Source organism: Aptenodytes patagonicus, chromosome 1 (genome assembly GCF_965638725.1).
Source record: "Aptenodytes patagonicus chromosome 1, bAptPat1.pri.cur, whole genome shotgun sequence".
NCBI lineage: Eukaryota > Metazoa > Chordata > Aves > Sphenisciformes > Spheniscidae > Aptenodytes > Aptenodytes patagonicus.
The window spans coordinates 101,199,038-101,343,216 of record NC_134949.1 but is presented as its reverse complement, the minus strand read 5'-3'; the positions used below and the strand labels follow the sequence as shown (position 1 = coordinate 101,343,216).

The 144,179-nt window shown below is 39.6% G+C and overlaps 4 protein-coding genes across 10 annotated transcripts; 2 read left to right on the top strand and 2 right to left on the bottom strand.

The window, feature by feature from the left end:
- Positions 1 to 23,663: 23,663 nt before the first annotated feature.
- Positions 23,664 to 45,944, bottom strand: NSUN3 (NOP2/Sun RNA methyltransferase 3). Of its 2 annotated transcripts, none has more exons than XM_076350933.1 (6): positions 45,837 to 45,944; positions 44,283 to 44,392; positions 42,344 to 42,687; positions 40,454 to 40,608; positions 39,796 to 39,917; positions 23,664 to 23,929 (listed from the first exon to the last, which is right to left on the bottom strand). In XM_076350933.1, exons 1-6 carry the CDS (start codon positions 45,942 to 45,944, stop codon positions 23,668 to 23,670), a joined length of 1,101 nt encoding a protein of 366 aa, XP_076207048.1. In that variant the 3' UTR covers positions 23,664 to 23,667. The 2 variants fall into 2 exon arrangements, with proteins under 2 accessions (XP_076207048.1, XP_076207059.1); XM_076350944.1 differs by lacking the exon at positions 45,837 to 45,944 and adding an exon at positions 45,216 to 45,501.
- Positions 45,945 to 52,534: 6,590 nt separating this feature from the next.
- On the bottom strand, positions 52,535 to 102,611 carry ARL13B (ARF like GTPase 13B). 5 transcript variants are annotated; one of them, XM_076350874.1, is made up of 12 exons: positions 102,518 to 102,611; positions 97,492 to 97,665; positions 95,676 to 95,746; positions 92,164 to 92,413; positions 66,447 to 66,552; positions 62,932 to 63,134; positions 60,447 to 60,543; positions 58,969 to 59,200; positions 58,288 to 58,404; positions 57,760 to 57,828; positions 56,038 to 56,077; positions 52,535 to 52,761 (listed from the first exon to the last, which is right to left on the bottom strand). In XM_076350874.1, the coding sequence occupies exons 2-12, from the start codon at positions 97,548 to 97,550 to the stop codon at positions 52,707 to 52,709; spliced, it is 1,299 nt and encodes a 432-aa protein (XP_076206989.1). In that variant the 5' UTR covers positions 97,551 to 97,665; positions 102,518 to 102,611; the 3' UTR covers positions 52,535 to 52,706. The 5 variants fall into 5 exon arrangements, with proteins under 5 accessions (XP_076206989.1, XP_076206996.1, XP_076207007.1 ...); XM_076350881.1 differs by having other exon boundaries at positions 97,492 to 97,662; XM_076350892.1 differs by lacking the exon at positions 56,038 to 56,077 and having other exon boundaries at positions 102,518 to 102,610.
- STX19 (syntaxin 19) lies at positions 72,277 to 82,313 on the top strand. Its single transcript, XM_076350922.1, has 2 exons — positions 72,277 to 72,313; positions 80,932 to 82,313. Exon 2 carries the CDS (start codon positions 81,021 to 81,023, stop codon positions 81,894 to 81,896), a length of 876 nt encoding a protein of 291 aa, XP_076207037.1. The 5' UTR covers positions 72,277 to 72,313; positions 80,932 to 81,020; the 3' UTR covers positions 81,897 to 82,313.
- An 847-nt stretch (positions 102,612 to 103,458) lies between the features above and the next one.
- PROS1 (protein S) lies at positions 103,459 to 142,478 on the top strand. Of its 2 annotated transcripts, none has more exons than XM_076350853.1 (15): positions 103,459 to 103,586; positions 108,229 to 108,386; positions 109,431 to 109,455; positions 109,789 to 109,875; positions 113,760 to 113,882; positions 114,042 to 114,164; positions 116,075 to 116,200; positions 123,597 to 123,718; positions 129,638 to 129,756; positions 131,841 to 132,030; positions 133,013 to 133,180; positions 134,241 to 134,409; positions 135,873 to 136,021; positions 136,842 to 137,055; positions 140,022 to 142,478. In XM_076350853.1, exons 1-15 carry the CDS (start codon positions 103,508 to 103,510, stop codon positions 140,165 to 140,167), a joined length of 1,998 nt encoding a protein of 665 aa, XP_076206968.1. In that variant the 5' UTR covers positions 103,459 to 103,507; the 3' UTR covers positions 140,168 to 142,478. The 2 variants fall into 2 exon arrangements, with proteins under 2 accessions (XP_076206968.1, XP_076206978.1); XM_076350863.1 differs by lacking the exon at positions 103,459 to 103,586 and adding an exon at positions 103,842 to 107,108.
- The last annotated feature ends 1,701 nt before the right edge of the window (positions 142,479 to 144,179 follow it).

Sequence of the window (144,179 nt, the reverse complement as noted above, 5' to 3'; positions counted from 1 at the left end):
AAGGTTCTGTGCAGATGCATAGCTCCAATAAATTCAGAAGCCATTTCAGAAATTAAACTGAGGGTCACATTCTGCTCCTGGTTATGCTGGAGTAATGGCTCTGCAATCAACAGAGTTATTCTTGATTTATGTCATACCTGATGGCACAATCTGGCCATCAGCCTCCAGAACCAGGCTCCATTCTCTAGAGAACTTTGAAATATTTCTAAGCTTGTTATTTTTAAACTTGCAGTAACAAACAACAGAATACAGGCTTTTGGAAACAAAATATTTCCTCCTCCTCCCTAATGAGGGTGTTAAAAGTAGATGTCCCTTGTGTGGTTCTCAAGAACATCCAAAAGCATGCTGAAAATAAGGAAACAATAGCAGATTCTCCAGAAGTTTGAAGTGCCATAAACCATCACTTTTCAGATAATTAGTCAACCTTGATCATTGAAGTTAGGAGGGGGGAAAAAAAAAAAAGACAACCCCCCCCCCCCAACCCAAAAAACCACCCACTTTCTACATCAGTTTATCACCAACATAGACGCTTTGGAGTGTCTATGAAGTGTCCAGGGTCAAAGCAGTGTGAGACAGAATACTGGAGTATCTGAAATGCTGATCTAATCTTATACATTAATCCCAACACTCGTTTTATAGTCTGAAATAACAAAGGAGAGTTGCTTACAGAAATACCAAGACTCACCTCTTCTCTAACAGCAACACTCTGTTGGTTGCCTTCTGTCTAATTATTACAATCGCTAGCACCTTACAAATGCATTAGTTAGATTCAGGTAAATCACTAGGCACGGCTATTTAAAAAAAAAAACAAACACAAAGCAAAAAAAAAAACCTGTCTAAGCTATACTTCCTTGTGGAATATGCAAAACAAAAGAAGAAAACCAGATTGCTGTCTGGTGAGCAGTGGCATAGAGAAGAGGAGTTTTTATGTCAGCATCCCAGCCTGACCTCTTGTTTTCCAGGAAAAGCGAGACAGGTACGTGTTCTCCACCGGTGCTGAGAACTGAAACAATCTCACAGGGTCTGCCTGCAGCAAAACAAGATGAAAATTGCATTAAGATTGATTCAGGCCATTTTGACTATTTAACTGATACGCCCACTTCTCATTTCTTAGCCAGAGCCAAACTAAAAGAGCCGTTACAGGTTGCTTTGGTTACATTCATCCCTTCCTTGGAAAGACAAACCTCTTATCTTCAGCCACTGTAATCTGCTAAATTCTACCCTGGGGGGTTACCCATCTTTAGACATTTAGGGCTTATGCCTGTAAGTTCTATCTTCTAATCGTAGATAAAACAATCACAAAGCCAAACAAACAAGCAAACAAACACCACCAGCTCCTCTGAGGTAAAGCCATAAAGCAAGACCAATTATAACAGCTGTAGCCTGAAATAATTGTCTAAGAAAGATCATCCAGGAGGGTCGTGTCCTGACAATGACGCTTTCACAGGGGATATACCCCAAAAGACTAAATGGCAAACTTGGGCTTTAGTGACCGGCTTTATGCACCAGTACAGATTGATAGTGACAAGACTGACTCCTTTGCAGTCGTTCTGCATTTACCATCATGTAGATGGAGGCAAAGCCCAAGCCCTACAGAACAGGGTTTCTTTCCAGGTGCCGTGGAAAGGAGGAAGCGCTATTTCTTGGAAGCCCTCCATCGTAACAGGACAGTGCAAAGGCAGGGGTGAGCGCCTAATGGATCCCTTGTCATAAGGGTGAAAAGAGTAGGAAAATTATTAAACTACAGACTAATTTTAGTGAGGAAACAGACTATTAGAGATTTTTTTTTTCACTTCCACAAAACAGATATGTGAATGGGGAGAGATGGATACTTTAGCTGACATTCAGTAAAATCTGTCTTCCCACTTTTATGTTCCCAGTTCCAAGGAGATTACTGCAAAAATATCAGTAACTCTGAGCATGCCCAGATGTGCTGGCTGGTAAAAACAAAAAGATTTTAGAACCAAGCTACTGTGCTAGTAATTGATCATTAACAAAACATGAAGAGAGAAAGTGGATACAGACTGAAAATGAAAACAATACAGAAGAAGAAAGATATATAAAAACCAGGAACAGAGAATATCCAAACAAAACCTGATAGGAAAACTACCTGTTCAGGTAGAAATCTTCCCTCATTTCAGCAACCAGATTTCAAGAACCATCTGGCATCTACAAATGGGAACCTCTCCAACCACAGAGTTTCAAGGACAAAGAAGTACCATCATGATGCCAAACCTGTCTTTTATTATCTTAATAATATCTAATATCTTAATCCATCTAAGGTAATCAGATACGAACACACGACCTTATATTGATCCACACAAGGCAAAAATTATGTTTATTGGCTACCTGGCCGACAAGCTCTTGCTTCTGACCTTTTTGTTCACGGAAAGGTACAACTGTCTCTCACATCCAGTATTTCCTCATCCTGCAACTTCCACATAGCCTACAGATAAATTGATTTAAGATGCCTAAAACAGTTGCTTATAGCTACCAAGCTACTACTTACAATCTTATGCCTTCTCTTCCCACCGAAAGAGTTAGGATTAAATGGGTGGAGTCATTGATGCTAAATAAGTTTCTCTTTACCAGGTTGGAGATTATAAACTGCATGGAACCCTTTCAAACCAATCTGTCAGTGTGCAATAGGCACAGGTTTTATTTCCCTCCAGCAAGTAAGTACTTGCTGTACTTACAGCCATCTGTCTTACATTCCTTGCAGAAGCAATTTCCCCATTCTGCCTTTGAAAACAGTATAGGGAGCTCATGTCAGCATTGGGGTGACATTGTCCTATGGGCTTGAGACAAGCAGCTTTTCTGCAGTTACTGCTTTGAGCAGCAGTGCACAGTCTCACACTACACCAAGACTTTGTACAGGAAAAGTAAGGGAGCATGGAAAACCAGCGGATGTCAATGGGAAGAAAGGGTTAAATAAGAGTGGCAGGGAGCATGAGGTTTAGGAAAGGAGCAATGAGTAATTTGGGAAAGAACAGTGTAAGTGTTGGTGAGGGACGTAGCCACATGAGCTCAAAGGAGGAGAAGGTAAATTTTCCACCGGTGACCATAGGAGAAGACAAGGTCACAGGCAGGGGGGATACAGACAAGAGAAGGAAGAGCACTGGGAAGACTACTAGGCTGTGTGGGGCAAAAAGCCCATTGTAATTCCTTTACTCCAGCTCCTGCCCTTCGGCATCTCTTTCAGAGCAGAGCTGTAGCCAGCCGGGGAAGAGAGAAGGACATCATGCTGCTCCCTTCTCACAGGCTCTGGGAGGCAATTACAGGTACTTGGTATTCCAATTAGTATTAAAGTGAACCTAGTCCAGTGCAAGTGAGGCTACTATCTCCTGGTTTGGATTTAGTCCAATGTTTCTAAGACAGAAAGCAATGGGGTTTAGCTTAATTCTCTGACAAAAGCAGAACCTTTAAAATGATGCTGTGTAAGAGTCTTGTAAGATATTTGTTTATAAGCACTTTCCTAAATAGCACTGCTTATTATTTGAAGAAAACAGCATTTGTGGACTGTTCTCACCTTTCAAAGATAGGGCATATGCTGCAGTCAAGATTCTTCTTATTATTGTTTCATTATTTCTACACAACATTGACTAGTAGACTATGGAGCATCATAAATAATTAAAGAGATGCTAACACCGACAAAAAAGAGAAACAGAATATGTTTACTGAAGTGGTAGCCATCCTTGTAAAATGGTTTACTTGCTAATGCACAAAATTCATTAATATACAAGTTTTTTTATTCACCACTGCAAATTAGCAAAGTTTTGATGAAGGGAATGAAAATCACAGAGTACCAAAAGATAAAGGAAAAGCTTTTCTTTTCAAAAGTGCCAAAACCCCACGTTTATACATCAAAGTAGATGCCTAAACTCAATGTAGTTGTTTCCTTGATTCAGTCATTTCTGGATCACACATTATGTGTTTGATTTTCCGAAAGGCAAAGCACATATGTTTAATCATAGATTATATATGAAGCATATACATATGTATATAAAAATGAAGTGAAGAGCTTCAGCTCAGATGGAAATCATATCTCAAGTTGTGGTCTATATATCTGATGCAACACGTTCAAAATACAGTTAATTATACAGAATATCTAGTTGTAAAGATTCATCAAGTAAGATTCTATAACTTGTATTGCAAATTCTTATTTTAAAGGGTGATTCCTTCAGTGATGGACTTTTCTACCATTTAGAATGTTCCCATTTACACATTTATGCTCATGAGTTTTAAAAGCCGGATGTGCACACACATCTTTTGTTAGACATACATGACTGCTTTCATTGTCTTTTGTCTTCTTGGCTTCAATTTACAAATTTTCTGACAAGATGTTTTAGTAGTAAAATCTTATTCTAGTTTAGCAAATGAATTATCCATTATCACACTTGAGTACAGCAGACTGACATCGAAAATACCTAAAAGCCTGTAAGCAACTCTTCCTCAAAACTAATTATCCTGTTTCCTAATTTGGTTTTTCATGGTTAGTTCAGAATACAGTAGAAAATTACACGAAAACAGATCTTGATGTGGGGAATAGCTGTGCATATCCGTGCTCTTTCCATTTCATGTCATGGACACTATTACTGAAAATCTGTGTTCATAAGCTTTTGTGGACAGTTTGCAAAATTGAAGCCTCAGAGAAAAGTGACAGCTATTCTAAGTGATCACACGGAACACCATTTTCCATAGTTCGTGTTATAAAATATAGACCAGGAGGCCTCTTTGTCTTCTCCCTTATGTCAGGGTGGATCAGGAACAACACACTATAAACTGTTGGATTACCTTGACATAGAATTAGTGGAAAGGGTGAGCTGAACCAAGGGACATTAATGACTACACAGCATTAAATATCTTCCCAAATCAGTTACCAAGACATATAAGGTTTAGTAGTTGGAATGAATTTTGCAGTATCTTCATATTCTTTAGTTAGTAGTACACGTAACAACCCAACAGACTCAGGTGGTTCAGGCCAGTTGGCAGCCCCAGAAAAAGGATGGGATTCTTGCTGGAAATGTTCTTTAAAGGGACTGTGTATTTATGTATGTTCCAATTTAACAGTTACCCTTTGGATTTTCTAAAGTCGGCTCTCCTTAAAAAAAAAAGAACAACAAACCAACAGCTAAAGGAGTTAAACAGCCTCACAGACTCCATGTTTATGCCAATTACCAGAAATGTCACCTATCCTTTATTGATAATGTGCCTAAGCATTGGTTTTCAAGGGCATGTGAAATAAGCTGCAGAACTGAAGTGTATTCATCATACTGCTATTAAACTTTAATTTGTAACCTATGTAAAATCAATCATTCAAATCTCTAGGAGGTGTGTGGGGAGGGAAAAAATGTTAATTCTTTCTATGCCCTTACTTAAAAGGCTTCCCTATGTTTAGAGAACAACCATTTAGATAATTACTTTCATCATCTTAAACTTGAAGGATCAGAGATCCACAGAAAATGCTAGTGGAATTTGTATTAGTACAAGTGCAGTGTAAAGCTTGAAAACATGAACTTTGAAGATCTGAAAATCCACCAATAAAACAATATTAAAGTGTTTTTTCAAAAAACCTGTAAGAAGGCTTAATTCATTCTCTTCTTTTTGACGTCCAACTAACTCAAAATACCGACTGCTTGAGGCTAAGGAAGGGAGCAAAGGGCAGGCAGAGGTGGACTGAGATTACGCAGTTGGGAGGACCAGGCAGTCTGCCTGCCATCCAGCACGGGATGACTTCTCATTAAATGGAAGGAGGATCACACGATAGCTGTCTTTCTCAGTCACTTGGTTCCCTGTGTATTCACAGGGTAGGTATGAAATGCATGTACACCAGTATTTTGCTTTGGATCAGGATTGCGCTTTTGGAGCAACTCTGTCTCACTTGCCACACTTTTGGTTCACATTATGGGGTGGTTTTGGAGTGTGAAAACTGGATTCCTTTTGGATGAAACTCAATCAGACGGTGCGCTCCAAGAATCCACCTAATGTTTTCCAGCCATTAATGGCCACCGAGTTCACAGCACCAAGCTACAGTTGACCTAGAGTAAGCTGTTGAAATACACAGTGCTGGGGGTCCTCAGCCCCAACTGTTCTGCTGTACCCATCTGCTTCTGTTTAACAGTGCTATTTGGTAATACAGACATAGCCATGAACCCTGCTTCATTGCGACCTAGGTGCTTTATTTGGTCTGTATCCAGCTACAACCATGCACTACTATTTCAACCCTTCAGTGTAAGAACATGTTGCTAATGCAATCAATTAACACTGCCACATTCTGCTGCAGCTCCATAGTGGATTGGAATACATCCACCCATCCAACCGTATGTATGACGCCTGTCCTGGTTTCAGCTGGGATAGAGTTAATTTCCTTCCTAGTAGCTGGTACAGTGCTGTGTGTTGGATTTAGGATGAGAACAATGTTGATAACACACCCATGTTTTAGTTGTTGCTAAGCAGTGCTCACACTAGTCAAGGACTTTTCAGCTTCCCACGCTCTACCGACTGAGAAGGCTGGAGATGCACAAGAAGCTGGGAGGGGGCACAGCCAAACTGGCCACAGGGACATTCCATACCATGTGACGTCATGCTCAGTACATAAACTGGGAGAAAGCTGGCTGGGGGGGCCGCTGCTCGGGGACTGGCTGGGCATCAGTCAGTGGGTGGTGAGCAATTTCATTGTGCATCACTTGCTTTGTATATTCTTATTATTATTACTAGTAGTAGTAGTAGTAGTATTTTATTTTATTTCAATTATTAAACTGTTTTTATCTCAACCCACGAGTTTTCTCACTTTCACTCTTCCGATTCTCTCCCCCATCCCACCGGGGGGGGGGGGGGGGGGGGGGGAAGTGAGCAAGCGGATGCATGGTGCTCAGTTGCCAACTGAGGTTAAAGCACAACAATGCCAAAAGTTCAAAGCCTGTGCATCAGCAGAGAGCTCTAGTTTCCTAGAACATTTCAAGTTTTCTTTTCCCTGACTGCAGGGGAAGCGCTGTACTGCATCATGTAATATCATGAGACCATATGGCTTGCTAAGTCACAAAGTCTGTAGGAGAAGAGTCTTGCACTATGCCACAAAAGCCTAAGGCATGATCCTACCTCAAGGGAATGTAGAGTGCAGCCATTTGCATAAGTCTCTCCTAAAACAGTGTCTCTTTCCCAAAAAGATTTTACCTTATGGTCTTGACTTATGATAGGACAGGCTACTTGAATAAAAATGGTGGGGAAGATAAGGAAAGGTGGAGAAAAATATGCTGTTCCTAGGAATAAGCTGGAGATACCGGTTTGAAGCCTGCCTATTTCTGTTAAGCCTTGGATAATCAGCAACAAACTCAATGACAATGTGTCAACCCATTATATAACAGGTCTGGCTTACAGCTAACAGCTGTAAAAGGGACAAGGATATTTAATCAAAGCCATAAATGTGCAGAACTGAGCATGGGAGAAATTTTATCCTTTAAAAGGCAGAATGGACAGTCTTGCAGATAAATATTTCTTTAGCATGACAAATTATACACCTGCATTTTTCCATTTTTAGAGTCATAATCTGTATTAGGTCATTCTCTCAAGATTAAAATTCTACTTGCTCTCTGCTCTCTTAAATGGAAATTTCCGTCTCTCTTTCCTTGTTTATCATCTTGCTGCTCAAATCTCTTCCCTACCTCTCACAGTAGCTTTGAACTGCAAGGTCCTCTCTTCCTCGTCTCAGTCCTAACGGCTGGACTCTAAATTCTCCTGGTTTTTACTCCTTGCTGAAGCTCCTTTCTAACACCTTTTGCACTTGCTTGACATAGACAAAATATTTAAAATGGAAACAACAAATCCAATATTTATGAAAATGTGTGTTACTTCAAGTGTTGGCAAATGGCCTTTGTTGTGCGGGAAGTCAGATCAGACTACCATAATGGTCTCTCTCTGGCCTTTGAACATAACAGAAAATGTTTGGTTCTTTCCTACTCACCCATGTAATTAGGAAGCAGAGCATCAATCAGTAGCTTTATACATATAGAGGGCTTGGTGTTCAACAGAGGCTGAGCTCCTGGCTGTGCTGAATTCAGATATGCCTAGGAGAAAACATGATTTTAAGCCACATCAAAAAGTAACTTTATTAAAAAAATAACTTTATGAAATCACACTTTGCTTTGAGATTCAAAACCTATTTCATATATTCAGAATTTAAAATCCTGGAAGGCTTTCCTCTCTTTCAGTAAAAATAATAGCACCAGCTTTGAAAGGAAAGGGAAATCTCCTATTAGGCTGATGGTTGTCATGGTATGAAAAATTGCCTTGTCTAACTGAAATCTGATTCAAATGGCTTGGATATCAGGATTCGATATGTTGCATTCTTAACTACAGGCATAAAGAATTTTTTCTATGCAAAATCACCTGAGCAATGTGATTGTTTGGGTGCAGATTCAAGAAAAAAAAATGAAGCTGATTACAGCAATGCTCACCTAGCTCCACATTAACATGAATCTAGTATGTGTATTCCACTGCATGCATATGTCACAATACATATTTAGGTGCGTAGCTGTGGACCAGAACCGGATGATGTTAGACCTTGCAGAAACACAAGCAAAGGAGGACAAAATAGTTATTGCCCTAGAAGACCCTCTGTACAGTAAACGGTTTGACCTCAAAACCTGCTTGCTTATACTCAAGAGTATGCAATTTTACTAGGTACGAAGGTTTTCAGGTGCCACAGCCTCCCATGGGAATACAAAGGCAGCTGTCCTTTTGTGTGGAGAAAGCAGAATGGTTTTCCTCAACACTGCAACACATCCAGATTGTCCTGTGGGCTGCACTGACTTTGCTTCGTGCCCTGTAGCTTTATCCTGTCCAGTCTTCGATGCCATAATCTAAGCTACAGAATGCCTCTCCCCTACCCTGCTTGGATTGCTTGCCTGATAAGCCTGAGACAGGATGGAAGATGGAAATCTGTGGCCATTTTGTGGTCAGTCAGCACAGCAAGAGAACGAGAACAGTGAAATACAGCTCAGAAAATAAGGCAGATAAACCATACCCGTATGCTTGGGTTTTCCCCCACACCATCACCTTCAACTCTCCTCCATGTCTCTCTTACATGTTCTTATGTCAGAGAACTTGCATTAAACCTGAAACGAGCTTATCTGGGACGGAGGCTGAACATGTTTCCGTATTTTTCGCTGGTGTTTCCCTTTTGGCTTAGATTTATTAACAGCCTCTTTGCTGCAAAATTCTTGGATGACGGTAAATAAAGCTATAACTCAAAATATTCTGCGCTGCAATCTTCTGTGAGAAAAAAATTGTGGATTTCTGGTAGCAAAGAGTGAATGTACTAATAACGATTTTTATTTTTTTATTCATATCCAGAATGCACAAGAGTTTTAATAACTTTAGTGAACAGAAGTCAGAAACTTAATACAATACGCAAACTTAAAACAATAAGCAGCACATCTCTGACCCTCTAGACCTTTCCGATTTCTCTAATTAGCACCATTTTGTACCAATCAATATATTGGTATTATCTGACAAGCAGGCCTAGTATAATTACAGAAAACAACCTGTGCCACCAAAAAGACTACATCACTGAATATTCATATGTGAGTGTAAATATCAATTCAAACACTGCTTATATTACATGGGCCTAATCATTACTGGAGGAATCTATTAAAAGTACGCTGTTAGTCACAGAGATTTGGTTTGGCCAAGTGAATCAGAATCATGCATCATTTCACCTGTTTAAAATAAACAAACAAACAAATAATAAAAAATAAATTGACCTGGTCAACAAATAAACCTTGTGGTCAACAAATAAAAGAGCCAGTAGCAAGTCATCTGATCAGCTGTCCCCTCCAGAGCCCATTACTCACCTTTCCTTCCACAGCAGATGGAAGGAAAAAAAACCAAGAAATGGTGTTGAAATTTTATGGTCAAGCAAGAGGTCAACTCTTCAGAAAAATTGCTCTCTTGCCAGTAACTCCTGAAGCTAGTATTCACAGATGTAATGTGGTGAGTAATGTCACCATCATTGGAAAAACCCCTCAAGACCTCGTGGCCATGTGAGTGATGAAGCATACCAGAAGGGCCCAAGACTAGCGAGAACAGAAGTGGAGCGAAACAAAGTGGAGATAGCGCAATGCCCCAAGATCTGCCAACTCTCCCGCTGGCCCCTGCTCCTCCAAAAATAGACAGGAGAGTGAGAGGAGAAAGATTTGTAAATTAGCTGCAGTAGTCTCACTGAAAAGAACTGACAGCACTCATCGACTTTCCCATCACTCCATTTCACCATGCTTTCCTTTTTGAAGCTCAAACCCACTAGTAGGCTGTACATCGTTACCCTCTTCACGTTTTTAGCGACAGACCAGGAAAGGCATTCAACATACATCTACCACAACCAATAGAAGAGCTTTCCTGAATTAACATGCACAAGTGATCTTTTCAGGTAATCAACAATGCTCAATAAACACAGACCTGTTCTTCTCAAGAGCATATTACTTTTGCATTTTATACCACAGGTTGCTCTAGGACTTTAGCAAACCACAAGTAGAAGATACTGTACTTCTTTAGGGGAAGGTTTTGTGCAGCCTAAAAAAAGAATAATTGAAACAATAAAATGCCATAGAAATGCCATGGAACTTTACAGAAATTATTGTGAAAGCCTGTGGAATTTGTTAGATAGAATCTTGTTTTAAAATTATGCTAAAGTATCCTATAGAAATTAACATCACAGATAAAATTTTAGTTAAACGCTACAGCATGGTTCAAGTTAAGATTGGAGCTTTTCCATTAATAAGACTCCTCCAGAAGACTTACCTGCAGTTGTCCTAGACCATATGCATGCTATATGCAATATTATATATGTTTTTTACTTATATATTTTATATATATAATATAGATTATAATTTTATATTATATATATGCACTAAATAATCTATATATTTCTATTCCCATATCTTGGGCTGTTTTACAACACAATGTCCAACAGCAACTATCCATATGCAAACAGCTTTACATCAGAAGACAACAGGTAATTAAACTATTACCTACAGCAGCTGAAATAGTATTGAACAGTCATAAATTTTGGCTGATTCAAAGCGCACACACACACACACAAAAAAAAAAAAGAATCCCTATTCTATGAAAAGCTACAGCAATTTGAGGTTCCAGTCTGTGATACAGATTGACATCCAGAGACCAGCAGGAAGGTGGAAAAGAGGCGAGAGAGATGAACATTATCATCAATGGTAGAGAACAAACAGCAACAGTAAAGCATGGAATTTTATCTGAAGCAAAGAATCAAAACCTCTTAAATAGTAATGAAAAAATACAGAAACACAATACCAGAACTTAAACAAAGTCATCTATAAGAGCTTATTTGTAGCATATTTCCAACCTACTGCAGTAGGAAAATTCATGAATAATATTAGTGCCATTTATGTGATCCACTTTCTTCCTGTACAGTGTTTGTCTAATGTAATGAGATCTGGATTGGCTGAATATAATACAAATTTTAGAGTGTTATACCTGAAACTGATCATGCATGTTAGGAGGGGGAAAAAAAAAGGGCAAACAAAGCATTTTTAATGCATATGATACTGCGTATTAATATTGACACTTGGCTGCACTAATATAGGTTATTGCTACTGAATTAACAATGCTCAAAATTTATCAGCCCTAGAAACCCCACAGATTACACGGGCATCTTCTATATAAATATATATTTTTTTAAATTCTTATTTCAATTCAGGTCAAGGCCATGACATTCTAATTTCAATTGAACAATTCAAATCCCATTCTCTGAGGCAGACAATGTGGGAGAAGTATGACCGATAGAAGATGGATTTGCTTTATTCTCTGAAATTGAAGTGAAAATTACTTTTGTGTCACTACATTTTAATACACTCTTCCATGAATATACATACCAGTATACATATCTATCTATCTATATGTATATATGCAACTTATTACCATTCTAGACTCTAAAAGTTGCGTAAGTCTCATTTACAGCTCCAGGAATTCCAATAGGACTAGACAGGAAACTTTCACTTTTGTTTGCAAGCACTGCATAAACTATATGTACAGTAGTTTTCACCAAGCGGATAGTATGCAAGTCTCCTCTACTCTGAGAATAAAGCCAGAAAATTTTAGGTAGGATAGGACTGGACTTGCCTACAGTATAAGTTAGAGAGAACTCTATGTTTTAAAAGGGAAGCAAGTCAGTAGCTTGTTAATTGTGGTCTTATGTCTCTCTTCCCTTCTTTGAGGCCTGTTTTCCAGGTTCTTACTTTTTGTGTTCTACCATTCCAGCCACCTTTTGAATAGCCAGACAAATCCCCAGTAGCTACAAGTACATTCATGTCTTTGGAAAGGTTATGTTTGGGGGTGGAAACCAAGGGAGACAGTTCCCTTTTCTCTGAGAAGGAAGCAACCTTCAGAGGTTTTTTTTGCTCAAAGCACACTGCTTACTTGATTAGGCTTGCACCCCCAGACCATCTAGGGATTATAGTCCTAAACTAATTGCTAAGCCAAGGCAATGTGAAAGCCTGGATCTTGCAAGTGAAAACTTCCAGAAAGCCTTTCCCTCTCAAAGGATGGAGCAGATTCCTAGCTGGTATTGGCTACCACTGCTCTGCTGAAACTGTGAGAATTTACACTAGCGAAGCATCTGTCCCCAGAGAGAATTTATACCTATTAAGGACTTACTCCAGAGTTTCGCTGCCTTGTCACGGTCCCAGTGGCTACAGTCCCAGGAAGGCTTGTCTCCCTTAACGTATAAGCAAGCTCTGTATTTTCCTCCATTTTTCAAGCACTGCCTTTATGCCATCTCCTTTGTAACAGGGAAACTGCAGCTGACTTGTTTATATTTGCATCAGACACAAGGGTCTCAAGATAATTTCTTAACAAATCCTTTATAAGCCTGCAAGCATACCTGCCAACCTTGATAGGGGAAATATGGCATGCAAAGTACAATGGGTCTGTAGGGAAAGAATACAGAGCAAAGGACCTCCTGACATAGACAGGAGATAACGTTTTCAGTGTGTAGATTCAGAACAACAGGGACTGCTACAAGGTAAGAGCAGTTAGGAAGTCTTTAAGTCTAACATATGTATTGACATCCTTTAATGGAGTAGGTTTGTGAGATAAACATGTTATAATATTGGTCCTGGGAAATAGCTACGAGTTGAAGTGAATTGACAGGCCTGTATGCAAGGCTCAACAGACTCATCCTTCTTGGAAATACAGAAGTGAAACTAAGTGAGATTAGAGCTGACTCTATATCCAAATGTGATAACAGCCAAGAGCTCTTCTACAGCAGAGGTTGCAATAGCTCAGATCCAATATAAATTAAGCCAATGAACTGATGCCTAACTTCACTTTTACTCCAGTTTGCATGGGTTCATGAAAGACAACAACCACTTAACTTTTATTGTTTTCCCACCCTCCGGTAAACTTACTAGGCTGGCATTCATGATAGACTTTGCATTTTAGTGTAAGCATAATCAGACCTTTTGGAAGAGGTAAGAAAATCAGTTATTCAACTGAATAATTTTTAGATATTATAGAACAGAAAAATACTCCTCCCCGAAGCCCCTGAGAGACAAAATGTTAACATTCGTTATGCACGTCCCGATCTGAGTACGAGAGCAAAAGTTCAAAGAAATCACCATAGACTTGTCATTACAGAATATGAGTTAAAGACAGAAAGGGCAAAGAATCAGATCTCACTCTCATGCCATTAGGCTCACTGAACAAATACACAGCATAAAACGTAAGGAGGCATTAACACAGTGATATTCTAGTATCACCTGTTACATTTGTTAACTTCTTCCCCCAGGATAGGCCACTGCCAAACTGGCTGTGCTTAGGGCTGGCTTTTTCAGATTTAGCAATGCTCTAAAACAATGATTTCAAAAAGGGAGTCCACCGAAGAAAGAAGAGCAAAGACCAGGTATACATTTTGCTGATTTGGAAGTACTGTTGCCATTTTGAAGGAAAATCTTCACATTTACTACTTACCCACAGAAATTTGAAAACCAAAAGCAGCCTGGGATCATGATATTACTATAAATTCAATAATAAGCCTAGTTTTTAAGGATCATTTCATTTTCTTTAAATGCTGCCTTTTTGGGGGGAGGAGCTTGTGAAGCGAGCCATCTCACTGTGAGAACTCCTAAAGCCAGCCATATGTTATCAGACCAGACACATAGCTTGTCCAATACCTTGCCACTCAGTACAGCAAAAAATGACTGCTGGGAAAGAAAGTGCAAGAGAGAACCACTTAATATGCTTTCCAGCTTCCCTAAAATCATAGGAGCAATCCCTGCCAGTGCTTCTGATTGAATTAATTTATTTTGGATGCTAACGTAACCTCCTTAAGCATTCATTCTTTTCTCCCTCCCACCAAACCATCCTGCTCACCTCCATCCAGAGTTGCTTTTGCCTCTCCTACAGTTCTTACAGGTTTTCTTTTTACCTCCCCTAAAACTTCAGGTAGAAAGAAACAAAACAATTCTTTTTACAAATGCAGAGGGTGCTGTACAAGCGCAATGCACTGCAGAGCAGTAAGAAGCAGCAACGAAGGGAGCAAGGTGACTCAGGAGGGCTGAGCTTCCCTGTGTGCTCACTGCAGGGAGAGCAGCGGAGATGCCCTGGAGGAGTGAGTGACCATTCTGCTGGGCTGCACTTCGCTTGGCAGCAGAGCACGAGGAGAAAGTTGCTATCCAAAGGGATGGGGCTTTTCTTACGGATCTCACATTCTTTTGAAGGTGAAACCTATTTGTGTGCCTATATGGGCTTAGCTGCACCCAGGCCTAAACTTTTATCTTCTTGGGGAGTGGGCTGTCAGGGTCCAAATACATTTTGGAGTCTGCATGCAGACATCAACTGAACTCCTTGAAACATACTTAGCCCAAGCAATGGCTTGCAGTCTGAAATTATCTTTGTTACACCAACATCAGGCATTTGCATGCTGTCCTCTCTTCCTAAAGGTATCCTCTTTGCAACACCCTGTCACATAATTTGAGTTAAACACAGACATACAGGCTGTGAGAGATGAGCTGGTATGATGGCATTTCTAAGGTCTGCCTGCACCACTATTGCTACTGCAAAATTTCACACCCATTCATACCTGGTCCCGCTTTATTCATCATAACAATGAGCAATTAAATAGTGTAAACCAGTTGCAGGTATTTCAACAAAACTTTACCTTTTCTTTTCCAAAACAAGTCTACACTATGTTTTCATTAAAATCCCCTATGGCAGATCAAATGCACTTTCCCATTCACCATCAGCAATAGCAGTTGTGTACCTGAAGTAACCAAGATACCAGGGGGAAGAGCTGCCTTATAGAACTAACTGAAACTCTGTCCATTTTAAGCTTTAAGTTAACATTTTCAAAGTGCTGACATGATTTTGAAAGCCTAAGTCTCCAGGGAAGTGAATATGACTTTGACACATAGGTCACGTAGCCACTGTTAACCTTACTCCATTTCAGGCAGACTAAAGGTATCATGTAAAGAGTGAAAGAGAGTTCTCATTTTCCTTTTAATGTAGGATTCAACAGAGGATGTGCTTTCTTAGAAAGCTTTTTATATTCTCCTTGTTTTATAGCCTATTTCAGAAATAGCAATTTTGCCACTTTCTTTTCTTTAACAAAAAAAAAAAAAAAAAAGAAAAAGAAGAAACTTTGGAAGGCTTAAGATTTTTAAGACTTTTCTCCCTAGCGTGTTTTTTTTTCTTCCAAATGTTCTGCTTATTCAAAATATATAAAAGAAATTAATAATACAACAGGTTCAATAAAACAGAAAAAACAAAACACACCCCAATGCATTTAATCAGCTTTCATTTCCTTATCTCTGATCCCATGAACCTAATCACACTCTAGCTATTTGTAAGTATCTTTCAGGCAGAAGAGTTTGAACTAAAAGGCTCTGTGTGTGTGTACATGTGTGTGTAGTGGGAAGCTTTTTTTTTTTTTAAATACTGTTTGGACCATTTTTCACAGAAACACAGTCTGCTGAATTATTTAGTCTCTACTGGTACGTAACTCACAACTACATTCTAAGAGTTTTAGTTAAACTGCAAACTTCCCATTAGAGTCCTCTACAAACACTGTTCTCTCATTAAGCTGGGAATGTGACTGCTCTCCAGCATGCATTATTGTGAAGAAAGGAAGCTTCTTGAGTGAAGACATCGGCCTGTCAAGCAATTCCATTTCCAGTACGCACATGCTGAACGCTGCTATGAATCCAGATCTTTCAATTCATAACCAACAGGGTTTACAGCTACTAAATTGTGGCTTATACGTTGTACATTTCCTTTAAATAGGGTCAAGGATGACGGGTTCTGAAGGGAACAGACACCTTACCGCTGTTTAAAATGTTTCTCAATAAGAACACTAGCTAAAATATCCAAAGGATCAATAATTAAAAATTTTTTTTTGGTTTGTACCTTGCTAATCGAGTCGCTATCCAAACAGATGCTTTCCAAAAGGGACCTTTCTTAGCCTCTGGTGCTGCAGACTGCTGTGTAATGTACTAACCCACTGATCCATGCTGCCTTCAATTTTCTTTGATGCTTTCTATTTTTCAAACGCTGAAGCATAGTGTTAACCTTGCAAGTGTAACATCTATTTCTAACATAGTTACCTCCTGCAATTTATTTGGGCAAATTTTTCAAAGACAGTAATTTACATATGGAGACCTTCTACGTGCATACCGTGCCTAAAATAAATAAATAAATAGATAGATAGATAGATAAATGTCAACCTTTAAATCTCGTTTTGAAGATAGAACACGTTACCTCATCAGCTGGCGACTACATCAATGGTTGTGACTTAGCTGCTTTATAAAACATTCTCCGAACCTCAGATGAGAGGCACGTTATACACAAAAAATAGCGCGTCCAGGAAATATACATTGTATATCTACAAAATGGGCCATATCCCACTGCCATTAAAATTGATGGGAGTTTTGCCATTCACTTCAATGGGATCAGCAGCAGTATATAAAGATGAATTGGCTATAAGCGCACACACTGGCGCTTTATGGGCGTGACAATATAAAAGCCCTGTGTGAAGTAATGAAATGAATTATAACAGCGCTGGGTATGTCAATCTTCCTCCTTCTACCTTCAGTTGCTGTATCAGGAACATTAAACATTTCCCCAGTTAGCCATAGAATCATAAAAATTACAGATAAAAAACTACTATTAAGTCTACTTCCTGCCAACACAAAATTATTCCCCCCTGTACCTTTTCTAATCCTCTGTGCAGTCTAGTTTTACACCACTCAAACGTTCTGGCATCTTCTCCTCCCTGTAAAGAATTATTCCATCAGCTACTTAATCACACACTCAGCCAAGCCAGATTTTTCCTAGAAAACAAATCAACAAAGCAAAAAAAACCCACCAAAACCCCATGATATATCGCTCTGAATTTCCTCTTACCATCTTATTTCACTTTGGGACAATTAGAAAAATACTTTTTGAGAACACTCTCAGTTGCATATTTCCCTGCTTTTCACAGCCCACCATATCCAAATGCAGGCAGTAGTAGCTGCTCATTTGTTACCGGTGTGATGGTGAACACCAGCAGCAGGCAGGGAAATGAACTGATCATTTAGTTCTCTGAATTTTGAGTAACTTAATTCCAGAACTGTGTTCCAGTGGAAACAAGAAACCTGAAATCTTTGAGGTAAAGTTTTAGCAGTTTACGGCAGGCATATTGGAGACTTACCAAAGCAGGGAACTGGAACTAGTGATACGGGAGACCCTTTTCAATAATACGCTCATAAGGCACACACAACGCCAAATCCCTTGATACAGGCAGTCCTTATTTTGTCAGCCAGGTTGAATGAGGAGTTTGGGGCCACAGTTATTTCTGGGCAAAATCTAATGAGATGTTCAGTCTAGAAACCACCATTTAATTCTCAGTAATACACACATGCTTGTCTTACAGTTCTCAATAAGGCTGAAATCATTACAAAAATGAAGTTATCCTTCTGTTGTTACTTTCATGTTGCTCCTTGCCCATTCACTCCCTACTGTCTTATCACACTTCTGGGCTTTATCCTGTTTTAGTTAGGGTAGAGAGCACCAGCCTCCTTCCTCTTTTAGGGTAGGATGTTTAATAAGCACTGAGTACATTAAAAAAAGGGAAAAAGTGCATCTAAAACATACACTATGTTTTTATGTGCCTTCAAATCAAGGGACGTCGAGCAGGTTAAGATGCTACAAGAACACCTATTCAGAGATGGAAGTTTTGCCTTGTTAGTCTGTGCCGTACTAAAGTACATCAAAAGATGGTTTGAAAGCCATTCATTCACAGATTCCCACTGAAGCAAGACATGCACCTCTGGAGATCTCCTCGGTAGCAAAGAAAGTTACTTGATACTAAGGGAGAATCAGGAGGAGTCGTGTCAGGGCCCATACCACCCGCAGGTGCTGCTATACAAATATTAGAGCAGAACAGCATGGGTGACCGAGACACAGCAACACTTAACCCAAATCTCTTCTGGATCGCTGTGAGAGCTACTCTGATGTTGCATGTAAACGAGCCTCTTGCCTATTTTGACTGCTTTATTTGATTAGCCTTGTCAGAAGTAAGGTCAGGCCAAACTGTTATGGTCATTAAAGATGAAAGCCATACCTCAGGGAAGCATCATTTTGTAAAGAACAAGGTAAGAATGTCACTAATCAGCTGGAGCGATAGCCTCATTCAGATTTGGGTAGCTGTGCTGCCTTCTAGTGCTTCTGTCTTCTTTAACAAAAGATGCAGTTCTGCAACAACTTTTGGAGCACTTCTTACTATAGAATTGATGATTAGCTGTGGTTTTAGGGCAGCAGTTCTGTTTCCTTTTCCTCTGTGACCATGAAGGGCTACATCACCATGACACACCGGTAAGTGACCACGGTACTGCCATGTCCATAGTGCCATGCTATCACAAAGTGAAACAGCGAGGAAGCATTTATATAAGTGACCACCTTAAACACAGCTGTAGAGAGTGGAAATTCTTCAGTGAAATACAAAGACTAGCACAAAACCTAGGTTTATGTTCAATCCCTTTCTCTCAAGAGTAGTTGTGACTTTTTGATCGAGGCATTTTATTTTGGTACCACCTGAAACACATTTTTAAATGGAGCCATGGGAGCACTATGATGCTTGCCCCTGTTGAAAACTACATACAACTACTAAGAAGATAAAGCCTTCCAAGGCCATTAGGCCTTGACCTCAAATCTTATGAGGCAGCCAGGAAGATCAGCCAACGAAAGCATTTTCTGACAAATGTTTCATGATTGCTATGATCTGTCTTATAAAAACCTATCTTTAGTAAAAAATCACGTGGTGGGGACACAGCAGCACCATCTAAAAGCTAAGACTAGTGACTGCATATGCCCTGTGCTCTCTGATCCAAGTCTGACAAACTGGTAACTGAGAACTTAGTTTCGCTTTTACCTGAGTTTTTACCTAGAAGTTAAGAGACTACACCAATTTGTGCTGTTCAAGTCTCTCCTGGAAGAAAGAGTCTCATTTATAGTGAATATTGCATAAAGTTAAATCAGCTTATCAGCAGGCCATATTCTATGACAGAACAGACTATTTAAGGCAGATCAGATACTCAAAATTTCCTCCCACCAAATCAATTTTTCTGATAGGAACACTGCACTGATACAGACGTTCATTTTGCAAGAAAAAGGTAGCCATGCTCTATTTAAGTGCTCATAGCTAATTTAAGCACCCTGCAAATTTAAGCAAGACCCCGCAGTTTTCATGACTGATGTCCTCAAAAGACATTTTTCTCCTAAGACAGCCAAATGAACTAAGGGGATCCTCCCCACCCCAGCACAGGTAACTGTGGCTCCCACTCTCCCCCAAAGGAACCCCCCTCTCCCCACCACCCAGACACTCACAGACCTTTTCCTGCGCAGGGTACAGCATTACTGCTCTTCCATGCTAAAAGCCGTGCCATCTCTTCTCCAGTATTTCACATTTTTCTTCCACTGCTGTATTGTTGATCTTTTCATTTTACCCCTCTTTCAGCGTGCTTCACTTTCTCTTTGCACATCTTAGTAAGAACGCCGAGAGTTCGTTAGTCCCCTAGTTGACTGTAACAGTCCACAGCCATTTGTGTGTAATCTGTTTTGCCACTCTATTCCACAGTGGAGAATGCTTTTGACAAGCCATAATTGAATTGTGTCAGATGTCACTGAATAAAGGATAAAATTTGGCAAATACCGAAGTTGCCTTTATATTAGGCCTTCATTTCTTATTGTGCCAACCCCCCGAAACTAACAGGGAAATTACTTTTTGTATGTTTGGAAAGGGAATGGCAGAAAAGCGTGATAGTATTTGAGCTCCAGTTATCTCTGCTGCCTCTGAGGTACACTGGCACTGATGCATGCTATGTGTAATATGATTGTGAGTAGTCAGACAAACACTCTCTTAGCTGCCTTCATTAGAGATCACACAGATTTCTCTGGCTACTCCACAATCCAGCAAAAATGGTCATTTTCTTGCCCTCAGCTTGCTCACCTGCCTTTTCCCCGGGGCTGCAATCTCCTCTAAGTTAGAGAGCCTGACTTGTTTGCTACCCCATTTCCATCAGAGTTGCTTGTGAAAGAGGCGGCAGGACGTAGTAGAGGAATTAAGTTACAACTCCCTGAAAAAAAGGTGTAAAAAGGGAAAATGTTGCAGCCTTGTCCTGAAAGTGAGCAGAAGTCGTCTTAGGACATCAGAAGTATCTAAGAGGTACCTGAATGCACATGAAAGCTTTTCAAGTACCCTTGAGTGGATGCTGCTTCCCCACACGTGCAAACCTTTCCCCTCACCTCCACAGGCATGCCTCCCATCCTTTCTGTTTTTCCCTTCTCACCCCCTCTCCCTCCACATGTGCTTACCAAATCCCTGTCACCAGCCAGAACTGATTAGAACAGAACAAAAAAAACCCCGCAGCACTCTGGACTAGCATTCATCTGCTACAAAGCAAAATAAATATCACTTATTAATTAGCCTCGTTTTCTCCTGCCTTTTTGGTGCGCTTTTAGACTAGTTGAAAAGAAACTCCAGGAGATCAGCAAAGGGTTATGCAGAACTCAGTGCAGCTTTTACAGACATCAGGAGGCCTTGCTGCATAATTTAGGTCTAATGCAAGGCAGTTCACAGGGACTCGCCCATATGCTGAGACTGAGCGAAGTTCAGTTTTCAAGGATCCCTTTGTTATTTCTGTAATTACCTAGCCCACGTTCTCCTCAACCATTCAGTTTAACCACATATTTTACTTCCATCCCTGAGTAAGTTACATTCTTGGTTTTCCATTTCAATTTCCACAGGGCAAATAAAACTGATGGAAAGCGTTTTGACAAGGGCATTGTTATTGCATCCAGTAGCCCGAGATGATTCCAAATCTGGATATTACATTTAATGTTTCTGGGACAGATGCTGTTAGGTCTTTTCATAGGAACACAGTATCATCTGCATACATTAGTAACTTCTGTGCCTCACATTGCATACACTTTATATCCTCTGAAGTTTTCAGAGACACTGCTGACAATTTAATACTACAGGGGCACCTCAAACATTTTTCGTCACAAAGCAGGGGAAAGGATAACCGTGGAAGCTCATGCACCGAAGGGGCAGAGTACCTTATGCATTTATTTCCTTCAGCAAAAGGTGCAGCAGCAAGAAAAAACTGCCCAACTCATCCTCCTAGTCACAGAAGCCTGAAGAACCAAAGCTACTGCTCACAATCAGCATCTGCTTTTAGGTGACTAAGATTTTCTTCAGTTCAGGTGCTGTGCTTCTGAACTCTGCCTTCTTACTGCTCTAGATACTATGGACAGGACCTTCCCGGCAGCGACGACGCTCAGAGCGGGGACAAATGTTGAGTGCTCCATGACCATGGGCGTACTGACAGAGAATGGGTGTGAATGCAGAGTTGAGGCTCATCAGTGTGACAAGGTGAGCAGAGAATAAAGGCAGTGAAAAGTCAACTGAATTTTTCAGAGACAAAAGGCAGTTCAGTCACAGTTGTAACAAGTATTTCTGAGCTCACAGCAACAGAATCACTGGAGAATTTCACGTAGAACTACTGCATTTCCAGCGTGGTTACATGGAGCTCCTTACAGAAGGCCTCAGGCAATCAACTTTATTCCTGCCTTTGTTAATGAGGTGCAGAATCACAGATTTGATAGTTTTTCCAGTTTGATAGTTATCCAGTTGATACTCTTTTGTATTCAGAAAAAAAAAATCAAATCTGCATTAAAAAGTCATGTTTGTGATTGCAAAAAACTTGTAATTACATACACAGAGATGTACACACAAAACGTATGAGATATATAAATGTACACAGTCTCACACACACACATTTCCACACAAGCAACTCATCTACCAGAAAAAAAATCTCTGTTCTTTACAACACCTTAAAAACACATTCCTTAAAAACAGTTATTATAAGCTTCAATCAGGGAAAGGACCCCTCTTTGCTGGGAGAGGGATGAAAGGGCTCCATTCCACTCCAAGACAAGCATTCAACCTAATATATACACTGTTACATGATGGCATCATAGGCATAATTCAAGCACTGCTGGATCAGAAGTTTTTACACCTAATCCACGGGCAGTACATAGGAAGACACGGTTTGCATGTGCACACACATGAACATGTGCACGTACGTCTGTACATTTATCCACAGCATTGTGTAGCAGAATTGAGGGAACCTAAAACCAACATCCGTACATGTTCTCATTGGGACCCTCTTTCCTCACACACCACAGATACGACATCACGAATTCACGTAACATTTCTTAACTCGGTGGATAAGCCACTTCTCCAGATTGTTTTGCTCGTCATTACTGTAATTATGTAACAAAACTCTCTGAATACTGTGCCATTATTGCGGTTATTAATCATTCTGCTTCTGTTTCAAATATGTGCTCTAGAGACTGCTGGATATACTGCATTATGCCACAAACTGAGTACCAATGCTAAACGCATCTAAATCTACTGTTTTAAGGACATTTCAACGTAATTTACTCTTTCAATTTATATTTTTGTAAGCTCAAAAATACAAAAATATAAAAAAAGAAAAAGCTGGTGTCGATATAGCTGCTGACCTTTGCGACTGTAAACAAAAGACAGTTTTTAACCAGTAAACAACTTCGCAAATATGAAACCTGTTTTGCAAGTGCTTGGAATAGCGCTTAAGATGACAGACTGCATACAAATCAGTTCTTACAGGAAAACAGATTTCTAGACGTGTTTGAGAGAGAATGCAGGATTTCCATGACTTCAGAAGCAGGCACCATTCAGACGACTTATTTTAAAATATACTGTATTAAAATCAAATTAGTAATTAAAACAAAACAAAAAACAGTGCAAAAAACCCACCACGCAGACCTCCATTCTAGGATATAAATCCATTTAAAAGCGTCACCTTGAAAATAATACAAAGCTCCCTTGACTTCATAAGGACCTCCGAGGCCCACAAGTCCACATAAGAAGACACATTCTGTATATTAAGCTAAACTAAGTCAAGCGGCTAGCTTCCTTTTTATTAGGCAGCAGCTGATACAAAACTGCAATGCCCTGAATTCAGTTGCCTTGGACATGTTCATATACACATACTATATTAGAAATAAATATTAATTTAGCACATATCCCTTACAAAAAACTCACAGGCATCAGATGGACTACATTTTCTTTAATTTAGCTACATACATTGGACCCCATGCTCTCCCTTTCTCTGGGAGAACCAGAAGTTCATGCTGTTGCGTCCCACTGAGAAAAGTGAATTCCTGAGAAACAGCTTTGGCCATTTCACTTATGTCTACAGGCATAACATTACTGCAGGAGTTTAGAATGAGATTTATTACATCGCTGTTTTCTGCCTTTGAGAGAGTGCACGTAGAGTAGACCAACGATCCACCAGGACGCAATGCTTTAATAGCAGACCTGCAAAAAACGAAAAAAAAATTCAATGTAAGAAGTGTCATACCAGGGGTGGAGGAACAAGTAAAGACTTATAAATCTAGAGTTATAAATAGGTATAAATAAATATGAGAAAAATAACATCATGAAAACGTCTTAACAGTATATAATTGACAGTTCAGGGAGCTACCTGCAACACATTTTTGCTTTCTCATTTATTCATGTATTCTCAGTTAACTGAAGGTATTTTTTATACAACAGTCATAAGTAGAAAGCAGCATCCATTCAGAGTTGCGGAATGTACTTCAAACATTTATACGCGCAGCACAACTGTGAAAATGCTGCAACTATGCAGACAAAATGGGTTACACCTCATCAGAAGTGCTAGTTAGATACTTAGCTAGCTGCTTGCGTGAACAAATATCAGAATGTACAGTTGCAGTAATAGCCTGAAATAATTACCAGGCTGTAATTTTACAAACATGTCTTCAAATTCTGCAACTTATTTAGCAGGTAAGAGGGCTCGGGGGTTTCACTGAGACACTACTTTTCAACCTGATTTCCTAAGGAAATATGACTTATCTGATCATATTGTCTGTTTATGCACCCTTCACCTATTAACCTGTTGACAAATTCTGACTAAATGAAGGCAAAATAGTGGCTTAAGATTTCAAGTATCCTGAAAGCTTCATGACTACTGGTGGATGGACAGAACAGAGGTTTTTTCACCTCCCCACTGAAACTGAGTTTAAACAGACTGTTTACTTTCCATTAAAGGAGATCTGCAAGGTCCTTTTTCAGACAGATAAAATATAACCTATGAGAGTATAGAACTGAGATATGCAATCTATATTCACCTATTGCAAATTAAAAGAGTAAGGAGAAAAACCCCAAATCTTGCACCACAGAAGAGCATTCTTCAAATCTGGTGCCACCACATAACTGAAAGAGGAGGCTACACAAAAAGTTCATTTGCTATTAAAATGCTCTCTTAAGGTAATCCCTTTTAATCATACACTTTGGAGCCTTCAAGGACATATTGGCTCAAAGACTGAGTTGCAAACTAGTATTCAAACAGATCACCTCACTGCTTCTGGAAAACAGATACTACTGGGCTGAAGCAAATACCACATTAAAATACAATTATTCCCTAAACAAAATTTCTTTTGTTTAAAACCAAGAGAATCTGAACAGATGAATGCTGTAACTTAGCTTGTGAATACCAGAGAGACAACAAGGTAGGTGCTCAGAGGACTCCAAGTGTGTCACTGGGAATTTAGCAGGTGCATGAGGGGCAGGGCAGATACTGGAAGCATGGATTTGTGGAGCACAACGACACACACAGTCACGCTGTATGGAAAGACACTGGATAATCTTACATTGGTAGATGTTACTGACAACACTGCATTGACACCCTCCCCCCCCCCCAAAAAAAAAAAAATTACTGGGAAAAATAAAAAGAAGAAAAAAAAAAGAAAAAACCCCATATCCTCAAACCAGATGAGGTGAGCAGCCCCCAAATGCAGCAAGCCTGATTCCAAGCCCAGATAAACAAACACAATGCCATTGAAACAGCAATTCCTCCAGAGACAAGCTGAGGACTTGCTAAGGGTGACATCTGAACAAAAACAGTTGAGAAAGGAAAGAAGAAAATACAAGGGGAAAAAGAGAAGTCCTTTTAACAGGATTGGGCCTTTTCAGGAAAAGAATCAATAAAGAAAAGTCTCATCACAAGCAGGATCAAAGCTACTGTGAAAGTCTGTCCGAAATAATAAGGAAACATCAGGACAAATGACTGTTTCAGACAGACATAATACAACTCTGTTCACCTTCCCAGGTGAAAACTCCTGCATGTTATACCCAATCTCTTTCTCTGGGGAGTGTACACATCATCTTGCTCATTTCTTCTATGAGTCTTGGTTACGTTAATCAGCTAGCCAAGTACGTATTTTACTGGAGTCTACACTACTCCAATTTTAGTTAGCGTAAGAGAACAGAGCTCTCTCAACAGATGATGCTCAAAAGAAAAATCAGTGTTTAATACCTTTGTTGTATCAGTCTTCAGTAAAAAGATGGAGTGAGTAGATGGCTAGCACATTTAGCCTGAGTGAGCAGTTCAAGTTCAGCCTGTTATAGGTAAAGAACAGGTTACAGAGTACTTAGGTAGTCTGAATACCTTCAGTTTAACTGGGCCTAATGGACTCAATTCTAGGATACTTCCAAAATTAGCTAAAGCTATCACAAAACTGCAAGCTTACCTCAGACCTCTGAGTAGCTTTTGAGAGTCTGCAAAAATGTTTAAGAATGTTTTAGGCCCAGGTTGATATGGGACGATATTTACAACGCCACCTTGAGACAGTAAAACAGAGCAGGTGTCATCCCAACGTGCCTTCCGGATCTTATTTTCTAAAATTCTGCAGTTACCAGCATGCATTTGAACTGCCCCGCTCCAGATATTCATCCTTCTTCCCCTCCGCATTCCAACACACATAGACTTCTTAGCAGGCTACAGCTGTCTCCACGGTCTCTCCAGCTACCTTCCTTGTTTGCAGCCATCCTGCTGTGGCTGCAGCCGTCCATTTAAAAGGGCAGGGCTTATGCTGCTGCTCTCCGGTCTGTCTGTGCAACAGTGCACCCAGATGTATGGAAGGTAACTATCGTAAAGCAGAGCAGGAATGTACAACCTTCCCTTCTCATGAACAACAAGCCAACAAGAGAACCGCACACTGATGCCCTGTCTCCTTGGACTCATACCAGTTCTGGAAAACATAAAAGCATTTTTTTCCCCGCGTGATAGTTGCTTGCTTTCTAGCTTTCACATTAGAACTCAAAGAGAACAAGGCTGAAGTCTAAACAGGCTCTCAAAGTTGAGCTGGTCTTCACAGTACTATTAGAAACCACCTACTTTACTCATTGTCATAGCATTTCCCCCTCCAGCTACACCTTTTCCATGCATACGGGAACGCCAAGCCATGAGAGGGCAGCTAGTTGGCTTGGAAATGTGGCATTGTTTTTTGCATGACAATCAACATGTACTTTTCACATACCCAATAACTTTACTCATAGAAGCAGATAATGACAACTGCTTTCCTACCTATAGGATGGATACTACATGAACATTTAAACAAGTGAGAAAATATTTTTACCGTGTAAAGGCAAATACCAAAAAAGTAGTTAAGCTACAGCTTACAGGGTTAAAAGCCTGGACACTTGCTAAGTGTCCTTTTCTTACCATGTATAATGTAAGAACCATTCAAGACAACACTTTCAAAGGCACGGTGCTCCTACAACTGAGCTGCTGGGGCAGTGATTCAGAGGAAAGAGCAGCATAGGCTTCTGAACGAAATCTTGAAAATCTCACATCAAAAAAACCCCTAACTCTAAGCCTCCTTAGCTTGGGAATCTTCACTGGCCCATGACCCAAAAAGATCAGGCTGCTCACTACAGCTATCTTTATTCTGAACCTAAGTCATGAATTAAAATATCTAAGGAGGATTACTTTACGCTGCAAGGTTAATCAATGTATCTATCCATCTTGTCAAGTTTAGCAACAGTTGTTTCAGTGGCTGTGTTCAAAGTCAACCTTCCACCGTCCCTGATTAAGCCGTGCTTGGCTTTTGATAAACCTGCACTGAGCTGCAAAATTCAAAGTGAAGAAGTGCTGGGCTCAAAGTCACAGGGTGATACTGCACTGGGCTAAGCAGATTCAGGGAGTTTGGTCCCCTCATCATCAGCATGACAGAGAATTCATTCATAAGAGAATTTGTTCAAATAAATTTAAGAAACTGGTCTTCCTCTATAATCAATGGAGGGAAACAAGCTTATCCAAGGGATAGGTCAGAGCTGGAGCATAACTTACACACATCTAGTGGAACCCACCACTGCTACTATGACTCCACCATCTAAGAATGTAAGCTTCCTCTTACATTAGACATCTTGATTATCCCCCAAATCCTTACTTAAAGCTCAACTCTTAGCTGAAGGAATTTGGTGCCTGTTATAAGGTACTTTGTAACTTCCAAAAATGGGCTCCAAATCTAGAATGATTAAAAAGGATGCTAGGGCAGAAGACCCTAAAATATTTTTTCACCTTCCTCTTATTATAATACATTGTTTAAAAATAAATTACATTACTTAAAGGTAATTAATCTGCAGATATTTTTCCCTTAGTGGTACAGATGACCTTCATGTTTGTTAAAGAACTAAAACTTTTAGTTTAAATATAGATCTAGTTATACTTAATTTCATAATTTTAAATTCAGGTATATACATTTACCATACTGAATTTTACATGTTACAGGCACTAATACTGCAGTTTCAAGCTTCATATGGAGAAACATAAGAATACACATTAAAAGCACAGGAAACTTCTCCTGGAGCCTCATGACTTGTTCACCTTTCCCTACAACCATTTTTGTTTTAGTAACATGACAACCCCTTAGTACTTGCAATCAAGACCCTAAAGAAGAAGCACCGCTGTCGGCAGCTGACGTGTAACTCAAGCTTTTATGCTGCATGCCATCATACTACACCACTGCAGAAGTGTGAGGTTATTGTTTTAGCACCGTAAGACAGTCAAGGCAGTGCAGAAAAGACTAAAACTGGTGAAATGCATGACATTAACATGCCCTACTTACTGTGTAAGGCCTGTATACAAGATCTCCAAGGTTAGTTCTTCCAGGAGACAATACAAAACAGCATGCAAAAGAAGTAATCACATTATGGAACTGCAAGTACTATTGCACATTTATTACAAGACAACATATATGCTAAGCTAAAGAAAAAGAAAGTCAGCTCTTTTCTGGGGCTCCGAACAACTTTAGTACGTATCAGCACATCACAATTTAGGAGACTTTAGTGATATCAAATAGACCAAAATTTTAGTATCTTCAAATCATCAGTAGCTTGGAATTACAATAGCTGGAAAACTGCAGGATAGAGTGAGATTCACTGGCACGTCATTCTGAAGAAACTTGACTGATGCTTCTCCATACTTGCTTTAAACTACTGACATTTATAGCCACCGAATCCACACTTAAGTCTTTCCAGCACATAAGCACAAGACAAATCTGTAATCCAAACAAAAGGGTGGCTGATGTCCATCCCATTCAGGAAGTACTCTAAAACAATTTAACACACGCAGATTGCTCCCCTCTTCATTCTAAATGAGGTTTTTTTAAAAAAATAAAATACTATTACCAATACTTTATTACTTTATTACTTTATATTTTTGCAGCGTGTCTTTGGATACAGGTTCAATGGCACGTATTGTACCATGGAAGTCAGAGGTACAGAAGACGCATTGAAGTAACCTATCCTAACCCCTCGTATTACAGGAGTACTGGATAACGTTTTAAAAAGAAATATATTCTTTCAAAGCAGTTTTATTTAGTTTATTTCTCAAGATTTACTTTAAATCTAACAATGGAGAAGATGCTAACAATAAGTTAGGGAAAATGGAGCAGTATTATTATTTAGTATCTCAGGGAAAAAAGACCACTCTAGAGCCACACAGCAACTCTAAAACCAAAAAACTCTTACATGAACTACAACGTAGTTAGCCAGAACCCAAAAAGAGGATTTTTCACACTTACAGAAAATTAAACATGATAGGCTGACATTTTGTTGATTCTAAAAGTCCTGGTGTCTCAAATACCCTTTTAAAAATAGGCCGACAATAAATATATATTTCATACTATAGCTAGCACCTGCCTGTCCAGCCTGCTCCTCCTGTGCTTGGGTTTATGTTGCATGCCATTGGAAGTGTCAGCATTAATTATGTTAATCATTCAACCATTTTCAGTATTAAAGATTACATATATTTTAGGGCAATTTTAAAATAATACAACACTTCAACAGTGCCATCTTTTGGCAACTGGGATGTATTTCTGCTCAATATGCAAGACAATGTCTGATCAGAATAAAAACTGCCAGCCCTTTTATAAGCTATTCAAGAAACAAAGCATCTCAAGACGCATTTGCCTTTATCCTCAATCCTATTCTTTTTATTGACTAAAGATATCACACGTTTTCTTCTTCCTCTTACAAGAGTCCAGATACATCGTGGTAATACGGCCTGCATGTTAAAGGTTTTGCTTTTTTTTTTCCCTCCAAACCAAGTCAAAATGATAAGGAAATTCCTCCTGTGTCAAAATACCAATTTTTTAATACTTTGTGATGGGCAATGACAGAGGTACACAGGAGACAGAGACACTAGAGTTCAAGCATTCCCTCCATACCCAAGCATGTACTCCCTCTGCTCCTAAGTAAGCTTTGCTACTGTGGAGAGACATTGCAGTTCAGACTAACACAGCGGCAACAGGAGAAACATGAAGTGAACTGCTTTTTTCCAGCATTAGATTGAACTGTAAGTAAAAGTAGACACAGCCACTAAAAAACCCCCAAAAACCAAACACCACAAACCCAAAAAACCCACCCTGTTCTGCTCTAGCCAAAATTTGTCCCCAAAATTCTGATAAATAACATTTCTACAGCAAACAATTTTAAATTCTTCTAAAGCAAAGACTGAACCTTCAGTTTAACATTATTGAGCTTTCTCCTCTAATGCATAGTGAGTTCTGAAACACTCATCCTGTTAACACAGGGCTATGAGATATCCTTTGCAATACCAGAACTGCACTGCCCTTGCAATGGTAACAGATTAGTTTATTTCCTATTCTCAGATTTAAGAAGTGCCAACACAATGCTCAAGAATTTTGCTTCCGCTCTCAACGTTGCAGCTGCGTCGCACACTCACACGCTGGGTTTCCGCATGCTCAGCATCACTAACAGCAAGGCTCTTTCTAGCTGGCCAGCCTCCAGCAGCCAGAGGTAGTCCACTTCTGCTGTGACAAACCTTCAATCCTGCCGTCCTTTTAGTCATCCCAGAACTACCTTCTTACTTTATACACTCTCAGAGGTCCATCCCTCTTCCCAACTTAAACTTATTATTTACAAGAAGAAAAACATATATGGCCCAAGCAGAACCTTCTCAGCTAGAGAAGGGAGAACGAAAGACTTTTGAAGCCCACTACAGACTTTGCCACACAGCTTTAGTGTTTTTCATTACTGCTTATGAACCACACATATACATAGAAAGGACTAAAAGTGAAATTAAAGCAAAATTTGTGTCTGAATTTAAATCTGTGATCCCAAAACAGCTACCTAGCTGCTGGGTAGCTTATTTGTTTATTCATGCATTTATTTATCAATTCAATAAACTTTGTTCTGCAACATATCATAAGGGACTTGATCCGTAAGTTACTCACAGGGCACTGCCAAAGGCTTAAGGAACGAGGCAGTACTCAAAATCAGAAACTATCTAGTTTAACATCTCTGATGGAAGACAAAATGAAGCCACTACAATGGCCACAGCACTCACTCTTTTTGAAGAAATTCAAACCAACCATGAGTCTAAAAAACTCAGTAAAATGACTCACACCTCCAGCAGTATAACCAACAGTGTTTGGGGAATGCCACAGGACAAACATGCCACATTTAAGCATACGAAATTAGAACAAAAACCAAAGACTCCCTGTCCTGTCAGCAGCTATCTAACCATTTTCATCCAGAGGGGCAAGGAAGCACAGAGAGGGAACACGGTTTGCACAGCAAGACACCCTGAACAGCACACCCAATTTGGAGCCTGGGGCCAGCAGTCTGTATAAACTATTCAGCTTTTCCAAGATGCAAAGTGGTTAAAGAACAAATCATCCACACAATCCACAGAAGATTTGTTGGTCCAACAGTTGCAATTCTAAAAAATTCCCAGTGGACGTAATTGCCTAGACGGTTATGGATAATGAGTGGATTAAATGGTCCGCTACAAAAGAGCAAGAGGAAAAATTCCAGGGACAGAGCCGAAAACCAGTGCAGAGAAGCAACCTTCAGTGTGGTTTTCCTGACTTTCCTATGTGCCTTCTTTCCCTTCTCCACAGAAAACGGCATTCACTTCACTTCCTCAGCTCACCTCTCCCCCTCTGGTACCGTGGTTCAGAATTCCCTCAGGTCACTCCAGAATGCCCCTGAACTTCACCCAGGGAGCTCCTGTGCAGGAGTCCAGCACACTCCGACGTGGAAATCTGTGGCACAAGACGGCTGCCACACTTGTTACAGGACTCCCTCGCGCTTCTCCTTCCCCCATGGCATTCAGCCTTGCCACCCTTTTAATGCCTGACACTAAAACTCAAGCAATTTCTAAAATGGTAAATTTTTTTAAAGGCTCAAGTCACTGGCTCTCCTTGCCTTTGCAATGAACATTAAAGGCTGAGATTTTTTTCATCGGCAGCAAATCACAAACAAAACTGAACCACTTTGCCTGGACAGGACAATTAGCTAATTACGAGCATCTTCCTTTTTCCTTCATCATTACATGCCCATGTGCTATAAAGGCTTTTGTCTTAGTCAAAGCAGAAATGGTACAGTGGTACCATATGCTAAATATATGATGGTATAGTTATAAAAAACAATTTTTGCCTTCACACTACAAAACCAAAAAAACCCCACAGTTAAGAGCACACAATTCCTCCTCTAGGTATATGTGGAAAACTCCACATTTCAGTGAAAACACAGAGATGACACTGAAAGCAGGAAAAGGAATATCAGGATTTTTCCAGTAAATCACAGTATTTACTACACACTATGTGAAAAATTCTTTTTCAATGAATAAATCTATGACTACATGTATTCTATGAAACCATGTCACTAATTTTCACATACCAGAGAAAACAGACCAGCTTGTAACTTAAGGTTTGTTATGTTTGTGTCCTATGCTTTCACCAAAAGTTTTAACATTTATGCTAAGTAAGATATATTTTCAAAGGTCTGGACTGGAGAAAATAAAGCGGGTCCTGTGGCATGTAGATTAGCCTTTAGAGACTTAGGTTGCCAATTCTAGCTGATGATGATTAAGGGAAAACGTCAATCTCATTTTACTTCCCATGTGTGCAGATTGGCAAACCACCATACAAAGCAGCTGCACGATCAGCAGTCTCTGCTCTGGGACTGAAGCAGCAAGACAAACACAGATCAAAAGCTTTATGAAGCCGCTTGCACAACACCTGGTTACTTACATATGACATTATCTAATGGTTTAAGTACCCTTTAATTCAGAAAAATAGGTTCAGAATATTTGAGTTGAATTTTTTTTATTTTTCCTTCCAAGTAAAAGCATGTGCACAACCCTTCTTCCTCCCAAACTATTCAATGAGAAAAAAAAAAAAAAAACAAACCTCAAAACTTCTGGTAACCTTTTCTTGACAAAGATCAGCAATTTCAAACACCATGTTTTAATTGATACCCAAAGCAAAAAAGTTCTTTGTACAGAGGGAAACATTCATTTTATCTCACTGTTACGCTCTACTTGCATAGGGTTTGTAAGAGGAGATACATATGTTATACAGAACCAGACACAGTTCCTTAAAAATCATATTTATAAGTAAAACAGGGATTGAAACATTTCATTAACTAGGAAGAATAAAGGGTTTTCTGGATTTCTCAAGCCAAGTTTGATGCTTCATCCTGAGTTCTGAAAAATGAGAATACATACAACTCGAAAGAGAGCACCTAGGAAAACGAGTGTTTTGTACGGCTTATTTTGCCACCAGTAATCCAAAGCACACTTCAAACTTCTCATGCACCCCGAATTCCCCCCAATCTCTTAACTTTGTGTGTGCATGTCTTAGGTATTCAAAACAATCTCCCTCGTAGCTAACTACTAGGGAGAAAAAGAGGTGAAAAAGGAAAGTCAGACAGTATGTATCTTTTAAAGTCAGTCTGAGCTCCTGTGGACTAGAACTCTATTAAACACCAATTAGAGCTGTTTAATTACTGAGAGATGTTGTGTATAGAAAAGTTACCATAGTCTGAATGCCTTTGCTGCATTTTCTAAATTGTATCCTGTTGAATTTATTTTCAGCTGAACCTTAACACAGTTTCTTTCAGCTGCAGTAACTGGTCTAGGAATAATTACATCATCTGTAACAGTTTCACCATTAAGCTGTTATGCACTCGAGCTTAACCCAAAATTTAATTTCTATCTATCCGAGAACTGATAACATTGGTAAATTCACTTACGGGAACCACTGCATTTTGTGCTAGCATTCAGTATCAGGAAATGAACATTCCTTCCTTACTTAGCAATTTGTTTTCTGCATGAACACTCCAAATAATAACAAGATTTGCAGTGTGTTCTTGGGTTATAGCACTCAGCAGGGATGCTTTGGTTTTGGTATTAACAATCATTACAATCTCAATTTCCTTCAAATCAGTGGTGCCCTCACTGCTTATAAAATTTGCTGTTCAGCATTTATGCCACTTATTTACATTTCAGATTTTATTCAGACTGGAGTAAGAAGATCGTTGCATCAGTTTCAACACTTCCTCCAGATCTTCATTCTCTGAAGCCTCTATGTACTTAATAAGTTACACTGTATTGTAAAAAATACTTTTCCCTCCTTCAGTTCCTCTCTGATGTCCCCAGCTTCCCCCCCAAGCAGATCTGCTAAAAAAAAAAAAAGTGGAAAAAAAAAAAAAAAGTAGTGCAAGATGACCAAACCTAGAAAAACAGATTACAAGATTACAAATGAAGCATTTCCTTAATTAAGAAAGAGGGAATCTTAAATTTTGGGCTGAGTGTCACTTGATAGAAATGAAAATGGAGCTCCCCTTTGCATTTCATTCTTCTCATTTGTGTGTTATCCTTATACTTAACACTACTGCTAACCTGAAATAATGCTTGGTCCTTATACTTTAAGCTTCATCTTCAAATCACACAATATTTCTTACACTACTCTCAACAAAATTACTGGGATCCAGCTTATACTTGTTTCTGTTTTACAGATACAGGAACCAAGGTGAGAAATGCCCACGAGCATCAAGCACCAGGTAATCTGAATAGGTAAGCCAGAGGTAGCTCTGCATGAGCTGACTCACGTAAGATGCAGTACAGCTGGATTAGAGAAAACAGTCTAGGAGGTTCCTGGAGTGTGTGGAAGACAACTTCCTGACAGAGCTGGTAAGTGAGCCTACCAGGGGAGGTGCCTCGCTCGACCTGCTGTTTACAAACAGAGAAGGACTGGTGGGAGATGTGGTGCTCGGAGGCCGTCTTGGGCTTAGCGACCATGAAATGGTAGAATTCTCAATTCTTGGTGAAGTAAGGAGGGGGGGCAGCAAAACCGCAACCATGGACTTCCGGAGGGCAGACTTTGACCTGTTCAGGACGCTGGTTGAGAGAGTCCCGTGGGAGACGGTCCTGAAGGGCAAAGGGGTCCAGGAAGGCTGGACGTTCTTCAAGAAGGAAGTCTTAAAGATGCAGGAGCAGGCTGTCCCTGTACGCTGTAAGAAGAATGGGCGGGGAAGATGACCAGCCTGGCTGAACGGGGAGCTTTTGCTGGGACTCAGGAAAAAAAGGAGAGTTTACCACTTGTGGAAGAAGGGGCAGGCGACTCAAGACGAATACAGGGACCTTGTTAGGTCGTGCAGAGAAGAAATGAGAAAGGCAAAAGCCCAGCTAGAACGCAATCTGGCCGCTGTCGTTAAGGACAACAAAAAAAGTTTTTACAAATACATTAATGACAAAAAGAGAGCCAAGGAGAATCTCCATCCTTTATTGGATGTGGGGGGGGAACATTGTCACCGAGGATGAGGAAAAGGCTGAGGTACTTAATGCTTTCTCTGTGTCAGTCTTTAATAGTCAGACCAGTTATCCTCAGGGTATTCAGCCCCCTGAGCTGGAAGACAGGGACGGCGAGCAGGATAAACCCCCCATAATCCAAGAGGAAGCAGTCAACAACCTGCTACGCCACCTGGATGCTCACAAGTCTATGGGGCCGGATGGGATCCACCCGAGAGTGCTGAGGGAGCTGGCGGAGGAGCTCGCCAAGCCACTCTCCATCATTTATCAGCAGTCCTGGTTAACAGGGGAGGTCCCGGATGACTGGAGGCTTGCCAATGTGACACCCATCTACAAGAAGGGCCGGAAGGAGGATCCGGGGAACTACAGGCCTGTCAGCCTGACCTCGGTGCCGGGGAAGATTATGGAGCGGTTCATCTTGAGGGCACTCACAAGGCATGTGTGGGACAATCAGGGGATCCGGCCTAGCCAGCACGGATTCATGAAAGGCAGGTCCTGCTTGACCAACCTGATCTCCTTCTATGACCAGGGGACCCGCCTAGTGGATGAGGGAAAGGCTGTGGCTGTGGTCTGCCTGGACTTCAGTAAGGCCTTTGACACCGTCTCCCACAGCATTCTCCTAGAGAAGCTGGCGGCTCACGGCTTAGACAGGTGTACTCTGTGCTGGGTCAAAAACTGGCTGGACGGCCGGGCCCAGAGAGTTGTGGTGAATGGAGTTACATCCAGTTGGCGGCCAGTCACGAGCGGTGTTCCCCAGGGCTCAGTTTTGGGGCCGGTCTTGTTCAGTATCTTTATCAATGATCTGGATGAGGGGATCGAGTGCACCCTCAGTAAGTTTGCAGACGACACCAAGTTGGGCAGGAGTGTTGATCTGCTGGAGGGTAGGAAGGCTCTGTAGAGGGACCTGGACAGGCTGGATCGATGGGCCCAGGCCAATTGTATGAGGTTCAACAAGGCCAAGTGCCAGGTCCTGCGCTTGGGCCACAACAACCCCATGCAGGGGTCCTGGGGGTGCTGGTTGACAGCCGGCTGAACATGAGCTGGCAGTGTGCCCAGGTGGCTAAGAAGGCCAATGGCATCCTGGTCTGTATCAGAAATCGTGTGGCCAGCAGGAGTAGGGAAGCGTACTTGGCACTGGTGAGGCCGCACCTCGAATACTGTGTTCAGTTTTGGGCCCCTCACTACAAGAAGGACGTCGAGGTGCTGGAGCGTGTCCAGAGAAGGGCAACAAAGCTGGTGAGGGGTCTGGAGAACAAGTCTTATGAGGAGCGGCTGAGGGAACTGGGGTTGTTTAGCCTGGAGAAAAGGAGGCTGAGGGGAGACCTCATCGCGCTCTACAACTACCTGAAAGGAGGTTGTAGTGAGGTGGGTGTCGGTCTCTTCTCCCAAGTCACTAGCGATAGGATGAGAGGAAATGGCCTCAAGTTGCGCCAGGGGAGGTTTAGATTGGACGTGAGGAAAACTTTGTTTCCTGAAAGAGTGGTTAAACATTGGAACAGGCTGCCCAGGGAAGTGGTGGAGTCCCCATCCCTGGAGGTATTTAAAAGACGAGTAGATGAGGCACTTAGGGACATGGTTTAGTGGGCATGGTGGTGTTGGGTTGACGGTTGGACTCGATGATCTTAGAGGTCTTTTCCAACCTTAAGGATTCTATGATTCTATTAATCACAGAATGGTTTGGCTTGGAAGGGACCTTTAAAGACCATCTAGTCCAACCCCCCTGCCGTGGGCAGGGACATTTTTCACTAGACCAGGTTGCTCAAAGCCCTGTCCAACCTGACCTTGAACACGTCCAGGGATGGGGCATCCACAACTTCTCTGGGCAACCTGTGCAAGGGTCTTCACCACCCTCATGGTAAAAAATATCTTCCTTATGTCCAGCCTAAATCTACCCTCTTTCAGTTTAAAACTGTTGCCCCTTGTCCTGTCTCTACTGGCCTTGGTAAAAAGTCTGTCTACGTCTTTCTTACAAGCAAGCCCCCTTTATATATTGAAAGGCAGCAATAAGGTCTCCCTGGAGACTTCTCTTCTCCAGGCTGAACAACTCCAACTCTCTCAGCCTTTGGTCCTAGGAGAGGTGTTCCATCCCTTGGACCATTTTTGTGCCCTCCTCTGAACCCGCTCCAACAGGTCCCTGTCTCTCTTGTGCTGAGGGCTCCAGAGCTGGACGCAGTCCTCCAGGTGGGGTTTCACCAGAGCAGAGTAGAGGGGCAGAATCACCTCCCTCGACCTCTGGCCATTAATGTAGATTCAGCCTTCCTGAATATTACTGCAAGTATCAGAGATGGGATTCAAACTCAATTTTTTATTTATAGTTATGCACCCTAGCCATAAAACAAAGGCTTGAATAGGGTAGCATTCCACAGTTTTAGTTTCACCAAACTTCTAATGCACTTGCATGAATCATTTAGCCTTTCCTGGTCTCATTTTATCATTTCCTTTTTCCCTTTCACACGGGATCTGAGATGTCTTTAGTTTTGGAAATCCATTCTAAGAGATCAGATAAAAGGAACAATAAAAATACAGTGGACAGCTATACCATTTACTAAGTATATGTCAAATATTTTACCCGGTAACGCTTGTAATATCTAACTCTTGAACCTAACCATTTATTTCATATGCTCCAAAATCTTTTAAAAGACAAAAAAAATTCCAGCGCACATAACAATAGATTGGTCAATCTACAGAACTACTCAGACCTATGTTAAGCAATGAAATTGAAATTACCATCCTTTTACTTCAATTTACATATCAAAAGTATTTTGTCCTTACAAATCTAATTCTTATTGCTGTTGCTATAGTAAAGTATACTTTCAACAGAAGCAAAGTTATCTTCTTGATTTAGGAATAATTCAATTAAATCTGATTTGGGCTGACAGGAATGTCTTCTTTTTTTAAAAACAAGGTTCCTGCGGTCATGAGTTCTCCACTTCAGGATTACAATCTGGAGTGATTTATGCAAATTCTCAAAATTTCTCTGCATGATATATGCTTTCTTTTGGTAGGGGTTCACAAATCGGATTTTATATGTCAAATATTGAAAAGGGAAAACGGAAACAGGTCAGTGTTTTAAATGTGATTGATTTCTTCAAAGGAAATGGGTGACATGATGCATTACTGCAATAAGATACTCATATTTCAGTTATAAATCATAGGCTTCTGCTAGGCCTTTTTCAAGTGGAAGTCATGCAAAACCATCTTGAACTGCTGCAATGGGAACCTTCCATAAAAACTTTTTCTTTTTTGTAATATGTTATTCTTCCCTCAATTTGCTTTGACAGATGGACTTCAGGCATGACGGTTACTTTACAGAAAACACGCAAGTCTAGAAGGTATTATTGGGAAGTCACTTTTTTTTCCCCAACAAGAAAAACTGTAGAGTTTGAAACGCTTCACAAATGCTAGCCTATGGCTGGTATCATTAAAAAGTGTAATAGATGACAACCTTGATTTGGATTATTGGGTGGATGTTCTTGAAAAATAAACAAACAATCCTCTCTTCCCCCACCAAACCCCACATTCTTTTACTTTTTTACCCTATCAATTATGATCAGTAGTCTTTCTGTGCTACAAATAGTCAAACGGGTATTAAATTCAAGCAGCATGTAAGAATGTGCAATAGTGGACTCAATCTCTTCATATAAACAGCCCAGAAAGCAAATTCTGAAGCAGCATTAACTAATGACCTAAGTGATGGCTGTTAACCAGTCCTGACTTACAGCTCAGTTATCAAAAAGACTGTAATAAAGAACCGTAAGGGATAATTCTGTGAAAGAACAACAACAACAACAAAAGGAGTTTGGGGAAGAATGCCCAGCTTGGCAGGTTTATAGACTACTTTCACAGATAGTTAAAAAAAACCACAATTAAAAATTACATGCGTGTGTTTGCTTCAGCTGAGGAATATATCTGAAACCATTTTAGCTGTGTCCACCAAAAAAATTTTGATATGGTACCAGACTGTTCTGAGTCATCTGAAAATGGTCATACATGTGAATAAGCAAGCTAAGAGGACTGTACAACAGTATGGTAGTAAAGGACCTAGGCCTCACTGCTTATATTACCCCATATAAATTTCCATATTCACATTAACCTAGATCAACTGTTTATTCTAAACATCATTGCAACAACATATTCTTCACATTCTTCTCACATGGTGAAACCTGGTTTTGGTTATTAAACATGACAAATCTTGCCCCCGTGTCATTTTTATTAATAATGAAAAGCTCCTTCAACAGCTTTCCTTTGCACTTCTCACCTTAGCAGCTGGAATTGTAGAAACGATAACTCCTTCCTTTGTATTAGCCTAAGCGTAGCTTGCTGAATATCAGAAGAGAATAGCCAACTTCTGTCATTTGAACAAGGAGCATCAACCAGTATCTATACAATAAATAAGAGAGAATAAGACAATTCACAATAAAGGTATTCACTTTCTGAACACTGTGTGCCAAAAATCTACTCAACTTACTTTTGCAAACACTTAGAACACCTTTTTTATTTTCCATTTTATGGGTAGAAATGATCCAGTTACTATTTTGAGATGTTTTTATGGTGTTATCAGGGTGGGGGGGAGAGATAAGAAATTACTGCTCCAAAAGTACCCTCTACCTGAATAGCTGTCACTTGTTTCCCCCCTTCCTAATTACACATTATGCAAAGAACACAGCTACAAGGTCTTCAGAATTCACTACCAAGGCTAAATGGGTAACATCATCTAATGCATGAATAAATGCACAACAGACTTCATAAAGTGATTCCTGAGGCTCTGCAAATCCTGTACATGACCTTGGTTCCCCTTGATAGGTCAGATATTTTTGTGGGGGCCAGAAAAAAAAAGAAAGTTAAAAAGAGAACAGCATAGGAAGAAAAAGAAGCAGAATGCAGAAGTATCAGTTGCTAATAAGTAGTAATGTTACCTTGTCATATAATTCAGGCTTAAGATCTCCAATCTGTGTACCATCCAGTTTAGAGACCATTATTAAGTTAGTCAAAGGATCTGGGATGAACGATTCTATTGTCTTTTGCAACCATCTTGACCTCAAGTCATCATATTCGTTACAGTGAAACTGACCTTAGAAAATCAAAAAAATGAAGTAAACACCCTAAAATAAGTCTTTATGTTTTTTGTTTTGTTTTTTTACAAGTATAAGGAGTTACACCGATTTCAGAAGTTCTACTGCCGTAGAGTTTACACCTTATGTGCTTAATGTTATTGCACATTTTATAACACTGCTGAATTTTATAAACCCAAGTAAATTTCAACACGCTCCTACAGAACAATCCATAAAGGCGCTTAGGGAAATGGTTTAGTGGGCATGGTGGTGTTGGGTTGACGGTTGGACTCGATGATCTTAGAGGTCTTTTCCAACCTCAATGATTCTATGATTCTATGATAAATATTTACTAGCAAACACTTACTGTAGCAACAGACTTCCACAGTAAAACAAACTTTAATCATGATCCATATCCAAAGACCAGTGCTAAGTGAATGCCTTTCTGGGCTCCTTGAGCCATTGTCTAAATGAAGTACATGCCCCTTATTAATTAATTCATTGCCTTTTAAATAAATAAAACATCAGTTTTGTGTATCCTAAGCCGAGCAGTCCAAACCCTTATTTATTTGAAATTTAAGCTAGAAATGTTTAAACAAAAGCCTTTTGGTTGCACTTAACAATGTGGCCAGAGTAGTTACCCCTTCAAAAGAAACACTGCTGTTGCTTGTACCCAGACCAGAAACACAGCATGGTATTTTTTCCTCTTAGTCCTGTTTTCTAATTTAATAAAATTTCTATTTTCATGTCTCCACAGGCTGTCCTACACCATGTTTGCCACACACAATACGGTACATTTTAGCATTCACTGAGGTATATTAAGAATCAACTTCCTTAGATCTTATGTTCTCAGCAACAATTTAGTATCCTCAGAAGCAGCCATGGGATAAAAGTTGTTTTTTTTCAAACCTTTTGAAAGGGCAAGCCATATTTAATTTACCTCATTGGCATCACCTCGTTCCTCTGGAAGAGGTAGGGAGAACCCGCTGTAATCAACAGGTGAAGATGGTTATAGTCATGGTCTCATCAGTAAGAACATAAGGTGCTGTGAACATTTTGAGACAATTACTACCCAAGCTAAGGTATAAACTTGGAAACAGCAATCACAGCTTGCTTTAACTCCCTGGCCTGGGAGAACTGAGCTGCTGCTTGCTGTTGCATTCTAAACACTGTGATTATCTTAGTGCCCTTCTGCAACATCTAGGTGGATTGAGACACAGAGTTTATTAAATACTGATATAGACCAATGCCTCATCATAAGCTTTCTCCCTCTGCCTTGCACATTTAATTTGTTATGCTCCGTTTTACATCAGTACACTTAAATTTACTTATACTATTTGCATAGCACTGGCCAGAGAGGTAGCAGAGGAAAAGAAAAAAAGAAGAAAAAAAAAGTACAAGTAGTCTAAGATAGCAGATTCCTTACCTCCCTGTGCCAACAAATCTACATGATTTTAAGTAGCTTCTTGAGAAGTAACAATAAGGGAACCAGTGGAGGAAAAAAACCATGGAGCTACTCCACTTTTGTCTGTCAGTCTGCAGTAACCTATATTTAAATAACTACCGTATTTTTCATCCTCTTTTAGGTAAACAGACTTCATAAAGATCTTACTAAACAGCACAGAACTACTTGGAATATAAATTGTGGTTTGTTTTTTTGCCCCCAATCTAAATCTCATACAGAACACAGGCACAACTGAAATAGGCCAGGCGCAGAGCCAGGGATCAGCTTCTCACAGCACCTCAATACATTACCTGGATAGGCACACTGCAGTATAGCTACTGATTTACCCCCTGGCGCAGCACAGAGATCCAAAACGTCTTCCCCATCTTTCACTTCTAACGCCAGCACTGGCAACAGCGAAGCAGCATTCAGCAGATAATACTCTTTCAGTTTACCAGCCTGGTGCTTTTGTGCAGGGAATCTCCCAGGAGTTCTCCTGACGTAACACTTCAACGATGCCGGAAGATAGGGCAAAGGTCCTTGAAAGGCAGGATGATACCCCTTCACATGCAAGGTGTTCTCCAGTTCAGCAGACTGGCTGAACTTGTTAAGCAGGACGGCATACTGCCAGCACAATGGGTATGTGAGTACATCTCTAGATTGAAAAAAGGAAAAGCTATTTAATAACTTGGCAAACAAAATGAGCTTTCCATAGTGTAGGAAGCCTTCTCTTACATAAGGGTAACAATCTCACCGTTGGATGATTCTGGTACAATCAAAAAGGAATCATTTTGATTAGATATGATTAAGAAAAGTATGCAAGAAAATAATTTTAATAGGAAATCCAGCCACTGTTTTCTCTAATTATTGCATTTAAAACATTAACTTCTTCTGAAACAAGATGTTCTTTATTTTTTCCTAATTCTTTAACAAATGACTGTAGAAGTTATATATTATGAAGCACAATGCTCTTTCTGACTATAAAGTACTTCCCTAGGGACAAAGAACAACTGTAATATTAGTTGTAAATATCACAACAAAAAGAATCACATTGGTTTTGCAATGGTTATTCCAGCCAACACTGTAAAATGCAGTTTTTACAAATGTTCTTTTCTAAATTTCCTTTTACGTTCTGCAAACATTGGGCCAGAAAAACTTAAACCAATAGATATTCCTGGAAGATGGTAAAAACCAGTGTTTATATGGTAGAACACGCTTGTTCATATTTTAGTTCACCTTTTCAGACTTTTCTTACATGGATTTCCCCCATTTTCTATTTGAATTTCTCTCAGTATTTTTTCATTTAGCCTCAAAAAATACTCCTCAGGAATATTCACTGCCTAGAAGAGAAATACGCATTGATACAACCTAAAGAAGTTTTTAAAGTGATTCACTTAAATTAATGCTATACATCTAGGCTTTTTTTTTTTTTTTAAACAACAGAGGCACTTATTTTAAAATACTTTTTAATCCAAACAGGCTAAAAAACCGAAGTGGTCACTCAGAGGAATCACATGGTTTCCAAGACTCTGATCACGTAAGATGCTTTTCCCTTCAAAGTAATGTGGCACTGATCACGGGAGCACTCCTTGTGCACTTGAGGTCAAAGTCAACTGCTTTTGTTCAAATTCCTGTTGAAAAATATATAAGCCAAGCAGTGAACTTCTCCAGAAGGGCTCTTCTGCGGGCTTTCCTATGAGCAACAACCACCAGCTAGCACGGAAGGGAAGATGTCTTGTCTCAATACCACAGCCAATTCTTCAGCAGCTGTGTGATCAAGGCCCAAATTAAGTGATAGTCTTTTCTGTACATGTCATTAATATCCATTTTCTTCTAATGAAAGAAATCTGGGGATGTACTTCCCTCCTAACATCTTTGTCCCAGTCTCTCAAGATACTATAAAGCTGTAGAAAAAAACCCAATCCTAACAGCAGCTGTTAAGTATAAAGGGATGCTTTTTGGACCATGTTTTTACAAAACACGTCAACAAACACATAAGACGGCAATCTCCTTGCAGTGTATATGCATACAGGAGAACAGAAACTTCATCACGTCCAAAAGAATCACGTCAAGGAAAAAACAAAAAAATTCCAAGTTTTAGTCTTCTGTTACTTAACACTTTTACGCTAGTTCTAAACTGAAAACAAACTGAAGCAGTTGTTACAGTCCATGACTCTTTTCAAAGTTATTTTATGAAGCACTTTAAAAATAACAGAACTTCTCCTCTCCCATCTCCCCAGAACAACAGACCTGACATTGGTCCATGTATTTCCCAGTTCCCTTGTGTACTGCTTCTCAAAATGATCCAGAACAACTTGACAAATCTGCTTTTGAAGTTTCCTTTTTGCTTTATTTTCCAGCTTCAGGAGAAAGGAGGAAAAAAGAAAAGCAGTAAAAACAAACAAATGAAACCCTCCCTATTTCTCACTGGAATTATTAAAAGAACATTTTATCAATTTAAATCAACTTAGTATCAGTGATATTAGGATGCTCAAATATCAAGGTCACATCACACATGCCATCAAGACATAACAGAAAATTCAGAGAACAGGTTAAGCTAGAGTACTCTCTTCTTCCCTACCTGTGAAGAGGTCATTCAAAGCTTGCTGATAATACGCCTCTGTATGCACTATGGTAATAATACAGTGGCTCCTGGGACTGTAATATACCAGGAGCAAAATAAGCAAGGCGTGATTATGATCCTGCACTGTGATCACCTCTGCCAAGAGGTACCCATAAATAAAAGAAATAAATTAATTTGAATCATTGTGGAAGTCAGCTGGAGTTGAGCCACAAAGCACTGCAATAACCGACTTATTCCAGGAATCAGGAAAAAAAAAATCGGCTATAATTTTTTTTTTTTTTTAACCTATGAAAATTTTATATTTTATTGAGGGGGGGTGAGGGGAAGAACTTTTGGTTTCTAGGCAAACTTGTGCTATTCAGAAGGAAAACCCTAAAGGGAAACACTAAATTTTACTGGATTTCCCTCCGTAAGGACATGCAGCAGCCCTATCCTTCCTCCCGCTTGCCTTTCCTGCCAAACACCGGGCCCCTCTGAACAGAAACACTCAATTAACACAAAGTAGAACCTGAAGGACCTGCTAAGCTCCGAGTTACTTCTGTTGTCTGTTAATTTCTTAATTAAACATCACAGCGCATTTGTGGATCCGATTTTTGTACCTGTAACATTAAGCGATGCCTGTATGAGAGGGCTGCACCGCCTCACCGAGGGAGCTACCGCTGTACCCCAGCCAAACGTGGACGGGCACGGCACTGACGGCAAAACTGGGTAGGAGGAGCGTTCAGTACAGAGTACGACAATCAAAGATACACGCGCTTGTTTGCAGAAGGGGCAAGGGGATTATAAACGGCGTGCAACCGCTGCGGAGCGGGGCCCTGACACTGGCCACGCGCCGGTATCGGGGCGCTTTCCGCAGCTACAAACGCCCCCAGCAGCGTTAAAACACCCCAAACCGCCCACGCCCCCGTTTCAAACTCAGAAGCTCCGCTCTCAACAGACGGGCCCCTCCGCGCTGCCCTGCCCGCGGGCAGGCCGGCAGGCGCCGCGGACCCTCTCGGGCAGAGGAGAGGAGAGGAGGGGCCGCCGCCCCACGGCCGCTCCCGCAGGCGGAGGCAGGGCCCAGCGGCGGCGGAGCTGACCGCTCCCCTACCGGTGCACGGCCCCGAGCCCGCGGAAGGGCACCCGCCCCGGGACGCGCAGGAAGGGGCCGAGCGTCCCTCCCGCCCCGCTTCCGGCTGCCGAGCCCGGGCCGCGCCGCTCCCCCCCCGCCAGCGCCTCACCTGCTCCGAGGCCCGGGCGGCCGCTCGCCGCGGCAGGAGGGCGGCCCCGGCGCGGCGGGGCGGCGGCGGCGGCAGCAGCAGCCGGGACGCGGCGCGCGGCAGCCGCATGGCCGGAGGCGGGCGGGGCGGCGGGGCCGGGGCGCCCCCCGGCGGCCGAGGGGAACAACTCCGCCGCCCGGCCTCGCCGCCGCCCTCCTTGCGCCCCGTCGCTGCCGGGAGGTGCGGGGGTTGGTTGGTTTGTTTTGCTGGGGTTTTCTTGCTTGTTTTTGTTTTACCGCGGGAGGCGGTGCTGTCCTCCAGACCCCTCTGCCTCCCCAGGGGAGACAGGCAGCGACTGGACCCTCGATTAATCAACTTACAAAACTGGTCCTCAGCCCAGAGCCTGCTGAAGCTGCTGCTGCTGCCATCCATGCCACCACCATCAGACCTCTGCTAATGGCTTTTCACCAGTCCTTAACTCCTGGCTGGTCCAGGCTTATGCAGACTTTGCAACTGCTATTCAGCTGCTCAACAGCCTCCTCTAAACCAGACCGGAGAGCGGCTCTAGCTTAACCTGCCGCTACTGCAAAGAAATATCAATAGAAACTTGGGAATTACTCACACAAATGTCTTAGCGCATTTTCAGATAACCCGTTCTCTGGGAACGGTAACCAGGAGAACCACCAGACCCCAGTCTGCCGACTGTAACCGGTTTTGCAGCACTAAAATCTGAGGCTGCCGAAACACTCGGGCAGTTCCTCTTCTGACCGCTTCATCTGACCAGAGCCACGGAGACCTGCAAATTCCTCCTATGAGAAAGGGTGTCTTGCTTCGTCAGCCATCTCTTGCTGCGGTTGACGTGGCCTAGCAAAACAAAGTGACCACATACCCTCTCTCTCTCAAAAGCTTGCTTGTCTATCAGCATTTGCCGACTCCTTCAGTGAGAGCAACCCCTGTGGAAACAGCGAGTTTGTTTAACGGTAGTTTCGATTAACTAAGCCTAGGCAGCTTCTGCGCGCCGAAACCGGCCTCTGAAATCCAGGCTGGAAAGGGGTGCAAAGGTAAAGGCAGGAGTACTATCAGAGAGACAAATATTTGAGTTTCAGGCACTGACTAATGAAGACTAAGAACACTTATGCAAACCTCGTGCAAATTACCATCAAACTTGAAAGCTTATTTAAAATGTTTCAGTTAGGATCCTGACAAAGAGCCAGCAGACAAAGTGGAGACCTCCTACGTATCAAATGTGAAAGGAAACCAGAAAGGCTTTTTGATAAATGAGTTGTACCAACAGATACAGAACACAGCTGGTGAAAAAAGTACAGTTCTCTGTGGTTATAATTCTGCCAAGACCAGTAACATACAAGAAAATACATACAATAATTGAATTTTACTGTACCACTAAAACAAAGAAGTACGCTGAATGAGCCACCTTCCCCTAAATCTAGGGCTATATTCCACTTGTAGATGGTGCAGTCAAGCGTTCCTTAATGTGTCTGAAACCAGTAGGATTTGCAACCCATCAGAAGCAAAGAAAGGACTTCAATTAAACAGTTTGTTCGGCTAGCAACACTACCATTACAAACAGTCGAACTGCAACAAAACAGTAAAAATGCTACTGCAACCTGTATCTCTCTTGTGTGCTACTGAAGAGATGGATTGACTCTGGGGGAATTAACTTTAGTACATTTTGAAAGGCAAGCTACTGTTCCTCTTAATAAAAAGCAACCCAAAACTAGGCGATTTCTGTCACCTAAGCAACTACGCTTTCCACGCTAAGTGACCACGTGCATGCCTGGATGCCCTGTTAAACCACAAACCACAAGCTGCATCTCATTTCTGCAAAATCCATTGCATCTCCATAACCTCGGTCCACAATTCTCTTAAGCTAACACATTTCCTTTAAACGGAAGTTACCTTATTTCAGACCTGTGTTTTCTAAACATGTCCTTGCGTTCAGGAAAGCGAAGGAGGAGGACACGGTGTATGCCCTACTGTCCCCTGATACTTTCAGAGAGCGGAGGATGGATGAAATGTCTTAAAATTAGCGAGTCAATATTCAGAAATACCACCACCAGCACCTTCAACGTCCTCCAAGCCCAGCGAACAGAAAAGACAGGCCATTACTGTGACTTTCACTGTTCAGTTTCAGGTGTCCACAGCTTCCTGGAGCAAGCACAAATTGAGTCTTCACCATTATTATATAGTAATTTAGAAATACACAAGCAAACAATATTCTCCTTGTTTGTCATATTAGGACAGACTTAGCAAAAGCTTGCTAGGTTTTTTTGAGATCAAAGTCATGAACGGCATGACTTTTACGACAATATGTAGATGAGAAGGTCATGTAAATTAATGCTATTGGGATGTAGTACTCTTTGGGAAACTTTTTTAAGACTGTATTTTTCTGCATGATAAATTTTAGGACACTGCTTTTTGCAGTAGCAAATGCAAACACGATGGGAAGACTGACCAAGCACCAGTTTGAGGTCCGCAAAACCTACTACCTTCTGAAGAAAACTGTTAAATGTATGTACGCACGTCACAATCCTGAGTCTCCTATTCATCCTCAGTCCTTCAGACTATTATCTAGCTGCTTATCATTACTTCAGTAGCACAGCTAGCTTATTCAGGCTCACCTGGCTTTGTTAGTCTTCACAAATACTTGGCTCGATGCAAGGACTTCATGTTACTCATCCTCACTCAACTTTTCCCTCTCTCAATCTTTCCACTAGCCCAGCAGGAAAAGAATTTGAAGTGATCTTAAATTCATATTCACTGGGGAGCATACATAGATTGCTAACCATTCCATGGTCCACTTTCCTAAAATCTTCTGGAAAGCACAGGTTTTGTTACCATAGAGCACTTGCCAGAGCAATCCTAAGTAAGAAAATACAGCTTATGTGAACAGTAGGGGGAGAAAATAGAGAAAAAAAAACCAAACCACCCCCAAAAACTCTCACGAAACCAACCAAACAAGAAAAAGATTCTTCTGTCCTAAGATAAACTTGTCTCAAATTACACTTACTTTTAAAATGTAGTTCCTCACTCCATTTACAGATGCATCTGTTGAAATACTGTGGGGTATGTTCTGCTCAAAATAGTAAAGTACTTCAAGTTCAATGAATTCCAGAAGCTAGGAAGCTAAGAGACAGCATGGCAAAGTTAGTGGGTAGCATCCTGAAGTTACAGTACTAAGCTTTCAACTAAAATACTAGAGTATCTTAGTGGAAAAAATACTGTTTGAACATTATTTAAAGAAAAAGAAAAAGCCTATGCTGCTTGCTTTGTTACTGTCCATCAGTCTTTTCTAATGTGACATCATTATATGCAAAAACAACTGTTCTCAGGAAATACACTGGTTTCTACTGGAGAAGAAAATTGTCATGAGACCACTCCTGGCAACCTTATTTTAAAAGTCATCTAAAATAGCAAAACTGAGAAATCCATTTTTAAGTGACAGATAGGCCTCCAGAGGATAGAGTTACGGTTCTTTGGGTTTCAAGGAAAGGATAATCAGCACAGCCTTTATAAAGCTCATACAGAATTCACAGCCCGGAAAGCGAGAGATAACATGGGCTTAAAGTCTGTTGCACAGGGGCTTCCGCGGCCCCACTGACAGCCAGTGGGGTGATTGATGTGCTCGAGGATTGCCAGTTACACTCGCCTCGTGGCCCTCTCTGCGGGTGCCTTGCTGCTTCCATCTTCACCCTCGTAACCAGGGCTCACAAGAGGGCCATTAGAAAGTGGGCATCAGCTGTCTTTTGCAGGTAATTCTTTTAAAGCTTTCTAATTCTCCATCAGGACTGTGGAATCGAAATAGAAATCTCACAAGTTATCAAATAGCTTCCTCTAAAATTGCAGTGCTTTTGTCTCACCTCAATGTGAGTGTCCCTCGCTTACTGTGCATTATTTACATGGAGACACCACTTCACAGACGTGAAACTAAACCTAATGGATATCAAGTATACCTACCTTTAATAATACAATTATAGTTATTATTTTCTATTTAAAACCTTTTAATCTCTTGAGTAAGGTCCTTCTGTGGATTCTAGGTTTTGGCTACAAAGGAAGACAACAATGAGAATTACTTATTTTGAAGCACTGATCACCTTTTACATTAATCAGCTCATGAAAATTGTTCTTCCTTGTCTTAGAAGATACATTTAACTTACCTTTAAAATATTTTGTCTAAAATGTATTTAAAATGTTGCACCTAGATAATGCAAAACGTTCTCCTTATGTAGCATATTTCTGTGTACTTACCACTCACGTATTTAAGTACAAATACTCTTAGCTGAATGCACTGATACATTTTGAAAGAGATGTTATTGACAACGCAAAGCATCAGAACCTGGCGAAATCTTCTAATTTGTGCAATAATTATTACCTCTCAACTTACAACTGTGCAACTTATTGCCTCTCAAATATTAAGGGCACTACCAAAGCACTTTATAAGTATACATATATACATAACTTAGTGACAATCTATCAATATATTCTAAATTTGGTCACATTGCATTTGTAAAAATATGCAAAGATTCTGTCTGTAAGGTGTCTATTTTGTACATTTTAGCAATGTAAATGAGATTGCAGCCATTAAACATTTATGACTATACTTGCTTCCAAAAAATTGTACATTTATGATAATATGGGAAACATGTTGATGCTGCGCATTAGTTTTATTGTATACATAAATGTCATCTTGAGCAAATAAGAAGTCAAGGTAGTATAAATTACTGAAAAAAACTACTGTAGTAAATAATTACAGAGCATATTAATAAACAAAACTGTAAGAAACATTTTTTAGTACTTTGGTCACATATCGGTAAAATTTATTTTAAATGCAGAAAGAAGACTGATACATGTGTCCACACACACAACACGCATAACACACATTTCACATGTAAGTATCAACATCTTCCATTTCAGTTTCTCAAATTTTGTTTCCACAGCACTATTTAGGTTTATTTTTAATAAAGACTTCCATTAATTTATTTTAGATTAGCGTCAAAATAAAAGGGTTATATGTTTCTAGAAACTGAAGCTGTAAAAAAATAAGCCTGCAAATTTAGAGCCTTTAAGCCAAAAAATTTAAGTGGTAACATAGCTAAAGATGGTAAGATTGAGATTGCACAAGTAAACATTTATGCAACACCCCCCACCCCCACCCCCTTAATATTGTGTTTGTTTGAAGTGAAAATGACTAAATCCTGAGAATAATCAAACTAAACCATGTTGCACTATCAGAATACAACAAAAGTATTCTCATGCTGAGAGTCACATACAAATTGTTTCTTCCTTACACTAAACTAACAAACTTGGAATATTCCTCTCCACCCATTCCAAAGTTAATACTCTTAAGACTGATTCCCCCCCCCCGCCCCCCCCACTCAAACATACCCTTTAAAAATCTTAGTGAATAATTTCATTTTGATTAATATGGTAGATATTTATTCGTGTAACTCATTGCTGTAAGGGGTATGTGGGAAAGATTTCTAATGTCAAAATGCTGAATATACACATTGCATTGTTTTAACATCTAAAATCTTTTAGTAATAACACGTTATGGAAGACTGAGAGTGTAATAGAAAATCATCAAGTAATGCTGCTTCAAAAAAAACTCTGAATGGGGGTTTCATCCTTGCTGTAATTAAGTGGCATAACGATATACCTTTACACAATATACCAATGGTTGTCTCCAACATAAGAAGAACAGCATATACAGAACATTTAAAAAGAAATATATCCAATTGTAACCCTTGTTGCTTATGTATCACTTGTGATTTTTTTTTAATGTAAAAATTAACACATTACATGGAAATACTATACAAGTCCTTAAAAATCTGGAGTTTCTCTTGTTTTCAAGATGGTATTTTAGTATTATCGAGATTAAAAAGTGCTGGAGCTTATATGCATACTGGTTGGTTCAGTTTTCCATCAGAATTGGTGACTGAATTAGTGCAAAACTTTCACTATGTGCAATTTTCTTGTATGATGTATTAGACAATATAATGTTCAGCTCTATTTTTCCAACAGCATTTTTTACCTATGCCAAACTCAGTTAACAAAACAAAGAAAACAACACATAAAAAAAACTTTCAGACAATTCAAATAGCAAAATTTTGTATAAAATGTATTTATCTTAAACTTCCCTTTCTAGCTCCTCCCCCTTCAGATTGCCAGAAATACGAAATAAGCATCTGGTAATGTAATCTCTAATAAGAGGTATTGATACTGTAAGAGAAACTTAAGAGTCAAACATACTCTACTTGTATGCATTTGACTATCAGCTTTCTAATGCTTTCTAGGTTTCATTTTTTTGGTAGTAGGTATGCGTGTCCACTCAAACTTTCAAATAATTTTATAAAAAGTTAGAAAAATATACTCAATATTTGTTGCATAACCTTCCTATATTCACTCTATCATACATGAATGTTACAAAATGCTTTAGAACCATTTATTAGCTGCAAAAATACCAAGCACTGCGCAGCACCTGGAGAAAGGTCTTGGTGAGAACATACAATCCAGTATTACGTGATCTTGAAGGTATTTTTCTTCAGGTTTACAGCTATGTATTTTCACAAGTAAACCCAATAAATATTCAATACCATGTTCATATGAGCATCCATGGACACACAGACCTTTCTTGATCTCATGCTAAATCCTGAAGAAGAGCTGGTGACGTGAAAAGTAAATGACAAAGTCTGATCAACTAAGTACGACAGAATGAACTCCATGTTTAATTGTCACCAAGTCATTTTGCAACAAGCTGAAAGACTGTCATTTTAAAAATTTTCCTTCAAGGGCAAAAAACGTTTCTGATATAATTTTTTTATAATGTTTTTAAAATGCCATTTGTGATCCAGTTAAGCAATGACATCATGGGTATCACTGTTGGGTCTTTGGCGTATAGTCAGCGGGGGCAGAGGCTTTCCATAGAAATCTGTGTAAGAAATGCCAGAGAAGAAAAACACATTAATCTGTTATTTACCATCTTCCTTGCTTAAAGGCTGTTTAAATAAGGTAAATTCTTGCTTCCTTAATGAAAGCTAGGTAGCCTACAACTTTAGAGCCAATTCCTACAAGCAACTTTCAGGCATAGTGCTAATTAATGTCTGGAGGTGTATTGGCCAAAACAGGGTTTAATTACATTTTGTTATACATGCATCAGCATTTGCAGGATCAAGCCCAAAGGTAATCTGTAAACATCCCTAAAAATAGGAAATGAGACATCAAAAGTGTACAAATAACAATTGAAAAAATGAAGTATCAAAATTTGAGTGTTGCTGTAGTCACGTCTGCACTACAATAAGTTTTAAGTGACAGCAATGCTATGCAGCTTCAAAATTTTGGGACCATTTACCCATGGCATCTATCTTGAAAGCCATACTAACTTTCTAAAAGAACTATATTAAGAATTTTTAGGTAAAAGTGCAACATTTCCTTTTGTCAATAAAGGAGTTTAAAGTAGTACAATTGTTCAAGACAAAGTTATTAAGTACACCAGAAGAGAAAAACAAGTTTTCTCAAATATTTGTAGTTGATATAAAAGAAAAAAAAAACATGCCGACTGGTACATGCAAAGCATTTCACAAGCGAAATAGTACCGTGAAAGACAGTAAGAGGAAACAGGTAGAAATCAAGAAAAAAAAAAAAGCAGCTTTTTGAAGCATTCAAATCTCAATTTCATTTACACAGACAACCTCCTCCCCAACAAAGCCTTGACGGCCTGTCAACAGAAAATTCAGCTTTAATAAATCATAATTTTCCAAGAAAAATATATTCCACTTGTTCTACATATGCAATAACTTGCGTTAAAATTGCATTCCTGAGCTAAAATTAACAAAAGCAAGAAAGTTGGTTTACGTTACTCTAAGAATATGTGTACATGTCTGTAGGATCAAGGTTTTAGTTATCCTTACATTTAATAAGTAAAATAATAACACTTTTATATTATTGTTGTAAATTCTTTGATTTTAATAGAGCTAATTCAGTGTTACAGCAGCACGTGAAAAGCAACAAAACTGCAACAAATGATTATAGGGTAAATGAAAACCTGTACAACGGATGTTTTTATTAGTCAGTTTCTTGAGGTCTGGCAAACAACTTTAGGACTGGCAGGCAATTTTACCTCCTATAATGAGAGAGGTTTTATCACTCTTGCAAATGTATCCTCCAGTGGCAATAAATAGACACTCATTACCTAGTGTTGTGCTAGAATCATTAGCAAGACTGGAAAAATTGCAGTCTTTAGTGAAAATAAGTGTATAATTAAAGATTTATATAATTGACTCTACTGCCTGTTAACTCTGCCTAAACATCCGACATAATGTTCTCTTCTAAAAATGACACAAAAATGACTCAATATATATACTAAATAGCCTGCTCACTAGCACTTAAATTTCTCAGTTTGCACATTAAATCATTAAGACAGATTTATGTCTCTGGTTTTTAATGCTAGGTGTTCTCAGACTTTTGGAGGTTGTTTCAACCTCACACTGCACTAATTTTATATATTTCAGCAGCAAGGTCTACCACATATCTGTGACACTTTCAAAAACATAATTTTTAAGACAAAAACAAAGGAATAACTGCTACCCTAACTGACAAAGGCCTGTACTAGAATGCATGAGAAACACCTGTTCCTGTGTTTTTCCACGGACTAGCAAAAATCAACACTACAAAAAGTCCTGTCTGTTTTGAAGCTTAAGGGGGTTTCTTGACTTACGTTGAGGAGCTATCACGTTTCATTGATATACCCTTGGACATGGATTTTGCGAGTGCTCCTGAAAATAACCTCTATGCATAACCAAGGCTCCTTAAACTTTTAAAAGCAGACTGTTAAACACTTTTTTATTTCCTTGCTCTTATGGAGAGCAAATTATGCTCTAAATTTTACCTGGAGTCCTGACAAAAGCATTTGCTGGGCATCCTACTGGAATTGAGGTTTTACAGCCTGGTCTACATGAAGGTAGGTGCTCATTTGCCCCGTATACAAAGACTTTTCAGCCACTTGGCCAATAACAGTTTGTCAAAGCAAATTGTTCAACAGAATGCAGTATTGCTATAAAAAACAGTGCACTTCAGAGAATCCAAAAAACCCACAGAAAAGAAAGTCTTACGAAAGTCCCAGCTAAAGGAAATAAAAACCCAAACCAAAACAAAAAACTTTACACTTGCACTGCAAATAGCATCTTCAAGACATTTATATCAATTAATCATGAAAACAATAAGGAAACCAGGCCTTTTTATTTCACAAAGGTTGAATGGCTAAAAAACTTTTAAAACCACCTTTACAGTGAATTTTGGGCAAAGCTGGGGGGGGGGGAATCAAAATTGATTTATTTCTCTGCTGAAGGGACAGCCAAAAAGAAGTTGGTTTTCAGAAAGATGCAATTCAGGGAATATTCTAAAAAATGGATCAAAGGTAGGCTCCACTGCTCTTTGGAAAACTCGAATGAGTTTCCAAGCAGGAGCAGGTTGTCCGTCTGCAAAATATGTAAAAACTCATTGAAAAACACTGTTGCGTGACAGAAAACGGGCAAGGACAGAGGGCAAGCTAAAATCAGTGCAAGATGGACTTGGTAGTGTTAGGTTAATGGTTGAACTCAATGATCTTAAGGGTCCTTTCCAACCTTAAATGATTCTATGGCTCTCAAATGGTCTGAGTAAAAAACAACTGCTTTAACCAAAATAAGTAATTGATGGTCTTCGATATCAGGACCTAAAGTTTTGACAATGCTGGACCATGTGTTTGAAGAGCTTTTTTTCATTTATAAATAGTGCTTTCCTAATAGATGTTTTCTTGCTTTCTCAGGATTTTCTGTGTCTGTGTGAATCTTGCGAGTGTCTCAAAATTCCTAAAAAAACCCAAATCTCAGCGAAGAGCACGCAATGTCTTGAATTCAGCTGCAAAGTTCTGAGCACTCCAAGTTTCCTCTGATCTCAATGGTTACACCTCCAGTCAAGAGATCGTTACCCTACCAACATCTTTTCCACTGTTAGATTCCAAAACACTTTAATTATTATCCTTATTTTACAAATGGACTAAATTAACACAGATCTCAGGTTACTAACTTACACACCTGTGAGTAGGGAACTTAGCTGAAGCAGTTTTTTTCCTCTTTGCCCTACCCATGCTCTTGCTACAAAATGCAACACCTCCCTTCAGCACAGACAAAAATTGAGTATCACTCCTTCCCTTTCTTCCCCTCCCTACCTCTTCATCTGGCTTTTCTTTCCGCCTTCTCTCTCTATGCCTTTAAAAAAAAGAGCAAGATGGTTTTATGATTAAGACTACAAATTACATTTTATGCACGTGAATTATGCTCCTGTGAAAATAAATATCTAGTTTTTAGAGATCTTAATTCCCCTTTAGGCATCTTTTGATTCTTTGGCAGAGAAGCTCCATGTTCTGTTGCTTCAGAACTTCAGCAGGTATGTCCACATGGTGCTGTACTACATGATAGTAGTACAATCAGTTCAAGTCAGAGTTAAGGCTCAAGGATCACTACAGCAACACTGAGCTCCTTTCTCTGCAAGTTCCTCAATTCATGTTTTCTTTGTTCAATTTGTATAAGTGTTCCCATTGCTTTAGTTTGATTGTCCCCCTCTCATATTACTCCAGGTGTCTCCACTTGGCTTTTCAAAATTTGAAAAACAAAAATGTAAGAAAAATGAAGAAATTATCATCTAAAACTGAGAAAAAGAGGCAATATGAGCGTATGAAAAACAATCTTCCATGGTCTTCCAAAAATAGAAAATAGTCATTATTGAAAAAAGAAGTCAAGAATCTGCCTACTACACCTTGACATTTCCAGTTATTAAACTTATTTCTCCTATCAGTTTGTGAGCTTTCAGGGACACCGGCTCTTCAGGCAAAGCAGCAGATCCCAAGCTTTATCACTGACACCTCTCCTTGCAGGCCAACAACCTAGTTTTCAGTTGGAAGTCTCACTACTTCTGCAATCAAATTTATGTTGGGCTTTTCATCATGGCTGGGATTGCAGTCCCTTATTTGGAGTTGCTAACATAATGCACTTAATTCAGAGGTGCCCACATGTCTTTAGCTTTCCTTCTCACAAGAAAACACCCCCAAACCAATGACAAAAATCTTACAGACTATGCTTTTAAAACCATATGGAAACAGTAGCAGCGGATAGAAGAAATTTTAGACTATCTCAAGAGGCAACACAAGGAGTCAGCTTGCACGCAGCAAATTAATCTGGAGGTGGGCTGTAGTTCACAGTTCACAGAACTACAGAAATGCATGGGGCCCACTTGGGTTCAGTATTGTGAAGCGATTAGCACTTCCAGATCAGATCATAAGATCAGTGCGGAAACAAACAGGCAGCTTAGTGCAGAACCAGCCTGGATGTGGAAGAGCCACTATGGATCCCAAATTAATAAGCCCTGCTGGATCTCTGCAGTCCTGCTTAGGTGTTTCCGAAGTATCCTCTCTGCTGAGTACCTCAGACTTCTTCCAGTATCCAGGTAACCCAACTCCTGTCCCCATTGTATCAGACAGTGATGAACTGTCTACATATGGACAATAGAAATAAACTCTGAAACTTTTATTTTGAATGCAGTATGTGTTTGAACTCAAAGTAACTGCTCCTGTTACTCTTTGTTATATGGCATATTATAATATCTAGGTGCATGCTGCTGTGCAAATAACTTCAGATCATTAATAGCTTCTGATATCCCGTGCCACTTTAAACTTCATAAGGGAATCTATGAGAACTTATTCTTTTTGGTAATAAAAGAAATAAGACTTGAAAAATCAAAAAGATGCTTTCTACTAAGCAAAAGGGTTAGCTTTCCATCAACGAACACTGGCATTAAGAAATTAAAAAAAAATGAAGAATGAAATGAATGTAGAAGTGAATGAACAACGGACAATGCTTTAAAACAGTACAAAACCCGAAATATTTTCAATTACCAGCATGATGTGTTTCACCAAGAGGCTCAAGTTTTCGAAGTCTATTAAGTTTGGGAGTTCCCCAGCCAACTAAAGGAAAACAGACACAGTCAAAACATGCCACGACTGCACTTGATTCTGATGAAATGTACTGAAGACAGTTCTCTTTGGGAGAAATCAAAGCATTTAGAAATGCCAAAAGTATGTATTATATTGTATATATGGTGAATAATGGTGAAATACTTTGAAAATAAACTGATTTACCCTTAGAAATATTGACATTTTTAATCACTTTTTCATCAGTGAGTAGTCAAGTTTCTGACTCTTTTTTGTGAAAATAGTATCTTCCCCCATGGAATAGATCAAATCAATACTGCTGAAAGTTCATACCATGAAGTGGGAAACTGCATCAAAGATTTCCTAGAGAGTAAGGTTTAGTAGCATATCTCTGTATGGACACCATTCCAGTTTCATCATTCACAAATGAGTATTTTAAAGGATTAATAACCACAAATTGAGACATCAATTATTGTTTGTTAGTACACTTACCTGGTGGAAGAGCTGGTGGTGGTGTAGGATTTTTGGGAACACTGTCCTCTGCATTAATAGGTTCTACTCTGTGGCCCCTTTTTAATTTTGGTTTTTTATTTTTTTTCTTACTGTTATCTATACCAAACAGAAATAAAGCATTACATATCATAGTTATATTCAGAGAATCTCTTAGATCATCTTTTAATACAGTTGTTGGGGTGAGATACATTAAGTTTTCAGTTAAGGACTGAAAACGCTAAACACAAAATTATGTGAAATGTAAAACTTACACAACATTTTGCTGTAGAAAATAAACTGTAAGCATAAAATATATGCAAACTCTACGTTTTAATAAAGAAATTCAACTTAGCTTGGTACTGATGGAAAGTGGACCACATATTATGATAATTATATGCGGTATAATTATAATTATGATTATGATATTAATAATAATTATTATTAATCATAATTAATAATTATGATTATGATAAAAATGAACCTAGTTTCAGCTACAGTATCAGTCACACCAACAAACACGCACTTTTTCGAAGCAGATTTTCCAATACGATAATCTAATGGTCCATTTTTATGTTTTCAATAGATTAAATTGACGCGTGGTATCATGAAAAATAATACAGACAGAGGAAGAACTATGTGAAAAATAACATTAAATGACACATCAAAAGGAAGCAGTTTTACCTGAATCAAGGCATTCTGAGGCTTGCTGCTCATTCTCTTCTTCATGCTGTAAAAGCTGTGTAGTTGTAGAATTGCATGTTTCTAGTCTACTATCATTTGTATTTTGGCTACTGCTACTTGATAAGTGCTGGGCATCCATTTGTTCCTGCTCTGTTTGCGATTTCAAGACGATCGTAGCCTTTTCAGTATCCAACCTTTGACGCTTCTTTTCCTTTTCAATTTGTTTTTCATTCTAACAAAAAGTGTAAGAACTTTTTTTAACAACTTCTAATGCTGTACACTGACTAATAAGACAGGAAGGTTATTTTAAAAATCAAAATATTCCTAAAATATTTTTCTGTCCCACATCTAGCATAGAAAATATTTTCAAATAGGTGAAGAAATTAAATTTCCAATATCCTGTCTAAAGGAAAGGGGGGGGGGGCAGGGAAAAAGGGATTAACAGTGAAAGAAATGATCTTTAGGTATATAGCCTGTTTTCTTGCTTTCTTTTTGGTCATATGACAAAAAAAATGCTAGCTATATAAACAACATCAACAGTCCTGAGCAAAAGGTTAGAAAACTCCTCATTTCTTCCTCTTCTTTTTTTAATGTTTTAGTTAAAACAAAATACACATGCACAGAGTTTAAGTATCCAGAAAGTGCTAGAATGATTTGGTCAAATACCAATTGTGTCATACAGACTCAACGATAGGCTGTTTCACAGGTTCCCTATCACTAAATCTCTGTCTCTGCAATACTCGCAGCTATACCCTTCTCTTCTTACTCTGTATGTTATTACAAAGCATATTATTGTGCATGTAGCTGACTTTACAAGATATATGGATAAGGGCGCTTTTGTCCTGGAGAGAAGCAAATGTTTGAATTACTTACTAGAAAAGTCTCTGAGAGTTTATGTGTTTCTTGAGATTATGTTATCTCAAGTTAACGGAATTAAAAAATATGGTACAATAAATAAGAACTACCTGAACTCAGAAAGACACGTTAAGGAAACTTAATATATTAATATGCTTTTCGTATTTTAAAGCTAAGAAAACTTCTCAATTGTCTCAGTTTTCAACAGAAAACAGGTTATGCTCAGAAATCTAAATAGTTGAAGCAGTCAGGGAGATTTTCTATGACTCACTACATCACTAAAACACTTTACAAGAAACTAATAGACCTTGAATATTTTCCACTCCTGAGCATTCAATAGTTTAATTAGGAAATGTGTTCAGTCATCTGTTTACAACACCTTTATTTTACTGTGTCTACAAAACTTTTTGTCCCCGAATCAATAATAGGGGATTTTCTTAACATGAAAGCATTGCTTCAATGCACACAAAACAAGACTGCCAAGATTAAAATAAATAAAATAAAATAATGCGGTGCATACAGACTTAGAACAATTCTTTTAAATGAACTATTTTTCTCATTACCTCTCAGACATTTGTTAGCAGTAGGTCTAAAACGATCCAGATTTCCACATATTCTCATACCTCAGAGATTACAGCAGATATAGGCTGGAAGGGGTTTTCAGAGTTCCCAGGCTCAGGGTCTTCCTCATCAGGTACACTTCTTCCTTCTTCTCTTTCCCTTCATTGTTGTTGTTTGGTTTATGTTGTTGTTTTAGTGTTTTGGGGTTTGGGTGGGGTTTTTTTTGGGCGGGGGGGAGGGGAAAGAGGGGGGGATGAACAAAAGAATTATGAAGAAGCCAAGCCATAAATTTTACATAATAGAGAACACTTAAATAGGTCATCTAACCCATCCTCCAATTTACGCCAGCTGATTTTTACAACATGCTTCTGTATTTTGAAAAACATTCTACAGAAATCACAATGACAGGCTAACATCAATAAAGCACAAGTATATGTTATGGCAGAGGTAGCAACACATGCTGCTATGTGCCTGAATGTTCAATCAGCACTTCAGGAAGTAGAAGCAGTTTCTGAGGACAGGATATGTAACAGAATACATCTGTAACTGGAAGGTTTTGATTGTTCAACAGTATGCTGAAATTTTCACACTGGTCATCTTTTATAACGATTGTTTCAAGGCATTCAATTGTCTAAAAAAAAAAAAAAATCTATGTGGTGGGAAACCAGACTATCTAAAACCTATTCTATTTTTAATATACCTCCATTTCTCATAATTCTAGATTCTTCTTAATATACTTAAGGGAGAACTGGTGCCACACTGTTCAGTTTATGTAGTAACAGGGAATCATATTTGCTTCAGCTAGACTCAGAAAAGTTCAGAAAGACACATAATGCTCAGTGTACTGTTGCTGCACCAGCCCTAGTTATTTTTTTACGTACCAGATCTCTATGTAAGAAATATTAAATTACTATGTATTAAATAATACATCATTAATAAAGTATATGCTCATCAAATACTTTTCATCAATCGATCTGATGGTATTTGCGCATAGGAAGTCTCTGTTACACCTACTTTACAGCTGCCGGTACTGAGAGAGGAAGTAACCCCTTTGTTCAGAGGCACAGATGGGAATGACAAGGAGGTACCGATCTACCTATGAAGCCATACTACTTGGAAGGAACGGCCAGTGCTATGTTAAAACTTATCGGCACTACCTCTCTCTCTGGTTTTCCATTTGGAACAAGACGATTGCTACTAACATATTGTGGAGGAAATGCACTTTGAGAAAACATGCAGGGAAGCAAGTCTAAACAAAAAGCAGTCTGGGGAATTATTAAAACACAGAATGAAACAGAATTACACTTGAATCAGGATTAACCTGTTTCTTACAGTAAGAAATTGATTTGATGCAAACCAGCAAAATGAGAGTTAATGCCATCTCTTATATCTGAGACAAGCCCTCAGCTACAGGTAAAACCAGCAGAAGTTACTAGTTAGCTTTCCTCTAAGACACAAGAAGTTTAGGAAAACTTTTAAGCCTTTAATCCAATTCAAACCCAAACAATTCTTCCAGTGAACAAATACAATCAAGATCACTGAGTGGGAACAGAATATATGGAAAATGCCCATACCATCAGACAATCTCTTTGAGACGTGTTTCAAAGTCAGTCCTCCCCGCTACACCTCCCAACGTGGCATAAACCCAACACAATCCAACATGGTCAGAGGGTTTTCTCTATGCAGATACATCTGGCAGACTAACAGCATATGAATTTTTTTATAGGTTTGTGAAGTATGTATGAAGATCGTGTCAAATTCCAGGTGTTTAAAATGTGCTTAAGTAATTTACTTGCTGAAGTAAACCAAATCAGCAAGAGTACAAGCCAAGACACTTCACAGTAGCTTCACAGTTACTTCTCACAGTAACTGAGACTTGCAAATCTCTGCATATATAGGGCAGACGGGGGGACAGGGCTGCTCAGCGAATTTTTTAAGAATGCCCCAGTAAAATGATTCACATCAGTCTCTAATAGGAACCATGGTGGGCTGCTGATGACTACAAAGGGCTTTGAAGGGAAATAATAAATCACTTGTCCTGCTTCCCCTCTCTGCATCATCTTAAGTCTCTCCATGCCTCACCTGCTGGATATCCTGAAGTTTATTAAGCATAGTGTTGAATAAAGTTTCACATCTAGTCTTTGATATTCACATATGGGTTACAAAGCCTAACTTAAATTAATAAAAGTTTATTTTAGAACACACTTGAAGGTAACAAGATTAAATTAAAGGATTTATTTTTTAGGTTAGCCTCCTGTGAAGTTACATTAGCAAGGCCAAATTTATTCCACAACTACCCTGCAATTCCCATTCACGGTACATATCCAGCATAGAGCAAATAAAATAAAGGGGATGAACCAGGCAAAAACTTGTAGGTCTTAAAGAAAGGCTCTAGTATTCAGGTCCGTACTTTTCATACGAAGACTCTTGGCTTGTAAGCTTTAAATCCTTGATAGCTTGGTTCCCATAAGGTCTATGTGCAGGAATGAATCAAGTATCTTAGAGAAAGAGCGGAAGGGGAGGTAGGAGAAACTACAGAGAGAATACCTTTCTTCTCGTATCCTTCTCACTCGCTCAGCTCGTTCTAGTTTCTTTTGTTCTTCATATGCTTTTTGTTCTGTAGTGTCTCTTTGGATGCGCTCATTTAAGGCATCAAAATCTTTTGCTATGATATGTAGAAGCCAATATAAACCCTTTTTTATTGATTTATCAATTTTTTTCCCACAGCCCATGATAGCTGAGCAAGGTTCCTGTAAATATAAGAAGGAGGGGAAAATTACTTGCAGTTCAGATCACATTCCTTGACTGAAAACAAGAAATCAGGCAAACAATTACTGTTTACTGTGAAGCCTGCAAAACACTGAGAAGTATGGGAAATAAATTTGCATTTAGGTATTCTATAAATTTAGGTGCTTTTTTTGCCGAGTTACAAGTCACATTAGATCTACCAAATTCCATTATTTCCAGTCCCATTTCAAAAATACTAGAATACTGCACAGAAAAACGTGTTTGTATGTCTATTTCTAGGCGTCCATATACACCTGTTAGGTATAGACACAGCTGTTACATATACACCTGCTATATGTATATATGTATATTTACACATCTGTTTCTATACACATCCATATCTATGCATCTATATAGGAATATAATTTATCAACCCCAAATACGTATGTTGTGTTTTGCTGCTCGTTTATAAACAGTCCATGTTATATTTATCTAGTAAAGTGGAAAAAATGAGATGCAAGAGAATCAACTTAGCTTCAGTTCATGAAAGAAATGTTCGACTTGTTCATAAGCACCTAGGGGATAAATAAAATCCAGTGTGAATTTGTCAGAAAAACTGTCAAGCCAATTCAATTTTTTAGATCAGAACAGGTATTGTGGATAGGGGTGAAGCAAAATATTACGCATCTTGATTGGAGTAAAACTTTTGTAATGATATTCTCACCAGCAAGCAAGAGAAACATGATCTAGGCAAATCTATTGGAAGATGGGTGCAAACCCCATTGCTAAATTAGTTTGGAACACTATCTAGCTTGGATGCAACAATTCAAGGAAGTGGATTGACTGGAAGGAATCAAGGGGAGCAAATTGAGAAAAGGCAAAATTGGTTATGAGAACACATCTGGTAAGAAAACATTGAAGGAACAGGAGTGGTTCTCTTGAGATGAAAAAGCTTCAAGGAGATATGATAATAGCCTTCAAAAACATAAGGCATAACTCTGCAAATAGGAAAAGAATAATTTACTCTTCACGTTCATTGTCAAGAGGACAAGCATAATGGGCTTTAATTGGAACAAAAGAGATATGGCTTGATTCTAGTTTAGAACATGGAAAAGGACTAGATGACCTCTCAAGATCTCTTCAGAACTATTTTCCAGAATATTTTGGAGCACTGTATTGGTCTTTAAAACTGTTCTCTGAATAATAATTGAATAGATCCAGCTATGTATTTGACATGAAGAAATGATATTTCACACTGATTGTGTTCAGGATTTGTGTTCATGAATGAAGGAAGATTAAAAAAGACTAACTCTCCAATGTCAACACCTAAAAAATTCTCTGTGTAACCTCTTCATTTGAGAAGCATTTAAATGGCACCAGAGTCAGATACGGTATGTACGACTTACAACAGAAAAAAATAATTCTGACCTGTTATGTGCCCCCAGAGTGCCAAACCCACTTTGCGTTTTAATACATTCCTACTTTGTCTAAATTAAGGTTCAAATCTGAGTGTTGGTCACTATGGAACACTACAATACTCTCTAGCAGAACCTAATCAGGGAGAAGATGTATAGGCAATAACACCTTGTCTCTCTGAGAAAACTAAAATAAAACAATAGACAGCACTGGGGCAATTTTCTTCTCGGTTTGCACCAAGATTATTCTTGCTGTAGTTCAGTTATAAAATATAGAAATTTAGAAATATAGAATATACAGACATATTAGAAAAAGAGGAAGGTCATTCTCACTGACACTGTGTGACAGTGAGACGAATGACTCCTTCCATTTGCTTTAATATTTTGTGGGGAAATTTAAAGATCCAGGAGAAAACTAATTAAAAGAATAAGAAGAAACAAGTGTTTTTTTGGTCCTTGCCTAATTTTATTTAAATCTTGTTTCACAACGCTCCAGTTTAAATTCACCCCATGAGTCATCACATTGAAATAACTTGGGACCATGTTTACCTTTAATGAGCCTAGGAAAGAAGCTGCCCATTTGAGTATGTAAGACTCTCAGCTGCTTTCAGCTAAAATGACTTAAGAGTATGTGATCTAGTTTCTTTGTTGATTACACCCAAGATATAAATGGAGAACAAGAACAGCATTTTACTGGAATATGTCATAAATTGAGTAATTCTAAACTATAGGAAAAATACACTAGAATCTTTCAGGTCTTTTATATTGATAATGCTTTGCAAGAAAATATTTTTGTCACAGACATCCCTTGGGAAAAAAAAGGGCGAACTCGCAAGTTTTATTTTTATGATTGCTACATATGCACAGTGCAAAGTCCACTGACTAAAGAAAAGCACTCAAAGACTCATGACGTAATGAACATAGCTATGCCCTGCTATAACTCAACTTTCTAGAGAAAATAATAGCAATATGTATTACCCTATGAATTTTGCACCTCTCCCTAGGGAATTAAAAGTCTTTTTTAAATTTTAAAACCCAAATATCAGCTGGAATGGTTTTGTAAAACTGCCTTCTAATGTTGGTCACTAACAGCATAACTCTCATTATCTTTTAAAATGTTTCTTATTGCAATTAGAAAAAGATTATAAAAGTAAAGCCCACAAATAGTTAACTAACAAACTGGTTGATTAAAACAAAGGCGTAAAGAAAACTTGAGGGACTACTGATTTGGATAAATTATCTGAAATATTGTCCAATATTAAGTAGCTTTCATACGGATTTCTGGTTTTGGCTCCCCCCCTTTTTTTCTGGTGTGGTTTTGTTTGGTTTTTTTTTTTTTAAAAACATGACTATTAATACTACATCTGAAATGAGTTATTTTAGGACAAATATTAACTAGCAACTAGCTTTAACAGTGTTCTTTGATGACTACTGTGCTGGGAATTAGATGCCCTAGAAATTAGATTAAGTTCTTACTGTTTGCCAGATAGTGACTCAGACTAAATGATGGTTTTAGCTACAACAGAAATGAGAAAAACATCGTATCTGAACAGTGATCCTTCCTGAACATCAACGTAGGTAAATTCCATTTCCTGCTTCTTTTTAAAAAGGTGGAATGCTAAACTTGCTATCCAATTAAACAAGTTTTAAACCACGTCAGTAACTAATTATTCTTACATGATTTCAGAATGGAGCAGCAGGTACACTTTGAGGATCCTTGTTACAAAGATTTCTTCAACAGATCCAGAAGCAGAACGTCAAGGTGAACAGTAGAATTGCTTGCAGAACAGATATGTGTACTGTATCTTTGCCGGGATTGCAGGGATTTAGTTTCAGTTTTATGCTATGTGGCACAATCTCCTACCTTATTGCAAGCTTTACGTATATATTGGAAAATGAAGCATCTTAAAATATACTTACAATCTGACATAGACATTTGTGTTCATTGACAAGCTTTTCCAGAGATAAGGACTCGATTACATCTGCTTCTGACAGAGCTCCTTCTCTGTCCTGCTTATTTGCCAGCCTAAAGAAAAGATCAAAAGAAACACTTAGCACCCTGACACAAGAGAGATTCTCAGATCTCCAAAAGCTAAGTTTTTGACAAAAGTAGGAAGAAGAAGGGGAAGAAGGAGAAAGTGAAGAGAAAATGCCTTGTTTCAGCTTTAATTCTTAATTGTTCTTTCTACTTAATAAACATGTTAGTCCATGCACTATTTTCAGCAGATACTAACATTAAATAATTACTAAGGTGCTTAGTAATTATTTAATAATTATTAATAGACAAAGCAATTATATTTTACATCCATCTTCTTAGCTGTAAAAGACCGTACAATTCTACATCTAAAGCTATGCACTATAATCTGTTGGAGCCTATGGATCAAAGTTCAGAACTTTGCAACTTCTCAAACCATGTGCATTTCTCCACACAATACTGCTTCATGATCATCTCAGGTCTGCCTACTATCCAGAATTTCTCTCTTGATGCCAAACAATTTGATATGTAATGTTTTGAACCTGGTCTTCGTAAGTAAAACTTAAAGCTCGGAGGGAGGAACTTGCATGAATAGCTCTAAAAACCACACTTTATTATTACAGGGAAGCAAAAAAAAAAAAAGGTGTATGAAACACATAGTTTACAAAATAAGTATTCTGTAAGATGAAGTGCCATCATTGTCTTATTTCTTAAAGATATGGTAGCAAAGAGAACTGCAGAAGATAAACATCTTAAGTTTTTGGGGGAGTGTTGTTCTTGATTAGATTTGTCTTCCATATACTCTGTAACTGCATCCAACACTGCATCCAATAATGTGTGTTTTTTTAAAAGGCACAAAACACATCTGATTTACCACCCAAAGAACATTATTCATTATTTCACACTTTAATATGGATGTACACCCTGAAGCAGAAGCTGTTATGTTCCTTTCAACACTGTTACCAATAACTACTACAGAGATAAGAGAGCTGTCCAGAATTATAAACATCCTAAACGCTTAAGTTCTTCACCTCAGCAAACTCCTGGTGATACCACGTTCTAACCACGGAAATGAAAGTTACTTCCTTTTATCAGGACTAATTTTTTAATGTTTCACTAAAAACTCCTCTATATACGAAATGAAACTGGAAAAGCTTCCGATCTAAAGCCCTAAAAGGTACGTCACAAACTACATGTAAGAAAAAGCAAGGGTAACTGCCAAAACCTGTACGGAACACAGAAAGGCAAAAACCTTTTCCCTTATGGGGATTTCTCTCAGCTATCCAAGTAATAATTTTCATGAAACTCACAGGACTTGGCTATCCTCGAGACCTCAATTTCTTGATTAAAGTGGATTTAAATTGGTCAACATCCAAGAAAGTAGGATGGATTAACATGGTAAGTTTACCTAACTATTTAGAATGTGTTAGCCAAGCAGATGTATTCCCTAAGAAGAAACTTAAAAAAGTAAACTTGCAGTCATGTTGGTCAATGATTTTCTGAGTTCACTTACAAGCAAATTTTAATAACAAATGGAGAAATTTAGACAGAAATCCAAGATACATATTTTAAAAAGACAGACAAAAATGACAAAAAGAAACACATAGGAAATCATTCATGTTTCTTGAAGGTCTGAGATTTTTATAAGGAATAAACAAAACTTCACAGAAGAGGTCAAGTCAAAAAAGAGTTGTTCCCATCTTCCATAAAAACTTGTCATGACAATAGGATATATAGTCTTTCCTCTCCCATTACCTGCTTTTAATTAAAAGCTAGTATGGTAAAACTCTAAGGACTATGAAAAGATGTTAAATAATATTTTACGAGCAATAGACTACTCCTGTTCAAAATTACTATTTTTCAGCATGAAAACTGGTACTGTTTGCTTTAAACCAGTGTAGACTATTTTGGAATATAAGTATACAATGCAATCCTATTTTGCACTTTCTGCAACAGTAATAATCCAAGCTAAGTGCAAAAGCTGCAAAGAGGAGTATTGCATAGCATTAGGGTATCTGCAAATTGCACTTGCCTCTCTCTAATAAAGGAATTCCACTAAAATAATGTTGTTCTGAAATTTAGCAACCCTTCCATTATATGAGAACTCCAATTCAACTTTCTGGATAAAATCACAAATATTTGGCTTCAATGAACGCAACTGCAGATGGTTTTGGAATCAGACATCATAGCCTTTCTTCTGAAATCTCAAATCATCATCATTAACTCAAATGGCTTTTAGGGAATGTTAGGCCAAAGCTTGTACTTTGGATTTATCATACTCCTTGCTGGGAAGGAACAATGGTAAGAATTCACTCCATAGTTAGCAGAACTTGTCAGCGCTTCAGTTTGATCTAAGACCTTATTCCTTCCTATTTTCCAGAATCGCAGTATGACCGTCTCAATTCTTAATTATTTTACTCCCAAGAGAGTTTTCAGCTTCAAAGAGACATTAAAAAAAAGTTGTATTGCATCTACAACTCAAAAAAACATTCCTTGTCACCATTAACCTCATGCACTATGATTCATTATCTAACCTTTCTTTTCAAGAAGAGTTTATGAAGGAGACTATAGAAAGACAGCGTCTCAAATGTCCATTCCCTCTCAATCTTCATCAGTTTCAACTGTTTGTTTGTGGTCCAAAAGGTTCACTTATTTATCATCATCTTGGGCATAAAACCCCCTACATCCTATTGATAATCAAAATTTTGCTGACTTGCCTGCAGAGCTAGAAAGAGCATAAGGCTCTCCTCCCCGCCCCTCCTTCGATAATCCATTCCCACTTCTCAACAAAAAGAGTACTTCTACGGTACTTTCTATGATTTAGTGCAGAGATTCCCTGTTGTTCAATGCATATACAGAACCTATGACATTTTCAATATGCTTATGATACTCTGGCACTATTACTTCTCACCAAACAGCTAGAACAAGTAATGTCTTCTCAGTATTTAGCTATGAAATAGGGCCAAAGCTAAACCAGGGGAAAACTGAGACAAAATTCAAGAAAGCTATGGCAAGTAATGAAAAGACTGGAAACAATTACCTCCACTTCTTTTTTTTTTTTTTTCTTCACATAACCTATCTTTGTTACAGTCTGAAAATCCTACTGCACTGCCCCTTAGTCTCAAAAAGCATTCCTCAGCAGTGCTGTCAATTCATCTAGATCTAATTGATGAAAATATTTCTGAACACGGAGTTTGTTGCCACAGCCTATTCCTTTCTCACCTGAAGATTAAATAGCTGCACTATTTACTATGTTATTGGACTGCACATTCTACAAAGCACATCTGAAGCAGAATGAAATGTTGGTAAGCTGCATAGCTCAGCGAGAGTGTGACACTAACGTCCTATAACTTGCAGTAGCTGCTGATTTTTAACCTCTAATACCTTGAAAGGTGTAAAATTTGTCTTTTTGGTCAATTAGCTTCCATTTTCTCCACAGCACGTCTGTTGCAATACTGACTGTATTAAAAAAATACAGCTGAGGTGCTGTATCTGGAAAAGTAGCATATCCAAATCGCTGTCTCCACCTTATGCTCCTGAAGAACTGAAGTGGTTTTGCACAGGTCATACATTTCCTGCTGTACACCCCTGCCCGCTTCAGCCTTTAGGTCAAACTTATAAACGGAGTCAAAATATTATTAAGGTACTGACTGTGATATAGGGTATTATTATGCCGGATTTTTTTTTCCCCCTTTCACATAAATGCATGAATGACCTAGCCTTGCTTCCTTTTTCCTTTGTGCTTCAGTGTAGAAGAAAGCAATCCCTGCACTTACACTTGCTTCATAGGTAGGCAGTGCTCCACTTCCAGCTTACAAGGCCTCCATCTACTAGGGAGCTGCTCCTAGACACTTCCTGCTACTGGGCAGCTCCAGCAGCGATCCGCCTCTCAGCAAGGCTGGGTTTCAAACAGGCAGAACCAGATTCCCCAAGTAGAAAGTAATCAATTTGCCTGTCTACTGTAGTTGCAGAAGTCAGCTTCTCTCTCACACCACCGTTCCTGAAGATGAACCCTTGGACAATTATTTAAGAACCAGAAGCAGAAGGCATGCAGAAAATACTTAATGGAATGCCACTCAAGACACATCACTTAGGCAAATATTCAAAACGATGTTTTTCAGATTATACTGAAGCTGACCCTCAGGAGTTCCTCTGTAAAGGCTAAAACAGAAAGCCACCAGCACAAGATTAAAAGGTAAAGACTTTTCTTTTACTTAATGTTTATAAAGTTGCAAATACCAGAAAAAGGCTGTGTAGTGTGGTTCAGAATGGAAATGTGCCCAAGTGTCAAGACATACAAATAATGGATGTCTACCCTGCAAAGAATCAGATATTTCTCTGGGTGAATATAGTCTCGAAGCTCTGCTGCTCATGCACAGGAATGCTAGGTTTTGAGGCAAGTTTTATGCCTAAAACTTCCTTCTTTAGGAAATATGTCAGAGTTATCTTAAAGGATAGACCTTGATTTTAATTTTCCAAGTCAGTAGAACTTCATATATAGCAATTTTTCATGTTTAAAAAACTGTAGGATGTATACATCAAAACATACTTGAAAGCACAGGAGAGTGTCTGTTGGTTTGTCACATTAAGTTTGCTGAGTGAGAAGCTTTCATATATAAAATCATGCTTGGCTTATTTCAATTTCACATAAAGTATATTTGGAACCTTCTTAGTGTAACAAACACTTTACGCAAGAAATAAAGAAAAGGTAGGCACCAACTGCTTTCATATCACGTAGGATTTTTTTAAGCAGCTAGAGAGCTTTTGAACTTTATTTTAAGAGTCATGGGAAACAATGTGGAAAGGGAGTGTATGTGTGCATTGGCACAACTGACATCGTACAGTTCAGTAACAATATTTCTCCTAGAAGCCAGAAGACATGCCAGAGAAAAACAAAGTCTGAATGCAAACTATGAGTGTTCCTTGACCTGTTTCTAAAATGTAAATTACTAAGCAAAGAGGAGAAAAAAAAAAATCAGTATTAAAGTTTACTTTACAATCCAAAGGATTTGGTGAAAAAAAAATCCAGTATGAAAAGGACACATTTGTATCTCAGCTTTCATCAAAAATCCAAGCAGTGTTACAGAAAGGGTTTATTTGGGAAGAGGGTATTTTGTGTGAGGGTATGTGCGCATGCATGTGTTTGTTTTCTTGTTTTGCAGACTTGGACTTTTTTTTTTAAACACTTACTTTCCAACTTACACATTTCTCTCCATTTGTGTGGGATTCTCATACAGTAACATGACACTGAAAACTAAATACTGTAGCAGGTACACACTGGGGGGGTGTGTAATCTGTAAAAGTGTCTCAGGGATGCTGTTTTGGGGGTTAAGTTTAATCAGTTATCACAAACCCAAAATTTTGGGTCAAACCTGCACGGTGGCCATCAAAATTAACAAAGAGCAAAGCATCCCTGAGGTCAAAATATTACAATATCAGAACTATCAACACAATTAAAAGCAACTTAAGGAAAATGTATCTTTATGAGAATGATTTATCTAAGATCAAGAATATTAGTCTTTAAGGCTACTTCAAGAAGCCATAGCTTTGAGTGACTGAATTAGCATTCCTGGGAAAACAAAGAAGAGAGAGAACCTTTGAATTTAACAGCAGTCTACACAAAGGAAAGAACGATGCTGTATTCTTCAGTCTACAGTTGATCTTCTATTTAAAAATGCTTTTCTACCTTTTTTTCCTTCAGAAATTTCATCTCTCATCTATTAAACTTTTTTCTTGGGCAATCCTGTGGACAGCAATCAGTAGGATGTTTTATCCTAGAGAAGTGAGGCCTCAGCAGATATAGCAAGAAAAGGTTTGTTAGTCTCTATGTTTTGCTTATGTTAACATCCATGAAAGTCAAACTCCTGATCCACAAACAGGCAGAAAGATGTCAGTTTGTCAGATGGTTTTGTTTGTTCTTTCCTCTTCAGTTACTGGCAGTTCATTAGCTTTTCGAGGAAGTCACAGAAAACAAAATTATTGATATTTTTAACAAACAAGCAGATAGGAGAACTAGCTAAGTTTCAGGCCGCCCATGGAGACCATAAGGCACTCTAAGATTAAGCTCTGAGCCCCCTCTTTCAGCAGACTTTTTGCAGATTGCCTTTAAAAGCTTTTAACTACACTGAAGTAATCCAAATGGTGGGTGTTAACAAATCTTAAACTACATTCTTCTTCAGCACTCTAAGCCCCTGCACCTTCTGGATTTTTGACAACAATTACAAACCCATCAGTAACTTTTTACTGATTGACACTAGGCTCTTCTCAAATAAGCTGGCTTATTTCATTTCTCTAGTTTGCTTTTCATGCCTTCAATTCTTATGCAAAACAATCCTTTGAATATTAGGTTAAGCTATAATGAAAAGCTGGTGAATAAAGTGCTACAAGATTATCTGCCTGCAAACATCAATTAAGAGTGCTTTCATGCAGTTGCAGGGAGATATGAGAGACATTCCTCTAATTCAACCTTTTCCCTAAACAGTTCCTCCAGGTCACATTTAAATAAGAGAATAGTTCTAAAGAAGATTCTAAACTCACCCTGCTTATAATATCTCTAGGCAACTCTAGAACAACTTCATTCTCATACTACCTTTTGAAGTGGTCACAAGAATGTCAACAATTATAATTTGTTTCATTTTGGTTAAGTGGCCTCATTCTCACCTCAGGTCTGAATCATACTCCTATTTATTGAAAACGTATTTCTCTGACACACTCTGCTCTGCTATCAGTTTAATCACACCTATTGATAAAATAGGCTGCATCCAAAGAGATGTCTGAGCTCACATCAAGAATATTATGTTCAGCTTCCAGATGTGTAACTCCAAAAGCGATGACAATAAGTGATATTGCCATATATTTTTGTAAGAGATTTAAAAAAATTGTAAAAGTGAATTATTTTCTTATACTCTATTACACCTTAATATATCAATACCTAGGCAAACATTAAAGTTGTTTAGTCAAAGTTGCCTGTAAGATACGTTTTTAAAAAAGCTGCCTGGAAATCCTTACATTTATTACAGGTGAGTTCCAAGGCTGTGACACGTAGCTATATGGTCTGACAGAGATGAAATGGGAATGTAAAGTAGGTGGGATGTTGCACAGTACAAATTTTGAGCCTGCAATTCTACTGTCAGGAAGACAAAAATCTTGAAACTGATTTATTGCTATTAGTATAGCAATACAAAGTCGTTAACTAGGAGTTCAAACTATATATCCTATTAAATGGAAAGAATTTCACCTGTCCTCTATCCTGTTGCAGCCCTTTCTCTTACTCCTAATTTATTTTCAAATACTGCTTTAAAATATATCAATATTTGGACCTTAATTACGGGATCTTTCAGCAGAGGAGAGTATGATTTTCTTTCTGGATTTCTGTGACCTATAGGCGGCCATCATATCTGCACCAGCTAATTAAGTGAAGGTGCTGATTTTAGTATTATTCTTGCTGGAAATAAACAAATAAATCCAGGCATCTACAATGTATACATTTACTTCTCTCTACTGCTCATTTCTGAGGTTTCTTAAAGAGCACTACTGACAGTAAATCTCTAGTTTAATAGGGGAAAAAAACCCCCATCAAAACATTAAATAAGTTCTTCAGTTTTGCTTTTAATCAAGGGATACTCCATTCCCTTACCAATTACAGAGAATAATCTACAGACTAACTGATTTGCAGAGTGAGATCATTGTTTTGTCACTCAGGACTTGTAGGTGCAGTATGCGTCACCATAACTGTGACTTACGCCAGTGCAAAAGCATGAACTCACCACCTTCCATTACCCAAAGTATCAGTAGGGAATGTGAGAATTGCAGTTTGTACACATGGAAATGGTGGTAGATGCTTTTCCTCAAGTCTTCCACATCTGCAGTCACGCATTCATAACAAAGGTTCCAAAACTCCAAGGTACAATCTCAGATTTGCCACTGATTCACTGTGCATCTTTGAACCAAATACTTCATAAAATAGCAACAAAAACACGTTCTTCTAATTGGAACATAAGAGAAGTACTGACAGTTGTAGAGATTTCAAAAGTATAAAAGCTTGTAATACAGATGATTCACAAACTGCTATATTCTCCCACTCCACTAATGCTAAAGTCTATACCTTGTATTACTCCCTTCTCTTATCTCTCAGGATTCTTTCCCATATCACGCAACACCCCGCAATCAACACAAGACAGCTACATCTACTACAACATGATTGTGTTACAGATTTCTGGCCAAATGCCCAAGAACATCTGAACTATTTTAAGTAACTAAGGTTTATTTTCCCCCTCTGCATCTCCCTTGGAGGGCTTACTCCAGCAGCATGATTTGGTTACACTGTTCCAGCAACTTTGGACTCATTCTTACTCATCTTATGAACTCCTTGAATGCTCGGACCAGTTTTATTCCATTTGAATCTCACATTTTTACTCAGTATCAACACTTCCCACCTCCCATGATCTATTTCACACTAATTAGGGACCTCCCAAGGTACCTTGCTTCAAATGCACCATTTCTATGCTCCTGCATATTGGTCATTTTGGGTTCAGTGGGTAGCCTTATGGCAGTTATGGCGGGTTACATTGTCTCAACGGCACAAGCAACCAGATTGTATTTCCTCAATGTTACGTAGTAGGCAATACCAGAAGCAATGTGCTACAGGTTATTTCCCAGAGACAAAGCCTGACAAATACAAATGACCTTGGCATATTGGTATTTTTTAATATTAAGAATGAGATGCCCATTAACACTTAAGTCCCCTGTGCTGTAAATGTTACTGATTTTGCACTATCGTATATACTCTGATACCTTAGAGTATATATTTAGCTACCTTCCACATATAATGGCATCTTTTTTTAGGCTCATAACCAGGGCAGGCTCTCTGCCTTCAGTATTTTCCTGTTAAACCACTCCCACACTTCCTACAAACACAAACTTGAACTTAGAACTATTGTTAAATATGCTTAAATATGTTTTTCCAAGGACTTATCATCTTAAGACAGCGATGCTTTAAGAAGATATTTTCATCCAACCACCTTGCTGTGTGATAATCCTTGGTTTGTTTACAAGGTATTTAAGTTAAAGAAAAATTTTTAAACAAAGGAGAACAGAAGTGTAACCTGTAGCAAGATTGCTTACTTTACCCAAAGATATATCTTAAGTCACTAACAGGGCAAGATTCCAAACCACCATCAAACAAGTTCCTTCCTTTCTTGTGAGAATATACAAGAGCACAGCCTTTGAAGCAAACTGAAATTTCAACTCAGACGCCTAGTTTTCCCCACAGACTACTAGGAGTATCTTAAACTGTAGGTATTTAAATGGTATATGTGTCTCACTAATTTTTTGTTGCTCAACTTAAGACACTTCAAGCAGGAATCAAGCTCCAGACCAGAGTATGACTCCAAACATTACTCAGAGCCATTGTGCACAAAAATAAACAGTTATACAGGTTTGTTGGCACCATATAACAGAGCTATAACGTAACTTCACTGCAGCCTGGAAATGGATTAAAAGAAATGAAAAAAGAAAAAAAGATTACTTGTAACCTGAAATTCCTTTGGGACGTGTTTCCTGAAAGTGTCCTCTAACCAGTGCCCTTAAACAACTCATAACTAAGAAACAGGAAAACAAACTAACCCTTATTTTTGTTGCCATCATCAATTTTTGTTGCCATCATTTAAAAAAAAAAAAAAAAGATAGCTATTTCAGCAGAGGTAAAGAAAGGAGTATGATGCAGAACACAAATCATACATTTCAAAGAGCTCTTAAAGAGAGAATTCTGTCCCTTGATTGCCTGCAAGTCCTATTCTCCTGGTGGACCGCAGTATGTTAAACTGAATGTAAAAAGGCATGCAAATTGCATCAAAGATCAAATACAAACTGAGCCCTTTGTGTCAGGCATTTTAATGAAAGTGCTGAATAACCAAGAAATAGTGAACAAAACTATGGAAATTAAAATAAACAGGAGTTTTTTGGTGAGTTGGGGGGTGAGGAGGAAATAAAACAATTCATCAAAGCCAAAAAAGAAGCCATTAAATCTAATTACAACCAGTAACAAGAGTTCCATATGATCAATTTACCTACTTCACATATCCACTTATGCCTTTTAACTTAATGCAGCCCAAATCTCATTTTTGGATGTAGGCTCCCTGTTTACTGGGTCTACTGATAAATTAGATAGGTGGAAGAATATTTTATATGGCTGCTTTGCAATTAAGCAAAAAGACCTTTCAACTTTTTTTTTTTCCTTAAAAAATGTGAGGAAATAATATAAAAATTTTCATTTCCATCAAATTCATTATATTTGAATTTAGGACATACTTTATCATCATGACAGATTAATGACAGTGGTCCAGTCATCAGGATCTATTATTCCCCTAGTCAGTGTGCTGAGGTAGTTGTCATTATAAAGACTTTCCCAGCCACGTATGTCATCAGTTTGACTAGAGAGATTCATAATTCTGATGAGCGACACAGTAAAGTTATCAGAAGTCAAAGACTCTTGCAATACCCTTAAAATGTATTTGACAAGGATGTGAAAATTGTGTTCCTGAACCTGTCAACTATATATAGACGCCTACCAGAAGAACAAATACAAACTTAATCACCAGTGGATCTGCATGATAAAAACACATTGAGGGGCGGGGAGGGAAGCCTTTCTAGAAGGTAAGGTATGCCAGAGTGACCAAACTGAAATGCCACATGTGCATTCCTACTTTTTCTCCCCAAATATGTGTATGAAAGCACATCAACTCTGAGTACAACTAAGGTACTCGGCAAAACTGGGCCTGATTCTTCCTCCTTTCCCTTCCTTACCCCTGCCACCTCCTCCCCAAATCCATCCTGTAGCCTGGTCTGTTCTTTGGCTATGCTTTCAATCTTACATTGCTTCTAAGTGTGAACAGAGAAAGCACAGTGCCACATCAGTTTGACTAAGTTAATTGCAGCCATATTATTAGAGCAACTCCATTTCTACAGATTATCTTTTATTAAAGACCAGCTAGCAGCTTGTGATTCTGGCTCCGAACATATGGTTTCAGCAACAGTAACAGTTCAGATAAAAAGATGACACAGCAGCATTTATGACTGAGGAATGGCCAGAAACATGGGCAGACCTCACCGATGCTCTTCAGATTTATATGTGTAAGAGCATTTAGGGCCATTTCTAAACATAGTCAATAATTTGAAGCTACAGTTTATCAAGCTAATGCTTTCCCATCTACGGATTTGCTTTGCCTTTACTGCAGTCAGACTCTTAGCTATTTTAACCCAAATTTTCCAACCTTCAATGAAGAAAAAGTCCGATGAGGATGTGCTAGGCTGTGCTACTTTATCACTTCAGAAGGATCATCTTTTAAAATCTTTTTTTGAATGTACGGGACACACCAAGTCACTGGCGTGCTTTCAGTCCACATATTCCCTTTACTCAGCTCTAAAAGAATGGGCATATTCTCCCTTTATTGACAAAAACTTCAAGGAAATAGATCTTTCATCTCAATCAAAAGAACAACAGGATATGCCCCTATGCATATACACAAACACATAGTACAACAACAAGGACTCAGTATATGAACAAAGCGTGTTGTGGAACACTCAAGAAGTCAAGCCAACGATTCCCAAGGTTATCTTCATCATGAAGACATCCTTATTTATTAGAAACCAGCATGCGTTTCAGTTGCCAGTATAATCAACCACATTTATTGACAAGCACGTTCAGCAGCAGGTTTTGAATGCAAGCCCGATAGGATATAAGATATGAAACTAGGGTTCAATTGCTTACATTCCACTCTTTAGCGAGACTGATGTTTGAACAAGAAAAAAAAAATATTCCATTAACAGCAATCTTAAGTATTTTCTGCTTACTTCTTTGCAAGTTTGATATTTGAGAATATTTGCAGATTCTGTTGCTTTTTTCCTCCACCCCCCCACCCCTCCCAAGGAATACAGCTATTTCAAGACCAATGCACTCAAAACATTGAGAAGTAGATGTCAATCATTAATGGATACACAAATTGAAGATGAAGCCCAGTATAGTTCTTATGCTCCTGTGTTTAACTTACTTTCAAACCACAGGAGATTAATCATATGAAAAATTGGCAACTGCCCTTTTGAGAAATTGTATTGTGTTCTGAAGGAGTAACTGGATGACTGCACACATGTTTTAGAGCTTTTCAGTAATTACTTGCATTCTCTTAGATACAAGAAAGTCTTGCCACCTCACATAAGCATTAATGGTGCCCTTATAACTTGCTTTTAATCACAGGCTTGTCAAGCCATGCTAAATTAACATGGGTCAACAGATGCGTTAGGCTATACTAAAACAGATTTTCAGGTCACTTCTCTGAAGCCTTGTTTAGCACTCGTGGTTCCTTTCACATGCCCCAGACTGAACTTTCCCTGTGGCAGTCTCAGTGGTGCCAAGAAGCTCTGAAACATTCCTGAAGAATGTTATCTTGAAGAAATTGCCTGACTTCTGCTGTGGGGAGATACACAGCAAGTTAGGCAATGAAGAGGAATTACTATAACAAAATCAATACATGTTGCATTTTCCCCACCCCAAAGCGGTGTTTTCCAATAAATTACTTGCAAGCTTGCCTGATCACAAGTCTCAGTATATTACTGTAACTTCTAATGACTGCCAGGCTTTTTGGATTCTCTTGGTGTGAATCAACAAACACTAAATTCAGATATTAAGGCATTAAGGGGGCAGGGGGGAAGCAGTAAGGGAAATCCACACGGGGGTAGAATATCAACATTCTTCCTCACGATTGATCTCCGTAGCATTTCAAGTTTTGGTTTTCAGCTAATCCTCCTGCAGACAGCCAGATTTAAGTCTGTGGAAGACATGTTCACACTGTTCAACTCCATGACTTATATTACACAAAAATCTATTTAGGGACTTTAAATATGGATCAGGGATCAGAGATACCACAGCAGTTATCATTTGAAGCTGTTGGAATGTAACAAAGTCATTTGCATATTGACAGGTTACTGGATTGATCCTTTGTAGTTATTACAAATGCCTCCTTTTGGATATAGACAAATACTGCATTTGCTTACTAAAAAAAAACCACCACAAAACCAAACCCGAAAAAACCCCACCAAAACTTTAGAATTGGGGTTTAAGAAGAAATGCACCTATCAAACACTACTATTTCAGAAGACTGCCCTGAAACCTCTGAAAACAGCCAAAAGATACTACTGTACTGTTTAACATTTATGCTTGAACAACCCTTTGAAAGACACACATTTGATTTAACAAGAAGGCCCTAAGTAAAAATCCCATAACCTTCTAGCCCTGAACATTTTACTGGAATTTTCTATTCCTGATCATAGTGTCCATGGAAAGCATTCATGTAGAGTTTGAGGAAAATACTTTCTTGCCTATAATTAAAAATAGTTGAACCTAGAAATTTTCTAACACACACACACACACAATAGAAACTTTCTCGTAATTGTATCTTCAGTAAAGTTTGCACAACAGCTAGGGTAGAACTAAGTCCACTTTCTATTAAATAAGAAACAATACTGAATTGTATCCCACTATGGTGTACAAAGTAGATTTGCACAAATTTTATGAAGACTGCAAATGACAACGTAAGAACAGACAGTAATCCAAAAAACACTTAGAAAAATCTTCAAGCCGCAACATTAGTGATATGGATCCACCTCTATGAAAACTCAGACATTAAAAAATAATACGTATTTTCATGCTAAATTATTAGAGTTCTGTTGTTCTGTTTTGCTGTAGAGTTGACTGCTTCAGTTACTACCAGTTTAACTCCCCAGGCAAGGGAAGGCAAGGAAAATGGAGAAAGATTTTTCAGTGTGGCTAACTAAAAGCCTAAAGTAGCTTATTCATGCCAGAACTCTGATTCATTAGTCTGTCTCATAACCTCAAAAGCTAAAGTGTGTGTTTCCTACTGAGAATCTAAAAATGCAGCAGCAGATTCACTTCTATTTCCAAAAAGATTTAAAAGTTTATTAGTTTTCATCAGATAAGGAATTCAGAAAAAATAAAGACTTTGAGTTACTCCTCTCTTCCTCCCCAAAATAAAAGTCCTTTCCACATGCCATATTCCTCATTGTCCTAGATTCTGGACCCTACACCACAAATCTCCCACAAAAATGGGCTTGGGCTACAAGTCACTGTATGTAGAAAAAACATTATAGTGAAGAAGCTGAGAAAACACTGTTAACCATACCCATCTGAAGATAAATTAAAAACTTTAGGTTATGATTAAGTCCTACAGGACCTGGATTAAATGGTGGAGTGCACTGACACCACCTATCTTGTATATTTGTTCAGAATACCTACCATTTCCAATTCACTGCTACTTTTACTTTACTTTTGTGCAGAGGGAAGTAGCTCCAATCTCCAAAACTACTTTTCATGTATACGGATAACTGCTAACATTGATTGTTGTAACACTTTGATTACAGTGAAACAAGAAAAAAAAAAAGACATTGGAGTTAACTCCCTGTGTTGCAAGAGGGGGGAAAAAACCTGAAAAAACCTGGACACAAAAACCATGAGAGACCGCCTCCAAGAGCTTAAACTGAGAGCTAAGGAACTACAGATAGCTGGAGAAAACAACGGTGCAACCGTACAAGAAGAGCAGGAGGAGTTTGAACAGCAGGCCATTATTTATGAAAATGAGCCCATAACTGAAAGGCACTTGCACGAAATCCAGAAGCTTCAGAATGAAATTAATAATTTGGTGGAGGAAGTTCATAAATTCAGTCAACAACAAAAAAGCCTAGTATCATCAATGAGAAGATTCAGTGTTCTTAAAAAGGAATCTAACATAGCAAAAGAAATAAAAATTCAAGCAGAGCACATACGAAAGTGTTTGGATGAACTGTCAAAAACAGTGAAAAAAGCTGAAAATGAACATGGGCCATCACGTGCCACAGTAAGAATTCTAGCTTCCCAGCACGCTTTCTTATCCCAGCGTTACCTAAATGCTATGCTCTCATACAACGATGCTATAACTGCTAAGCAAGAGAAATGCAGGAGATTTATTGCCCGTCAGCTTGAAGTAGCTGGTAAAGAGGTATCCGAGGAAGAAGTCAATGACATGCTCCAACAAGGAAAATGGGAGATTTTCAATGAAAATCTACTCACTGAAGTAAAAATTACCAAAGCCCAGCTTTCGGAGATTGAACAGAGACACAAAGAACTAGTCAATCTGGAGAACCAGATCAAAGATATAAAGGAACTTTTTATCCAGATATCACTTCTGGTGGAGGAGCAAGGGGAGATGATCAACAACATTGAAATCAGTATGAACAACACTCAAGAATACACTCAAATATCTACAGAAAAATTTGGGCTTGCAGTCAAGTATCGAAAAAGAAACCCTTGCAAAGCAGTATGCTGCTGGTGTTGTCGATGCTGCAAATGACAAAAGAAATGAACTGTTTGAAATACCAATGGTTCGTACTTAGCAAACTGATCTCCTAAAGCAGTCTCAGGATCCCTTGATTGCTCCCCATTTCCCCTTCCACACGGCTCTCAGGAAAAACAGCATCTGTTTTTCCAAATAGACTTAGAAGAATGCAAAGAGATCTTCATCTGTCCCTGAATTTTATGGTTTCCACAGAAACACATGAACTAGAGGAAAGGATCAAAGGACACGAGTGACACTTTTTTTGTTCTTCCATTCATGAGAAGCTAAAACAAGGTGGCAACAAACCACCTGTGCTTTTGGGAAGCATCAAAAATACTGTTAATCTCAAAGACAGGATTCAGAAGAACGGTTTAGTTACCTTTTATAAAATAATAATTAGTGGTTTTAATTGCCTTGTGGTTTTTTAGCACTCGTGGTTTTTTAGCACTCATATTTACTTGGTTCAAATTCTAATCTTTTTTCAGGAATCATTACTAACAATCCAGAACCTGATGCCTAAACAAAACAAGAAGTCAGAAAACAGTTATCAGGAGCGTTTCAATACTGCCTCTATAGGAAAAGTTACTTACAGGCTTACTTACCTACTTAACACCATGAAATAATGCTCATGTTATAGTAGGACAACATGCACTGTCTTATGGAATGCAAAACAGACATTGGGTTATTTATTTTAATAACACCATTCTGTATTTCTTACAGATAGGAGTTGAGCTGGTATTTTCTGAACACATTAAAGATCACTAGCAGCAGAAGACCATGTCACCAAACCTACAGGGACATTTGTTAGCAGCCTGCTGAGAAGCCAAGCATTACTAAACTGACGTAGAGATATTTACATTATTCAACTACATAGGCAGACCCCTAGCAGGTAATGATAGAGGAATATGATACTTTATTACACAGTGATAAGACATGTTCTTACTGCTGCCTAGCCTATCTAAATATGCAGTTGCCTCTGCAGTCTCAGTTTTGCTAGTACAAAAATGAAGGAAAAAAATATAATGAAAAATAGAACTCCATCCTTATAAAAATAAACATAATCTAGAATCAAAGAATGATTTGGGTTGGAAGGAACTTCTGGGGGACATCCAGACCAACCTCTTGCTCAAACTCTTGCTCAAATCAAGACAGGAATTTCCCTGGTTGCAGCTCTTGTCACCGCTTCTCATCCTACCACCATGCCTCTGAGAAGAGCCTTGTTCCAGTATCTCCACACCTTACTAGTAGGCAGCAGGAAGATCTCTCCCTTAGTTTCTTCATATTAAGTCCAAACAAATGCAGCTTTCTGACTCTCCTCATATATCACACGCTCTAATACCCGGGCAGTTTGGACTCACTATAGTATAATCAACATTTGTCTTCACGGTCTTGTAGTGGGAAGTCTACAACTGGACACGGTGTAGGACATGCATTTATTTGTACAACTACAGGAGCGGCCAGAAGAACTAGTCGAGGGTTTCCAGAACTCTAAATGGTTCCATGAAATTCTGCTGATTGTAGAAGCCTAGGATCCTCATGTAGGTATGCAAGACAGACGCCTAAAGTAGTAAATATGAATACCTCCCCTGAGTACCTAAAACAGAGCAGCTAGCCATTGACTCAACCTGTCCCTGAAGATAACTTAGATGTTCTTTATGAAATAGCTGAATTAGCAAGACAGGAAGTATACCACTGCTTTATTTTGCAGCAGCAGTTATTTCTGCGGTGAAGAGAAGCAAGCAGACGCGGAATGCTTTTGCTTTCCATAGTCCCAATGGTTGGCTTCTGCCCTGTACCGAACCCTTTTGGAACTGAATGAGAAATAGTGCTCTAATGCAATTTAACAGAAAATAACAATGCAACTGAGATTAAAAAAAGTTATTTCCAAAAAGAAAAGAAAAAAAACACCAAAACCAAACACCAAACCAGGAACGTATTTCTGAACTCCTTTATGCTGTGCAAAGACACAGTCAATACCACAATATGTGGATACAGTCAGAGAAGTCAAAGCAAATTGCACTGCAATTCTGAAAGACATTAAGTGAGCTAGATGTCTCTGATTTTTTTTCCACCAGATGCAATTAATCTACTATCAAAAGGGACTACTGAATTATTTTCACATTGCGATATTTATAAATAGTTGGATTTCTTCCATCCCAGCTTAAAATTGCAACTGAAATTAACTGTTATCAAAGGACAATCAGAGGTCTGAGCCTTAAAGTGAAAAAGATTGTTTACACAATAGCGACAAAAAATGAAATTAAATAATGACACCACTGATACTATTCCATTAAATAATCTCCCTTAACTGTTACATATATGGAAGCTACCTTTACATTCCAAGGGCAGAGTAGAAACTAGCCAATAAGCAATACAGAGAAAAAAGTCGCTATGGCCAACATGCTCTTTCATATATATATATAATGTATGTATAGAAACGTATATAATACACACAGAAATATGCACTACACAGGAACACCACCCCATCTTCTTTTCCTGTTTTTACTTTCAGGAAAAAAAAAAAAGGTACATAACAGATAGCCCTTTCCTTCTCTCCTGGGCCCTTAAAAAGAAAGGCATTACGGTACTTCTGTGAAGGATTATTGCAGCCAGCATTGACAGAAGAGAAAACAAAATATAACAAACACCACCTGTTTACACAGCATCCCCCATGCAGGAGTGTTCACACAAGCATCCTTATCTGAGGGAGAAATATGTTCCTGGGCTAGCCCTTCCCCTTCATGCAACAGATACGTTTCTTTGAAGTAAACATGGTCGTCTTAAACAAGAGCTGTACTTTAAATCCTGGAAGAAAACTCGAGTTTCACTAATACTCAGGAAGACAAATGCCTATCCATACACGAGTAAATAATTCAAGTAGTTTTCAGCTGTATATTGGTTAGAAAATGATAAAACGGAAACATACATAACATGCTGCAGAAGAACTGAGAAGACAGAAAACCAGAAAGACTTGTGGAAAGCTTTTTCTTAATACAATTTGATATTGAGCATTCAAAATGATTTAACAGCAGAAATTTTGCAGTAATCATTAAAATAACTTTCCAGTGGTTCTTTTAGTTACATAGTTACGCAGAAGAGCAAACAAATTAAAGCAGAGCTGCTAGTGTTCTAATAAGAAATGTGAAATATTAATAGCTATAATCCCTCATCACTAAAATAACAGGTGGAAAGTAGCTTTCTACTAAAAAAAAAAAAAAAAAAAAGAAAAGAAAATCTGCCCAGAAATCTCTCTGGTGTAAAAATATCAGCCATAGCACATGGACTTTTATTTCCTCTTGCATGTGTTTCATGTCAAAGTAAAAAAAAAAAAACCACACACACACACAAAAATAACCCCAAACAAAACCAGTATTTGCCTACATAATGATGTGTAAGTGTTCCTTTCTGATAAAAGGACAAAAAAATTTCTAAGAGAAGAAAATTTAAACTTGCATACCTATATGTCTTGAGGATGCTGACAGAAGAATTGATCCACGAATGTAAGAACTGTAAGAACTCTTACTTTCTACAACTCAATTTTCCCATACATAACAGACTGATTAACTACTTAAGCACTTGAGTGTTAAACGAGGCCTACACGAGCAAAGCAAACATAAATTAAGTAATAACACTGAACAGTAAAAAAAAAATGCCAAATATAAAGCTTAACGTCTTCAAGTAATTTTTACTAAGAGTCAGTAACAGCCAATACTATCAGCACTTCAGGAAAACTGTCTTAAAATGATACTGTGATACTTTCATGGGCGGTGATAGATCAGATGCCAAAGTACCAATTCAATTTGAAGCAAGTATCACACTGAACAATATCAGAGCTCTTATATTCCCATATTACTGTAATATAGAGTGTCGTGTTCCAATCTTATGCCCACATTGCACAATTCAGCCTATTCTCTTTCCAGGCTATTAGGCCTCCACTTCTCCCTGAAGAGTGCTCAGGCTCGCTATCCATTCCTTTATCAGGGAGGAGGAGGAGCAAGAGTTGTCTTCCCCTCTATTTTTCTTCTGCCAGCAGTGTATCTTCTTACCCCTGGCAAAAAGCAGAGTTGCCACATGCATAGGCATATTATCGGATGAGGGCATACCATAATACAATAGGTTGGGACGGAAGAAAAGATGGCAAAACATTCAAGGTCAGGTCAGACGGGGCTCTGAGCAACCTGATCTAGTTGAAGATGTCCCTGCCCACGGCAGGGGGGTTGGACTAGATGGCCTTTAGAGGTCCCTTCCAACCCAAACTATTCTATGATTCTATGAAAAGGAAGAGTGGGCCAGCGACTCCAACTCTGCTTTGCTCTGTAGCGAAGACTGCATACCAAACTCTTTAGTAATGGATCCTGTTCTCCACTGTGAAATGAGACCCATCTACCCATGATAAATTCACGGCGGTATCTTGCTAGCACTACTCACAGTATAAAGTTGATTACGAACAAAAAACAGCTAAGACGACATGCAGTGACATAAATTGACATTAATTCCCAGTGCTTTTCAGAAAGGACTGTTGCTTGTTTCGGCAGATGTAAAACAAAATAGGAAAAATATTCTGGGGAAATGTTCTGTTATTCAAAGCAATAATAGCAATAGTGCATTTACTGGGAAAAGCTAGCATTTTAAAAAACCACAGATTTTTAACTTTAAGAAAAAAAGTTACTTTCTCCAGAATAACACACATACATTTTTCAAGGACCTACTCTTCTACTGGAAAGATTTTAAATTATTTGTTGTGGATATAATTTTCCACATACTTCATAAAAGCACTGAGGGCCTCATTTGCATACCTCCCTATACATTATGATTAAAACACTTCTACTGCACACATCACAGTCCTAGCTGGACAACATACCCAAAATTGTTCTCTCACCTCTCCTCCCCACCTTCTTCCAAATACACACATTAACTTAGTTGCTCACCTGGGTGATAAATTATTACTAATTTATGTTATAACACAAATTACGTGTTTATAATTTAATTATATATATAATAAATTAAATGTCTTTGTGGACAGTGCCAGAGAGCAAGCTCTGACCCCTGGATAAAGTGGTGCGGACTGGCATCCACGTATGCTGTTTGGAGTGAAGAGCTTTTGGAAATCCCCTTCTGGAGAGGACTGGTCACATCCACACTACAGCACTTGACCCCAATTTCTTGTGGGATGCATGTGACATGATGTGACATCCCTCTGGCCTTAGGACTTACATACATAAAATTATTTTATTTTTAATTCAACATGTCCAAAATAATAAGTGTAATGCATCTCATGAAAGAATCGTTCATGCTGATATCATATGCTTGAAGTTTTGGGACCTAGCATGAGGGCATATAGTGTGCAAGACCTGCTGATGTAGTGTTGGAGACCTGTCCTGATTAGTAGGAGCTGAAGTTGGAATGGTCTACACCCTTACTATCTGGCCAAACTACAGTGTTACACAGACATGTCATCTCAGGAAGAGGGAGGACACGCAACTGTTTCTCTCCAAGAAGATATAAGTCAATCAGCTACCACATACACAGTATGGCTCATTGTGGTGACAGCACCCAAAGAACAACAAAAAAAAGGCGGGGAGAGGGGAGGGAGTGAATGACTAAATTTCTCAGTGTAGACACACCACATAATTACTGTGCTGTTCAAAATGGAAAAAAAAACATTTAATCTGTCTACTTTCATTAAGGACTGTGTGTCAAAGACTCCCAAGCCTTTCCTGGTGACCATTAACTATATCACTGTTGAAGTTTGTTCCTATTCTTGGGGGTTTTGTGTATGTTCTTTTTTGATTTGGGTTTGGTTTTTTTTGGTTGGTTGGGGGTTTTTGGGGGGTTCTTTTGGGATTTTTTTTGGGTTTTGTTTTTTTCTTTACAACTCCAACTCCACATCAGCAAATGAGAAAATCTTGAAACTGAATGAATCTACAGAGCATTGAACAAATATATAGAGCAGTGGACAAGCCTGCCATCATGTAACAGCAAACAACTGGAGAATACTTTTATTTAAATGTTACTATCATCGGAGACGTTTTTACTATAATGAACCAGACACCATAGTTATAAACAACATTATCTTTTTACAGGAAGAAACATACAGTTATCTAAATTGGCATATGTTATTTTCTTTTTTAAATCTTTAAAGATAAAAAGGAGATATATTTAGATAAAGGAACTTCATGATTCAGCATATATTTTACCCATTACATCACATCAAAATTTGCTTACCTGAGCAGAAAGCTTTTTTCCCCCCACTACTTTTTTGGACCATTTTTGCAAGGACAGTTAGCTTCTACAGTAACCGTACCGCTGATCTGTATCAAATTCACATGGGTAGAAGAGAGAGACCAACACTAGTTTTGATTCATTCACTTCACCTATTCTCAAAGGCAACAGACAGCAGAGTACTTCGCTTGTTGCGCCACAACCAAACACAGCATGTGCTTACCCAGCCAGAGAGGAAATGCTGAAGAGGGGAAGGGGAAGGGGAAGGGGAAGGGGAAGGGGAAGGGGAAGGGGAAGGGGAAGGGGAAGGGGAAGGGGAAGGGGAAGGGGAAGGGGAAGGGGAAGGGGAAGGGGAAGGGGAAGGGGAAGGGGAAGGGGAAGGGGAAGGGGAAGGGGAAGGGGAAGGGGAAGGGGAAGGGGAAGGGGAAGGGGAAGGGGAAGGGGAAGGGGGATAAGACTTCAGGAACTAGTGAGAGAGGTCAGGGTATGTCAGAAAAGGTGAGTATATTAAGGAAGGTGTTTATTCATTAGTACAGAGTTATACAAATCGTATTTTATTTCCTTTTGGAATTATTATTGAACAACCAATTTTCTAAAAGCATTCAACAACAGCACTCTTAATCCAAATCCTTGTGGAGTTCTGAACACCAGGAACTCTACCAGTAAAACAGGATGAAAGTTCTAGTAAGCATTAATTTACCTAACAGAGAATGCAACTTCTGTTTCAAGTTTTTCTTTTATATATGCTGAGGTAGTCTACGGTATAAAGGCAGATTAGGAAGAGAACTCTGACAGATCAGAATTCCTGTCCAGAGGCAAATTCCTGCCTCCTTACCATCGCTACAACTTCAGTATCACTCCTTTCCAAGTTTTATTAACTAATAAGGAAAATATACGGAGCACAGCCACAAATATGATATTGATAACCTGATAACTGGAGTGTTCCTTTACAAATACATGAATTTAATTGTCTGGTAAGCAATGGTTTATTTCAAAGGTCCATCCTAGCTACCAGTCACGAAGATTTTATTTTTCCCTGATCCAACTGCAAAATTAGTTTTGTCCAGATAGATGAAAGCCCATAAATGCAAAAGAAAAAAGTAATTCTGTCTTTTTGATTGTCATCTACCAGAAGTACACACACACAAAAAAAAAAGGAAAAAGCGCATAACCAGCAGGCTATTTCAAAGACAAGCGGATGCTAGGTACACACAATGATACACCTGGTGATGCATATACAGCAACTTCTGCTGCTGCCTTCAAAATCCAGAATGGACCTGCATCCAATCTTACAGCATATTTATATATACTTCATTGTATAAGATACTGCATACAGCACAAGTTAGGGTAAATAACATTAGCCTAAAATTCAGTGCTGACTGTTGAAATTTTGGTGCATTGGTTCAATCTATGCTTAAAAAGAAACATGAATATCCAGTATAAACATTTTAATTGTTTCATTCTGAACAAGTCAGCAATACCTCTTTCATCATTCTTCAGCACACACACACTTTGAAGTTATAGCTCACTCCTTTTCATTCCTTTAGAGTTTAGTTTCTTTTATTAGTTTTTAAGATGATAATTGGTAATTAATAAAACATTAATGAATAAGCGCTTTCTATTTAAGCATACAAATAACATAGCAGAGAAATCTGTGCACCTACAGACAGCAGAGAGTAAACAAATTACACCTGTTTTTCTGCTTCTCCTTGTTTATTTCAAGTGCTGGAGGAACAAAGCAGTAGTCCAGACCAGAGACACACTTGTGGAGTGTGGAAATCACAGAGAAGGAGTCTCTCTCCTCTGGCACGAAATCATAACAGTATTCTATGAAGAGAGAAATAGATTTTGCTCTGCACTGCAAGAGCATGGGAGAGAAGGGAGTTACTTAAACTTCAACTTTCCTGGATTCAATACTCAGAGGTCACTGTATTGTTTTCAGTAAATACTGCCCTTCACACAAACATGCATAGACTAAAATGCACTAATTAGAAACTTATCAAGATATTAGGGAACTTATTGCTACGTGGATACCAAGTATCTCATTATTAAAAAAAACAAAACAAAACAAAAAGTTGAACATCCTTAGAAGATAATATTAAAAAAGGCTAACTTTCACCACAAATTTGGAAATCTGCTGTTTCCTTTATTCTGCTCTTGATACTTTTTCATTTTTCAGTTTTAGGGACTCAAGGGAAAAAAGTTTACGCCACCGAACTCTTATTTGGCAAGTGTGAGCGACAGGGATTTGCATCTCCACCAAAGGCATCTTCAGGGAAGGGAAGGTACATGAGACCAGTTTAATCTCATTTGCTAAGCACTCAATTTTCATATCACAAACACGAGTGCTTACTGATCAAGCCTTCCTGCTTCACAACTTGCAGGCTTCACAATATAAGTAGTGCTCCAAATGCTGGAACAAATTCTAGGGTTTACGTGATTTGAACATGCCAAAAGTAGCATAGCTATGCCATGAACACAGACACCAAACAGAAAACAAAGACAAGACAGGAAAGAATTCATAACTCAAGATGCAGGCTCATATAGGGAACATAAAACAAAGAACTACTGGATCCCTCCACAGAACTGGGACACTGCAAGAGCAAATTCTGTTCACAGGCTTGAGGTTCAATCAATTAGAAGGCAATAACATCAACAAACTTAGTTTAGTCACCATTAGACTCAGTTAATACACTCTGCCTTCTGATTAGCTACTGACATGGATCGAAAAGCAGGATCGAGTCCCAGGGAAGTGAGTGGGCTCTCTGCAGGTACAGCCAGCCACCCAGATAAACTCTATTACAGGATTAGAGCATAGAGATTTCTATTAAAAAAAACCTAAAGTTGTATTTATTTAGAAAAACTGCACAGTTGTCAACTGTCATGGTTGCATTTTCAGAACAGATTTGAGTGAAACTAGCTGCATTAAGTTGTTTTATTGCCTTCCCTGTAGTAATGACATTCAGATAGCAATGGAAGTTAAAATCTATTTTTCAACATACACACTATTAGCTTGCTGAACTACACTCCACTTGATCAAAACAGATTAGCCAGTTTCACCCTCAAACCACCAGAGCACCACTACTTAAAAGTAAGAGGCCTCTCCTCTTAGCTTTACAGGTTCTTTATGATATCACAGAAATGTTGTGTAATTGCTGTGTTATGGAGGTCTTATGCCCACCAGACATAAACATATTGTCCTGATAAACCATTTTAAACTTCCATAGTTTATTTTGTAACTTCAAAAGGGTATTTGTCCTCAAAGACCTTTTGTGTGGCTGAATTTAATAAAATATGTTATTTCCAATATTTTACAAAACCTAGTTTTTAAGCAGAGAAGTTCATAAATCTATCTGTTCTGTGAAAGAATGTCTCTAGACCTTTTGAAACTTTTTCATTAAAACACATGCACTGAAACAAAAGTGCATGCCAAATACTATTAAAGTAAGCCTTCTTTAATGAGATTTTGCTGACCATGTATCAGCAGCACCACCATGTGTTAAGTGAACAAGACATTTATTGCTGAGAGATTACTGGTATTGCAGAATTTAATCAACCATTTACAATTTAAGTAATTGATGTAGGCCTAAATAGTAACAATATTTTTACACCATGTTGCCATGCCAAATTTGCAAAGCCTTTAATCTATCATACCATTTTGAGCAATATTAGAATTTTAAAGAGTTTAAAAAAAAACTTATTATTTTTCCACTGCTAATGAAAGAGAAGAGAAATAAATATCCCTGAGAAGGACTAAATAAGAGCTAATGTCAGATGCAGTGAATGGATTCAGTATATCACCATGTATAACTCAAGAGGGAAAGACAGACAGACAGACAAGGCTTTGTTCACTAGTATGATACTAAGATTGGCATAAATAAATACCTCAGAAATACTGTAAAACTAATTGTAATATTGCTTAGTGCTAAAGTTACAGTAGTATTAGTGTACTTTATACTTATGTTTATACTATACATAAATACCTCTTTAGAAGGTGTATTGAAGGTCAAAATTTACAAAATTTCAGATTATTAGGAGAACATTTATTAACATTACTTACACTAACACGGGTTTTCCTGATATCTTAGGGCTATTTAAAACTTCTATCATGGCTTGCTTTGTTTCTTCCATTCTTGCAATGTCACTGGAATCCACAACAAATATTACACCGTAGGACTCAGCATAGTAATTTCTCCAGATATTTCGAATTCGTTTTCCACCTCCCAAATCAAAGATGGTGACTTCAAAGCGTCCCTGTTTAAGGTCAATCTTGGAAAACCCAACTGTTGGAGCCACATCTTCAGGAGACTCTGCCAGAGTTCAAAGAAGAAAGCCTTCAGTAAAAAGTGTCCTTAGTTATTTAAAAAGGTTTTTACATTGTGATTTGTGTAGCAAAATTCATATTTTAAAAACATGGGGCAAATTTTCCCTGTTAAGTGACACCATATTGCTAACCACATATTTTTTACATTAAGATTTTCCCTCTCCTCAGGTAATTAACACACTAGTCTCTCAATCAGTTACTTTAATTTAGATAGGAGCACCGGGGGGGGGGGGGAAAAGAGCCAAAAATGCAATTTTTAATATTTAACGCCACAGTTAAATTGCAGTGGTGTTCAGGGTACTGCAGTTTTTACTTTCCCCCTCACCACCAATGCTCCCATCTGAACAGTTGCACAGCATTTGCATGGTATTAATCCAAGTTTGAGAAGGAAAACAAACAAAACAGTTAATGTGTTATGACCTGGGAAGCCTTGTGCTCTGCCAGATTTATTCTTTATCCCTCATGGTTGCCCAAACAGCTTCAAAAGTTCAAACCAAGGGCTGAGATGAAGTGACTGAAACCATATTCTTCTGAGATGTAAACTACTTGATTCCCTTTATTCAAGATCAGGTTTTGGCCTTTGTCTGTTTATTTTTATTTTCTGTTTTTTAGTTCACCATGCAATATGCTAAAAACCTATCACTTTATATTTAAGACTTTTGCTTGCTGTCTTCCTTTCCGGAGGGCAAAGAAAGCCTGTACTTGCCTCACACCACTAAGCTGTCTCTGCAGGAGTGAGTTAATTGGATCTCTGCAACTGTTTTATGTAGCTTGGTAGCACAAGGCAGGAGAAACAGATGTAAAATTCAGCTTGTTGAGAGGAAGAAATGAAGGTATGGTCAAAAGCACCGAGCTCTTAAGAGCAGTGAAAAAGCTAAATCACCACCAGCCTTCTGCTACCACGTTCCTTTTTTGAAAGAATCCTTCACACACAGCCGAGATGGGGATTCAGAACAGACCCCTTGGCTACAATGGTATAAGCCAAGACTCCAGCAAGAGAAGGGTCCTGGACCCCCATTTGTGAAAAACTACACCTTCAAAACACAGCAGACTTTATTTTGAAGAACATTTTGCACTATGAGCTGTAAGTATGTGCTCTTACAAGAGAACAATGTAAACATGAGGGTTGGTTAAGGGTGAAAGTTATTGATGGTGCTGAATGTAAGGGGATACTGCCAAAACATCTGCTCCTATTGTACGGTCAGGTCTCCAATAATAAACAGTCTTCAATGTAAAAACAGGGTCTGCCATATAAGCTGCAGATCCATTTTGGCACATATGTCTTTGGTGACCATGCTGATTTGCCTAGGTTTAAGGGTCCTAAGAACTGAAATACATCTGGTTTCTGCTAAAACCCAGCAATCATAACTGCAGTCTCCTCCTACAGGCTGTATGACTGGTGCACAGCCAAAAATACTGGTTTTATCAACCCTGAAGACTAACTGAAGGTTCTAATCTCTGCAACCTCTGTTAAGGAAAAAAACAATTGCTTTCTAAGGCAAGCACTATTCAAGCCCTGGGAAAGAGTCACAGAGGCCAGAACTATCTTTTCCTGGAGTTTCCCTTTAGAAATACCCATCTTTATCCCATTTTTTCCCAGAAAAAAAGGACTTTTAGAAGTAACTGTTGCATTTAGCTGATAAAGGTATTAAAGTTGATTTTGAAACAGAATGGAAGGCTAAATAGCAAAGCACTCGTATTTTCAGGGCAAAGATTCAGGAATATAAATGAGAGAATATTCATAACTTTATTCACACTTTAGCAAACTCATGAACATATATAACACACGTAAACAGAAAGTCGAGGTGGAGTCTCAAAGTCTGCAAAAACACTACTAAGTACTCTCTTGTTGTTACACAAGATTAAAGTTATTTAGAAAAACAATCCCAGAAGGGAAAAAAAAACCCATACAGAATTTTTGTTTTCATAAGCACAAGTTTTATCTCCAGTTATATCCCACTTGCATGTGTTATTGGATGGTGCAAAGTACCCTCCAAAATCAAGTGGTCTCTTACGGAAGTAAGTGCCTAGAAAATTGCTAGTGCTTTTCTGGTGATAAATAATGATATAAAAGATGTATCACTAGAATCATTCTTTATGTTATATACATACACATGCAATTTCCTTCTTTTGAACCTTTTCCTCATTATACACACTTACAACATTGATTTTTATACAAGGCTTACTGAGGTATGTGCGTTAGTGGATGGTCACCTGAAAACAACTTCAGCACATGCACACAAGAAAAAAAACACAAAATCAGGTCCATTGACTTCTCTAATGCATACTAAGATGTGAAACACATCATTAACCAGAAAGTTTGTATCACTGCATTAATTCAAAGTAATTATTAATTAGAATGTGGTCTACAGCCTTCAGAGTTTTTGTCCTACACTTACTTTCACTTAAAGCAACTGATGGAGACAGACGGCTTGCTTGTAGTTACAGTGTTCCTTCAGCTATTTATTGAACTACTGAAAAACCTTTCCTCTAGTCCAAAAATAGGCTATGATGCTCATGACATTTAAACAAGAACCCAGAACAGATTTTGTTGCAATTTCGCATTTTGCACCGTTAACAATACAGTGGTCAACTCAAGGCACATATGCAACAAGGTACTCTGAACATTTGGTCTTAGTGTTTCCAAGATAATTAAACACCTCTATGGACTAATTTTTTCTGTCTCAGTGGACTAAGGCTTCTAATGCTGCAAGGTGCAATGTCTTAAGAGGCAGTTCTCTCCATACTATCTACCTTGCCTCTATAACATACTATTACCTTTGAAAAATACATAGCAGAACGATAGCAACTTTGTTGAACTACCACTGATTTGGTCTATGTTAGCTCAACACGATGTTAAGTGCAGTGGCAAATGAGTGAATGCAGAGCTTCCTCTGCTACTTCTCCTGAGCATAAAGCACATGACTGGGAACACCTACTTTTTAAGTCACCCTAGCATGACTTGCAGGATATCAAAAATCAGGATCTTTATGTTTCAAAGGTAAGACCCCTTAATATTTCTCTCATCTGCAAGTCTTCACACAACGGGGCCTGTGACATGCTCACTTTGGCAATCACACTCATACCACTTTTGGTGGTACAATCACCAAAATTTTCTTTCAACAATATGGGAAGGAGAGATAAATTAACGGATGAAGCAATATTTTTAAATTAAAATGATAGAAAATTAGTAGTTATACTCTCTCTCTCAATGCTCCATTTAGATGATAAACAAATTAATTGCTTACCTCCTTGAATTCCTCGGACTGTAGCAGTTTTACCAGCATTATCAAGACCCACCATTATTAGTGTCACCTTCCTCCATAAGGAGAAAAAAAAAAAGGAAAGATATTTCAAATCTTTTTTTCCTCTAGCTAGACATCACTTATTTTATTAACTTTTTTAATACATGCATAGCAAATTTACCACAAAACAGTAGAAAGAATAGGTATCAAAATACCAAGTAGCAGGCATTGTTACAATTGTGTATTTGGTGTTCAGTATGTCAAACCATCGATTAGACAGAACAGCAGAACAAGAAATAAGAAGTCTAATGTTGTGCTGTAAGTTTCACATGAGACAATGATTTTGCTTTCAACTTGTATTTGCCTCCTGAAATTTAATTTCACGGTACTGTAAATTTTATCCTTTTTTTTTGGTGTGGTCATTGTCTCTAACAATTTCTGTAATTTCATTTCCATTCCCCGTATTTTTACCGTCTCTCTGCCTCGAAGTTGTGCCTATACTAGAAATTTATTTCTGTCTCAACCAGTGCATCTGAACAACACTATACAGTATACAACACTTGTGTAGACAACATCAGATGCTGTAAACAAGCAGCACTGGTACTCATCATGCCTTTGTTTCAAGCAGGAGCAATCTAGACTGTTAATGTGCAAACCAGTGGTGCTGAGTATGTACAATATATCAGCAAACTGGTATACAGGCTAGAATTTATACCAGGATAGGATTTTAAGCAAAGCAATAGGAAAAACATATCTATGTGTATACCTCAATTGTTCCTCCTATTCACAAAGACTCAGAGGAGTCAAAGAAATTTCCTCAATTTTATGCCCCTTTAAGTGAAGGAATACTAAAAACATTGTTATTTCCAGTTTTAAAACTATAATAGCATAATACATGAAGTATAATTTATGCAAGTTCTTTCAGAAGAGCCAAAAAGCTCTGAGAAAAGAACCTAAAAGTGAACAGTAGGATCACAGTAAATTATACTTTAACAGTAAGCTAAAATCAGAACAGCCATGAACATTTATAAACTCACAATTGTTTATAATACATTGGTCAAGTCAGAAAGCTATTCAATCCAATATAGTTCTTTGAATAGCAGCACCTTCCGTAAAACCTAAACTACGTAGCATTGAAGAAAAGAGCAAATCCTCCTGCATGACTGTTTAGTATAAGTGTGGTGTACCCTTTATTGCCCTTCCCTATAGTTTGTAAATAGTTTGAAACAAACTATGCACTATCTGTGCATCTCTGCTAATTGGAGGGAAAAGGGTGCAGGATGTCAAAGTAAAAGTAACAGAAACAAATGAGAACAGTAGAATTCCATAAGCAAGAATGGATCACCAGGCTACCTACAAAATGCAGTATTAAGATACTTAGATAATAGTAAGAAAACTAGTATTACACTGGGACTACAGTCTACTCTTGACAACAGAGTGTTTTAACACATTACACTTCAGAATCTCAAAACGCAGAAACTAAATCAATAAGACAAAAGCCAAATAAACTTTACATAAACATTCTAGCATCACCCCATAATGCTCAACTTGAAGAAACAGTATGTGAAGGACAATATTTTGAACTTTATACTTTCCTGGAGCCAGAAACAAAGTACCTGAGTTAGGGATGATTAACATTTCATTTGTAAGTTCAGAAGACATACTGATTCTCTCTTGGAGAAAAAAATGACAGATTTTGTCTCGGAATTAAAAAATACGAAAGAATGTTTAGTAGCAAATAAAGTAAAACACAGATGAGAGGACATGAAATACAGTTTGGGAAGGTCAGCACAGAAACGTAAAATACTTTCACATTTACCTGACAGGTTCCTGCCACCGTTTTAGCCAGCTGCAGCAATTGGCCATTAGACTGAACATCCTTCTTCACTAGCCATCCAGAGCCACAAAAGCTACAGAAACAATGTGGACAGGCCAGAACAACCCAAGAAGACCGGGAGAGAGACTGCAGAGGCCCAGATGTGTGTGGTCACTGCTAGCAAGAAAAAAGAAAAAAAAAAAACAAAACACACACAACAAAATGCATAGTTAGCCCTTATGTATAACGAAGGCAAGCCATTTCCCTAGCAGCAGCCCGTCTATTCAGTGTGTCATATTCAGTCAGCCCCATGACAGCCTCATTATGCCTTTCACTTTTCCATCCTCTCACACTTCATCTGCCCCCATTTTACATATCTGGGCAGCAACAACACAGTACTCATATAAAATAATAATGCAAGACCACTGCACATAAGGAAATCTGCAAGTTAGAGCAGTAAGACACATCAAGCTATGAAATTCCAGCGCTTGCCTCGCTAACACATCCCACAGCTCTGCTGACTGACAGAAAATAAGGACCAATTTCAAGCATAAATAAGTCTTGTAAGAACATAACAGGATAAGATATTAAAAGCAAACAATGTCCTACCTGTTAAGTATATTCATTTAACTGTCAATTTCTTTTACACAAAAAGATCCCACAAGGAAACTGGGTGCTCTAATGAGTACTTTGAGGAACTGGCACCTTAATATCTAGTAATTGTCATTAAATTAAATAGAAGTATCAAGAACTTCCATCATTCTACAATCCCACTTTCTACTCTTCAAACAGGAGAAAGAAACAGAGAATATTCCTCTTTCTGACGTTGCTCTGTGGAACAAACAATGGAGAATAACTGTATGATCATGTGCATGTTTATTTCTTTGTATGTACACTTAGCGATGAAACAGTGAAGCTTACACAAAGCATGAGGTCCAGTGCACAAAGATGCAAAAGCCTTAAAACTCCCTTAGTCATTCAGCTACAATAATCCTACTCCAAACAACAGTAGTTATCCAGGTAAAGGCCTTTCACCAACAAGCTTTGGGCAACTTTACTTCACGAGTTCAAATCCACAACCTTCCTGGTAGGATGATGTACCGAGTCTGGCTGCTATTTTCTTCACAGCAGCCTGTATGGTGCTGTGCTTTGTATTTTTGGCTAAAACACTACTGATAGCCAAAACATTTGTGTGTTACTACTGAACAGTGCTTGCACAGCATCGAGGCTTTCTCTCTTTCCCACTCTGCCCTGTACCCCTCTCCCCCCAGCCAGGAGGCTGGAGTGGGCAAGAGGTTGGGAGGGGACACAGCCAGGACAGCCGGCCCCAACTGACGGGAAGGATATTCCATACCATATGATGTCGTGCTCAGCAAAACATAGCTCAAGGAAAAGAGGAAGAAGGGGGAATGTTCATGGTTACTGCATTTGTCTTCCCAAGCAGCCGTGAAGCATGCTGAGGCCCTGCTTTCCAGAAAGCGGTTGAACATCTGCCCACTGATGGGAAGTAGTGATTTTGCTCTTTTTGCTCTGCTTGAGCATGCAGCTTTTGCTTTCCCCATTAAACTGCCATTATCTCTATACACAAGTCCTCTCATCTTCCTTCTACCTTCTCCCCATCCTGGGGGAGAGAGGAGTGAGCAACTCACTGGGTGCGTGTTTAGCTGTTGGGCAGGGTCAACCCACCACAGTCCTCAGTGCCCAATGTGGGGCTAAAGATAATGACAGCTTTGATCTGAGCACATTATAGTTGTTAACTGGCAGGCTCCTGTGCTGGTCACTGAGCTTGCTTACTTTACTGCATATTAGAGTCTGGCGCTTGTTAGTGGCTGGAAAAGGCTGTATAGATTACTCCTCCTTTGGGAAAAGGCAAAGCCATTTGTGGGATTATGTCTGCTCAAGTGCACTTGGTGGGATGCACTGGGATGGGGAAATCCAGTGTGTATCTCAAGGAGATTTAAACTTGGGGGAAAATAACCCATGATTTGAGTTGTATGTTACAGGAACAGTACAGCAAGAACCACTTGAACAAAGGAGGATGAGCCTCATGAGGAACCGAATGAGTGCGGCAGTGACTCAACCCAAGTGGGTCTTGGCACCCAGCAGTCCAACGTGCCACTTGCCCTGTCCTGAGTGACCACCTCCAGAAATGGAGCCCAAGCCATCAACTGTTCTTATTCGGGGAAGCTATCACCTCAGCTTATAGGCTCATATCATCTTAGCTCATATTTTGATCAGCAGCTTAAGCTAAAAAAAAAACCCAGCTGGATTCATATCAGAGCAGCTGAGATGTAGACAGATATTCCCTACTGCTAACTTGCCTCCATGAGCAGATTAACTGAGAGTAGTGACACTTTGAATTACCACAGCAAGTTTCCTAAAGCTTGTTTCTCAAAACTCATTTTCTTAAAAAAAAAATTCCTTTCATATTTTAAATAAGTAACCTCAAACTAAGGTAATTTCAAATGATGCAGAAAAGTGAATTAAATATGATAACTTTGAAAAGTTGTCATCTTCCCAATTTAGACCAATAAAAGTGGAAAAAAATTGAGGAACTATCCCTAACAAACAAATTTTTGTCCCTAACAAACTATGATGGTTTAGATAATTTATATAGGTAGGAACTGAAAACTCCCCCTGATCTTATGAAGCTGCTGCATTCAGGGATGCCTTTGTGTGGATCTGCCATCATTCAATGTCAGAAACAGGTCAGATTTCTTCCACAGCAGAGACAACAGATACTCTTTAAATATTTATATTCCATTATACAAGAGCACCTGAGAATAGATTCTCCACAGGACAGCTTAGCGTGTGAAGACCAGAGAAGTTCCTAAAAAGGAGATGATTACAACTATTACAAGTATTAAAATTGGGCTCTGAAGAATCCAAAATAAAAAAACCCAAAACCTCAAAAAACCTCACATGCAGTGGAGTATGGTGCCTCAATCCACAAGCAAGTACCAAAGCTAACTTTGAGAACACGGCTACACAAATTTTCAGCTAGTTCTGCTGAAAAGCAAAATGTAACAGCTCGATGAACAATGCAGTGACAAAAGTGTAACATTTTCAGTGCCAGAGCATCATCACAGAACAATTCCCACCCCATATTATACGGATTGTTTAGCTTTGCAAATTGTCACAAAATTGCTCTAAAGCACAGGCCCATAGCATTCAAATGGGATTCATGAGAAGAAGAAAACTTGTTAAAGAGTGAAGAGCAGAGGACGACTATGTCATAGCGGAAGAATCTTGTTTAAATACAAAACCCCAAAGGGGGCTGGGCAAGAGGTGACAAATAAGATAAATTTCCAAAACATGCCACTAGAGAAAGAAAGCCCGGGCATTCAACACTGCTGAGAATATTATGGTAGGGAGGCAAATGACGTTGTATTATGCTATTTTGGAAAGACTGCATTTCTTGAACTAGCAATAGACAAAAAAATTGATCTCTGAAATACGTATGGAACATACTACATGTATTTTATGCATTAACATCATTCAGAAGTTGTTCCAGATATTATATCTGCCAGCTTGAACTCTTTATGCTTGTTGAGGTGAAGCAAAACTAACATGCCCACAAGCTCAGAAATATGTAAAACTGTGTAGTTAAGTTAGTATACCATTTACCTAGGAGGTCAGCACAAGTGTAAAGGACTAAGAATGTCAAAGAACCAATTTTTAGGTAAAAGAATAGAAAAAGTGTACTACAGAGACTAAGAAAAACACGACAGATAACTGCATTAACTCATTACACTCTAGATTTAGATCAAGAGCTACTTAGCAGCCTGTATGTTATGTGATCCAAAGTACTGGGTACCAGCAAGTCCAACATCCAAAGTCATCTGATGAATAAGTTTATCTACTTGCATATCAAGTTACAAAACAAGCACCTTTTTACACATTTCACTGTCAGAGTTTACATTAAATGTTCTGCCTTTGGTAGAGGCTTTTATGGTAGAGAATTTTTTCACTGTCATATCAATCTCTCACTTTCCTTAAAATATACTTTTCCTTAAACCATTTAAAGCTGACCCTCCTCATAAAGTTTAATTATTTAACTTCCTACCATGATGTTCCTTGCCTGACTTGTTTGAATTTTAATTATAAGAACATAGTATTTTAGTTGTATTTTGTTACACTTTGAACAGCAAAGTGATTGAGCAATGAAGAAGGCTTATTCAGCAAAAACCTGAACACCATCCTCCCTGCCAAAATTGCAGTGTAGTTAACAAGTGTATGAAGTGCCAGCAAGAACTGTAACGTCTTGAAAGACTGAAGCATACAAGTATTTGTGAAAAATAGCTCTAGGACCATCAGTTCTTCTGTAAAGAAAAGTTATTACAAGACTAGCAGTTCAAGTGAGTTTCTGCACTTTCCCGCCACGTTCCTACCCTTCTTGTGTTTCCACAAAAGAAGCAGCCCTGAAATCCAGTGACTTTGGTTCAGGCATGTTTTCTTTGCTTGTCTCTTCCGCTGTGGGAGTACTTTTTTTGTTTTGTTTTTTTTTTTTAAATCAACGTTTCAGAGAAAATCTACTCTGTATCGCCTGAAGATTTACACGCAGGCTGCCAAACACCCGCAGCCCGAGGCTGCCGTTGCGGACACACACCGATGTGTTTTATACGGCGAGACTGGAGCGGAGCTGGAAGAAACTCGACCCGAGCTCCGCCAGCCGGGAGCCGAGCAGGACGCTCGGCCCGAGCCTGGCGGGGCGACCCCTCCCCAGCGGCGACCCCGCCCGGGAGATGCCCCGGCCCCGCCGAGAGCAGACTTACTCCGGACCCTCACCGGAGGCGCAAACACCTGAAGAAGGCGCCCCGCGAAGACCCCGAGCTGCCAGCCTCGCCGCCGTCCCGCGGCACCGCCGGCACCCCGCCGCACACGCCGCTCCTGGAAAACCAGGCCCCGGCGGGGCCGGGCCGGGGCCGGGCCGCACAGCCAGCCGCCTCACACCAGCAACCGCGGCGGCCGGCGGCCCGCCGGAGCCACAGCCGCCTGCGCGCCCCCCGTCCCCGCCCGGCGCACTTACCGGTCGCCCGGCGGAGGCGATGAGGCCGCGCAGCCCGAGCACTAACGGCTCCGCGCTGCCCGCCCGCGCCCCAGGGGGCTCCGCGCCGCGCAGCCCGTCCCCGCCACAGCGGCGGCCGACGAGACCGGCGTTGCCCCGGGCGACAGGAGGCCGCGGCCGAACGCGGAGAGCGGGAGGCGGCGGCCGCGGCGCTCCGCCCGGCTCCGCCGCGCCGGGGTCACGTGCCCGGCGCCCCGCTCACGCGAAGCCGCCCATTGGTCGAAGCCGAGATCTCCGAGGCAGTGGGGACGCGTACCCAGGCCGGTAACCCCCGGTTACCGCTAACGGGAGACGGGAAGGGACAAACTTGTCGGCAGCAGCGGAGCGCGAAGGCAGGCCGCGCCGACGCTCGGGCGGAGGAGCGCGAGAGGGCCGTCCCGCGGCTAACCAATAGGAGCGGGCGGCTTCCCCGGCGCCCGCGGAGGATCAGCCAACCAGCTGTAAGGGGCCGAGGACAGCACGCTCTCCCCGACCCCCCCCGCCCGAAAGTAAACAACGGCGCGCGCGCCCGGCGGCGGCGCGACCCTACAGTCGTGCCCGCCGCCGCGCGGGCGCTGCCGGGCCCGCTTTGCCCCTCTCCCGCTGGTGCCAGGCGCCTCCGTGGCTGGCGCCCTCCCGCTCGCTGTGCGCGGAGCGCCGGGAGCCCCTCCCGGGGAGTACGTCCGCGGACCCCCGCGTGCCTGGCTCCCGCGGCCGCCGCCCCCGGGGCCGCCCCTCGGCGCGGCCCGGCCGCGGGTCAGGCGCGAACATCCCGCGGCGCTGCCCCCGGCGCCCTGGTGACGCTCCCGCAGGGCAACGCTGCCCGGACGGGGCCCAGCCTCCACCCCCCGCCCCGCCGCCCCTCCCTCCCGCCCCCAGAGGCTCGCCCGGCCCCTCCGCCCCGGCCGCCGCGCAGAGCAGCCGCCGCGCAGTCACGGCGCCGTGCCCGGTCCCGGCCGTCCCCCGGTAGCGATGAGGCCGCGATGCAGGCGGTGCCTCCCGCTGCTGGCGGGCCTGGCGGTGGCCATCGCCCTCGCGGAGGCCGCGACCTGTGAGTGAGGCGAGGCGGGAGGAGGAGGGGGGCGAGCGGGGCCGGGGCGCGCGGGCGGCGTCCCTTAGCGTCCCTCGCGCTCCCAACCGCCCGCCCTCAGCGCCGGGGGCGCCTGGGGCCGGGGGCGCCTTGGGGCTGGGGGCGAGGGGCCCCGCGGCGAGCTGCCGACCGGGGGGCCGGCGCCGTTCCCCGCGGGCGTGGGGACGGGGTGCCGCAGGCGGCCGCCTCAGCACCGAGGCGAGGGGCGGCCCTCCCCCCCGGTCCGCTGCATCGCGTCCTCCCTTCCCGGGTGGGTGCCACTGAGCCACCGCGGTGGTGGGGCGCCTCGATCCCGTCGGTTTTGGCTGCTTGCTCGGAGCCAGCCGCTACTGTTGGGGCAGCTGAGCTGTAACTTGGGGCTGGTCGCGGCTCGGAAGCTGTTGGCGGCCGAAACGCAGCTCCGCGGCTCGGGGGAAAGCGTGCCTTCCAGTAGCGCTCGATTCGCTTAGGAGAAAAAGAGTCGGTAGAACATGGTCTCGGGAGAGTGGCGTTGTTGCGGAGTCCAGGCAAGCAGCCCTGACTCTCTTGATAAGTTCAGACCTATCAGCCTAGGTAAGAACTACTTGCTCTCACATGTAGATCAAAAAAATAATCAAAGATTATGTCTTTGACACGAAAGTCTTTGAGCTTAGTACTAAAAGAAGACAATGTGTATCTGGAACAAGCAGAATTGCAGCTCAAAGTAAGCCTGTTTCTGACGTGTTTTACTAATGATTAAACAGGCAGAAGAAAAACCTAATGTTTACTAGTCAGGCTTCTGTTTGAATGCTCGGGGTTCTGACTATGAAGGGAACGGTGGAAAGATGAAAGTTCATTTTATAACTTACTTTTGAACAGGTCCTAAAAATAAATCTTCTAATAAATCTTTTGTCATGTTTATTTCTCTGTTTTCATCACATTTCCTGTTCCATTTATCTGCCCCACTGCATACCTTGTCAGTTTTCTCTTTTATGAACAGTGATTATTAGCAGTTGTCCTACTCATGCAAAATTTCTGTGACCCAAGTAGTCCGCTTTCGTATCCCTGGCTCTGAACAATGCCAGGGATTTCTGGGACAGGTTAAAAAAACCAGAAAGATCTTAATAATGTAGCTTGTACCATTCAATAATGATAAAGGAAGGTTGCCTCTCTGCTAGTCTTAGTGCAGCTGTGTTTGGTCCAACATCCAGTGAGGGACAGGTTTTGGGTAAGATGGAGAAGGAACAAGCAAACACTAGCAGTTGGTTGGGTTTATTTTGTTGGCTGCATAAAGCTTATGTTGCTGATGAGCATTTCGGGAGACTCTAGTCTCTGGAATTATGGAGCTGATTGCAATATAACAGCTGTACAAATAAGATAATGCCACCTTCTACAGTGGCATCACATTTCCTTTTTGTTCAGTTTATTGGGTCTTCTGAGTTTCTGGAAGCACTAGAGCACTGGCTACAACTGCTAGTTGGGTAGTAGGTAAGCCGCTCTAAGCTGTGTTTAACTAGCCCACTTAGGTTTATAGTTGCATCTGCACTACAAAACAGCGGTTAGGAACCACTGAATCTCATCCTCTACCCCCATTTTTTTCCTTTTTCAGTAGCATTACTTCTAAAGAAGTGCTTGATAAGTAATCACTGCAGAGTGTCTGTACAACACCTATTGAAATCGTAGCTAGGATTTCCATGAGGCTTCAGTGATAATCAAATAAAACACACTGAGTTCATTAAGGGTTAACTACTGGTTTGTCAGGGTCAAGTGTGCCAGAGTTTCCTGTAATCAAACTGGCAGCAGTAGCAGTGAGGATTTTTTTTTTCCTTTAATAAAGGTCCTATCATAATCTTTGTAAGGAAAACCCAGTTGAATAAATACACTACTAATTCTATGCATGTGAATTGAAATATTTGCAATAAAAATACGGAATTTCCATTGAGTTACATGTCTTATTTAAACTCAAAAGTCATAGGAAATCAGCTTAAGAGAAGGGTAAACTGCTGTGATGTAGGGGAATAGACCTGTTTCCATTACTCCACTGTATTCAAAACATGAAGTAGGTAGTGTTAGATCTGGTGTAATGTCCTCAAGAATGTTGCACTTACTTGGAATTTTCTTGCACTTTGTTTACTGAAAGTGTGCATCAAAATGAGAATTACGTAGCTAAAGGTCAAAACAAGATTGTTGAAAGTCAGCTGTGAATTAGGCCTCATCTACACCAGAGAGCCTCTGCCCCAAAGCTGCGTCAGCATGCTTGTGCTGGTAGTAACCTCCAACGTAAACAAAATCAGCAGGTGCAATGTACAGTTTTACTATTTTGTTGTCACTCCTGTTGCGTCAGAACAGATGGACTTTCTGCATCCTTCTTATTAGTCTGCTTTTATGTAATGACAAATACAGCCATTTACCCAAATTAATTAAAATGACACTGCTAGCAACAGTTGGTGGTAAATAAATTATCAAAATGTTTTTCTGCTTTCCGGTGCGGTTAGGGCTCAGAAGAGCTCTCATGAGGCCCTTCTTGTCCTGTCATCTCACCGTGCTTTTTGCCGGTTTCCCAGCAGACAGTATGATAGTGGTGGGCTCACGGATTGAGAGAGAAAAGATCTACGAGATTCACAGATGCAGCAGTTTCCAATTCATTGCTCCTCCTAACTGCTGTATGAAGGATACGTAACAGCCAGAGAATCCAAATCCAGCTCTTGAAATATGTGCTTATGAGAGCCCTTGAGATGTGCTTATGGCATACCTTAAGATTTGTGAAAGTGGAAAACAGTAGAAGAGAGAAGCAGGCTTGAATCATTTCTTTTGTGCCAAGAATTTCTGGAAGTGGGGGCCCAGAAAGTCAGATAAGACTTTTCTTTCCCCGAGCAGTTTCCTTGAGGATCAGTCTTCACCTTACAGAGTTCTTTCCATTCTCCGGTAAGACCACCATGTAGATCAAGATGTAAATAAGAAGAAATGAATCCTCAAATACCGGACTGTTGCCTGCTCATATACTTAGTACTGGGGAAGGGCACAAGCTGACTTCTCCTCCTTGCATTTCTAAGCAACTTGCTGGCTGCTCTCTGAGATAAAGGTGTGCTTCAAAACTTTTGGAGGTATGCTGTAGTATGTCCACCTTATGCTCAGGAAATCTTAACCTACTGCCTTACCAGAAAGATTAGTCTTACCAGAATGAAAGCAAGTAGGTCAATTTGAAGTGACAAGCTTATCCCACATCGAATACATTTAGGATGCTGTAACAGAAAGGTTTCTTCAGGTCATTATCCAATGTTGCAGCATGTGCTTCAGTTGTGTTCCCCATCACTTGATAGAGACCTTTAGTAACGTGCCTTTAGTAATGTGTTTAGGATGGTATGATTTTAGTTACCTCTGGTACCTGAAAACTATCCTCGCTGCAAGTTCTGGGCCTCATTAGCTGCTCTTTCTAATAAGCCTTTTGAGTTTTTTCTTTCCTTTTAGTGCACAGACATGGGGAGGCTGTTCTCTGACACTCGGCTGCTGGCATGCCTCATAAAGGTGCTCTGGGTTTGTGGTATTACATGCTCATAAACAGTACTGAATTGACTTGATCTTCTTCGTAGACTAGTGATGAATATGTACGTACACCATATCTGGTTTGCACTGCAAGCGTCATGATCCTCACACAGTTGTGCTAGTCTGAGAGGTTAAGTTGTGCAAAGGCTGATAAAAGAAGGGCAGGTGTAGAAGTGTGGTGCTCTCTAGTTAACATATGTCAGCCATGCTCTTTAACCCTATGAGCTGGACTTTTTCCAATTATGCTCATCCATTTTGCTCTTAATCACACGGTTATGTCCAAAAGTTAAACTAATGAGGCAGTCTAATTTAGTTGCTGTTCCTGTAGAGTTGTGTGCTCTACAAAGAACAATCGAAGCAAACAGACATCTTCCATTTTTAGTGTCATTTCTCAACTCACTTATTTGTTCACCATTTGTGTAAAAGTCAATAAAATGACAATAACAAGATACATGAAAATTAAGTAATGACACATAACATGATGGATCTGAAATATAAAAGTTAGCTAGGATTGTATTTTATCTTGATAAAAAGTGAATGTATTCGTAGGTTGTTTGCCTTGATGTTTCTCAGGATATCATTCTCACCTTTTACTTTGTCTTGTTCTTTACAGTTCTGAAAAATAAAATAACATTTATGTTAATTGCATATAACAGGTAGCCTGATTTTATAAGACACACTTTTGGACTCACATAAGTTAAATAGGGTCAGAATATTTACTACTAGATCACTGAAACAGGTAATATAAAAAACTTCACAGCTTTTTTCCACTTATGGGTCACATATCTCACTTTGTAATATCCATAGCAAAAAAAAAAAAAAAAATCTGATCCTGAATATGACATTTAAATTATGCTTCAGGCATAGCATAGCATAAATGTTTTTTTGGTGACTCAGGACTTCTTTGGTCAGAAAAGCTACCCCACATACAGAGAACAGAATCCTAGGATTTCTTGCCTATTTTCCAAAATGATAGCAAACAGCAACTCCTGAGTAAGCATTTAATTCAGAATTTCGTGTTAGATTCTCATATTTGTTCAGTGATTGAAGTGTTTTTCAGCTGTTAAGCAAATAACAACAGAGCTCCTTTGTTTCCACAAAGTTTTATCCCAGCAGTATGCCTCTCAGTTCCTGGTGAGGAAACGACGAGCAAATTCTTTTATGGAAGAAAGTAAGAAGGGAAATTTAGAAAGAGAGTGCATTGAAGAATTATGCAATAAGGAAGAAGCCAGGGAAATCTTTGAAAATAATCCCGAAACTGTAAGTATCTGATGAATATATATGAGGTAGATAGTAGTTCTTTGCAGAGGGAAAGCTAGAAGTACATAGAATTCACACTGCAAAGCTAAAAAAAACCCACCGTGCAGACCAAGAACTGGTTTGAAATTCTTTTGTGTATAAGCAAAGAGAATAGTTGCATAGATACTATTTTAATTTCAAGTACGGATCACCAGTTTTAGAGCACAGTTGTCTGCAAGCATTCCATGTGGGGAAACTCTGTTGGCCTCAATTAAAATTTTACACAGAGGATGCATGGCAGTGCAGCCCTTTTAATGAAGGGATTGGACATACTACTGTGAGCTTTTTTCCCGGTGGGGAGAACTCTGTTTCTCCGTTCATTCCCACGTTACGTTATTTAGTATTAGGTATATTTTATTCAGTTTTGTACTATAAAAGTGTTATTACAAAATATATATGGTTAAAACAAATTCTTGTTTTGCAAATTATGTATCGGTTCCATGTTCTGTCTTTGATAAAATTGCATGTATTTAGATATTCTGATTGTTAAGATTAAATTGTTTCAGTAATCAATAATCATTTGCTTTTAACAATTTTTAACAATTAACGCTTTTCACTTTATTTGGAATTAATTGCACATGAGATGTTCAACCTATTCCAGGGTTTTTTTTGTTTATTTTAGGGTGAAAAAGGCAGATAAAGGAGGCTGCTCTGCATCCAGTAACAACATTGGGCAAGATCCTCCCATTCAAAGAGACAGTTTTCAAAGTCATTTTGACACCCAATTCATTTTCATTTCCTTCATTGTGAAAGTGTGCAATTCAGTGCAGTATCTTAATCTCTCCAGTGAGACGTGTGTTTATTAAATAATCTGCTGCCATAACCTAAACAATAGTGATATAGAAAACTTGTTCTATATTCTATGAGTCAAAGTGATTTTTTCTTTTTTGCTTCTTTTACAGTTATAATACAAGTATATTTTAGAACTTAGTCAGTGATATATTTTACTGTAATTCTATCTACCTTAAATTTTTCTTACTCTTTATTTTTCTTTTTTTTCTGCAGGAGTATTTTTATCCCAAATATTTAAGTGAGTACAAAAAACCTGAACAACTCTAGTATTAATCATTCACTGGTCTTCTTATTTGGGTAATACTAGTTTAGTTATTCTGCCTGTAGCGCTTGAATGATTTCCGTGCTGGTTATAATGCCTACTAGCTCTTCGGCAGTTCTGTGTGCTTAGATCCTAGCAGAGGCACTCCGGAGGTTGGTCTGTGATCAGCTGTCCTGAATATGCCCAGACAAGTTTTCTAATTCAAGCTGTGAGAACAGACTCTTTGAAGATGCCATGCATAAGCTGTTGTCATTTCAGTCTAAATGAGTGTTTGTATCATAAGCAGATTGTGTGGGTTTGCATTTGCAGGCTGCCTTGCCTCCCATCGAGCAGGGATTTTCAGGGTTACTGCAGTTACTCCAGATTCTCCAGCTGACCTGAGGGCTTGTGTCAATGGTAAGTGCTGCTGTTAGATACTTTACCTAATGCACTCACATCTAAGAACACGCGCGTACATGGCTAGAAAGCAGTTCACATAAGCAGAAAAAGAGACGAATATCCATTTAACTCGGGCAAACTCAATTATCTGGAACAGAAATTGACAAAGAATATTAGGTGAGACAGCGCATTTTCAGAGCAAGTGGTGTAAGTGACTGTTTTTAACTTTAAAAAGCATGCTGGAAAGGAAACATAATACCGCAAAATTGAAGGCAGAATTCGTCTGGAAACATACGAAAGTGTCCTACACCAACCCACCGATGTTCCCTAGTATGTCCTCTGTACTCTACCATGTCTTTAATAGTTATGTCTGACTCTCTGCGTCTAGCAAGTTCTGTTCTGTCAGTTAAGGGAAGGGACCATCTGGTTAATTCTCCTTTCTTCCACTCTTTGGCCCATAGTTACACTGTAGCCCTTCATGAAGTGGGTAACATTATCAGCTGAAAAATTCAAATACTAGCTGGAAAACTAGTATTTGTCATTGAGTCTAGACACAAGAAGGTCACAAAGCATGAAACTTGTGATGTTGCTCAAATATTTTATTTTTTACGCCTGTACATTCATAAGTCCAGTGTGAATTGTTTTTTTTCTAGTAAATTCACAGGAAGCAGTCTGTACCATATTCCCTACTTGTCACAGTTGAAACATGTCTCTAAACCTCTAAACCTTTACAGCCTGGTTACATCAAAGAAGCTTTCAGATAGTTTGAAGAGGGATGCTTATCCTTAACCATCTGACACTGGTTTTGTCATTGAAAGCAATGGAAGGCAAAAAAATCCTTAATGATTACACTGCACATGGTGACGGATGAACATATTTTCCAGATCACTTGACCAATGTGACTGCTGTCACAAATTAAAATGTATTCCCATTCATATCACTCTTTCTCACTCTCATTAGAGGTCCTGGAAGGAAAGGATTTAGCAGTTGTGTGAATGTGCAGTGTTTCTGTATTACCCAGTGAAAACAAGTAGTTTACTTGATAGTCATTGTATTTCTCCATTTGGGTTCACATTATAAAATCAAGTTAAAAAACCTGTTACTATTAGTCAGTCACCAGGATAAAGGAGAAGTAAAGAGAGTATGCATAAAATTTTCAAGTGTTTCTAAGGCTTAAATGTTCAATGAAATTTATGCACATTTCTGGAAAGGAGCTACTGCTGAGAAAGTGGAATTTAAAATTCCCATTAAAGCTATATCACAATTCTTTAAAATGTTTTCACTGAGACAAAGATTTTGTGATACTGATATTAACAGATTTTTTTTATTATTTTAAAAGTTTTGTCTTTCTGAATTTATCGATCCAAATTGTTTTGATATTGTAAAAATGAAAAACCCAATTTTCCTAATGAGAAATAATTAAATGATAATAGGAACTAGTTTATAACAATACAGTAACTAGTTTGAATCTCAAGCTGAAAAAAATAAAGGAATAAAAATAACAATTCAAACAGAATTGAAAAATAATTTCATTGTTTTCAGATTTGCCCAAATGACTTATTTCAGAACGCAAATGAACACACGTTTCAGAACACACCTTTCTGGATAAACAGTTACAAAAATTAGTGAATATATTGACTTTCTCATCCCCATCAAGGAAGGAAAAGGAAAATTTTCACAGGAAAAGATGACCCTTTTTCATACTTTTCTAATCCAAGCGGGTATCCAAGCTGCATCTTCAAGTCTCTAAACAGCTGTATCCCATGAATCTGCATGCTTAATTGCTTTTGAAAATAAGCCCTTAAAAATCCCTGCATTTACATCTATCCAGCTCACCATGACACATCTCATGGATACCAGAGCCTCTAAGTGGCAGAGGATACGTGTACCACAATACATTTCTTGCCACCTGTCCCTTCTATTGCAGGCTGAGTATATCTTCTGACATTTAGTTGCTGTCACAAATGTTTATCAAAAAGCATTGCCGGGTAGTAGGTCAGAATGCACCCTGAATTGGGAAAAGAGGAACACCAGGCCTGCTTTCGGAACAAATGGCTGCAACATTACTGGTTCTGCAGTGGCATCTTAATCATTCATCTGTGGACATAACTTCTTTGTCCGTCCAGTCCTGTCCATCCTGTCTTGTCTTCTTCCTCTAGTGTATTTCACTAGTTCTCCTTTTTTCATTCATTGGTTTCCTCATTTTGCCCTTTATATCTTTAATTCACCTCATTCCATCTACTCGTGTTTCACACTGCCAACCCAATCCATCATCTCTCAGTTCAGACTCTCATAAGCCATCACTGCCTTTTTCTCAGAAACATTTACAGTCAGGCTTGTTCCCCAGTTGCATACTCTAAGGGTAACTTCCACATCTATCACTTATGAAATGCTTTGCTTATACCAAGCTTAGTTCACACGCTTGTTCCTGGACCTACAAAAGCAGTAAATAATCAACAAAGAGAAAAAAAAACGTAGGGAGTTCTAGAGCTTACATTTGGAAATTGCTGTGAAGGATCCATACATAAACCCCATTCCTGTTACTTCTGCGCAATTTCTTCTGTCAGTCTTCCTCTGCAACTGGAGTCCTTTGGTCTGCAGTATGAATATTACCTGACAGGCAGCACCTATTCTGGAGGGGCTCTGTAGTTTTGGAGCTTGGCTGACCCCTGGGCTTTTGGTTTTACTTGCAGCAGAAATTAATTAGAAGTAGATTTAATTGACAAATATACTAACACAGATTTTGTTAAGCTTTCTTAGTCACAGAAGGCTAAACTTACAATTCTATGCAGCTCAGTTCTTTAGTTCTTTTGAGTGAAGTAAGAAGCATTTAAGAAATCCAGTGAGGCCTTACGTACAGAATCGTAGCAAGTTTCAGTCTGCAGGAACACTTGCCTTTCATTCCACTTTTTTGAATCTGAACATCGCTAAATCCTTTCTTCTTTCCATTCTGCTATCTGTTCTTTTAGGACACTACTTTTATTAAAAGCATGCCTCAGAATGACATTCCAGAGCTTTATAAGAACATAACTTTAAAGTAGAAACAATACATTTGTAATGTTTGGAGGCCCGCAGAAAAATTGTCCATAAAGCTACCAGCATATTCAGCAGACACAAATAGAATGATGCCTTATGTGGTATGCTGATGTAAAATTATGAAAATGGTGGGAAAAGTTAAAAGAACTTTATGTATTTTGGTTAGAGAAAAAAAGGCAGTGAATTCTCTGTTCTCTGCCCCAATCTATGTATTTTGAGCCTTGCTTTCTGAGGTCTTGCCAGCATGTATAAAGAGTCTTCAGTTGCTCTTTATGATGCAAATTGTTTTGTCATTGAAGTTAATATTTGTAAAAGGTGACAGTATTAGACACTGATGTGTCCAGTCTACCCACAGGACCTGGACGGCCAAGGCAACCTGAGGTGTTAGTTTCTCTGTAAACGTGACCCTCCTTGAACAGAGAAACTGATCTCTGTAATCTTGAATTCTTGGTATTCTTGAAACTTTGGTATTTCTAGTGAAATTTGTGGTAATACGGTGGGGCAGAGCACTGTTCTTTAAAAAGTGAAATACGTCCTTACAGGGTAATGAAAATAGTATCAAGTCTGCATTTGGTCACATCTTGCAGGGATTAACATGGCTTAGTGAGTCATTTGGTTTCTAGTTGTTTTCTGTCTGACAAAGAAAAAGTACTGGTGGCTTTGTTTTTTCTCAGTCACTTCCAAGTTCTTGCTAACAGAATTAGTAGCAAGATGGTTGTGTGGTTACTTGATGTTATGCATCAAGCCCTTTCCTGTTTCATGAAAGGTGAAAGGTACCTGTGGGAAGAGAATAACGATGACTAAACTGATCCTTGAGGAAAAATAACCCCAAATAACAAGTATTTCCAATGTTTTCCATCCCACAGAAATTTCAAACCAGTGTAGCCCCCTGCCGTGCCATAAAGATGGATATAAGGATTGCATAGATGGACAAGCCAAATATACATGTGTCTGTAAACCGGGATGGCAGGGAGAGAAATGTGAAGAAGGTATAGTCTCTAATCTCATTACGATGTCAGTTCTCAGGAACACAATTATAGTTCTACTATTATTGAATAGCATCAGATCTTTAAGTATACCTAGCTCCACACAGTTGGTCAATGAATGCCTTCCCCTGAGCAGTGATTTTTATTTTGTTTTCCTTCTAGATACAAATGAATGTGAAGACTTAAATGGAGGTTGTAGCCAACGCTGTTCCAATTTACCTGGAAGCTACCGTTGTTTATGTGAAGATGGCTACTTCATGCATTCAAATAAATGGGATTGTGGAGGTAGGAAGTGAGACTTAAGGAGAACATCATTACACGACAGTACATTGCCTGTTGACTAGAGAGGAAAGAATTTAGTCCAGTAGTTCCATAAATGCCCTAAGTCAGCAGAAGCTTGCATTGCCTATGAAAGATGCAGTCCTCCTTCAACCTGGCTACTCATTCCACCCGCAGCCTTACACCCCTGCAAGCATTTGGGCAACCGTATAGTGAACCAGATCAAGGAACTGAGGTGGGTTGAAACCAGTTCAGGAAAAAAAACAGAAGAGAAAAAGAAAAAAACAGAAGAAAAGAGAAAGACTGTATACTAGATTCTGCTTCCTTACTAGAGCTCTGTAAAGCATGTTTTGGTCACTAACCAGTTTCACATACCCTTTAGGCATGCTGAAACAAGAATCTAGAGTGGTGTGACCAGCTAACATCGTTACCATGGATATCCTGTCTGGTAAACACTGGTTTAGGCTGAATCACTCCTAATTAGTGATGCTGCTTTTTAGGGAGTTTGAAGTTCATTGGAGAAGAAATTATTAATGAATCTGAAAATGCTCTTAATGGAGAGAAAGATTTATCTTTTACTCACCCAGCATATTTTTTTTCTGTACATGCTTGTGTCTGTTATTATTGGCCATGACCTGCATGCTTCATTCCATTCCAGAAAAAAGCCTATGTGTTAACGTAATTAGCAATTCTTACTGCATAGTTAGAAAAAAGTACAACCTCATTCCATTTTAATGTCATATATTTTATTGCTGAACTATGCCAACAGTTTTGGATAGTGTCAAATACTGTAAGAGGCCAGACTTGAGGGCCATCTCCTGCTGTCACTTCCTTTAGTCTTTTTTTTTTTTTTGTGAATGAATAATTTCCATAGAAATTCCAGAAGAACAGGAGATTGCTGTTTTGTCAAAAAGGGCAAGAAGATAAGTTGGTTAGAATCTCTGTAATTCTTGGAAAGATAGTGGAAAAGTTGGTTAAAAAAGTAATCAAAGATAAAAATACACTAATGTACCTTAGTACCTAGAGTACTAGTTTGGTCATTTGATAAACTGGATTCAAGTGTTTCATTACATCCAACTACAAAATTACACACCTAGAAATTTAGAGTATACACGGTAACTGTGGAAAAGTAGGCCAAATTCAGGACAGCTTTCACTTAAAAAATGTTTTGGGAGTCCTAGCAAGTCAGTGGCAGAATCCGTGCTCCCTGTGCAGCACCATTTCTGCAACTACTACAAAACCACAGAGAAAACTAGAATGATCCCTGCGCATACAAGTGGGAATTAAAGTACTACCAGGGATCTGATATTTTTCTGTCTACAAGATATTTAGTAAGATTGATACTATATGCTGCGTCCAGTTGTCACATCTGCATTTTGAAAATGACATTGAAAAATTGGAAACAACACGGAAGATAGACGCTAAAATGGTTTGAGGGATGGAGAGGCAGTGAGGGACTGGAACACCTGTCAGCATAGCCAATTAAAAGACGATTGTGACATGAATGGATCGTAGCATGTAAGAAACTCTGATAGGATTATCTCTTGTCTTTCTGGATGCCTTTTTCTAAGATAGGATTTTATTATGCAGTCTGGTTTAGCTTATAGGAAATCTGTAGACTGTTTCTCTCTCTGCGTTCCTGGACATGCATCTCTTTTCCTGTTATCCACAGAACACATGAGAGAAAGGTAGGCAGGCAGAGAATTCGTTTTTCGCTGAGGGCATGCAGAAGTGCCTTTTAGAGACCTCTGGAAATCTTTATGGCTATAGCTGTAGTCTGCTACGAAAACATGGTAGACCTAGCAAGAAAGAGCCAGTTTGCCAGCCTCACTTGGTTTGCACAGTTTTGGATAGGGTTAGGAAAAAACGGTATGCAAGAGAGTGACTTGTTTTTAATAACTTGTTTGTGTTTCTAGATATAAATGAATGTATGTTACATCCAAACATCTGTGGGACAGCCATCTGTAAAAACACCCTGGGGAAATATGAATGTGAATGTGCAGAAGGCTACATATATAATGCAACTTCCAAGAACTGTGAAGGTAGGTCTTTCCCCCCCACCCCCCCTTTTCTGTTTCTTTTATCTTGCCTTTTTTTTTTTTTTTTTTTTTATTCCACTGCTATACCAAACTCCAGCATCTCATCTAGTGGTGTATTTATTAATCTTGATATTGTTTATTACAATGTGACTCAATTGTTTCTTCTTTCAGAGGTTCAGTCAGGCTATATTACATGTAGTGTATACAGTTGCAATGACTTACTCCCAGATGTTGGAGGGTTTTAAAGTATACTCCCATGTCCTGCTGTATGCCAGTTCATGAGTTCATGAGAGCTCTCCTGTGCTGCTGTAGAGAGGACTTTCTGTCCAAGCTCTCAAACCAGCTAGCATGTTTCTTTCAGATAAATTGGAACAATGTGTTGAGGATCTGGACGTTATTAGAGTGTCTTGTACCTTGTTTTTAAACATCATTACAGTTATAAGGATGGAATATTTGATGTCAATCAGTTTAATATATACCCCTAACTCAAGACAAGTTATAGCAAAAGCAATTAAAAGCACTTATTTGGAAATTCCGAACTGGGCAAGACAGTTAGGAAGATTTATAAAGAGATAATTGCTAGAAATGAAAACCATGCTTAATCAAGTTGTCTCAAAAACCTAAAAAGCTTGTCTTTATCCATCTGATAGGCCGTCTAGGTGCTTATTTAGCTGTCTAGGTGCTTATTTAGCCCTCATGGCCAGGGGCTCAGTCTCTGTCCTTTATATTTTCTTAGATCTCAGGTATTGGAAAGAGCTTTTCACTAGGGTCATTGAATTCCATTTAAAATTACATTCGTCTAATCCTTCCTCGGCATATCTAGTTATGCTAGAAAAAAACAGCATTAGAGTCAACTGATCTCCATTCTAGGCTGGAAATGACAGCATGACAGTTGTATAAAAGATTTTGTACAAAGACCCCACATTTAAAATAAAAACGTTTTTAAATATCCAGAAAAGGAGCTATGAAAAAAGGAGCTGCACCAAAAAAATTTTTCCTCAGGAGTATTCTTTTCTGAAATTAAAATCTAGAAGAAAGACTTTCAAAACAAAGTTCCCTAACAATTATAGCAAAGTTGACAAGTACTGATAGCTAGCAGTAAAGCAGCAAGAAGCCATTCATACAAAGACCATCATAAAATAACTTTTCAAGTATTGAAAGTATTTGCATAATTGTCCTAGAATGTATTTTATTTCTCTCTACTTGTTAAAGTTTCAGTTTAGTACACACATCAGAAATTAAACTTCAGTTGTAGAAGAGATATATAAGCTCTTAGAGTTTTACTATGAAGAGGAATTTTCTACGTTGCCAGTTTAAGAAAAATACATCAGTGACTGATTTTTATTTTAAATGCTGCCTTTATGTTATTGCTCAAAAGGACGCAAAAGCAGCTTCTTGCTGGCTATGAATCTTTTGCTGCATGGCTTTTCATGCAGCTTTCTTATGACAAAGCTTTGCACAGTGGTAATGATTACATATTCAGATGTCTGCTCTTTGTCCAGTTACTATGGGATTAAAACGTTACTGACAATTTTGTGTCCCTGCATGCACTGAAATGAGAAAAACTTCACAGTAATTAATCTAATTCTCGCTCCTCTTAGTACTTTCTGCAGATACATGGGTTGCATCAAATTCAATTTAAGTATTGTTTTTCTTCTGAAGCATGGATTCCAGAAGGTTGCAAGATGAGGACATTAAAACGAGTAAAGTCTTACCTCCTGGAAGGAGGATTATGCTGCTAAGCTTTCAGACCTTGTTGTAACCACATTAAATGAGTCACCAAATCCTGTCTAAGGACAGGATTGTGCAGACTGACAGGAATGTAGCCTTACAGAAATACTAAATGACATTAGCTTTTCATTGTCATATTGCATGTAGGTGGCCAAATTCAATTATGCTTATTAGAAAAATCAAGTTTACATACATTTATGCACAACTATCTCTACGATGACAGATACAATTAGAGTGGAATAGAAAAGGGTTTGTTTTTTTTTCCTCACCCATTCCTAGGAGAATGTTGCTACAGCTCTTCCTCCCCGCCTTTTGGGAGACACTATCAGTGGAAGATACCTGTACAGTCCAGTCTTTGTTTCATAGAAGCCATACAATTTTAGATACAGAATTTGATTATCTTCTCACCACCTTTGCAATTTCAAACACCTTGCCAAAAAAAGGGGTAGTGGGAATGAGTAAGTATGTTTATTGTGCTAGAGGGGTCTGTCTTGCAGTCAGTATCAAGGAGACAAACCAAGCTGAACCCATATTTTAAAGAATGACCTAAGTTTTGGCATGCCTTTCCCCATATTCTTCTTCCTTCTCTGAAGGGGGAACTTCTCTTAAAGAAGTGACTGAACCAGTTAATCAAACAGCACAGAGCATGTCTGTATTTCAGGTACTAGTCCCTCCCTAGCACACAATCTGACAATTTGAGACAAGGAATCAGGGTTTCCCCTTCCTGCATGAATTAACACACACAAAATCCTGCCTACCCACATCCATGCTCTGAGGAAATCACCGTATTTCCCTAGCGTTATATAGAGTAGCTCCCTCCTAGGACATGGTATGCAGCTCCTTTGTGGCTGCTTTTATTATATCTTAGCAACTTATTAAAAGCAAGCTATTTTAGCCTTCCACTGAAAGCAGTTGTATGAACCCAGGATGCTGCTCAGATTCATGGGTTTGTGTGAATAGCTTCTGCTGAGTGTTTTATGATGTGGGACCGACATTTAGACACATTTGTGGGAAGCCTTTGAAATAGCTGAAACAAACATGCAAAGATGCTGACTACAACTTGGAAGAAAAAAAAAGCAGGATAATTATAGCAAAAATGATTAAAACAAACCTCCAAAGAACTTGGTCCCCTCCAGCCTGTGCATGTCCACATTTCTGTAGCAGGACAAATAGCTCCTCATGGGGAGATCCTGCCATTTGGACTGATCAGGGATTCCAGAATGTCTGCTGAGGAAGGAGACTTCATACCTATCCAAGAAGCTTGCCTGTCCCTCTGCTGCTATAGTACACTCTGGAGGGAGACCTTACCCTTGAGCAGTAGGTTCATTTTGGTAATGGGAATTTATAGCCCCGCAAGACTGGTGCAAGTCTCCCAGTAATTGATTCAATGATCAACTGTGCGATAGGCTTTCATAATGACTTCCTAAGTCTCTGTTTGTCTGCAGGCCCTGGGCCTGAGGAACATGCTCAAAATTAACTGCTGCTTTCAGAGAATTTAGCACTCAGATTTACTCTAGTGCTACTGGTTAACCAGTGCTTGTAGTTTTACTTTTGTATTGCTAGGTGTTCAAGTACTGGAAGGGGTACAGGATCTTTCTCAGAGAACAATGCCTCCTAAAGTGTCTACACAGAGTCAGGCTCCTCTGGGGAGGGCGTGGGAAGAGAGGTGCTTCTCAGAGTCTCTCTACTCCAGTTCCTCTTGGGAGGTGTTCAATTTTTTACTTCCTTTTACATCTCCACAGCAAAGCGGGCTGTAGTTTTGGGGTTTTTTTCTTCTCTCTGTGTCCTTAGGCCTAGGTGGATTTCTTGGCCTATCAGATCCCCAAATGATCATAAATGGAATGATTTTTTTATTTTTTCCCAAAACAGGCAGGATAGGAAAGGACACAGAAAGTGTCCTCCTCACCCATTGCATAGTATGGCTAGGCCACATTTTGGATTTTGTCATTGCCTTACTTGCATGTTTGCTAGGATGCAAAAACAACAGTGGCAAAAGCAGCTTCATGTTGTAACACATCATCTTGTAGTCTCAGTTTTAAATAGACATCAGATTGCCAGTCACCAGAAATTATTAGGAAGTGACTTTCACAGCGGAATCCCTTTCACCAAGCTGAGTTTGCAATCTACTGGCTTAGGCAACCCCCATCAAGACCGAACAGTTTAATGATTTCTAAATGGAAAGGAGTGCACATGCCAAACAAAAGAGTAAGAGGTAATCTAGCTGTAGCTGGAGGAAATGGAGGGGTCAATCAGTTGCACATATGCATCAGCAAAATATTTCTTAACAACTGACCAAATCCTGCCACATGACTAATGTGCAAGCATTATCTCCAAAGCACACGGAAAGAAGTTTGAATAAGACTCCAAAATATACACTTAGATGTTGCAACCCACCTTTGTATCTTATTCCTGTAAGTAGTACTACAGGTGACAGAGGCCATAATGAATGAAATAGGAATTAAACCATGAGTAGAGGGTTAGTAATTTACAGTTGTAAGAGTCTGCGCATGTGTGCATACATATATACATGCAGTGTAACACTTTTTAATAGGACAGCTTTCTCAAATCTGAGCAAAGATAAAACTCTCAACACTAGCAAACGTTCACCTCTGAAGAGACTGTAATTTCACACACAGTCACTATTTAATTTATAAGCTCATTATTTAAAACTAATTCAAATTATGAGGATGCACCACAGAAAACATTTGCAAAATGTCAGATCCACTTGAAGAAACATCCAGTACTATATTTCTATATTAACAATTCCTTTTACTCACTTAGCTGACATTTTGGATGGATGAGGCACTTGAAGGAGTAGAGAAAAACAGAAGAATCTCCTGTGTAACCTTTTCTGCAGCTATGTACCTAAGACCAGTTAGAACTTGAACAATCCAAAAAGCCAGTCATCAACTCTCCAGTTATATTTCAGAAACTGTCTTCCAATATGTATCAAACCTTTCCTCAGAACAGGAAAACATTCTGGCAACACTTGCTGGTCAAAGGCTTGAGGTCTTCCATGTGTCTTTATGACCCAGTGTATCCTCAGAGAACTCTCCCGAGACAGGCAGTGGAACTGCGTACAGAGCAGTTGGTTTGAGCTCGCTGTTGGTGATCTAATAGGGATGAAGAAAAAGTGGAGGCATTCAATGTGTTTTTTGCCTCAGTTTTTAATAATACTGATAGACCTTGGGCTGCCCAGTCCTCTGAGTTGGAGGACCATGACTGTGGGAACAGTGACTTTCCATTTGTGGACACTGAAATTATAAGGGACCAGCTGTATCAGCTGAATGTTCATAAGTCCATGGGGCCTGATGGGATTCATCCCAGACTTCTGAAGGAGCTAGCGGATGTTACAGCAGGACCCCTCTCAATCATCTACCAAAGGTCTTGGGAGTCTGGGGAGGTCCCTGCTGACTGGAAGCTAGCCAGCGTTATTCCAATTTACAAGAAGGGCATGAGGGAAGACCCAGGGAACTACAGACCTGTTAGTCTAACCTCAGTACCTGGAAAAATTATGGAGAAGACCATACTGGGTACTATTGAAAGGCATTTAAAGAATAATGCAATCATCAGGCACAGTCAACATGGGTTCACAGAAGAAAAGTCCTGTTTAACTAATTTGATATTCTTCTATGATAGGGTCACCCACCTAGTGGAGGAAGGGAAGGCAGTGGATGTAGTATTTCTGGATTTTAGTAAGGCTTTTGGTACTGTTCCTCACAGCATCCTTCTGGACAAGCTGTCCAACTGCGGGATGAGCAGGTACACGGTGTGCTGGGTGAAGAACTGGCTGAAGGGCAGATCTCAAAGGGTTGCGGTGAATGGGGCTACATCTGGCTGGCGACCGGTCACCAGCGGTGTTCCTCAGGGTTCAATTCTAGGGCCAGTTCTATTCAATATATTTATCAGTGATCTGGATGCAGGAGTTGAATGCACCATTAGCAAGTTTGCTGACGATACCAAACTGGGAGGTGCTATTGACTCTCTTGAGGGACAAGAGGCCTTGCAGAGGGATCTAGATAGATTGGAGCATTGGACAATGATGAATGGGATGAAATTTCACAAGTCCAAATGCCAGATTCTGCACCTGGGACAGAGTAGTGCCAGGCACAAGTATAAATTGGGAGAGGAGTGGCTGGAGAGCAGCCCTGCAGAAGGGGATCTGGGGGTGCTGGTCGGCAGGAGGCTCAATATGAGTCAGCGGTGCGCCCTGGCAGCCAAGAGGGCAAACCGCATCCTGGGGTGCATCAAACACAGTATAACCAGCCGGTCAAGAGAGGTGATTATCCTGCAATTATCAGCATTGGTGTGGCCTCACCTTGAATATTGTGTGCAGTTCTGAGCCCCACAGTTTAAGAAAGAAGTTCAGGTCCTTGAATGCATTCAGAGGAGGGCAACAAAGCTGGTGAAAGGGCTGGAAGGAATGTCCTGTGAGGAGTGTCTAAGTACTTTGGCCTTGTCTAGTTTGGAGAAAAGGAGGCTGAGGGGCCACCTCATTGCTCTCAACAGCTTCCTGAGGAGGGGAAGTGGAGAGGGAGGTGCTGATCTCTTCTCCCTGGGATCCAGTGATAGGATGCATGGGAATGGTTCAAAGCTGCACCAGGGGAGGTTTAGACTGGACATTAGGAAGCATTTCTTTACCGAGAGGGTGGTCAAACACTGGAACAGGCTTCCTAGGGAGGTGGTCGATGCCCCAAGCCTGTCAGTGTTTAGGAGGCATTTGGACAATGCCCTTAACATGCTTTAACTTTTGGTCAGCCTTGAAGTGGTCAGGCAGTTGGACTAGATGATCATTGTAGGTCCCTTCCAACTGAAATAGTCTAGTCTATTCAGATTTTTTAAATGCACACATTAGTACAAAATTGTTCATTCCCACTAGAAGGGCCATTTGTTTAAAAACAAGTGTTGCAGTTTCTTTAATCTGAGGCCCAAAATCACCCTCATTAGTGTCTCTTATCCAGGAGAGATTTTGTTTATTTCTATATTAGAAATATAACAGTTACAGTGGCATTTTATGCAGCCTTTAATTTCTAAGTTATTTATTGTGTACAGCCTACTAAATAGAAAATCAAGTTCCTTTACTTGGTTTAGCTTATTCGCAGCTCAAATCAGATTGGTTTCCACAAATAGATGCTGTCTGAAACTTAGTTATTTATGAGATTATTGTATGTTATTTTAAAAGGTATTTTGCCCTGAGATTATTTTGGTTTTATGTGAATAAAGCATGTCCTTTCTCCATATACTTGCCATATATATTCTTAATACTCTAAGTTCTCATGACGTCTATAGGGAAAGGAAGAGATCTGACTCAGAATGGCATTTCTGCCATAAATGGTAGTAATTTATTGAGGTCTCTCTCCCTAATTCAGCCACCTTACAGCTCAGCTTCTTACTGCCTCACAAATCAGACCAAATTGTCTCCAGCTCTGCACACAAGGCCTCTCTCAGATTACTAGGTCTTATACACCCAGCAAGTAATTCTGGATTGTAAATTTTACATAGGAGACATCTATTAGCATTAGTTTAGCTTAGCAGCAGTCACCTAGTGCATTCATGTTATGCCGGAGAACCCATCTTGTCCATTATTCCATTAATTTATTGTGTTTGTTTTCAGACTGTGCTATGAATAATCTGAATAAATCTTTCTGTATGCTTCCATTTCTCCTAGATATTGATGAATGTGCTGAAAATGTTTGTGCTCAACTCTGTATAAACTCTCCAGGAAGTTATAGCTGCTATTGTGATGGCAAGAAAGGGTTCAAGCTCTCTAAGGACATGAAGAATTGTGAGGTAAAACTGCACTATGTGTGATTTTTCTGCATGGAATTTTAAAGTTGGATATTTCTTGATGACAGAATCAGTTAGATTAAGGAAAATAGGAAGCTATTTGAGAACTGACTCAAAATTTCTGAGAAAGTGCTGGGGACTCTGAACTGTGGTTTGGCTCATAAAACAGACCCAGTAGGGATTTGGATGCCATTCAGTTCATACATGCTCATTTACAGGAATCCTGTCAAGAGAAGCTTGCCTTAGCCAGTCATTTTTATTCCCTGCTGCTTCCAAAATAAGCCCCAGCTTTCTCCTATCAAACAAATAATTCCTGTTCAGCTTACTCAGAGCCAGAATACTCCATTTGTCCATATGTTCCCACGTTTTTCTTAGGCTGCACAAAAGTTTTCACTCACTCTTTCAGAATTACTTTATGCTTTGCCTGTTTGGGTTGAAAAAACTGGATTGTTTTCCACAGTTCTCATCTGCCACAGCTTAAGAAAAAGCACTTAGTAATACTTGCCAATTGAAGAGCATCTCGCAGCCAAAATGGGCTGTTCCTGCTCAGTTTGAAGATTTACAATTCTTAGTAGCAGAAAATTTGGAACTCTGGAGAATCCCAGTGCAAGGATTTTCTTGTGAATGGTTCTCTGTATACTTTGAAAGGTTCAGGCAGGCTGAGACTTGTTATGCAAGGTGAGCTCAGATAACTGCCAACAAAAAACCCACCTTTAACACAGTATAACAAAATTGGGCTTAAACTGTAGGAACAAGGTCTGACGCAACTTATAGCATGTATGCATTAGATCTGGTTTGTACTTTCTGAAATTTAATATCTGAACAACACTTGCAGTCAGTATATTTCATTGTGCTTATTCATGAAATAGGAAAAGCATCTTCTAGCCTCATTACATGTTATTTTCAATACTGTTGTTCAAAAGTAATTAACTATCTGGAAGTTAGTTTCAGGCTTTTTAATTGGAAAAAAAGAAATAGTTTAATCAGCTGAAAATATATGCAGTCCAAAGACTAGTGACACTATCAGACATAAAGTGAAGTAGCCATAAAACTCCGGATGAACACCTATACATTTAATGAAACTACTGCATCGTGAATACAGAAGTCAGAGTTTGCGAACTGCATTGTTAACTTTTACCAAAGTACAGTATGTCTCGAGAACAGAAAAGCCCTTCACACTTATTCTTGATCATTGTCTTCTGTAAGACTACTATACTGCCATCATATAGAAGATATTCAAGGCGTGTTTTGAGGGATAACTTTAGATCAGAGACTTTTAGGCTCCTACTAGTCAATGAGACAGGTGCTCTAAACCACATTCTGGAAGAGTCTTCCTACCTCTCTCCACATGCAAAGCCTAGTTCCCTGTACCTAAAGGAAATCTGAGTGCTTTACTTTTAAAACAAAACTGTAGATATTACTTTAATTATAACATCACAATTACAGAACACAAAGAAGTCAACAATACCTTAGAATGGATACCTGACATTTGTTTACTAAATGTTTTCTAGTTTAAACTTGCACCACACAAAATGCACATTATTCCTGGATAGAATCATAGAAATCATAGAATCATAGAATAGTCTGGGTTGGAAGGGACCTCTAAAGGTCATCTAGTCCAACCCCCCCTGCCATGGGCAGGGACATCTTCAACTAGATCAGGTTGCTTAGAGCACCATCAAACCTGACCTTGAATGTTTCCAGGGATGGGGCATCTACCACCTTTCTGGGAAACCTGTGCCAGTGCTTCACCACCCTCATTGTAGAAAATTTCCTTATATCTAGTCTAAATCTACCCTCTTTCAGTTTAAAACCATTACCCCTTGTCCTATCACTACATGCCCTTGTAAAAAGTCCCTCTTCAGCTTTCTTGTAAGCCCCTTTGAGGTACTGGAAGGCTGCTATAAGGTCTTCCCAGAGCCTTCACTTCTCGAGGCTGAACAAGTCCAACTCTCTCAGCCTTTCTTTGCAGGAGAGGTGTTCCATTCCCTGATCATTTTCGTGGCACTCTTCTGGGCCCGCTCCAACAGGTCCGTGTCTTTCTTATGCTGAGGGCTCCAGAGCTGGACACAGTCCTCCAGGTGGAGTCTTACCAGAGCGGAATAGAGGGGCAGAATCACCTCCCTCGACCTGCTGGCCACACTTCTTTGGATGCAGCCCAGGGTACGATTGGCCTTCTGGGCTGCGAGTGTGCGTTGTTGGCTCAATGTCCAGCTTTTCATCCACCAGCACCCCCAAGTCCTTCTCGGCAGGGCTGCTCTCAATCCCTTCATCCCCCAGCCTGGATTGATACCGGGGGTTGCCCCAACCCAGGTGCAGGACCCTGCACTTGGCCTTGTTGAACCTCATGAGGCCCACTTCTCGAGCTTGTCCAGGTCCCTCTGGATGACATCCTGTCCCTCAGGCACGTCAACTGCACCACTCAGCTTGGTGTCACCTGCAAACTTGCTGAGGGTGCACTCGATCCCACTGTCCATGTCACTGATGAAGCTAACAGTACTGGTCCCAATACAGACCCCTGCAGGACGCCACTTGTCACCAATCTCCATCTGGACATTGAGCCGTTGACCACTACCCTCTGGATGCGACCATCCAACCAATTCCTCATCCACTGCATGGTCCACCCATCAAACCCATACCTCTCCAGTTTAGAGAGAAGGATCATAGAATCATAGAATCATTAAGGTTGGAAAAGACCTCTAAGATCATCGAGTCCAACCGTCAACCCAACACCACCATGCCCACTAAACCATGTCCCTAAGCGCCTCATCTATTCGTCTTTTAAATACCTCCAGGGATGGGGACTCAACCACTTCCCTGGGCAGCCTGTTCCAATGTTTAACCACTCTTTCAGTAAAGACATTTTTCCTCACGTCCAATCTAAACCTCCCCTGGCGCAATTTGAGGCCATTTCCTCTCGTCCTATCACTAGTTACTTGGGAGAAGAGACCGACACCCACCTCGCTACAACCTCCTTCCAGGTAGTTGTAGAGAGCGATGAGGTCTCCCCTCAACCTCCTTTTCTGCAGGCTAAACAACCCCAGTTCCCTCAGCCGCTCCTCATAAGACTTGTTCTCCAGACCCCTCACCAGCCTCGTTGCCCTTCTCTGGACACGCTCCAGCACCTCAGTGTCCTTCATGTGAGGGGCCCAAAACTGAACACAGTATTCGAGGTGCGGCCTCACCAGTGCTGAGTACAGGGGCATGATGTGGGGGGATGTACAGGGGATGTTGTGGGGGACCATGCCAAAGGCCTTACAGAGGTCCAGATAGACGACATCTGTAGCTCTTCCCATGTCCACTGATGTAGTCACTCCATCACAGAAAGCCACTAGTTTGGTCAGGCAGGACTTGCCCTTGGTGAAGCCATGCTGGCTGTCTCGAATCACCCTCCTGTCCTCCATGTGCCTGAACATAACTTCCCGGAGGATCTGTTCCATGATCTTCCCAGGCACAGAGGTGAGACTGACTGGCCTGTAGTTCCCAGGGTCTTCCTTTTTTCCCTTTTCAAAAATGGGGGTTATGTTTCCCCTTTTCCAGTCAGTGGGAACTTCACCAGACTGCCATGGCTTCTCAAATACGATGGATAGTGGCTTAGCAACTTCATTCGCCAGTTCCCTCAGGACCCGTGGATGGATCTCATCGGGTCCCATGGACTCGTGCACCTTCAGAGGCCTTAGATGGTCTTGAACCTGATCTTCTTCCACAATAGGTGGCTCTTCATTCTCCCAGTCCCCGCCTTCTGTGGCTTGGGCAGTGAGGCTCGAGCACTTGCCAGTGAAGACAGAGGCAAAAAAGTCATTGAGTACCTCAGCCTTCTCCATGTCCCGGGTAACCAGGTCTCCCATTTTGTTCTGGAGAGGGTCCACATTTTCCCTCATCTTCCTTTTATCCCAGACGTACCTATAGAATCTTTTCTTGTTGCCCTTGATGTCCCCAGCGAGATTTAATTGTATCAGGGCTTTAGCTTTCCTAACCTGATCCCTGGCTGCTCAGACAATTTCTCTGTATTCCTCCCAGGCTACCTGTCCTTGCTTCCACCTTCTGCAGGCTTCCTTTTTGTGTTTGGGTTTGTCCAGGAGCTCCTTGTTCATCCATGCAGGCCTCCTGGTGTTTTTGCCTGACTTCCTCTTTGTTGGGATGCATCGCTCCTGAGCTTGGAGGAGGTGATCCTTGAATATTACCCAGCTTTCATGGGCCCCTCTTCCCTCCAGGGCTTTGTCCCATGGCACTCTACCAAGCAGATCCCTGAAGAGGCCGAAGTCTGCTCTCCTGAAGTCCAGGGTAGTGAGCTTGCTGTGCGCCCTCCTCAGTGCCCTAAGGATCTTGAATTCCACCATTTTGTGGTCGCTGCAGCCCAGGCTGCCCTTGAGTTTCACATTCCCCACCAGCCCCTCCTTGTTGCTGAGAACCTATGTTCCAGCAACCTATGTTCTATATGTTCTATGCTATGCTCCAGCATAGCACCTCTCCTCACTGGCTCCTCTATCACTTGGAGAAGGAAGTTATCATCGATACATTCCAGGAACCTCCCGGATTGCTTACGCCCTGCTGTGTTGCCCCTCCAACAGATGTCGGGGTGGTTGAAGTCCCCCATGAGGACCAGGGCTTGTGAGCGTGAGGCTGCTCCTGTCTATAGAGGGCCTCATCTGCTCGGTCTTCCTGGTCGGGTGGCCTGTAGCAGACCCCCACTGTAATGTCACCTGTCCCTGCCTTCCCTTTAATCCTGACCCATAAGCTCTCGGTCAGCTCCTCATCCATCCCCAGGCAGAGCTCCATGCACTCCAGCTGGTCATTGACATAGAGGGTGACACCCCCTCCTCATCTCCCCTGCCTGTCCTTCCTAAAGAGCCTGTATCCCTCCATGCCAGCACTCCAATCATAGAGACCATCCCACCATGTCCCCGTGATGCCAATGAGATTGTAGCCCTGCGTCAGAATTCCTGGATATAAATGTCTTTGTTTAAAACTTCAGGTAGATGAATACCTGAAAGAATAAGCACTATTTTTTTTCCCCTCTCATTGCAACTGCAGTTGGCTGACTGTGATTACTCACATTGACTTTGGCTAAAGCATTAGGATTAATCCCAGTTCTACATACTGTTGTAGGCCTTTTAGTTGCCACGAATACTTAGAACTTCTTTTACAGTTTTCCTGAGAATGTAGTCTTAAGAGCTTCATATCCCCACTAACAGTTCTCAGAAATATTAATTTAGTACTATTCCAGCAGGAATTGTGGTGTTGATTTCATCAACATTCCTTTCCAGAGCTCAAATAGGACAAGTACATTCAAGGAACAGCCAGATAGAAACATTTTCTATTCATCTGTAACTTAATCCACTTGTAAGTTGTTACTTTTTATTCGAGGTAAATGATTCTAGTAGTACTAGAGATTGTTCAGCTATGAGTAGTTGTACATCAATATTGATAGAGAAAATAAAAGGTGATTTTTTTTTTTTTTTTTTTTTAATTAAATCTTCACAAGACACAGCTCTGGCCCCATTCCCTTCTAACACCAGCTCAGGTTTAGATTCCAGACAACTTTAATAATGGAGCCTGGCAGGACCCTAGTAGGTTGGTGTCACAGGTCCCTGGTGAAAGGAAAGTGCCTGATGGAAGATTTGAATTCTTGATTCAAATACTAAATATTTAAATATTAGTTGCAATCCACCAGAACTGTGTTTGAACCTGAATTATCCTCCAACAGCTTGAATAAATGGACATTTCAAGCAAAAAGAAAAACGCACCCCTTCATTTGTACATAGGTATTCAAGTTTAAAAAAAAAAAAAAAAAAAAGAAAGGTAAGGCATTGCTTTAAAAAAAAAAAAAAAAAACAAGACAGGCTAACAGCCAACAATAGGAATTGCTTCATGAAGTATTACAATGCATTAACAGCTTTTTTTATTCTCTACCATTTTCAGTCCGTTACTGCATGTATCCCGCTGAACCTTGAAAAGAATTATGAACTGCTTTATCTGGCAGAGCAATTTATAGGAATTCCTGTCCTGTACTTAAAGTTTAAATTGCCAAATGTCACGAGGTAAGCATTTGCTATTGGTAAAAGTATGCATTGAAATTACGGTCATTTGTTTCCATTAATTTTCTGAGGGTTTAGAAAGAGTGCCATTGCATGCATAAATTATATCACCGTCTCCCCACTGGTTAAGATACCTTTATGTGGAGAATGAATTAACTCGGGCTCCTACAGGTACTAGCACTTAGAGGAAGCTGGAGTCATTTGAAAGTGGACAGGCAGGAGTAATGTGTCTGGCGTCAGTTTACAGCATCTCTTACTGGTTGTACCGTGTCCTTGAGCCACCTCATCAGAGGTGCTGTCAGAGACAGCAGCTCTCTCACATGGCAAAACTAAAAGGTCAGCAAGTTTCTTCCAGGTACCTCAGAAGCAGGTAGGAGGCAGTAGCAGCTGTGTCCCAGCCAGGGGGACAGTGCACAGCTGGGGCAAGACATGCACCATTGGCATTCAGGTGTGATCATATCTGTGAATAACAGAGTTGGAGTCTTCCAGCCATTACAGTCCTGGTTACCAGTGCTGTTGTGGGGAGAGGTGTATGAGCTGGGAGAAAGAGTTCAGAGAGATCCAGACGTGAATGGGCAAAAAAGGAAGAGGATTGAGGGCACTGAGTTTAATAGGCAGTAGGTCCCATTGGTTTTTGGTCAAGAGAGCAAAGAGATGGGTGCTTCCTTATGACAGAAGCTTACTCTTCCCCTGAAGGAAAGAGCAGGGGCTGGGGAAGGGCGGAGACGGTGATACAGATACAGGAAGGCATTTAGAATTCTCAACGTAAAATTCAGATGTTATAGGAAAATAATTACTGTACAGCTTCCAGTTATATAAGGCTTTTGTTTGGATGTTGCTGGGTAGAAGCTGTGACATGCTACACACGTACTGCTGAGAAACAAAACCAGGCCAATGCTTGCCGTCACCACGCCACCGTGCTTCCTTTCACAAGGTGTTCCAAGGACACTGATAGAGCACCTTGTCTAGAGCACCGTCTGTATGATTTCCTTTACAGCTATCAGAACAATTGCTAATGGTAGTGACCCCTTTATTACTCTTGGACTTCTTCACTGCGGCAGCTGAAATTGCAGCATTCCTTGACTTACTGACCGAACAATTTGAGGGTAACAGCAGCAGCAGCAGCTGTTGAGCTGGTGATCCCCAGAGCCTCAGAACCTTACAGAAGGACATAAATATTGAGAACTTTTTCCTCTGCCCCTATTTCAAGTTGACCAGCCATTAATGCTGTCCTGGAAGACCTTTCTAAGATGATAAACGTTTGAAGCTATCTTAATAGTCTCTGTGTAAATACAGAGTGATTTTTCTGTGGGTCTGCGTGAGAGACAATGACATCTAGTGGACAAAGAACAAGACAGAGTGAAAGCTACCCGAATTCTTAATTACAGCTCCCTTACTTGTTTCTTTTGTTGTCTTCATCAAATCCTAACTTCCAAATGCTTTGTTTTCTCCTTTCATCCTTAATCTATTTTATCTAGTCCAAAAGTTCTAGGAAACAAGGACCGTTTTTCACAATACATATACTCTCTCTCTTCCACTGTACAGGTACCATAATGTAAACCACATTAGCATGTGTTCAACCAACTGCCAAGATCCAGACAACAAATCTCCAAATTAGAGAATGACATATAAAAGGCAGCAGTAACCAAAACAAATTGCTAGGTTAAAATTGTTGTAGGACAACACTTGGCAACCCTGTTGTACTGAAGCACATCATAGATCATGTATTTTTTCCGCATCGCATCTCCAAGAAATGCGATAAGAACATTACATCTATCTTCTTACTCAAGGGGGTGTGATATCCTTCACATGTAAAGCTCATAGCAGATTTGGGAACTGAACCAAGGCTCTTTCAAATCCCAGCTCAGGGCATTAATCTCAAAACTTTCACTGGATTCGGATGAACAAGGCTTACATTAGATTCTGCTTTTGACTAATTGTGTGCAAATGTCACAACTGCTCAGATACAGAGTTACCAAAAGGTTAGTATCTATGAACCTCTTTTTACCCTATTAATGAGTTATCCTAGGCTATACAGTGTTTCATGTTTCCTGTCTTCTTATTAAGATTCCTTCTTCACAACTCAGATTTACAGCAGAATTTGATTTCCGGACATATGATGCAGAGGGAGTTATACTATATGCAGAATCCCTTGACAATACAGCATGGATTTTGCTTGCTCTTCGTGATGGAAAGATTGAAATTCAATTCAAGAATGAATTTGGAACAAAAGTCACCAGTGGAGGCAAAGCCATTAATGATGGACTGTGGCATATAGTAAGCTGGGTTTTCCTCTCCCCTTTGCTTCCTTTAATCCACTATGGGAACACTCTGTCTTGATAAGTCAAGTAGGGAGAAACTAAGCAACTATTAAAAAGGCCTAAAATGATTCCCTCAAATCCGAGATTTAAAAATCAACAAGCAATGCACAAAGAATGCCTTACATCTGGGAAATCGTAGCCCCTGTTTACGATTGAGAAAGAGGTAATTACCACTAGCTGGCAACACAGGAATTACTCTTTGTAATCATGAAAAAGGAAGCAGCAGAATATTAAAAACTGTGATTGCATGGTCAAGTGCATAGTTATTAGATACTTTGTCTAGAGAGCAAGTTTTACATTTGCTAGACCAGAAATCCATCTTGTTCTTTAAGCTTTCATACCTAAGCTGAAAGGCCTTGCTCACTTACACCATCCATAAACCACACCAAATTAACATCAGTTAGGTTTCGTTTGTTTGTTTTTAAAGGGGGGTGAGAGAAGCTAGCATTCTGCGTAGACCTCCTGTTTCTGTTCAGTACAACTTCCTCGAGATTAAAAGTCTACTTTGATGCCTAATAATAGTGGGAGCAAGCATTGAACCTATTTTGTCTATGTCCCATCTGAAGATTCAATCCTCTGTCGCACGTTGCCGTGACATGGAGAACTGTATGCCAAATGTGGATTGGATATAGAGCAATTGTAGAAATCAGCTTCTTGCAAACTCTAGTTTGCTTTATGCGCTACAATCAGCTGCCTGGGTTTTCCCAGCAGTAGGATGAGGGTGGAAGGGAAGATCATCCTCCTGTGGGTGTCCATGGATGTGGACAGTTGTCATGATTCAAGTTTAAATATGCTGTAAGTGTTGACTGCATTAAAACTATTTTACAAGTTAAGTGTTCAGGGAAACATTAGTAATGCTTCATACGGGTATATGTAATTAGTATTTAAAATATTCTACATGTTTGTGTATATATGTAATTATTTGCATTTAATTATAGATATCAGTTGAAGAACTAGAACACAGCATCAGTGTAAAAATAGCTAAAGAAGCCGTGATGAGTATTAACAGCCCAGGAACTCTTTTTAAACAGTCACAGGGTTTCTTGGAAACTAAGGTGTACATTGCAGGATTACCTCACAAAGTGGGCAACACTCTTGTTAAACAGGTAACTAATAAGAGTAGTGTTGATTAATACTGTTCTGTTATTTGTTTGGTTTTGTATTGTTTACTTAGTAGTCACGGAGGAAGGAAGAGTGGCATGGAATCCATTTAGAAAATGAAAATCAGGTTATTAAACCACTGTTTTGAAAATAAATATGCATGAAGCTTTGTAGTCCATCTTCAGTTAGGTTTCAGTTATAAAAACACAGCACTTACAGTCTAATTGTTCAGGATTCTGTAGCCTGTTTCCTAATATAGCTTTAAGATTCCCTAAATCACCACCACTTCTGCTGCGAGAGCATTTCAGAGTGATTCATGTTTCTGGTGCTGGCTTTTGCTAGGCTCTGAATAGGTATGGAATTCGCTGTGCAGGCAGCACAATGAGCTTTCGTTTTTAATAGGTTTTATAATAGCCCAGGCTAGACAAGGCCCATGATTCTTTCAGTCTTCCGTCCTCAACAGCTCTGTCTTATGCTGGGGATGGGTACAGTCAAGTTGTTGTGACTGTCTGCTTCTCAGTCCAGGAGCCCTCAAACTAATTGGCAGTCTAAACAGAGAGGCAAAAAGTAACTGTGCAGTAGAGGCTGCACTTCTTTTTTTAAATCCATTTTTGCTCAAAAGCGAAGCAGAGAGAAAAAATGTGAAGAAATACATCCCCTTACCCAATAGAAAGTAATTCCAGAAATTTCTTTGTACTTTGGTACAAGGAGAAGACGAAACCTTGAACAAGGAACAGTGCTAGTGATCACTGTCTTTCAGCTACAGAAAAGCTGTTGTGACCTAAACAAAAGGACAGCATGAGCTTCAAAAATTGAAGCAATCTATTTTGTACAGATCACTGGCAACAAAATGGGAAATGTTATTAAATCAGGAATACCTTTTGAAGGCTGAGGTACTAAATGCATGCCATTTGTTTTCTCCCAGCATCAGTGCTGTAACCTATAGCATTGATAAGGCTATTATTTGCTACCCAGAAACAAGTTGATATGTAAAGTAATGCCTTATTATTAACATTTTTAAAACAACTTTGAACGCAAACACCTAGCGCTGTAATTCTTCTACAGATTAACCCTCGTCTAGATGGGTGCATTCGTGCGTGGAACCTGATGAATCAGGGACATTCAGGTGTAAAAGAGGTTATTCAAGAAAAACAAAGCAAACACTGTTTAGTAGCAGTGGGGAGAGGATCCTTCTACCCTGGCACTGGAATGGCACAGTTTCAGATAAACTATAGTAAGTATTTTTCTGTCTATTACTGTATTTTTTGCAGGACTGGTGGTGGAACTGATGAATTGTTAAAAGAAAGAACGAAAAAAAAAAAGAGACACACAAACTAAGCTATATACCACGGCATCCAACAGTGATTCCCGTAACTTCTGTTAGAAGTTTGCTTGAATGAGAATTCTGATCCCATTGGTGTCATCCATTTAATTTCTGAAGTGCTGTAGGTTAGGAAGCATATTCTTTATTTGCAAAGGATGGGCACTGTTGAACACATTCACTTTCCAAAGATCTAATTCTGTCCCCTGTTCATCAGTTGGGAAATCTGTCATATCACTGACAGAAAAAGAAGGTTGGGGGTGGAGAAAGGGTCGGTGATAGTTTTGTGTACGCAATTCTGCGTCTAAACGAACATCCTATCTAGAGGTTTTAGGTGCACCTCTTGCTCCTTCCTGAACCCAGAACTTTCTTGCCTGACCTCCTGCCCTAATTTTAAAATTTCCAATCCAGGATCTCCTTGTGCACACCTGAGAGCCCAAAATGAGACATCTCTTGAGCATCATCCCAAATCCTGTTGTTACTATAGTCTTCCCCATCCCAAATGCTATGCCACCCTTCAGCCCTGCTCTGATCCCCAATCCTTTTCATTCCAGGACTTGCTATTCTTTCCCAGGCCTTTTCTTTAAATTCCCTAGCCCACTTCAAAAGATTTCTCTTTCTGTTCTCACCTCCCCCCTTGGCCCCCAAATCCAAGAGGCTGCCCACACCTACTGCTGCCCTTCTATGAGCTGTTATAGCCAACTGTCTCCCTGCCCATCTGGCTTTGTGTAGGAATATAACCTCACCTCATACTTTAGGATTTCTGCTTCCTCAAGAAACTACCAGAAATCAAGAAACTACTAGGTTTGACTGGGGGTGGGGTGGGTGAAGACACGCTGGAAAAGATAGAAAAGATGACAAATACCTCTTTAAACAGTAATTTTTATATTAGCTTAACTATGAATGCATCATATGGAATTCTATTTGCACCATCTGCATATTTACTTCGCACACCTGCATATTCCCATTTTAATAGTGGAATTGCTTTGGAATGTAAAAGTGTATGAGAACTGCCAATCTTCTACTCAGTGGCAGCAATTTATGAGTAAATTAGTTGTTTGGGTTTAATTTTGAACTGACCTCTAATGAATGTGGCACCTGTTCTGCATTAGAATGGAGAAGGTAGCAAAAAAAAAAAAAAAGTCCATAAACACAGAAGATTAGAGAAGATGCAGGATTAAAGTTTTGTTGTTTCATTTGTTTTTTCTTTTTTAGACTTATAGTTCTTGCTAAAAGTTCTAAAGTTCACTGTTTTTTTCTGGAGATTAGTACTAATTTTTCCACAGTGGGAGCAGATTACATACTAACTTTTAACACCATATTAATTTTTCATTAGCAGATGGATTTATTAATTACAATTATTCTTTTTAAAACAGATAATCTTGACAGTGCTGAAGATTGGCTAATAAATGTGACTATGACTATTCGCCCATCCACAGACACTGGTGTTATGTTTGCCTTGGTTTCTAATGAAACAGTGCCTCTTGCTTTGTCTATAGTGGACTCTAACTCTTCTGACTCACAGGTGATCTTACAATTATCATAGCAGCTGATATGCATATAAGTCACACCTCTTGTTTTTATCTCACTTAACTTACTACTCCATCTGTGAAAAACCAAACTAAAAAAAGCTACTCACACTTACTTGCAGTGGAGCTGGTAGGCTGAATTAATATTTTGAAAAGCACATAGATCATATAGTGATGTGCAGAAAATATATTACTATTAACGATTGCTACAGCAGTGACTAAGCACTAAGCACTCTTAAATCAGGTACTATCCATTACATGACATCTTCTTTAACCTTTCATTCCAAATGCACAAAGCAGAAAGAGGAATATGACAGAAGTAGAATGATGATACTATAGTAATGGCATCATGTTAGTTTCAATTTATAAACAGATCTTTTGGTCCTTAAGTTTTCATTTATATCTGTTTACATCAGGCATCCAAAGATAGAGCATGATTATACACCATGGCTAATCCATGCTTTTGCCCGACATAAAAACCTTTAGTGAACACTTGGTTACCTTTGAAGCTGTAGCAGTACTCCATTTGCCTTTAAGAGAAACAGGATTTCACCTCAGAACCATAGCCAAAGGTTTTTTTAGAGTGAACATTCTCACTTAAAAATTTAAGCATATAAATGAATGGCATTTGTCACCAAAGGTGATGATTATACATCAACTTTGGTAACTTTTCCAACTTAAGGTACTAGTTTTTAAAATGTGGCTCTAACATTTCCTTTTCTTCTACTTCCAAATATAAAATGCATCAGAACTAAGTAAAATTGTGTGTTAAAGTTACATGTGACATCTTTTGTGACCTACCATTCTTCTGTTTAGAGAATCATTGTGACCATTGGAAGCATCACTGTTGCACATCTGGAGTCAAAGAAGTTATGTACACCCAGAAAAGTGCTGGTTGGACTTGTAGTAACCAAACAGCAACTTGAACTGTCTGTTGATTCACACACGGACAGAAGCAATTCAGAGCAACTGTCTATCCTGCATCAAGCAATGATGGCAAACGTTGTTACCTACTTGGGCGGCCTGCCAGGTGAATTACATTTCTTTTCATTAATTTGATGATTTGTACAAGCCTGATTATATTCAGCCTTATGCAAGCTAGAAAAATCCTACAACTGCACAAAAAGAAACAGGTTTTTTTTTTCCCCCAAGTGCTTCTTGTTTCATCTAGTCTATTCAGCTTTTGAGGGAGCCTGCTTTTCAACAGTAGCATTATTAGGCCCATTAAAAGGCATGAGTCTCTCTCTAGAGGTTTGAATTTGGAAGATGTCTTGATTTTTGAGCTGGGGAGGAGTGAGCATTGCTTATTTCTGAAATGCCACCAGCTGGCACAATTTAGGAACTGCATCAAACATGTAAGAAAACCAGGCATTTGTAAGTAAGTTAAGTGTCAGAAGTGCCAAAGGAGAAGTCAGGAATATGGTTTCAGCAATCAAACTCTGGGCAATAGATGACTGCAATCTTTGAGACAGAAAATGTGTTGAAACAGCAAATATTTTGTTTAAAGCAAGACTGGGGATACACCTGCAGATTAAGACATGTACAAGCATTATTTTGTACAGGAAGTGTACACATGCTTATCTATAAAATAGTTTGACTTCAGGGTGAATCATGAAGAAAAAGAGCATTGCCACAGATGAGGAATTTTCAAAGCCTAAGATCTTCAAACTTGAAAATTGGTAGAGGAAAGACACCATGGTTACAATGTTACTGCTGCCAGAGCTTTTCTGTTTCCTCTGTTAAAGTTATTTTAGGGAGAATAAGTCGCAATTCCTAAGGAAATTCTAAGAGTTTGACCAACACAGTCTTGAATTGACGTCCATTTTACATGTAGGCTGCAGCGTCATAGCACTGCCTCAGATACAGCTGGTCTTTATCTGCAGTGTGGTTCTGCAGGAGACAGGAGTAGAAAGAGGGGAGGAACTGCGTATCTGTTGAAGATGATCTCTTTAAGCATTTCTTCCAAGATAGTGTACACAGGGGAAGTTGGAATTATGGTTCCACCCTGTAGACTTGCTTGTCAGAATAGAAGCAAGGTGTTTAGGGCAGCACGGCAGGTACCACAGCCTCTGTCTGAAGCGGTGGTTGCCTCGGTATCCAGGCCCATATGTTGGAACTTACCTGGTCTCTACAAGTCTTCATACACTGGTAATCAAGGATGAAACAAGGTTTAGGCACCAAATATGAGAATTTCTCCTCTAATTTTGTTTTTGAATGGATATGCAATATCTTGGAACCCAGATAACCAGGTGAGTTCAATTCAAATTGAATGTGTAGAATGAGAAGAGTGCACTAGTGGTGCAGTATCATCACATACCACAGTAGGTAAGTGTCAGTGTTTTCATAATAACTTCTCACTTTTAAAAAGAGAGATGAAGTCAGTATTTACTTAGTAGAAGTGAGTCAGTAGGTTAACTGAGCCATAGTAACTTAACTAAGATTCTGGTCATTTTTTAGACCTCTTCATCTTTGTGATATTTAAATGATTCTTTCTAGTACATTGCCAGTCACAGAGTAATTGGCATCTTAAGAGCTAAGACCTTGGCGTCAGTCATGCATCCCAAACAGATAAGAAGCAAATATTAGTTACTTGCTGCTCCTTAAAAGTAAGTGTAATCTCTCAGTTTTAAAAAGTATCTTCAACGTGCAAATTAGCAAAAAAACCCCTCTATATGTGTAAACAGTTTCTACTTGGAGGTCTCAAAAAAGCAACAAAAAACCCCATGTTATCCAAAGGAGCCTCTTCCACAACAGCTTCTGTTATCAAAGAGAGAAAAAGTAATATAGGAAAACTTACTTTAGGTTTACACCAATTCATTTACTCACTGGATAACTCACCCCTGAAAAGCCTCTGGGATTATTGAGCAGTATAAAAAGGTAGGTAAGGATCCCCACACTGAGCTACAGTGCACAGAACTGTATGGTTAAAAGGCACCTAACAAAAATATTCATTTCATGAAGATCAAAAGTCCCCATTTTTGATACACATTTCTTCAAACTAGTAACAGCGTTGGGAGTACGGCTCTTTGTTCATTAATTCAGCACAACCAGTGCAGGCAAAATGAGACTTGCACAGTTCTACGACAGCAGTGTTGTCATCACTGGAGTAAAAAGAGCAGAAGAGCATGATTCTACAGGACTGTTTGTACAGTACCTCAGCTTACAGCAAAATAAAATCACAAGGAAGCAACATTTCTTGTTCCCCAGACAATCAAGTCTATCTTCTAGGAGGGATAGGATGATTAACATCTGACCAAAAAAAAAAAAAAAAAAAAAAAAATGGTGCTCTTGAGATCAGCTTCTAGGCATCCTCATTCTAGTTGCTGAAGGCTTGGATCACCTTATGTCTACCTTGTAAGAATCCAGTTGTACCCTAAGACCTCAGAGCAGTGCCTGCTTTATTTTGTGCTTAACATTGTTTCCTGAAAGCATATCCATGATCTGATGTTGCCATAACCCAAACAATACCTAAACGAGCAACAGATAAAGTCAGTCTTTCACAGAGAATTGACTTCGAAGAAGCAGTAAGAAAGCAGTAAAATGAGCAGAGTTCCCAGAGGTCCTCTGTCTGAGAACTTGCAGATTTTAATCCAGAGTAGCTTTCTGGCAAAAGCAAGATGGTTCTTTCTGTGACCTCTAAACCCATAAACATCTGTTTGTCGGTCAGGACAAGAACAGTGGGCTCCAGGAAACAAACTATTGGTTCACTGTTGTTGATACAGAAGATGCTACTAATATTCATGTAATTAGGTTTCTGGATGGGAATAGACTTCTAACGCATAGTTCAAACTTTACTGACCTTTCTCAGCTTTGCGGACTTTATCTCGGTCTTAAAGAAAAGGGATAAGAACTTAAGTGTTTCATGCCAAATTGCTCTTTTCTCCCATGACTGACTAATGGACGGGGAATGGAGTATTTCCCATGTTTTTGCTAATCTGAAAAATACATAAGACTTTGCATGCCTTGACTTAATAAATTGAATGTGTTTCTGTGCAGATGTTCCCCTGGGTGCTACGTTAGTAACCGCTTTTTACAATGGCTGCATGGACGTCAAGGTCAACAACAGACAGCTGGATCTGGATGAAGCCATTTCTAAACACAATGACATTAGATCTCACTCGTGCCCACTGATTATGCAGTAACCATTCAATTCTTAAATTAACTTTTTTCTTTCAGATATAATTTGTGTACTTAGCCTCATGCCATAATGAAGCCTGTATTATTTTATTCAAGATGTGTCAGGAAAATAATCAACAGTGTGTATTTCCTCCCTTTTATATAGAATGGGGGAAAAAATCCCCTCTCCTTTCAGCTGTAAAGAGACAATCAAGATCAAAATTCTGCAAAATGTTCTTTTATTCATATCAGTGATAAATCTTAAAGCTAGATTTATCTTTCATGTTCATAGTATGCCCTTGACATATTTAGTTCGGAGAGAAAGTTCAGGAAGTTCTGTTTAGAACCATTTTTACTTCTTATTTTTCATATATCAACACAAAGTTACAAGTGGCAAATTTTGGTAATGTATTTAAATCTAAACAAAACCAGCCTCATTAAACTTTTCAAAGCATAACATACAAAGAGAAATCTCTACAGGTTTTGTAATATGTGCTTTTGGTAAAGGAAAAATACTCCGGAATCCAGAGCCCAAGCTCTCTGTGAATATGTTTACAAGTTGTATCAGTATTGGTAAAGCAACTTCAAAACTGAAATGTTTTTGTAAGTAGCTCTATTTTTGAAAATAGCTCTTGTTACACTGTACCAGCTTTAATTCTTCTGTCTTAGGAACCCAGCTTTAGACTTTTAACAGAGTTCTGGATTAGGTCAGGTAATTTACTTTCAAAGTGGGTTAAAATATACCCCAGGCAGTTTTGGAAAACAGAGGACATGGCTTGAAAGAAGGAGCTCTGGTCTTCATCACAGGACATCAAACTGGAATTTGCTAAGTAAAGCTAAGAAATTGTGGCAAACATTTCTTCCATTTGTGGCAAATCTGGCACTCCTCAATACGAGCACCCTCTAATGGTCCATCATATTCAGTTTATTTAGGTCAACCTTGCATTCACAGAGCCCCAGAAGAGATTTATTTGTGAGCCCTGTTGCAGTTGTGTTTCTGACATACTTGAAAGCCTAAATTTTGCTAGTAACATCAGAATGTAAAGGCATATTCTGCTCAGTCAACTTTAATGGAACAGGTAATTAGAAAAGTATTGTTTTCCTCAGGTGTGCTCATTTCAAGCATTTCTAATATTTCTTTAACATCCTTTGAGTGTTCCTTCCACTTCCAACCTCATTTTCACACAACCAGAAGCCTCCCTGTGCAGCTCACCTAGTGGTTTTGTTAACCCCAAACCAAATAAATAGCAAGAGAATTGCCGTAAGCGATGAATATATACTCTCATCCATCAATCAAAGAGACATTTATCTGCCAGGATTCTTGACCTGAGGTTTGCTTTCTTCGCTTGAGACACTGAAGTGGAAATGTATGTGCAGAAGGATGGATTGTGACAATATTCATTTTGAGGATTGCCTTTCTCCAGAGATCTTCCCAGTGACATTAGTGAGGTTTCTTTCATTGTTGAGTACTAACATTAGTACATCAGTATTGCAGAATCTGAACCCATCTTTCAACGTTATTGCTTTGTCTGAGGTTATTGTTAACTCCACTTCCCACTTGTGTAATGTAATACAGGATTTGCTGACTTTCACACCAGCCAGCCTCAGTACAGTCTCCGAATCTGGCCAGCGCTGGTTCATACGCAGCTGCTTATCAGCAGAAATACCACACGGCTGACACCCAGGGCCTGACTGCCAGTGAACTACTAGTTGAAATTTCTACGATGGCATGTAAAAAAAGCTTTGATTTCTCCAGACTCCATGGAGGGGAAATAACTGCAGGAAAGCATCCCTCCCTGCTCTCCTCCCATCCCACCACACACATTCTTCGTTTGGGCCCAAGTTGAAGCATAACTCACCTGAAATAAGCAGGTTTTGCATGCGAGGCGGAGCTGAATTGGGACTTTGGACATCAAATACATGCGATTACTTCAGTTATAGTATCTCAGCGTCACCCACTGAATTCCAGAAAGCCCTTGGGTCAGCCGCTTTGCCTTGTGTAACAAACACAGAAATGATGAGATGAGGAACACAAAGTAAAGTGTCAGCAATACTCTAAATGCTTATGTTGGCCTGTGCGAACAGGAGAAGAAAAGGTTTGCTTTGGTTTGTTTGTTTGTTTAAGTGTAATAAATGGTATAGAGGTGCAATTAAAGAAAACAAAAATCACTTAATTTTCCCCGCACAGACACCATTTCTTTTTGTTTTCACAGAAGACTATTTTAGAGTATTGTAGTTATAATGAAACCTCTGCACTTTTTTTTTTTTAAATGTAAAAGTGCCTCTCTATTGTAAGAATTAAATAAAGCAGCATTTGCAAGTTTCTTTTCACTTTAAGTTGTATTTGCATATCTTTGTTCATTGTCACTGTGCACAACTTGTTCTAGTGGTCAAATGGCTTACTCAGGAGATTGTGATAATCTTCAGCATCAAAGAAAAGAATTGGCTCAAATAATATGCTGTCCAAATAGGCATCCATATTCTTGAGATGAATTTTTAAGTTTATTAATTGTTTAATATTGCCCAAGGAAATTAAGCTGTGAAAGAAAGATCAGTGAAAGTTATTGATTCCTATCTTTTCTCCTTCATCAGATGTATTTAATTGTATTTTTAGGCATAATCATTTCAGCAAGGGCCCTTCAGTGTTTATACAGAACAGCTGGACCCGCTCTGTGCTTTTTCAGCTCCTGTGCACCAAGTGTTACAAATCAGTATGTCCTAATTTCCTTGAAAATGAAATCTAGTCATGGAATTGGTTCTCATTTATACTAGAGCACCTTCCTGCTTATATGCCTGATCTAAGCTTACTTTACATGCTTTAATGCCTGCATGTCTCCTGGTAGAGATAACTGGCTAGATTGTGGGCAAACACCTTCGCTATTGGTATTCAAGATCAGCTCTAGGGCTGTAAAAGAAAGAGGCCAAACTCATTTTCAGTCATTCTAGTCCTGCTTATCACTGAACAATGCACTGATGTTGGTCCTTCGCTGTCATTAGTCATGTGTACATGCTTAATATTTTGCTGTCTCAGCAACCTTGTTATATCAAAATAATCACCCTGATTTGGGAGCAATTTCATGTTTCATCTGCCAAAAGAATTAGATACAAGGAAAACCATAGGAGCTAATACCAAAGGGGTAAGCCAGGCATCATTTTGTGAATAAAAAGGAATCAAGATACTCAGACTCTGGTTTTGTCCCACATTCTTTTCCTGACCACAGTCCTGCAGCTGCAGTTCAGAGGTAAATGACCTTGGTTCCTGTCGTTTTAGATAGCTTATTACCTGACATGTTGGTTCAAAAGTGCCAACAAGATGAAAATACTGTAGTGCTATCGTTGGAAATCTAAAGGAGCATCTACAGAAACCTCCATCCAAACTACCTATGAAAAACCTCATAGTAACAGGGTTTACCGTTCATGTTTTCAAAATATGCTTCCTATCCACAAAATGACTATACCCCCATTGTTACACTGGTCATATCCTTTTGCTCTAAGAGTAGTTACATTTCCATAGGAATATGTGAATAAGCAGCTAAATCGTAAGCTGGTTCCAAGTAAGGGAGCTAGTATGTTGCTTACAGACACTTGTATTGAATCAATCAAGTGGTTGCAAATCAACACAGCTGTATGTAATTCAGGACTTAATTACATTGCTTTTTTAAAAAAAGGTTGGGTTTTGTTGTTTAGGGGGGTGGGTGTTGGTTTTTTTAGGAATTTGTAGCATCTCAGCAAACTAGGAAAGTGGAAAAAAACACAAGGAACAAGAAACCAGTATCACGCAACATAGCTTTGCAGAGCCGCAGATTTCCACACCCCCCCTTGTAATTCAGGATGAGGACCATGGGAAATGCAACAACATATGAAGCAAAAAACACACTCCACACCCACCCCCCTCCCCATAAGCAGTTAGATGTGTTTTGGGAAAGTCAGACATGCAAAGATACTTTAAAAAGTACTGTTGGCATAATTAACATTTTCATACACTAACATAAAAGCATCCTACGCAGCAATCTCTGCCAGGAGATTTTTGAAGTAGCA

Excerpts from the sequence above, each read along its gene's own strand:
- NSUN3 (XM_076350933.1), bottom strand. The coding sequence starts at position 45,944 with ATGCGGCTGCCGCGCGCCGCGTCCCGGCTGCTGCTGCCGCCGCCGCCG. Across the intron at positions 44,393-45,836 it reads CCGCCCGGGCCTCGGAGCAG|CTGGAAAATAAAGCAAAAAG; the intron begins GTGAGGCGCTGG and ends TTTCTCCTGAAG. Across the intron at positions 40,609-42,343 it reads ACTGCAGTGTGCCTATCCAG|GTCAGTTTCACTGTAACGAA; the intron begins GTAATGTATTGA and ends TGATTTTCTAAG.
- STX19 (XM_076350922.1), top strand. The coding sequence starts at position 81,021 with ATGAGAGACCGCCTCCAAGAGCTTAAACTGAGAGCTAAGGAACTACAG.
- ARL13B (XM_076350874.1), bottom strand. The coding sequence starts at position 97,550 with ATGTTCAGTCTAATGGCCAATTGCTGCAGCTGGCTAAAACGGTGGCAG. Across the intron at positions 56,078-57,759 it reads TGGTGAAACACATCATGCTG|GCATAGAGAGAGAAGGCGGA; the intron begins GTAATTGAAAAT and ends TTTTTTTTAAAG. Across the intron at positions 52,762-56,037 it reads AAGAAAAGCCAGATGAAGAG|ATTTCTATGGAAAGCCTCTG; the intron begins GTAGGGAGGGGA and ends TTTCTTACACAG.
- PROS1 (XM_076350853.1), top strand. The coding sequence starts at position 103,508 with ATGAGGCCGCGATGCAGGCGGTGCCTCCCGCTGCTGGCGGGCCTGGCG. Across the intron at positions 109,456-109,788 it reads TTTTTATCCCAAATATTTAA|GCTGCCTTGCCTCCCATCGA; the intron begins GTGAGTACAAAA and ends TTGCATTTGCAG. Across the intron at positions 113,883-114,041 it reads GGGAGAGAAATGTGAAGAAG|ATACAAATGAATGTGAAGAC; the intron begins GTATAGTCTCTA and ends TTTTCCTTCTAG.